A 144,179-nucleotide genomic window follows, 5' to 3' on the forward strand; every position below is an offset into this window, starting at 1 on the left:
AGGTACTATATAGCTGGCTAGCTTAGGCCAAAAACTACCTCTGTCAATCACCGTGGCTATTGCAGCTCCAATTTGGTCTCTCAGACTAGGGATAGGCAGAGAGGAAAAGTAGTTCTCCCAAAATAAAAGCCTATGGCCTTTGGTTAGAGGAATGAGTCTATGGGATAATGTGATAGACCTATTATTACTATTTTGTATAAATTTAGAAGTACAAATGCAGTTTTGATGCACGGATATATTGCATAGTGGTTGAAATCTGGGCTTTTAGTGTTAACCATCACCAGAATAGTATAATAGGTCTATAATTAATAGAGAATAGTGCCTGCAGCAAAACCAAATCCAATTCCAGAATGAGGAACTATTGTAGGGAAGCAAACTACTGGCCGATCCATGACAAAAGAGAGTCTAAAGTAATTGACATTCCTGCTTCTATGTATTTGGCTGGTCCCCTTGAAGGAGAATACCTCATAAGGACCTTAGAACTGGTCGCCATTGCTGTAACGTTGACTTTTCAGCAGTGGCAGTAGCCACTGGAATAGAGAGTTTCCCCTGCCATTTCCTTGGTAAATCATGTTACTTTCCAGCTTAAAACTCCAATTTCCCTACCACTTGGAAGAAAGTCCAAACTCCTTCTATGGTCTGCAAGACACTGAGAGTTCAAGACCTTAATTAGCCTCCAGTTTCAACGGCTGCCATCCTTCCTTTGCTCTGTTTCTCGATGCGCTAGCCACACTAATACCCCAGCACAGCAAGCACTCAGCACATCTTGTTCCCTCTGCCTGGGACTCTACATACATCCTTCCCACTCCCCCATTTTAGAAATCGGCTGAGATGTTTCCTCCTAAGAGTCCTCTCCCCACCACCACACAGACATTACTTTCTAACCCAGCTTCTTGTTCATTTTCTTCATTAAACCTGACCCAACATATAATTACTATCCCTTGAAAAATAAATTAGTACAGAAATGAAAACAAACTCCATCATTCTACAGAGCTTTCAAATGCTGATATGTTTCTGAACACTCAGAGGGGAAAGCAAAAAATCAAAAAGCATCCTTGGATAGCTCGTAAATAATAAAAAACCCAAATGGTTGCCTACTGCCAAAACCCCAAGAAAGCAGCCCACGTCTTCTCTTTTAAAAAGGTAATGACATTTTCATTTTTCATCTATTCCCACTAATCAGAGACCAGGTACCCATGAACCCGGCTCGAAGTCATCTTTTAATAATTAAATCAGGGCTGCCATTGACCTCAACTAGCGCCAGAGGCTTCTGACTGCAGCCAAGCTCCGGAGAGGCTGAAGCCGGCTTGGGAATGGGAAGCGTGGGTCCAGGGGCCGGGAGCTTGCGTGCGTCGTAGCGTGGCGTGGCACTCCCAGGGCCCTTAGGCAATTCTCGCTCCCGAGGGCAGCGCCTCTCAGGCCATCCCCGAGGGGTCCCGAGAACGCACTCGGGCTCCAGGGCGGCGGTTCAAACGGGTGACTGTGCACCCCCGAGATTCCCCAGGCCCCTGCAGGGCTACTTGGGCGCAGAGCTGCGGAGGGGTCTCTGTCCCCAGACGTCCTCCTACTCCGGGCTGTCTGAGTCCTCGCCAGCAGCCGCCCTCTCCCACATCCCATCCTTCCTGCATCTGCCTCTCCGTTCCGGAGGGACTGTCCCGACCGCAAACCCACGTCGAGTAAGGAATGTGGAAAGTACAGGTGACAGAAGTGGCCTACACTCCTGCGTTATCCCTCCGTCTCTCCACACCTTGTGTCTCCATCTCTCCCCTTTCCTTCCCTCAGACCGTCATCTGTCATCCCCTGTCGCTCTAAGACCAGGATTTCAATTTCCCCAGCGAGGAATCTCACTAGGGGAACTTATCGCGACATCATAAATTAACGCGTTCATTTTGACTGAAAAACCGAAGGACTTTTTTCAGGCAAAGTAAATCTCGTCTGGTCGGTAAGGGCTAGCTTTACCAATTATATAATGGGGGTGGAGAGGACCTTTTGTATAAATTTAGTGAGCTAACGAGAAGTTCTAAGGTTTTGAAAAAAAAAAAAAAGCCACCTAAATATTCGACTGTATGACAGAAATTACTACACGTTTAGATATCAACTAAAAATATACAAGGGATACACGGTGTTTTCAGAACCCTTTCAAGCGGTTCTTAAAAGAGTCTAGCCCGATGCTCACTAGCACCGCCCCCACTCCACCACTCACCGCCCCCCAACCCACCTCCCCTGCCCTCGCCGCGCCCAACGGGTGAGCAGGAGGGACCTGACTTGGGGACCAGGAAAGAGGAAGGAAGCGTGAGGGGGGGGGGCGGGGGGACGGGTAGGGAAAGTGACGGGAGCAGTGAGAGCCGGAAATGAGTGGCTAGCGAGGCACCCGGGAGCTCCTTGTCCGGTGACGCTCTAGCCTCCGTGCGTTGTCTCTATGTTCCTCCGCTTCTGGTCTATTTATTGTCGCGGAGAAGCGGCGGCCGCCTCGCACCCGGAACAACAAAGCCGGGAAGACGGAGTCCGAGCCTCGGGGGCTCCTAGCAACGGGCCGGGGCGGGAGTTCCATGGAGACTGGGGAGCGCGCCCGTCTCATCCTCATCCTCGTCCTCCAGCTTCTCCTTCGCATCCGACGCAACCGGCAGCAGCGCTGCCGCCGAGTCCTCTGCCGCCGCTCCCTCTTCCCACGGTAGCCCCCCAGGCGACCCTGGGCGCGGGGAGCGCGGGAGGCTGAGCGGCCCGAACGTCGGGTGCCGGGCATCTGGGCGCGGGGTGGGCATGTGCGGAGCCCAGGTCAGACTTGGGGTAGGGTGTGCGGGGGCGGGCGACTGGAGGGCAGCCTCTGAGGTGGGGGAAACCGATCTGGTGGCCGAGGGAGGGCTCAGTTCTGAAGAGGACTGGGCGATATTTGGGGATCTCGTTAGGGATAACGGGTTGCGGGTGGGGCGTCCGTACCTGGAAGCGTTATCGAGCTTGGTGTAGGATAAGAAAAGAAGGGTTATTTTTCGTTTAAGCCACCACTAGGAAAGACAGGGAAGAGATTCCTCATCTGTCTCTGGAGCCATCTCCCAGGGGAGGAAGGACCGTGCAAAGATGCTAGGGGTCCGTTGCTTCTCAGAAAACTTACAGCGGCCTCTCTAGTAGCTCCCCAAAAGCGGCTTCATCGGTTTCTGGTTCTGGTAATGCCGGCAGCCCTGCTTTATCATATTATTATTATTTTTGACCAAATTTAGGATTGATAGAGAAGGATCTAGAACTGAAGAAGAGAAAATGAATTGTGGGTAGGGCTTAGCAGGGATGAGAGCCAGAATAAGTGATAAAAATAGCCCATAAAAGCCCTAAAAGTAAACCTAATGGGGTATAAGGACTTAAAAAAAAAAAAAATCTCTTCTACTGCCGAGATGTGCCTCTGCAGGCTCTGTCAATGTGCTCATTGCAATAAGACTCAAACTGCAGTCAGTCCACATCTGTGAGCTCTCTGACTGCATCTGTCACCTGCAGTTCCAAAGAGACCCTTGCAGTAAGTAGCATGAGCTTCTGTATTTACGGTTCAGAACAGTGCCTTAAAACTGTGACTCAAGAAAAGGGAGCATACTTGGTAGGGTGTGTGTGTGTGTGTGTGTGTGTGTGTGTGTTTGAGCAATGTGGACTATGGGAAAATTTAAAAAGAGATACCTAAGAAGGTTCAGCCATCCTGGCATAATTTCGTAGTCTCTGAGAAAATGGCAGTTCATTCCAGTTGAGAAGTGACTTTTAGCACTATCTGGTTGAAAGAATTATTGTTTGGTATGCCCAGTGAAGTACCAGTTTATGCTCTCTTGTTAGCCTTACATCACAAGCTGCTTAATGGTTTTATACTTTCCAAAATCATTTTAGGTGAGTAATTGAGGTTTTCCTGTAGCACAATGAAAAGGCCACATATACAAAGTTCTTTCGTAAAGTTGAAGATTAAAGATGAAAATAAAATTGACAAATCATAGGGGCAATTAGGTCAACCACAGCTTCTGTTTGTCCCCCACCCCTTTTGTTAAACCTGGCTTCTCAAGCAAAAAAAGATGTCATCCTTTTCCCCAGGCTCCTCTTTATATACCCTCTGCCCTCAAAATCAGTATCGGAAACTGTAGTGACCTACTGCTGTGTGCGCGTGATTAGCTGGCTTATTCCTGAATGAGGGCCAGCCAGAATATAGTTTTAGCATCTTAAGCTTTTAATATGGAATTGAGGTCCAGTGTCTGTTAAAGGAATTTCATTCATGTGCAAAAACGTGGACAAAATGGAAAGTGTGAACATTGGGAAACCTAAGTTGCATTTTAAGACTCTAAGAAGAAAAAGACAGTATTAACATCTTTAGATAAATGAATCAAAGACTGTTGCTTAATCTTTGTAGCAGTTCTGAGAAGGATTTGCTGGGATAGCCACAGTTGAGGCTGTGGATGTTGAATCCTGGGATTATCTTTGTGCATATGAGACTTGACGAAGTGTCCCTCAACCTCAGGGCTGCTATCAGACTCACTTGACCTAGACCTTATTTGCTGTCGTCTCTGTCTCTGTGTCTCTTCATTGTTTGAGTGAGGGTCAAGCCGTAGCTTCCACCTTTGTTAACAATTCAATGTCTGCTTTCCCTGCCCTCCTCTGCCCCAATACTCCCGACTTTGGCGGTGGTTTAATTCCTCTCTTTTCTTAATCATGTCCCAATCAAAAATGATTTTTTAAATGCTGTATCATGTCTGTTTCTTGTGGCATTTTCAACATGTGTCCTTGGCCTGCATATGCGTTTCATTAATGTGATTTTTGTCCGTTGCATTTTCCTTTTGTACCCCTCCTCTTTATTTGGAAAATTAGAGTGATTAAGTTAGAAGTTCTGTATTCATTCTGAATAATTGCCTGTTGTGAATACAACAGGTTAAGAACCTTGTGCTGAGAATCAAGAGCTTATATTAAAGTACATTCAAATTTTTGAACTTAGCAGATTGAAAGACGTTAGGCTTCCAAATGGCAATACTGCAATTCTAGACAGTCACTTTTTTTGAAGAGTATTGTAGAGCATGTTGTGTGTTTTAAATTGAACCTTAGATTTTCATGAATCTTATTCTAAAAAAATTATTCTTAAAATCAATCTTAACTGAAATTACATTCTGCCAAATTTGAGGGAACTACTTTTAGTGATTTCCCCAAGTTATTCTTAACATAGAAAATTGTCACATCAACATTTTTGTGGATGAACACTTACGGAATGCAGAATTTGCTATAAAGTAGAACAAATAAGAAACATATAGCTGAATGTCTTTGGAGAAAGTTATTTCTTCTCATGGTCGTGGCACATTATTTAAAAATCAGCAAATATTGTATAATCTAGTTAAGTGAACATAAGGACAGTTTTTAGATGGAGACCAGTAATAACCTAGGTATTGATTTCCTTCTGTTTCATCATAGACCATGTGATGAAATTATTCCTGTAAAATATAAACGTTTAAGTTTATTTTAGAAGAATTTATAGTAGAATATTTCCTCATTGTCTCTGAGTCAAAATCTCTGTTTTCAAATGTTAACTGTATTGTGACATTTGAACTAATAAAGATTCCCGGAAACTTACGTCCATTTTGTTGCACCTTCTGTATGCCTGTTGCCATGTCAGGTGTGTAAAGCTGGATGAAAGAGGTGTTTCCCTTCAGGTGCTTTTTGTGCACTTGTAGATGCAGAGAAATGACATATGCGGTAACAAAACATGACAGACACGATTTGAATTTTAAATTGTTTATTACATACTGCCTGGTACTGTCATTATTGGTGAATGGCCTTCATCACTATACTAAATTAGAAGTTTCTTGAGGATTAGGAGTATGAGTTGCTATCATATTGGATGTTCCTGCCCTGTGTGTATATTTTGAAGATTACCTTGTTAATAGAAGAAGAAACATGTTTATTTTATTTCACTTCAAGGGCTTAGCTAATGAATGAAGAGAACCTTTTTAAAATCTAATTCTTGATGCCTAAAATTTAAACTTTGTATTCTGGCTGTGGGCCTGCAAGTTACAAGCAGTGACTCATGAGTAGGGCTTTCTTCTGACCGATTCGAACAATAAGGATAATGATGGACTACCTTCACTTGCGTAGATACAGTATTTGCTCTTGTCACCTGACTACCACTTTGGGAAATTTCAAAAGGATGAGAAACTATACATATCTGAGTTTTTTCCAGGCTACATAGACAAGATTTGATTTTTGTATTATTAACCAGTCTTTTCTTTAGAAGGCAGATGGAGTTTGTGTGTTTGTATAGTTGTGAAAAAGCAGAATTCCAGAAGTATGTCCTTAGTGGAAAGGAATCAGGTCATGTCAGAAATTCTACTCATCTGTGACTAAAGGGTGATAAAGTTGAGAATTTGGTTTAAAAGGCTGGTTTTGTGGGTGGAAGCATGCTGCTATGGATCCCATTAAATGTTAAAAGAAACATAAGAGGATGATTTCTGGCAGTTCAGATGTGCCTTCATTTGGGAGGCAATAATGAAACTGTTTAAAATTTCACCGAAAAATACAGCACAGAAATTTGGCTGTTGGTTACTTTCACCATCCATTAATAAAAAATACTGAAAACCAGATGGTGTGTTAAGGACAGAGTTTTCTTAGGACATATGTGGATGACTTTAGCATTGAGTTGTGCTTAGCACAAGATAGACATCTGCCTGTAGACATTGGACCATGGTATGTTTTTGTTTTTTAACTCACTAGGTGAGGACTTAAGTTTTACTTAAAAGAAGCAAAAAAAAAAAAAAAATGTATTTCCATTAATAAAATGGTTCCAGAGAATCAGGTGTTAACTTTCCCACTCCTGATAAATTACAGTTATTTCCGTTGTGAGACAGAACAGTTTTGATCAGAATCAGTTACATTTTCTTGATATTAGGGTTGGTACAACACTTAAGAGTAGGACTGTGGATACAGGCTGCCTGTATTCAGCATCATCGCTGTGCTTTTAATTAATGGAATGGCCTTGAGTATTAAATAGCTTTCTCACTGCCCTGAGCCCCAGTCTCCTCATCTGTACTAGGGGGTTAATATTACTACTACCTTACAGGGTTGCTGTGAGACTTAAGTATAAAGCACTTAGAACTTTATTCAAAAACTGAAAAAAGTATTAGCAGGTGCTAGTAGCAGTAGCGCTGGATAGTATATTAAAGGTGAACTGTTAGACCCCTTGGATGCTTTGTTTCTTTTGTTGAGAGGCTTTCTACTAGAGCATTGAAATTCTTTCTTTCTTTCTGGTCACTGACTATTGGACTCATCTCTGCTGTTAGGTTTTAGAAGCGGGAAGCACAGGCATCTGGTTATCACTGATGGCAGATGGACTAAGTAAAGAGAGACATCTCTGTTTCTTGGAAAAGGAAGGCCAACAAAGCCTGGGCTGGCACCGCGTTGCAGCTATTGAAATGCTGTTTCCCTGTGGACTTGACTTGTTTAGCTGTATGATACTTCTGAATAAAAGGAATAGACCCCAATGGTTTCATTTAACAGAATTAAGCTTTCTTTAGAAGGCACTATTTTTTGCTTGTATAATCTTAGTTGATGGTAAACTTGAAACTTGTTAGTATCAGTGTAAAGCCATTTATTGAGTTTTGTGTGCCACTATAAATGTTCTAATAGTCGCTTTTTTTGTAATTTTAGAAGTAGCTAAAATTGCTGCTCTGCTCCGGTAATTCAAGTGGCTCAAGAATGACTTCGTAGGATTGCAGAATTATTTGTTTATGGTAAGACTAAAAACAAATACTGAAGCTACCTAATCAGGAAAATAATTTGATAATTATAGTTTCGTTTAGGCTGCTGTTTAAATAGCTAACTTTAAAAAGTTAAGTCCCAATGTTTTAGTTTAGTTGTGTGGACATTGGAAACTGCTGACTAAAAAGAACCGTTTCTGCCTAAACAAAGTGAATTGCAAACTACTGTTCTTTCTATTTTGGCTAATCTCCAGCTCTTGGTTTTTAGTTGAAATCCATTTTTATAATATATGTACTATAGAGGTTTATATAAAATATACTATTAAAAGCATATTTTGCTTTAAACATTCAGGGTAAAATGTTGTAATTCCTTCCTCCTTGTGCTGGTTTTGTTTATCTGTTTTAGCTGGTTTTTATAAGCTTCCACACACTAAGGAGGTTGGCAAATATGCGTGTATGGAGAGGTGTGACTTTTGTTTTCCTGTTTAAGAGAGGAAATGATGACAGTTGTACCAAATAGATAGAGATATATATTTCCTTTAGTTTTAGATAGTCTGAGGACTGTGCAGGGTATTTTTTTTTTTTTTTTTTCTTTTGAGGCAGAGTCTTGCTCTGTGGTCCAGACTGGAGTGCAGTGGTGCCATCTTGCTTCATTGTAACTTTTGCCTCCCAGGTTCGAGTGATTCTTGTGCCTCAGCCAGCCAAGTAGCTGGGATTACAGGCATGCACAACCACGCTTGGCTAATGTTTATATTTTTAGTAGAGGTGGGTTTCCTTATGTTGGCCAAGCTGGTCTCCAACTCCTGGCCTCAAGTGATTTACCCATCTCAGCTTCTCAAGGTGCTAGGATTATGGGAATGAGCCATCATGGATGGCCTGTGTTAGGAAATTTTTAAGAAAACAAGTCATCAAGGTATCAGTACTATTGTCCACAATAAAATTTGCCTGTTTTGAAAAAAAGTTCTGTCTAACATGTTGTTAATGTTTCTCTAGTGTTCTTTTTTGTTTGGTTGGTCGGTTGGTTGGTTTTTAGAGACAGGGTCTTGCTCTGTCGCCTAGGCTGGAGTGCAGTGGTGGGGTCTTGGCTCACTGCAGCCTCCATTTTCCGGGTTCAAGCAATTCTCCTGCCTCAGCCTCCTAAGAATCTGGCATTACAGGCGCCTGCTGTCACGTCTGACTTTTTTTTATTTTTTTTTTATTTTTAGTAAAGACAAGGTTTTATCACATTGACCAGGCTGATCTTGAACTTCTGACTTCTTGACTTCTGACCCTCCGCCTCAAGTGCTGAGATTACAGGCATGAGCCACCACGCCTAGCCCCAGTGTTGTTTCTACCACACTCTTTTTCAGGGACAGATGTTGCTGTCTTTCAGATATGAACATAATAAAGTCAATGTGTAACCCAAAAGTGCAAATATGAAGATGGGAATTTGATTTATGAATGTGGTCAACATTTGTTGAGTGCATTACTGTTTGAAACTCAGTTAATGAACTTGAAGCTTTTGTAGAACAAGGACCATCCTTTTTAATTTATCAGAGACTTTTGGTGAGCCACAAGCATTTTTTCTCTTACCTATATATGGCTGCAGTGTGTTCCTTGGGCATTTCCCAGGAACTTATGTGCATGTACAACCTAGGAAAATTGTAATCAGCATCCCTTAATTGCTTGTGGGTTGACCACATTCCAGGATCTTTGCTAGTTACAGATTAGGGTGGTTGCAGGAATCACAAACAACCACACTGAAGGCACCATGACTAATTCATTAGACCATCTTCAACAGAAATGAGTGTGCTAATTTTAAAGGTACTCTGTTCTTTATGCTTCTTTTGTAGGGAGATGGGGGGAGCCTTCAGTAAGGGATACTGATTGGCTCAACAGATTAAAAAGCTGTGTTAATAATGGAAATCTCTAGGTCTCAGTATACCAGAGAAAGCCTTTGGCTGACTAGCCACCGCTCTTTTTTTTTTAATTTTTAGAAATTTCAACACTACTCCTTGTCTGTGGCCAGTAATCTTGAAACTTCCATTTCAATGTGCAGTACAAAACAACTTGGATATTTAATTTGTCTGTACATTTAGAATGTCTGCCTCTTGATTTACTCTTTCTAGGCTTTTGGTTTTGGCCTGTTCGAATTAGAAGAGTTTCAGATGCCTGAAACCCGTATTCTGAATTTGTCTGGGTTATATAGTTTTGTTCTCTCTTTTTAAATAGAGGAAAAATGGCTTTATCATCAAACCTTGTTTGGTTGATATCCTGGAGGTAAATAACAGGGTTGCCCTTCTCTGATGACCAGCTATCATGGAATTAGCTGTAGGCTGTAGAACATGGGTGAGGTAGAACCTTGGGGATGAAGTAAAGGAGAGTAACTTTCAGAGGATGAGAAAAGATAATATTAAAAGTGCTGAAGGTCAAAGGTATGTTTTAATTAAAATAATTCTTTTCTTACATCAGAAACTTATTTTTGCATCTGTAAAAACTCCTGGAACACAGTTGTCCTTCAGGATTCGGGAGTCTGACCTAAAACCATTAGTAACTTGTTAGGTGTAGGAGCACTAAATATAACACACCAGAAAGTGAAATAAGGGAATCATAGGATACTGTCGGAGAACTTGAGTGGGTTGAGGCTACTCAGATTCTTATTTCCCTGGTGAAAGATATCTACTCTTTACACTTACCTGCCCCTAACCCCACAAACCATTTTCTCAGTTGTTCTTAAGGTATTTATTTAATTCATCAACTTTTTATTGTGTTTAGGACCAAATGCCAGCAACTGAGAGCCAAGTTCTAAAGACTCACATTTAAATTAAACAGTTATCTTCAAAGGAGCTTGGTGCCTGCAGTTCAGTAGACACTTACAACACAAACAGTACCGTTCATTTGCTGTGCCCTCTGCCAGGTTGCTCTTTTCTCTGTATTTCATATGGCTGGTTACCTCTTACCCTTTAAGATCTCATTTTAAGAAGTATTTCTTATCCCTTAAGAGTTGAAAGGCCTTCCCCTGGGTCATTCCTCCTGAAGTTTCTTCTTTGTTATCTCATTTCCTTTACAACGTAGATCATATTCTCTTGATTATTTTGTCAGCCTATCTGTTGTCTCTTTCATCCACTGAAATACAACTGCCATGAGGGTTCCTTGCCTGACCATTTTGTTCTGAACTGTATTCCCAGTGTCTACCCGCAGGGCTTGCTTCACATCAGTTGCATACTAAATATGCAATTATGCGTAAAAGTTTCCAAGTTGAATGAGTGGGGAAAGGACAATTTAGGCAGCTATAAAACCAGGAAACAGTCTTTTATTGGAAGAGGAGTGGTATAAAACTGAAAATGTTAGGTGTGTTGGAAGTGGAAGATTAGGTTATATAAGAAAGATGGAAGGTGGGAAGTCCACTGCATTCCAAGGCAAGCAGATGAGATTCTGTTTTTCATTCTAAGAGAGCCAAGAGATGTTTCTTCAAATAGGTATATAGCACAGTTAGGAAGATAATCCTCGTAGCTGTTTGGTAGATGGATTAGATCATGGAGACTGCAAGCAGAAAGTTCATTAGAAGCCTGTAGCTATAATGACATGTGAGTGGGCCTAAAATAAAACATGGATGCTTTGGATGCAGAAAAGAAGTTATTAAAAGTTAACTGAGCAGAGGAAAAAAATGAGAGATGAAGGATAATTCTGAAATTTCTGGTTCAGGTGAGTGAATGTTAATTGTGACTCACTCCATTCACAAAATTACAAAGAGCAAGATTTTTTGAGGGGCCTAATGAGTTTTGTTTGGATGTGTTGATTTTAAGAGATATGCCTAATAGATGATTGGGAATATGGATTCAGATCTCTGATAGATCAGGATTGATGTAAGAGCCAGCCATAAGCTCGTAGATAGCAACTGAGGCCGGGAAAGTAAAGAGGAAAAGGATTTAAGGCAGTGGTTTATAACCTTTAGGGATCTTAAACCCATTGATAATATGAAGAAAACAATGGCCTTCTCAAGTACACATACAGATTAGTGTGTATACAATCTCAGGGGGTTCCTAACCTCTGAAACCTATTGTTGAGCTTTTCAGGGTCTGGCATGGATTTCAGTTAAGAACTTCTGATTTAAGGAACAGACAGAGAAGTATTTGAGATGGGGAGAGAACTCAAGAAAGGTGCCTCAGAATCCAGGGATAGCATGGCAAGGGAGCAGTTGGAGAATCAGAGGTTCCCAGTGCTTTATGCTCTAGAGTAGGAGGGACTTTCAAGTGTTCCATTGGATTCAGCAGTGAGCCATTCATTTGTAATGTTTTGTACTGTGTAGAGGCGGAGGGCAGATTATGCCGGTTTGGAGAGTGAAGTGGGAGTCTGGGAAACAAGGCAAGGTAAACAGAGAGTAGAGTCTTGATGTTTGATGAACAGTACTGATAGAAGAATAGAGCCCTTTTTAAGGACTTCCTGAAAGGAAAATTCTATTATTTTGATTACCTATGATGATATTTCAACCCAGTGGTTCTCCACTGACTACACGTTAGAAACATCTTAGAAATGTTTAAAATTAGGGACTTACCAAAGCAAACTAAGTCTGTATCTTTGGGATTTGAGCATCTTCATAGTTGTTACCTTGTTTCTGTTGTTTTGTCTTTCTCTTTGTCTTTTTATTTATTTATTTAAGACACAATCTCACTCTCTAACCCAGACTGCAGTGCAGTGGTGTGATCATAACTCACTGCAGCCTCAACTTCCCAGGCTCAATCCTCTTTTTTTTTTTTTAATTGCATTTTAGGTTTTGGGGTACATGTGAAGAACATGCAAGATAGTTGCATAGGTACACATGTGGCAGTGTGATTTGCTGCCTTCCTCCCCTTCACCTGTACCCGGCATTTCTCCCCATGCTATCTCTCCCCATGCTATCTCTCCCCAACTCCTCACCCCGGCTGTCCCTCCCCTATTCCCCCCAACAGACCCCAGTGTGTAGTGCTCCCCTCCCTGTGTCCATGTGTTCTCATTGTTCAACACCCGCCTATGAGTGAGAACATGCGGTATTTCATTTTCTGTTCTTGTGTCAGCCTCCTGAGTAGCTGGGCCTATAAGCACACACCCCCACACCTGGCTAATTTTTTGTATTTTTTGTAGAGACAGATTCTCACCATGTTGCCCAGGCTGGTCTCTTAACTCCTTGGCTCAAGCAGCCTGCCCACCTTGGCCTCCCAAAGTGCTGGAATTATAGGCATGAGTCTACCATGCCTGGCCTTGTCTTTTTCTTAATAGCTAAGAACCAATGTTACAATCAGAAAACTTCCTTATCACTCTTGTGTGTTCTGTGTAAGAACGCTTTCTTTTACTTGTATATTATCATTAAATTACTCACCCTACTATTGTGCTAGTGTTCTTGACTTTCTCATAGACCATAATTTCAGGTTTTAAAATGTATAGCTTTCTTCTGATCTCTAGCCAAGTTCTCCATATTTATCTTTTTTGAGTGATGCAGCCTTCAGTCAGTTACTCAGATCTGACAAGTTCTGAGTAAAATAAGAAATTCTTAGTGGTACTTATATGTGGAAAGAGTATTCATTATGTAATCATGTTTGTTTTGTTTATTTTTTACTGTTTTTTAAAGCAGAAATGTTTGCGCTATATTTTACTTTCCCAAGTAGTTAATTTCATAATCTGACCTTCCTTTTCTTAAAATGGCACTTGTGCATGGCATAGACCCTAAACAGGTTGTCTGTGCTATAGCATTTTATGTGAAGGGTAACTCTGTAAAAGCAGTTGAAAGGAAACTATCAAAATCGGAAATTTCACCTGTTGTATTTTCCCCATGCAGCACTTTCTCTTGATTGAATTCTTGATGAGTTATCAGTGCTTCAAGCTTGAGCGCTGCATTCACACCCTTGAAATAAATCAGAATATAGAGAAGCTTGATCTTGAAGCATGCCAATTTTGACACCAACTTATGAGAGGATTTATTCAGTCTTTTAGCTACCTAGTGAATTAACATTTCCACTTGTAAATGAAAATGGTAATCTTTCAAAAATTATGCCATTTGGTTAGTTAAATTATGCCGTTTAGTGGCTAAATTGGTCTTACAAATTAGAGTCACTTATGGGTAGCTTAGGACAAATATCAATGTTCTCTGTAAAGAAATAAAACTTTCCAGCTTTTAAAATTATAGTCTGTAATATGGGAAGTAGGGACACATATAAGACTTGCTCAAGAAAACAGATACCTTACATTTCAATGAAAGGAACATCATAAAGTTATATTACAATTTAATATCCAAACCTTTTATGCATCTAATTTTCCTGCCTTTTTGCAGGTACCCAAAGTAAAATTTAGCATAGTACCTATTTTGTAATATGTGGTAGATTTGGTCAGTCTTTTCCTGTTTCCTTCCATTTGGAATGGCTTTGTTACTATTGGAGTTTTGTGAGTTTTTTTTTTTTTTTAATTCACTGTTAAATTTAGTGCTTTTTTCAGTACTCATTCCACTTAACAGATAAATCAAAGTTGTATTCTTTATTTTGGCCCCTTGCTTTTAAACTTGAAGGAATATGATTTGTTTTTGTGTTCCAAAGCTTGAGGACTGCAGTGAATAACTAGAAATCCTTTCCATTTTTTAACATTTCTCCATCCATAGAAGTTGAAGAAAGGAGATACGATGATAGCAACAGTGATAATAGCTAAATTTGAATGCTTATCACGTGTGAATACTGTGCCAAGCGCTTCATAGGAAATTGAATCTTCGCAACACTGTGGAAGTTTCTGGCCTTATTTTACAGAGGAGGATATTGAGGCATAAAGGTGTTAACTTATCCAGTCTTATGGCTAATAAGTGCTGGAGTCTAGATTTAATCCCAGCATTCTGCTGAGCTCTTCGACTTGAGAGAGAGAGAGAGAGAGAGAGAGAGAATGTATAAGTAACATTGCTTTTTAATAACCTCAAGCTAGCAGTTAAGCTCTGCAGACATTTTATTGAATGTGTATGGTGCGTTGGGAACTATGCCAAGGCTGGAGTACAGAAATAAAGATTTGCTCATGCTTCTGAGGAGCTTATTGTCTATCGAGGAGACATATAAATAGGAAGGATATTACCATAGTTTGACTATAGTTTGGAAAACTGCTGTGGTAGAAGTGTGCTTAGTAACATGGTAATGGGACTCAGAATAGGGACACTCTGGCTGAGTATTGAGGATCAGATTTCTGACTTCCTTTGATTTTTTTCTTTTTTTTTTTGAGACGGAGTTTCACTCTTGTTACCCAGGCTGGAGTGCAATGGCGCGATCTCAGCTCACTGCAACCTCCGCCCCCTGGGTTCAGCCAATTCTCCTGCCTCAGCCTCCTGAGTAGCTGGAATCACAGGCACATGCCACCGTGCCCAGCTAATTTTTTGTAATTTTTTAGTAGAGACGGGGTTTCACCATGTTGACCAGGATGGTCTCGATCTGCCGACCTCGTGATCCACCTGCCTCAGCCTCCGAAAGTGCTGGGATTACAGGCTTGAGCCACCGCGCCCGGCCTCCTTTGATTTTTAAATTTCACCTATCATGATTTTAATTACCTTCTGTACTAGGATTTCCAAATTTTCATTTCCAGTCTTGACCTAGACCTGTCCTGAGCAATGGACTTTTAGCTGATTAACTGTTCCGTGTCTCTTCTTGGATGTCTCACAAGTTCCTTCAGCTCAAAAAGTCCAAAACATTTGTCCTGAATTGTTAACTCCCTCATACTTTTCTCAGCTATCCTGCAAACCTGCTCTCTCTCCAGTGTTTCCTATCTTAGTAAATAGTGTCTTAGGCCACAAACTGGCAATCATTCTCCATCTCCCTTCTTTCTATCCGCATATCAGTCACAAAGTTCTGTTCACTCTGTCTCCTAAACTGTTGCTCTTCTGTCTACTACTTTCCATTTTCAAACAGCACTGGTCCTTGCTGTCATCTTGCCTGGACTGCTGTGCTAGACCCCCCTTACCCGTTCTTCTCCTTCAGTCCATTCTCCCATTGCAGAGTGGTGGTGATACATTTTTATAATGCAAATACGTGATGTCAGGTCTTGCTTTTCTTTTAGCTGACCATTACTTTTGAGATAAATATGAAAATTCTTAACATGGCATAGAAGGCATGATTTGACCCCTCCTTGCATCTCTAGCTTCGTCTTATGCCACTTTCCCTTTCACTTTTCCCATTGTAGTCATGCTGCTGATTCTTCCTTCAGGTCTGAGCAGTTCCTACTCTTAACTCAGCTGAGAACGTCTGCCATTTCCTGAACCAAGTCTGTTCACTGCCAGGTCCCTATCCCCTAGCATGGGGCTTAATGCTTAGATTTCCAGTTCATTATTACAGAATTCATTGAATGAAGGTGATGCTGAGCTGTAGAACAAGTGGGAGTCGATCACATGTAGAAGTGGAGGTAAATGATTTTCAGCAGAATGAATTAGATTAAGCAGGCAAAAGGTTAATATTTTTTACATATTAGAGCTTCCATAAATCAATAAGAAATCTTAGAAGGAAAATGAACAGAAGACAGGAGGCAGCTAACTTTAAAGAAATACAAATGGTTAGGAATAGAGTCACGCATTGCTTAATGACAAGGCTGTGTTCTGCGAAGTGAGTTTATGATTGTGTGAACATCATAGAGTATGCTTACATAAGCCCAGATGGTAGAATCTACTACACACCTAGGCTATATGCTATAGCCTATTGCTTGTAGGCTGTAACCCTGTACAGCATGTTTTTTTACTGAGTACTGTAGGCAGTTGTAACATAATGATAAGTATTTGGGTATTAAACATAGAAAAGGTATAGTAGAAATACAGTATTATATGAGGTCTGTTATCGACCGAAACATTGTTAGGCAGCGCATGACTATATTTGAAAAGTTCACCCTCATTAGTATTCAAGGAAAATCATTTAATTCATTATTGTCGCTTTTCATATCTCAGGTTGTTAAAGATTTTTATAAAATCCTTTGGTGACTAGGTAAGACAGCATGTGCGTATGATCCCAATCTTGTTTCATATGCACAGATAAATATACAGATTTAGAGCCTAGAACCATGTGCTTATATGAGCATAGAAAAAAACAGTTATCACTGGTAGGGTTATAGGTGACTGTTTTATTCAAGTATTATGTAATCAGAAAATGATGTGCTATCTTCTTTAAATCTTGTATATTTAGACAATTTATCTGAAATATTAAGAAATCTATTCAAAATAAAAGTTGCTTTTATATAATGAGGAATCGTGTGCCAAATGGCTCGTCTTTGAGTTTGAATTTCAAAATTTAAAGTTGCAGTCAGTAAAATACACTTTTTTCCTTTATCCATAATAGTTTATTAGTTAAAATTATTGTTAGTGTTGACTAATACATTACTTTAAAAGAAGCATATCATAATTTATGAGGTTTTTGTTCTTCAAAACAGTCATGGGAAGTAAGTGATACTGTGTTTTACAAGTGAGAACAGAAGCAGTAAAGAACTAGTGCACTGTCATGTAGCTTCCATTACCATTCATGTCTACTGTCTTAGCATCCACATTTTTTTTTTTTTTTTTTTTTGAGATGGAGTCTCGCTGTGTCGCCCAGGCTGAAGTGCAGTGGCACAATCTCTGGTCACTGCAACCTCTGCCTCCCGGGTTCAAGTGATTCTCTTGCCTCTCTTGCCTCCCTTGCCTCCCAAGTAGCTGGGACTACAGGTGCCCACCACCACACCTGGCTAATTTTTATATTTTTAGTAGAGGCAGGGTTTCACCATATTGGCCAGGCTGGTCTCGAACTCCTGACTTCAAATGATCCACCCACCTTGGGCTCCCAAAGTGGTGAGATTACAGGCATGAGCCAACCGCGCCTAGCCAGCATCCAAGTATTCTTACTTTACAGGTGTATTTTAATATTCATTGAAACAGTGAAAATCTTAAATAGACTACTGTTTCAACATTATTAAGATGAGTCAAGTTTTCAATTATATCTTCTTAATATTGTAAAATATTTTATTTTTTTCAGCTGGAATTTTTGCATGAGAGTGTAAACCATTGAATTTATCTTTTCTTAAACAGTCATTCAGAAAATCAGTATCATTTAAATCTTTCCCCATCACCTTTTAGACACCATTACAAATAATGTCATTGACTGGAGCATAAAATACACTCCCTTATATTTTTAATAAAAAGATGCTGGCAACCTCAGAGTTGTTGACTAATTTCCATTAAAAAACAGTACCTTGTAGCTTTCTTAATATAGATTTTTGTAATCATAATTCACTTTGATACATAATTATTCACATGAATGCTACCTGCTTATCAGTCTCCAGACTGAATATCCAGATTGAGTCTCATAGCTAGTAGGTGGAAACATATGTAATGAAGGTAGTTTAACTTCTGTTTAACTTAATGTAATGATGTTTTTTGTACATCACATACTTTTGCTTTCACTTAAGCATTTGTTAAATGTTTTATGGGTGGTATAATATGCAGTCTTTTTCTTTGGAAGATACAAGGTTTTTTATAGCCAGGCAAACTGTTGGTAAAATTTTCTTCATGTGGCTAGACTACAAAAATGTCCTCATGATAGAATATCACCCTGCGAAGCAAATTCAAGGTTTTCAACTGTTACACCTTAGTGCATCTAACTGTCTCCCGTTACTGCCCCTTTGAACACAAATGCATGCTGAAGGGAAAGTGGGGAGTTCAGAATTGATGATAATTTATCTAAACTAACAGAATAGCTGTAGAATTAAAATGGAAATTTATGGTATAATTTCTACAGTTGTCTAGAATATATCTTCATCTAATATGTTAGACTCCTAGGATTTTAGAATTAGATGAGAATCTTACAAACCATCAGTCTAGTCTCATCTTTCATCTAATAGAAGACTCGCTTTATGTCACTCTTAACTGTTAATTATCTAGCCCTACCTTCTTTTTTTGGACACGTCTTCTGGGGAGCCCACTACTTTGCAGTATAAGCATGTGGTTTTTTTTTTTTTTTTGTGGCTTCATGAGATCTTTCATGTGACTTCAATTGACTGTCAGTTTTCTTTTTTATTCAGTTATTTGAGAACAGCTACTCTTTTTCCATTCTTATACTAAACGTTCTAAGATTGTCTTCACACAGCTCACTGTTTTTATATTTCACACCATTGTACTTTCCTTTGGCTATTTGAAAGTAATAATATCTTTAAATAATAATTTATTTGATAAATTCAGGATATTCTAGATGTTTCAATAACAAATGGTATCACTTTCTCTGATCCGGACACTCCTATGTAACCTAGGTTTGTGTGTGTATGTGTTTGTTTAAGTAATACAGTACAGTATATTTTGAACCCCATGTTGTCTTAGTACAACCTATTATTAAATAAAGTCTTGATCTTAAACAGCTTTTAGATATTATTTTGGAAATTTTTAGGCAGAAATGTGGGGAGAGTAGTATAATGAACATTCATATATCTCACCAAGGGTTTTTTTTTTCCCCTTATTATTTTGCTTTATTTTTTTGAGACAGAGTCTCACTCTGTCACCCAGGCTAGAGTGCAGTAACGCCATCATGGCTCATCGCAACCTCAGCCTCCCAGGTTCAGTCCACCTCAGCCTCTCAAGTAGATGGCACCACAGGGGTGCACCACCATACCTGGCTAATTTTTAAATTTGTCATAGAAATGCAGTATCTCTCTGTTGCCCAGGCTTGTTTTTTAATTGACACATATTTATGAGGTACAAATATGTTGTATAATCATCAAACCAGGGCAGTGTGTCTATCACCTCATGCATTTATCATTTCTTTGTGGCAAGAGTAGTCAAAAGCCTCTCTTCTAGCTATTTATGATGTACAATACTTGACTGTTCACTATAGTCACCTACTGTGCAACAGAACACCATAACTTATTCTTCCTATCTAATTGTAATTTTATATCCATTGACCAACCTCCCTTCATCCTCATCATCTTCTCCCTAGTCTCTGGTTGGTTTTTTTTTTTTTTTAAGATGGAGTCTCACTCTGTTGCCCAGGCTGGCCTGCCATCTCAGCTCAACCTCCACCTCCTGGGTTCAAGTGATTCTCCTGCCTTAGCCTCCTGAGTAGCCGGGATTACAGGTGTCCGCCACCACACCCGGCCTATTTTTTGTAATTTTAGTAGAGACGGGGTTTCACCATGTTGGCCAGGCTGATCTTGAACTCCTGACCTCGTGATTCACATGCCTCGGCCTCCCAAAGCGCTGGGATTACAGGTGTGAGGCACCACCCCCGGCCTTCCCTAGTCTCTGTTAACCACTCTTCTGCTCTCTGCTTCTATGATAACACTTTTTAAGATTCCACATGAGTGAGATCATGAGGAATTTGTCTTTCTGTGTGTGGCTTGATTTATTTATCATTATATCCTCCGGGTTCATTAATGTGGTCACAAATGACAAGATTTCATGCTTTCTTATAGCTGAATAATATTCACATTTTCTTTGTCCATTATTTCACTATTGGACACTTAGATTGATTCCATATCTTGGCTATTACAAATAGTGCTGCAGTAAATATCAAAAGGCAGAAATCAACATCCTGATTTTATTTTCTTTGCATATGTATTTAGTAGTGAGATTGCTGGGTCATGGGGTAGTTCTATTTTTAATTTTCTGAGGAACCTCTATACTGTTTTCTATAATGGCTATATTAGTTTATTATCCTACCAACAGTGTGTTAAGTACTCCCTTTTCTTCACGTCCTTACCAGTACTTAGGTGTTTTTGTTGTTTGTTTGCTTTTGTATAACAGCCATTCCACCTGGAGTGAGGTGAGATCTCATTATGGTTTTGATTTGTATTTTCCTCATGATAAGTGACGTTGAACTTTTTTTCATATACTTGTCAGCCATTGGTATGTCTTCTTTTGGTATGTCTGTTTAGGTGTTTTGCTTATTTTAAATCAGATTATTTGTTTCTTTTGCTGAGTTCTTTGAATTTCTTATATATATTCTGGATATTAATTTCTCATCAGATGTATAATTTGCATATATTTTCTCCTGTTCTGTAGGTTGGCTTTTCACCCTAGTTTCCTTTGCTGTAAAAAAGCTTTTTAGTTAGATGTGATCCCTGTCATCTAGATCTAAGAATCATTAAGAGATGAAGCAGGAACACAGCATTTTTTGATCCTAAAATACTATGATAACTAATATTATCATGTATAATACTATGATAACTAGTATCTGTGCTGTATCCCAGAATAGATTATCCAAATTTGTTTCATGGCAAGATTCCAGACATCAAGAGAGTCATCTGAAATGGTATCTCAATGTATTTGTTACTGAGTTCAAACAGTGAAAGATTTTTAAGTTAAATTACAGACATGACATTCCCCCAAGTATTTGAGTGTACATCTCTAAAAAAAAAAGTCTGTCTACATAACCACTCTATTTTCTCTTCTAACAAAATTAACAGTAATTTCATAATACCATGCCACTCAGATCTATTCAGATCCACTCAAATCACTCCAGTATCTTTTTTTTTTTTTTGAGATGGAGTTTCGCTCTTGTTACCCAGGCTGAAGTGCAATGGCGCGATCTCGGCTCACTGCAACCTCCGCCTCCTGGATTCAGGCAATTCTCCTGCCTCAGCCTCCTGAGTAGCTGGGATTATAAGCACGCACCACCATGCCCAGCTAATTTTTTGTATGTTTAGTAGAGACAGGGTTTCACCATGTTGACCAGGATGGTCTCGATCTCTTGACCTCGTGATCCACCCACCTCGGCCTCCCAAAGTGCTGGGATTACAGGCTTGAGCCACCGCTCCCGGCCTTCAAGTATCTTTTATATTGGTTTGTTAAAACCAGGATCCATTCAAGGACCATGTGATACAGACATTTTGTCATTTTAATTAAAAATATGGGCTTTACATTTATCAGTGATAAATTTTATTTTCTTGGTAGTACCTCTTTGGGCTTGCCCAGTAATCAGCAAACTTTTTCTTAAAGGGCCAGGGAGTAAATATTTTAGACTTGTGGTTTATTTGGCCCTTGTCACAACTACTCAGTTGTACTGCATAGTCATATGGAAACACACAGGCATGGCTGTATTCCAATAAAACTTTTGCAGAACAGGGCAAAATCGGCACTGGCCCATTGGCTGCAGTGTACTGACCCTTGCCTAACCTATTATGATCTTGGTTTTGTTTTATTTTTTTCTCATCTGGAACTGTTCTCAAGTTTTGCAATTAATTAAATAATGAATATTCAACTATTGGTGAATCCATCTGTCAGTGATAGCCACAATTTAATGAACACATACTGTATGCTGTGTACTTGGCATAGATAATAATATTTAATCCTTAAAAGCACCCTGGAAGGGACAGGTGATACTATCACCTATTTATAGACGAGAAAATGACGATTTAAAGAGGGGTTAGGTGACTGGCCCAGTGTCACATAGCTAAGTGGGAACACTAGGTGAGAGCCCCCATGTCAAACTTACTTTATACTGTCAAACATATATGAAAGAACATCAACATTCTAAAAGGCAAATGTTAGCTTTTCTCCATCGTGATCATGGGCATGTGTTGAGAGACTGTCAAGTAATGTGTTGGAATTGAGACACAAAATGTCTATTTCCTAATCCGTTATTTTGGGAGCTTTTTAAATAATATGAGGTTAGTTTGTATGGCATGTCTGACTTTTAGAAAAGAGCTGTCTCTAGGACACGATGTGGGTTCATGTTGTGTTTGCAGATTGGTCTATTATCAGTCCTCCCCTGCTTCTGCCATTTCTCAAATCATAAATGGTAATTTTGTGGTTAGAGCCTTGAGGTGTCAATTCCTCTGTATCCTCAGCTGCAACTTGAGTGCATTTAAAGTAGCTAAATTCTTCTTTTCTGCATTCTCAGGTTTATTTAATCTCTTGGATTTCAGTTAGAATTTAGATTTATTTTTGCTCTTGTTACCCAGGCTGGAGTGCAATGGCATGATCTCGGCTCACCGCACCCTCCGCCTCCTGGGTTCAGGCAATTCTCCTGCCTCAGCCTCCTGAGTAGCTGGGATTACAGGCACATGTCACCATGTGCAGCTAATTTTTTGTATTTTTAGTAGAGACGGGGTTTCACCATGTTGACCAGGATCGTCTCGATCTCTTGACCTCATGATCCATCCACCTCGGCCTCCCAAAGTGCTGGGATTACAGGCTTGAGCCACCGCACCCAGCCCTTTTTGCTCTGTTTTTATGACAGGGCTTATTGTGGCCTTTCAGTTTAAATATCTTTCCTGGTGTGGAAAATTTTTAATGTAGTAGTCTTTGATGCAATATGTCTTAAAAGCCAGAAGGTGGCGATGTTTTCCAGTTAAGATTTCAATTCCTTGTAGTTGCTGGAGCAATGTTTTTGAATACCACTAGAAAGAGGACCAAAGATACAGATAATGTGCTCTTGTCCACAAAATCATTGAGTGTGGAAGGATGTGTTTTAACTTCTATGATGCATTTTAATAGGAAGCTAGAAATATGCCACTTTCCGAAGGGAAGACAGCTACAGTTCTGATGTTTGCTTTTTTTATAAGAAAATATTTGACAAGTCAAACTAAGCCATTTCCTTGAGAAACGGGACAAAACCTGATCAATTTATGTCTTAATATTAGCCCTTGGGCAGTGGGCAAATAATTGGTATTTATAGTTACATCAAAATGGGAACAACTATTTGTTTTATACTAAACCTTTTATATATATATATATATATATATATATATATATATTTGTTTTTTAAAACAGATCCAGACTTTACCAAAAAAAAGAAATCAAAAAGAAAAGGCACTCTGTTGTGCCAGGTCTCTGAATAGAACAGTTGTTAACATTTTGGCAGATATAACTACATAAGTGCATATGTGGATATATAAACCAAAATAAACTCATAATTAGACATACAATTTTTTTCTACTCTAATTAACATGGGCCTCTGTCTATACATGTGTAGCTTTATAATTTATGAGCTCCATTTAGTAGTCTGTCGTATAAGACTATACTGTATTTAGTCCATTTTCATTGGATGTGCAGGTCGTTTCTGTTATAAATAAAATTGCAGTATATCATCTTATTTATACTTTGCTCAGTTCAGTTATTTCTTATTGTTACCAGTTGACTGCAGTTTCGCATATATGCACATTTTAAATTATCTGAAAACACACTGCCAGAGTATCTCCTATAGAAAGTTTTTGTACCAAACTAAAAGAACACTGATTTACTCACACCTTCCACATTGTTTAATATTTGCCAATATAAGTCAGTGGCATCTTATTTTTTTAAGTTAGCATTTCCTCAATTACTAGTAAATGCAAAGAACTGCTAAACAAATAACTGATTAGTGCAAGAAAAAATTGAATTTTAATATCATTAGCATCAAGGGATAATGAAAACACATGTCCAACTTCAGTCACATCTAAGGAACTGGATTATAATTATCTTAAATGTTCATACAAGAAAAGACAGTTCAAAACCAAAGTATTCAACTTTATTACTTTCATGTAAGAAATTAGAAAAATAATATATTAACTCTGTGGAAGGAGGAAATAATGGACATGGGCAAAAAATTCAGTAGAGAGGATCAGCTACTGATAGTTTGTTCTGTGAAGAAACCAAAGTAGAAAAGCCTTCCGGTAAGATTAACGAGAGCAATAAAAAGCAGGAATAAATGACACTGGAATGAAAAAAGGATAAGTAGGCTATAATAGACTTTAAAAGATTATTAAGACAGCCATGAAGTATTGTATGTCCAGTAAATCTTAAAATTTAGAAGAAATGGGAAATTTAATTTAGCAAGACAGATTCAAGAAGAAAACAGAGACATGAACTATTTAAAAACTCTTAGAAATTGAATTAGTGTTTAAAAATTTATCAAACAAGAAACAGTTTCAGATAATTTTCAGGTAACGTCTTCTAACCTGTCTTCCAGAGAATTAAAAAAGAAAGAAAGAGAAAAGAAATAAACTACCTTAAATTGTCTAATAAGTCTAGTATAACCTTGATGCTCAAACCAGATAAGGACAATACAAGAAAGGAATGTTACAGGCTAATTCTGCTTAATAACATAGATATATCAATCCTAAATGAAGTATTAGCAAACCAGATCCATCAATAATCTTTAAAAGTCATGCATTAATTGGATTTAGGGACATAACACTGTGTATGTGTAATAAATTTAAGAGAAATATATGAGAATGATAAAACCTCAATTGAAAGTAGAGGTTTTCTCTGGAGGGAACATTGAGGAGAATGTGATTTGGAGAACTGCATGGAGAGGCATCAATTGTATTATAATGTTTATTTTTTAAGCTGAATAGTAGGTACATAGATGTTCATTGTGTTCTTTTTGCCTTTTTGTATATCTTGAATATTTTATACTGTAGGGCCATGGTTAGCAGGCTTAATAGCTTTGTAGGTTTAAATGTCACTTTCAAATGCTATATTTTTGGTAGAGTTGCTTAAACACTTTCCCTTTCGAAGCTATACAAAGCAGTTTAAAAAAAATCATGTAATAAACCACCACTAAATATAATGAAGTATACTGTATATGCGTTTTCATGAATGTTGTGTTAAAGGACTTGTAGGAAGAAAGATTGTTAAGTCTTTTGCATTCAGTGAAAATACGTGGCTTTGAAAATAAAGTTTCAGCCTTGCTGATAGGTTTTTTTTTTTCATGCTGAGAACTAAAAGAAATAGTTTGGAATTCTAGGTAGAGGAGAAATTTAGTATAGTTCAGAGGTTGAAATGTTGGATTTCATAGCGTTGATACACCAAATAATTGAACATTTATAATGTGTCAGAAACAATGTTGAGCCATGGGAATGTATAGACCTATAAAACAGTCTTTCATCTCAAGAAGCTTAATTTAGTAGGGGAAATAGGTGATTCTGATGTTTAAGTGTAGGTATATCATAGTCATAAACAATTTGGAATATATATTCCCTTTGGGGAATTAGTTTTCGTCTTTCATTTAGCTGTTTTGTTGTTGTTCTTGTTTTAATTTAAACAAAGTGGTGTGTGTGTTTGTTTTCAAGAATAACCTAAGCCTTTGAACTACTAACATTTAGTCGGGTAGACCACTTTAACCCATCAATAAATTATGTCACTACACTTAAAAATACAAATGATATGGTAGGCAATCAGATGCTTTGTAGAAATTGAGATTTGTCTGTCTCATTGGGCTGTCATTCTAATTATACTACTGAAAAGGGATATAATATATTTAACTTTAAAAGTAAATCTTTGGTAATATCCAGTTCTGTTCTCTTGTTCTACAAGACAGATGAACTGATTGCAAGTGGGTCTTTTTTCATGCTTCAAAAAATGTGCTCTTTCATGTAGGTTGCCTCTTTTTAAAAAGTAGTGACTTTTTATATCGCATCTTTAATTGGAAACTTCTTATTAAAGCAATATTTTCTAAGCCTGCTTGTCAGATTACTCATATTATAAAATGTGAATACTTAGTAACTTCTGATGAACTATTCTCATGACCTTATTTTTAAAATTTAAGTTGCCGAAATATTGAAAAATTAGCAATTTTGAACTAATTTCAAGGCTGCTTTTTTGCATTCACACAGATTTGTGTTACCCTTTATTCTTGACTCAGTTTTACTAATATTATCCTTAGTTTTGTCCTCTCAGGCAGAACTCAAAATAGTAAATTCAGAATAGAGTAGAACTCAAAAGTAGTAAATCTGAGTCCATTTGTTTTCACCTGTTTAATATAAAAACAAGTCTGTCATGAAATAGTAAATTTGATAGTTTATTCACATGAAGTTTCCTGTTACGTAGTTACTTTGTGGTAGCTTATCCTAAAGGGATGTGCAACAGTTAGGATTAAGTTTGGCTGGATATCACAGAAATTCAACATGAGGGAAATTGATTTTTCTCTCACACTCATGCGGTCTAGAATTAAGAAGTAGGGGGATAATAAGGAGATTTACAGCATAAGGGGCCCAGGCTGCTTCTGTCTTCTTGTTCTGCCATCTTCCTCCTTATTGTCTGGTGCTCCAAAATTGGCTACTTGAGCTCTAGCTCTCACATCCAACCTTTCGACAGCAAGAAGGAAAAAGGGCAGAAAGGCAAAGGAGCCCTTGCTGGCTTAGTTGGTTGCTCTAAGTAGACTTCCCGGAAGATACATAAGCATTTCATTTTATGTGTCATTGACCAGAACATATTCAGGTGGCCAGTTGGCTATACCAGTTGTTGCTAGGGAAGCTGAAATCTGTAGTATTTTATTTCTGCCACATTGTACCTAGCTAAATCTGGCAAACTCTTGGGAAGTAAAAGTTACTTTTTAAGGAATGGAAGGCCTGGATTTTGAAGTATGTAGGATGTCATGGTAGCTTTTTTAAAAATGGCATTTTTAGTGGGGAGAAGAAGGGACATGATTTGTTTTGTTTGTTTGTTTGTTTGTTTATTTTGCTGGAGTCTCACTCTGTCGCCGGAATGCTGGAATGCAGTGGTACAATCTCGGCTCACTGCAACCTCCACCTCCCAGATTCAAACAATTCTCCTGCCTCAGCCTCCTGAGTAGCTAGGATTACAGACACACACCACCATACCTGGCTAATTTTTGTATTTTTAGTAGAGACCAGGTTTCACTATGCTGGCCAGGGTGATCTCAAACTCCAAACCTCAGATGATCCGCCCAACTTGGCCTCCCAAAGTGCTGGGATTACAGATGTGAGCCACCGTGCCTGGCCAGGGACATGATTTGATTCTAGTAATATTTGAAAAACAAATATAGATTCATTGTTTACATTTCAAGATTGTTTATGAAAAGAGAATTAAGAGAACATTTAAGTTTAATGACTTTATCTTATTTGTTTTATTTCTCAGGATGTGATCTTCGTGGTGAAAAGCTAAATTTTTAAGCCACCCCAATGGATGCAGACAGTGACGTTGCATTGGACATTCTAATTACAAATGTAGTCTGTGTTTTTAGAACAAGATGCCATTTGAACTTAAGGAAGATTGCTTTGGAAGGAGCAAATGTAATTTATAAACGTGATGTTGGAGTAAGTATTTGAGTTTTGGTATTTGTACTACATAGCCTAATTTTATAGTTCTATGAGTGATACTAAAATGTATTCATTCTACAGGTAGTTTATGAGCACCTTACCATGCGCTAGTTGTCCTGGATACAGAAGTGACCCTGTAAAAGCAGTCCTTCATCTCATGGAGGTGCAAGCTTTTGTACATAGAGTGCCTGTGCCTGAATCAGCAAAGAACTCATTGGTTACAGAGACATTTTACTGTTCTCTCAGTTTATTTTAACCAAAGAAAGGAACCTTTATGTTCTCACATGTACCCATTCAAATATTATTATATTTGAATGATGCCTTAATATATGATTGTTATATTAATTATCATATTCTTTTTTAATTAACCAACATAGATGGTTTTCTTTCATAACAAACTGCTGAAAATAATATGATTATAAGATATTATTAAGATAAACTGGACAGCTTGAATTTTAGTTTTTGTTAAACCTGTAATATTTTAAAGCCTGAATATTAATAACTAACAAAACCTTAGTGTTTTGAGATTAACATTATAAAAGATATTGAATGTCATTATAAACCAAAGATTGATGAGATGGATATGCATTTTATACATTTATTATGAAAATTAAGAATGTATCTCAAGACTCTATTTAGCTCAAAAAATTAGATGCCAGGATACCTACGTAAATTGTCATTAATTCTTAATACTAGAAACTAACTAAAGATGTGAGTCTGCCCAGATTAATAGCTTTCTCGTGTGATAATCTGGCATATGACAGGGAATGAAGAACTCAAAATGTAACAAAAATTTTAAGCAGAAACCTCTGATTCATTTATATGTTAGTCAGTAAACATTTATCGCTTTCTTACATAGAATGGGCTTTAACAAATATTCCCATTAATGAAAAGTTGCAATGAAAATTTAAATTTGCAGCTTATCTTGGAGCTTAGTCCTTGAACTATTTATACTCACTTTGTAGTTATTTCATTGTAACCCGTAGCTTTAAATGCCTTCCAAAGCTAATTAATTTCTTCTCCAGCTACAACATTTCTCTATTACTCAAGATGCCCGTGTTGAACTTGAGTATGTAATAAGCATCCCAACTCTAGGATGCAATATAAAGTAGTGATGGTACCACGAAGCAGAATAAAAATAAAGCAGGGTTAGGAATTAGAAGGTGATGAAGGGGTGGGTGTTTCCGGGAAATGGTAAAGGAGGGCCTCTCTTCAGGAGGGGACCTCTGATAAGAGACCTGAATGAAGTGAGAATATTGAGGGGAGAATATTCCAAATGAAAGCAACAGCTACTGCAAAGCTTCTGAGGCATGAACAGATTTGGTGTGTGTGAGGAGCCATGTAAGTTCCAGTTATGTGACTGGAGTGGAATGAGAGTTGAAATGTTTATGTACTTGGAGTATATTTATTTCAAGTATATAGAGTGAGAGGTTTCTATCCACCTTGTATTTTTAATTAATCAAATGTCTTTTTGGATTAATATGTTCTTTGTGTTTAGCATTGTACTTGATTTCAGAATGGGTGATTTGGAGAGCAGTTATTGCAGTCTTGGTTAAGCTTGGAGTAGTACTTGGACATTAATATGGCTGTATACAACAGAACCATATGTGAAAAGTAATGCTTATGAGGTAATCAGATTTTTTTCCCCCCCAGAAAGTATTAATGAAGCTTAGAAAACCTAGAATTACAGCTACAATTTGGTCCTCAGGAAAAATTATTTGCACTGGAGCAACAAGGTAAATGCTACTTGAATTTTTTATTTTTATTTTTTACTTTTATCCTCAAGGAAAGGACATTGTCCTAGATTTAACAGCAAAATTATATGTAAAGCTTGCTGTGTTCCTCGGGGTAAAAATTTATTTCCTGTGTGACTGATCATCTTTTCCTTTCCTTAAAACCATAGTGAAGAAGAAGCTAAATTTGGTGCCAGACGTTTAGCCCGCAGTCTGCAGAAACTCGGTTTTCAGGTAACATTTTCAAACACTATCTAAACTACAAATATTGAAGGATTTATTGTTGTAGAATTAAAAATTGTAATAGACTCAAGAAATCACTATACATACTATTCTCGTGATTGAACTTTTTCTAGGTTTTTAATACTGCCCTTCAGCGTGAAAATTAGTAGCAAAATTTGGCCATGTGGGTATTTGTAAAGGATCCTAGCTTTTTCCCTAATTCCTTTCCCATAAAGGGACTTGTTTCCTCACAGGTTAATTTCCTTTTCAACTCTTTTTAAGTTTTTTCACTTCTGACATACACATACAAAATCATTTTTGGTCATCTCAAGAATGCCAGGTCAGGATGGTAAATAGAGAACTGCAGAGGCCTGTTGACATGGGCACACCAGCTGGCAGGCTCTCACACTTGTAACGTGACTGTCACCGGCATGTCAGCCTTATCAGTGTAATTTGATATCGGTATACCTTTGAATAAAATAATTATGTATTATGGACTTGCTAGATCACTTGCAAATAATAGAGAAGTGAAAGATAAAAATGAGATATGCTCCCTCAGGGTGAAGGCAAGGCTGTTTGGGATCGAGACAAATTTGTAGAAGTGGGGATGGAAAGTTGCGTTTCCCTCTGATGACTCAGTCTACTCAGTCCTTCTGAAGTAGACGGTGATAGGAAAAGACTGAATGGCTAGTGGGAGAAGGGGTTCATGCTTGAGGAGGGAGGCAGTAGAGAGTCTTGAGTTGTACTGTGATTTGAGAGTGCTGCCACTTTGTGGTTTCCTGGCTTTCTGCAACTGCTGTGTGCAAGACTGAGCTGGAGGATAGTTAGCGCCTCTGAAATTGTGATTTTAGGAGGAATGTTTGAAAAATAACAAGATGAAACAGTTGAAGATGCTGGTAGGAGTGGCCGAAGTTATTACTGTTAAGAGAGCATTATTTTCGGCCTTGGAACTTCTTTTCTTAGCATGACATCAGAAGTGTAGAGAGAAATCCCGATTAGTTAAAAACAATTTTGTCACTCTATCCCCAAATTTCTGTACTAATCTTACAGAAATGCCATTTTACCTAACTGCATATGAGAAAAACATCTGACTTTTGGAGCCCAGTGTACAGTCTGTATTTACTGACATTTTAAAGTGACATCTTTTCCATTTTTGCTCTAGCAGGATGACCTGGCCTTAAATTTTTTCCCTCACTATTCCCTCTTTTCCTAGTAGTTTTAAGTATTTCACTTAAAGTATTTAAAAAAAAATTACACATATGATTAGAAAGACCCATACTGTTTTAATCATGCAAATACCTCAGGTTTTAATTTTTTTAATGATGTTTTTGAGCTTTTTAAAAAACAAAGCTTTCAATGCTACGCAACTTACAGTACTAAACATACACTTAAAATGTTTTTATCTTGTTTGCTCTTGTTTTTAAGGATTGACAATTATTAAGGATTGCCATTATGAGCAGACTTTTTTGTTTGTTTCAGAATAAATTTATTGAGCTTTACTTCTCTCCTAAAGGTAATATTTACAGATTTTAAGGTTGTTAACGTTTTGGCAGTGTGTAACATGCCATTTGAAATCCGTTTGCCAGAATTCACAAAGAACAATAGACCTCATGCCAGGTAAGTCTTTGAAGCAGATTCTCTTGATAAATTACCAAATTTGAAATTACCAGTCAGGCTATAAACACTTATATTAATTGTGGCTTTTTTTGTGTAGTTATGAACCTGAACTTCATCCTGCTGTGTGCTATCGGATAAAGTCTCTAAGAGCTACATTACAGATTTTTTCGACAGGAAGTATCACAGTAACAGGTATTCTATTATATCGTTACCAAACTTGTCAATTATGGATTGAGTGATACAGGATGCTCATACCAACATAGAAATAATGTCTGATTTGTTCCTATCTGTCACTTCTGCCCTTTAGGAGGCAGTCTCCTGACTTTTAGCACTGTAGATGTGTTTTACCTATTTTTGTACTATCTACAAATGTTACACATATTATTTTGTGTCTGTCTTCTTTCACTCAGCATTATCTTAGTGAGATTTATCTGCATTATGTTCTGTATAATTGTATGTAGATCATTCATTCTTATGTATGGACATTTGAATAGTTTCCAGTGTGGAGCTTTAAAAATATTCTGGTGTGTGTATCCATAGTATGATATATTTTTTTTAATTTATGATATCTTACATTTCAAATACTCATGAGAAACTGATTTTATAAATTTCACAGAGGTTTTACATAAGCAAAATATTAAATATAATTGGTACCTGTTTATTATGTTTATCTTGCTGTATCTTTTGAATCTTTATTTGGAGAAGGGGTAGTTTCAGAAGACTAGGCATTCATGTCAAAGGGTAGCATTAGCATGTTGTGTGACTTTTTAATGGTACTATAATGATTATAAAGTGTACAGAGGCATTGCTTGAGAGTCAGGCCCAACCTTAGGTAAAAATGAATTAAGATTTCTTTAGTGTCCTTGAGCTTTGTTTTTTCTTTCTTCAGTCCTTAGAGGAAAATAACAATTTAATCTCTCAACAAATAAACTTTAGTTTTAACTCATCCCATGGGTTTTTCCATTTTCCTTGGGAACTTTCAAAGCGGATTCCAAGATCCCACCTGAATCTTAAATATGGGACAGCAGGGGACACGTCTGTTTCTTCCCTTCTTTCTGCTCTCTGTTTCTACACTTTGGAACCTGGACATCTGAGAAGCTCCAAAGTCTATTAGTAAATCTCTGCTAAGTATACAATAAAACAATGCATATGCAAAACTGTTTACTGAGTTACTAGATATTAAAACGATAACAAACTGAAGACAATTGACCTGGTTAAGTGGTATGCATTATTTACTTACACCAGGAATATCCTGTGAAACGTTAGTAATACTGAATTGGTTCCCGTGAGCAAAGCATAGCAGCGTGGGGGTAAAATGAGTCAGGAAGGACCTGACCAAGACAGGATGTGGTTAGGACCTTTAGAGAGTTTACAGTGGGTGAATTTGTTAGTTTCCTGGGTCTTTCAAAAGCAGTAAGTGTATATTAATGAAGCCATTTTTATTGAAATAAATTTTATTAAAATAGTTTTCATTGTCCTTTTTATGTTTCTTTTTAGCTATTTAAATGAAAGATTACATTTTTATAAAGCTGTTCGAGAATTAACATACATGTGGTCACCTCATAGCCTTCTGCTTTTTTTGTTTTCTATTGATTCGTATAAGCTCTGAGGCTTATGATCAGATTGGTAACAAACATGTGGATACCCAGTGGTGGTGAATCTGTGGGGGTTTTTAAACCATAGTAGTCCATGATAGTTTGTATGCAGTTTTTTGTATACTTTTTATTCACTCTGGTGCCCTAAAACAAAGTGAATAACCTCATTTTGTGTTTCATATGTCCTTTAATTGCCCAGAAAAAAATCTGTATTATTTTTGCCCTTATGATGACTATGTGTATAATTATATGTGTAGTTTTTTTAAAAAACAATTAACTTGATATTCTCTACTACTTGAATATTTTTAATTCTGGGAAATCAGTTTTTCCTAGTGCTCTGCTTTCCAGCTCTTCTCACTCCTTTCTCTGTTGTGTTTATTACAGGGCCCAACGTAAAGGCTGTTGCTACTGCTGTGGAACAGATTTACCCATTTGTGTTTGAAAGCAGGAAAGAAATTTTATAAGTCACCACTTAATTGGTTAGAATCTCTAACTGAGCACCTTTTAAAACCTGCTGCACATTGGACTCAAAAGGAAAACTGGACCAACAGTAATTGAGGAAATAGACTCTTTTATTAATTCACGGCTACAGTGTAAGCTCCAGTCCCTTTGGATTTTATTCCAAACCTTGCTGTAATATAAAAGGAAGTTTACAAGACATGACATTGCTGCTTTTACAAAAGGACACTCTATTTATTTTCGCAGTAATTCTCATGTCCCCATAAGCAGAGCTGTCACAGTGTGCACTACCTTAGATTGTTTTATTGTTGTCATTGTTCTTTTTTTCCATTTTGAGCTAATGTGTTTTATTTGTGAATAGTCTTTTACATTTTTGTATGCTGAATATGGGCACCAAAGAACCTGTAAAAGTTATCTTTTTCAATTGAATGTGCACAAATAAAAGTTTGGAAAAATCTCTCTTCATATCCATTCTATAACTTTTATTCCCCATTTTCCATTTTATCAAAAATTGTATTCATACTTCTTTTTTTAAAAATCTATGCAAGCTTAAGACTTTGGCTAAAGTGTGTTGGCTTCTTTTTGAAGTGTATTTTGTGTGTGTGTGTGTGTGTGTGTGTGTGTGTGTATGCACCACATGTGTGTAGTATCTTTTAATGCTCTGTTACCAAATAACAAATAGAAATTTTTTTTTCCTGAAGATTAGAAATAAAAACGTGTATATAAACTCTAGGGAACCGGACTAGAAGTTTATAGATAAAGGATAATGTTTTATTTTGCTAATTTAATATGATAGAAAATGTTAAATAACTTGTAAAAGTTAAGAAATTGTAGCTTTAAAAAGAGAAACCTCTTATCCACGAGATGGACATGAGAAAGAAGCTGTGATGAATGGTGCCTCATTTGGACCTTTGTTTTTCTGGAAAGACTCAACACCTGTAGTTGTAGAGAAGTGATTGAGGTTCTTTAATCTTGGGTTGGTGCTCAAGGCTATACTAAGAGTCTTGTCAGAAGCTGGTGTAACATTGAGCTGTTTTAACAAGAAGTGCCCACAAGCCAAGCTGCCTCTGTGCCACAATGTAACGATCAAATAGCCCCGCTTGAATTTGAAAGCCATTTCGTGTGATGTTGTCCTTCCCCTTGCTATATCTTATTTAATGGAGTTAAAGAGTGACTATTCAGTATATGAATTGCTACTCTTAAAGTGATAATAAATACCCATTTATGAAACAGTGCGTCTGGCTCACCCAGGAACCCTGAAGTGGTAATACAGGATCAAGCTGTAGTTGTGCCTTGCCACTTAGATTTAGGAGTTTAGTGTAACCAACAGTAATTATACCGAGAAATAAAGCTAAGTTGAGATTCCAATTAACTTCTCAGGAGAAACTTAATGGAGACAATATTCCAACACAATGTTCCACAAAAACTTGCATTTCCAAAATGTTTTAAAACCTTTGTGGAAAAATTGCAACATCCTAACCTCCATGTATAGTATATTTTCCTTACCATATTGTAAAATCTTGAAAACCTGGCTTAGGCACTGCATTGAATGATACATACTATTTTTATCTTTTTTCTTCTCAATGCCTTCCCTAACCTGCTTCTCACTCCTTCTAAAATAGAATGCAAAGCCTAACTTACATTTTTCTTATGAAAGATTTCATTGAGATTTTTAGACTTTTATTATTCCTTTTTTTTAAAAAAAAAAAGTTTATTTCCTTCATTTAAGATTCAGTAGGCTAGCCAAACTCATAAATATGGAGAATAAAATTACATGAAAGAGTTACAAGCCCACTGTTTTAAAGATTTTACATTTTTCATTTAGTTTTAATTAACAGTAGTAAGGCACCTCCTGTTTTGCAATGTTAACGGAAAAAAGAAATATAGAATGGGGGAAAACACGCTTATATAGCCAACGTACAGATCCAGATGATGGAACCTTCTTAGTATTCATATGACTTGAAAATGGGGCAGATCAATAGCTAATTGAAGTGCTTTATCTAAAGGGAGAGCGTAAAGACAGTGTGACCAGGTCTGGTTTCAGGGCTGCCGAGTGAGCTTCACCTAGCAGTGTCCATGGGTAATTTGCTCAACTTAACAAAGACGAGAAGAAGTGAGTGCTCTGATATCTTCTGCTGGCTCTCCATAAGTACTGTAAATTTTTTTTATAAATAAAAACTGTGAATGTATTTGTATAAATTGTAAGTATTTCCCCCTTTTTATTTTTGAAAATCACAAAGCTTGATTTGGTGTGGGGCAGTGGATATTGGATAAAAATTAATTTGAAGACAAAATTGTTTAGTTACAGACCCAGGATAATAAAAGAAAAATAGAATGCTCAAGATACTGAAGTCGAGGTCACTAGTAATAAACCAAGCTAGGTTGATAAACAGTTTCCTGCCCATTTACAATGAATGGCTAAACCAAAAAATATCTAAAGTATATATAGTGTTTGAACTAGGAAACACGGGGCAGAACACACTTTACCTTCTCTTTCCAAAAACAAAAGACAATGCATGCTCTAACTTGCATTTGAAATATACCATGATAGAACTGAGATCTCAAATCTTTAATTTTAGCTTCCTCCTGCCAATTTTAATGCAGATAATACACTGCAGATCCAGGCCTTTTAGTCATTCTCCTGAGTCTCTGATATAGTTTTACTATCTTACATGGATTTATAGTCTCTCTGCATTGTTATAAGGGAATGTAGTAGATCATGTTCCCTTATATGACATTGAGACAGTTTGTTAGGAACCAGTGGAAAATTCCAGGCTAAATAAAAAGGAGCTTTGGTTCTTAGTATTCTCTTTTTTTGAGGTTAATCATGTTTTAAAATTCTTTTCCAAGTTAGGTTGTTCATGCTTTTAAGTTTTTTGTGTGTCATCCATCACTTACCAGTAATTTAATATGTTACTACTTAAGTGGTTCAAGATTTGATTGTGGATTTTCTATCATCATACCCAAATTTTATTAGTAAGACATCTTACCAAGTCTTTAAAATCAACTGGAGAAGTAGAGAACAGTTCATCATTGTGTGTGTGAAACCCACGTTGCTGGTACAGGTGGCCATCAGAGAGAGGCACATAGTGAGGGAATTGTCCAGATGTCTGAATGTTATTTATTATGTCTTCGGTCATCTGAAAGTCATCATCGATTATAGCCTGTGTGCTGTAACCTGAGGTAGTGATATTCCTGAGGCGTGTGAAGAATTGCAGGACACTGTGGATGACTATACATCATCATGAAAGCCTTAAGGATGCCACTTTTATAGGCTTGACTTAATCAACTTCAACCTAATTGCTTAGAAATTTGGATAAATATCCTAAGGCCTGACTCCTTTTCTAATATTTTACTAACAGCTACTTCTAAATAAATGTAGTCCCAGGATTTAAAAACTGTCTTTTCTATGTATTTTTCAAAAACAGAAAAAATGCTCATTTTTCTCAACTATTGCAGAATTCTTTTAATATTTTACAATATTAACATGAAATTCATAAAAGGATATTTTGCATTAAATTGTAGTTTATAATTCATAAAATAAGTGTATAATCTTCATATTTTTTGAACTGTAACTAGGAATTACTACTGAAATCCTCGCCGGGACCCTCCCCTAATCCAGATAGAATATATGCGCAATTGTCCACACTGTGTGTCCTGGTTCTTTCTTACGTAAGACCCAGTGCAAGTAGTGTCTTGGTAGGCAAAAACTGTACCCTCGTGTCCAGGCCACTTGTGTGTCTGTATAATAGAGCTGCGACTGGCCTCCGTTCATACATACCTTAAGGTAGAGGTTGATGTTGTCTTCACTAGGACATAGTCTTTTCAAAGGCTCTGTGAGAGGGTAGATTAAACCAGCCAGTAGCTTTTTTTTCAACCTGATATCCTGCTGAAAATAAGAGATCACTTAGGACCTTGTACCTCATCTAACTTTTGATCTTCCTTTTGGGGAAGCGGGGATAAAGGCTGTCTTTATCATTTCAGAGTATCTCTTCAAAACTATTTCCATGACACTGAAAAGAAAGCACAAGAGTCACAACTATGCATTGGTCCAAAGACCCCCTCCTAAGTGTTCTGGCACTATCCACGTTCAGAAGGTGTTGAGGCCATTAGGTCTCTGGAGAAAGCTGCCTGGATTGGCCCCTACCACACAGCTTGTTACACTCCAAGAGCTGCTCCTGCGGTTTTCTTTTTTGAGGCTGCCTTGGCACTAATTCTTCTTGGTGATGACTCATAAAACAAATGTTGTTTTTCACATAGTTCCTGAAAGAGAAAGAGGCACTAATGAAAATGTCATTCTTAGTTTACAGTACATGAAAAAAAAAATTGTGTAGGCTATTATTTTTTCAACCACCCAGGGGCTTTAATGTTTTAGCTACGCAAAATAAATACATGTTTTTGCTAGGAAGCCTGCTGCATCATGAAATTTGGTATACCACAGACTTTGGTCAATCTCATATAAAAGGTAACAGGGTGTCCTCTCAGAACACAATCCCAGCAGTCACTCTGTGGGGAAGGATTCCAAGGATAGTATTACATACAGAGACCAGTGGAGGTTTTATCCCAGACCTTACTTTTTTCCATTTCTCAAAGTCCAGCAATGTGCCTATATTTATATCTCTTCTACCTTCTACATTATCCCTTACTCCTACATGAGCACATTTTTCTATAGGATTCTTCCCATCTATAAAAATATGCTATAGTATTTTGCCTTCACTAGAAATAGAGGGCTGCCTTCGAACCTCCCTTTTCAAATAACTTTTTTCTGTAATATAACCAATGATTTGAGTGGCCATGATGTGTAGGTGGTATGGGTTGAGTAGATAAAGACTCCTGTTTTCAAGGAGTTTACTTACATTTTAAAGGGGAGACAAGCATATAATTTGAAGTAGTAAAAGTGCTAATGAGAAAGGTAAACAGGGAAGGAGAAAAAATGACTTAGCTGGGTGGGAGAGGACAGACTATATTATAGAGGTGGCATCTCTCTGAAGCAGTGACAATGATCAGAAACTGGAATGAAGTTAGGGAGGGAACACTGCAAAGAATTCTGGAGACCTGAGAGTTGGGGACAGGGAGATGGATTGGTATCTGGAGGGAACTTGAGGAAGGTATTTTTTCAGGATGGGAAATACTGCAGCTCTGTGTGTGCATGATGATAATCCCATAGAATGGGGAAACTGGTGATGCAGTCAGTGCACAAATGGAAGCATTGGCCTTTGCAACAAGGCAGGGTGTGTGGGCATAGATGTAGGTAGGATAGGAGATTTTGTGACAAGAGGACAAGGTGGTCTCTATTTTCTCAGTGGACTAAAAAGCAAAATAATTAGAGTGAAGAAGTGGGAGGGGATGCTGGAGACTTGAGAAGAGTATTGGTGTGAAGTAATCATCTTCGAAAGTAGGAATGTCAGCTCACCAGGGTAATGTGGTATATTCCAGGGTATTCTTTAAGATCGACTTGAGATTTATGTTCCTAAGTTTAAGACAAGGCTGATAAGCATAGTTGTGTGTTTGATTCAGCCACGTTTAGCTCCTTGAATGCAGGGGTAAAATAAGACTTGACTTGATCAGAGTTAGGGTTTGCCTGAGTGATGGAGGGAGAGAGAAGAAGGTAAAGGGAGAAGGGGAAGTGCAAAGAAGTAACCTTGGTGGTGGGCCATGGAAAGTAAGTAGCAGGGTAAGGAGAGAAGGGAGAATGTGGACTTCCAGGTCCTGGTGGGGCTGAAGACTTGTTGGAGTGCCAATACTTGAGGAGTGGGCTGGAGAGATGAGTGGTTAGAGGGTGAGTGGAATCCTTGTGAATGAAGCAGTGATTGGAAATGAGGCTAGGGCGTGACCAACCTGTTTTTCTGCTCCCCTTCACAGCAAAACTGATGCAAGGAGTGGACTATAGCTTCTTCACTTGACTTGTATTTTGTCCTCCAACCTCATCAGTTGGCTTCTGTCCTCTCATTCCACTGAGCCTGAGACTGTCAAGCCTATGGTTACCTGTGTCTTTGTGTTGGCCTCTCCAGTCCCACCTTCCTACAACACTCTGGCTTTCCTCCAGCCTCACTTTCGGCTTCTTTTCAGTCCCTTTTAACACTCTCTTCTTTGTTCTGTCTCTAAGGTTGGCACCAAACTGGGCCTAGCCCTGGACCTGATTCCCTTCTCTCTCTTTTCTCTGACCAGATAAGCTTATCTGACTCCATGACTTGAATACCACTTACAAGCTGATGGCCACCCACATTTGACTGTCTAACTCCTAGAGTCCAAATTTCAGACTTACATAGCTAACTGCCTACTACTAATGTGTCTATTTGATGTCTAATGGACATCTCACAATATCTCCAAATCCGAGCTCTATTCTCTCGCAAACCCTGAAACCTAGTCTTCTTTCAGGCTTCCCCATCTCACCGTCCATCCAGTTTCTCAAGTTAAACTTGCGGCGTCATCCTGACTACTTCATTGCCTTACTCTTGTATCCATCTCATTCATTCTTTTCATCTATTCAATGCTCAGCTTCGATTATATGCCAAGGAATTGTTCCAGATGTTGGGAAGCAACAGTGAACACAATATACAAAATTCCCTGCCTTTGTGGAATTTAAATATAGCAGGAAAAGAACAGACAGTAGACCAAGTAAAATATAGTGTTTCTGCTTTGGTTGAAGCTGAGGGATTGGAAAGTGGGTGTAGAGTTGGATACACAATTGGGATTTGAAATAGAGTGACAGGAAAAGTCTGGTGGAGGTGAAGCAGCAAGACAGGTGGATATCTAGTGGAAGAGAAAAGAAGTGCTGAGATCCAGAGCTTTGAGCATGCCTGATGTGTCTGGAACACAGCTTTTAGCCTGTGTGGCTGTGAGAGAGAAGGGGAGATGAGTAGGGTGTGCAGGGCTGTAAGGGCATTGAAGGCTTCCACTCTTGCTAGAGAGCCACTGGAGGATTGGAGCAAAAGAATACCTTGATTGCATTTAAAGGGGTCATTCTGGTCACTCTGTAGAAAATTGATTGGAGGGGACAAAGGGGACCAGTAAGGGGGTACTGTAGTAGTTCAGGATGGAGATCATGGCAACTCAGACCAGGGCAGCCGTGAAGGGGTTCAGGTTCTGGATACATTTTGAAGTCAGAGCCAACACAGCTTCCTGATAGACTGAATGTGGAGTATGAGAGAAAGAGTCAGGAAAGAAGAAAGACTCCAAGATTTGTGGCCAGAGCAAGTAGCAGTATAACATGGACATCCACTGAGGTGGGGATGGCTGTGAGCAGAATAGGCCTGAGGACATCACAGGTGCAATTTAGGGTGTGCGAGGTATTAGGTATCCGTTAGACGTTTGGAAAGACGTGTGGAGTACGCAGTTGAATAAACAAGACTTGAATTCCGGAGAGATTGCTAGAGACACACATTTCAGACCCTGGCATATCGATGAGATAATAACTATAGTAACTAGCCAGTGAGGGTGACAGAGGAGTGGTCAGGGGACTAAGCCCCAGGCACACCAACTTTAAGAGGGGAAGCAGAGGAAGAGAGACCCATAGGTCAGAGACAACCAGGGGAGGGGTCCCTAAAGGTTGTGAGGCAAGCATTTCAGGAAGGAGGATTATCCCCAGCCAAACACACTATCTCTAGTCAAATGCTGGGGATAGTCTAAGATGAGGAGTGAGAATTGACCACAGAGTTTACCAACATGGAAGTAATTGGGACATTAAAAAGTAATTTCAGGAGGGGAGGTGGCCATAAAGTCTCAATGGAGCAGGGTCATGAGAATGGGAAGAGAAGCACAAGTGATGACAGTGAATAGGGACAATGCTTTAGAAAAACTTGGCTATAAATAGTAGCAAAGAAATAGGACAAACACTGGAGAGAAAAATGGCACCAAAAGACATTAAAAAAAAAAGATGGAGAAAGAATCATCAGGTTTCTTTGCTGATGAGGAGTAGGTAAAGATGCAGATGACGCAGCAGTGAGCTGGGAGAATTGCTGGAGAATGTGCTAGAGAAGGGAGAAAGGAGAGAGGGGATGAAGAGGCCTCTCATAGGAAGGACTGCATTCCTACATAGGCCCTGGAAGAATGGTCGTGTCTTTGGAAGGTAGTGGAAGTTTCCCCCAATGATGTCCATTTTCTCAGTGAAGTCAGAAGCAAGGCCATCAGTGGGGAATGAGGATGTGAGGAGGTTTCCGGAGAGAACGTGATCTGGAGCAGTTGTCTAGGAGAGAAGCAGTTAATAGACTAGGGACATGTGTTATTGCCACATGTGACTGAAGGCCACTTAAGGTCCATGGTCATGATGGGAAAAGCAGCCCAGCACTCCAATTGCATGCTTTCCCAGCCTCCTTCAGCAGGATGTGTGTCACCACGGCACACTTCAAAGTGCAAGTCAGATCATGTCACTGCCCTACTTAAAACCCTTCGGTAGCTTCCACTGCAATTAGAATGAAACCCAACTCTCCACTCAGCCTGCAAAGCCCTGCACACTAGTCTCTACCTACTTCATAACTCATTGTCAAGGATTACAGCCTTCTTTCCATTTCTGGAAAAACTCAAGTGTGTTTCTGACTTAGCCTTTGCACTGGCTGTTTTTTCCGCCTGGATTCTCTCCCCTGTCTTCCAGGGTTAGCTCTTTATTACCCAGATTTTATCTTAAATGTTTTCTCTCTGAATAACCTTCTTAGACCCGCCCAGTTGCAAGTAGCCCTCCGATCACTTACTATCTAATCAGCACGTTTGAAATCTTGTGATTGTACTTGCTGATAATGTTGTCGTAGAACCTAGATCAGTGCCTGGAACATAGTAGATGCTCAGTAAATATTTATTAAATAAATAAATTGGGTGGATGAATGGATGAAGAAATGGCCACATAAAATTATCTGCTAAAAGTGAAAAATAAGTTCACATCAGAATTGAAATATTTACAAAACATTAGCTTGCTTGCTTTCTCCATTTATGCCTACTTAAGCTGGAGGAAAAGTAAATAAAATCACAGCTGAAACAGCAACCATGGCAAACACCACATCCCACTTTGAGTTTGTAGCTTTCAAGGCAGAAGTTCAAAATAAAATCTTTTCAAATTACATTATTGCAGAAATCTTTTCTGACCTCTTAGCTGAGTCACTGTTTATTTTACAAGAAACTTAACATCCTTGGAAGAATATTTGTTTTCTCAGCTTTTTAGAAATAGGGGTAGAAGAACCCAACTCCAAATAGAGGAAAATGCTAAGCAATGTGTAGTATCACGTTTGAAGTTAATTTGATATTGTAGCTTTTTTTCTTAGAAATAGATATTGAGATTTTTACATCAGGACCGTTACCTTGGTGACTAAGGTTGATTCATTGTTTTATAAACTTCTAAATTCATGAAGATTCTCTTGACTCAGCAATGTCCTTCCTCATTCTTCAAGTTCACCTCAGCTTCTGTGTACAAGCAAGTTCCATTGGCTTTCGCCGCCTCACATTTTCTTAACTAATTTGACAATTTACTTTTTATTTTGTCTCTGACATTTCTGTCTTGGAAACCTTATTTAACATTTATCCTTCATAGATGCTTTGGTCAATTTACATAAGCCAGGCTGCTCACATTATCATTTTAAAAGCTTTTGCCAACCTGTTGCTTCAGCTCAGAAAAGTCTCTGGCTCACTAGTATTGCATGAATAGAAGTCAACCTACCATGTGGTGTATCAATCTCATTACTAAGTATATGCCCAAAGGAAAATAAATCGTTTTACCAAAAACGCATGAACTCATATGTTCATCGTATCACTATTCACGACAGCAAACAGATGGAATCAACCCAAGTGCCCATGAGCAGTGGATTGGATAAAGAAAATGTGGTACATACACACTATGGATTACTTCCCAGCTATCAAAAAGAATGAAATCATTTGCAACAACATGGATGGAGCTGTAGGCCATTTCCTTAAGTGAACTAATGCAGAAACAGAAAAGCAAGTACTGTGTGTTCTCACTTATAAGCAGGAGCTAAACACTGGGTATAAAGAGGAAAAAATAGATAATGAGGACAACTGGGGAGGAGAGAGATGGAGGGGGGCAAAAAACTACCTGTTGGGTACTATGCTCACTACCTGGGTGAAGATTCATTCATACTCCAAACCTCAGCATCATCCAGGAAACCTTTGTAACAAACCTGCACATGTACCCCGTTTCTAAAATAAAATGTTGGAAAAAAAAAAAGCAAAATTTCTAAAAGCCTTTTCCTTTCTGTTCTCAGTACTGGGCTTCCTCATGGTATATGGCTAGTAGGGGTTAGGACTGCTGTAATGACTTCAACATGTAAAATTGTTTTACCATCTCACCTTTCATAATTGCCTTTATCTATGTTTGTTATTCCCGACAAACCTTGCTGTTCTATAGTCTGTTTAGAGGTCAGTAATACCTTTGGATTTTGGTCCTCTCCTAATTTGCAATTTATAACTTTCTTGGAGAGGGTCTGGATTTAAGTTTGAGTAATTGCATGACTCAAAAGTAACAGAAATGTGACTCTTTTGAAAACATTTCATAAGTCAGGATTTTAGTAATTTAGACAGATTCTTTCCCCACCCCAAATTCTGAATTAATGCGTTCTGTTGGGTTTTAGATACCCATATCGTATGTTTTTAAGGATTATCTTATTCTGGAAGCCTACTAGATAGAAAGATTAGATTTTCTTAAGTTCTGTCTTTCAATTTTCATTTTGGTTTGCAATTTGATACATTCTGACAGCCCTATATGAAAAAAAAGAAGGATTTGAAAGTTCTTAATCTTATACACAACATTCTGCTTTCAAGTTAGACATTTTTAAGAGAGTACAATGGGTTGTGATGGTAAGGAAGGCCTATATAGTTTCATTCAATTAATTAATTGCTACTTTCTCCCTGCCTCAATTTTTTAGTTATTTTTGTTCACAAGAATTCTAACCAAATTTTACTTTTAATTTTTGTGTTCTTTTGAGACAGAGTCTCACTCTATCACTCAGGCTAGAATGCAGTGGCACGATCACAGCTCTGCAGCCTCGACTTTCCAGGCTCAGATGATCCTCCTACCTCAACTTCCCGAGTAGCTGGGACTACAGGCACAAGCCACCACGCCCAGCTAATATTTTGTATTTTTGGTTGAGATGGGGTTTTGCCATGTTGTCAGGCTGCTCTCAAACTCCTAGGCTCAAGCGATCTGCCTGCCTCAGCCTCCCAGAGTGCTGGGCTTGCAGGGGTGAGCCACTATACCTGGCCACAAAACTATGTTTAAAGGAATTTTGCTCCCTGAGTTAGTAGATGAGGAGTTCAAAGGTGCATATACACAAAGTGGATTTACCATGAAGCCAACAAAACAAGTTATAAAATTGAACAATGGATACTTTTTAATCATCTACCAGGAATCAATATTAAACTAGGTAGGCATTGTAAGAGTTACATTAAGAAAGATAATGGACAGAGCATTCCTGGAAATTAAAACTTTGTTAGTTAACAAGGTGAAGCCACTAGAGTTCTAGCCAACACAGTGTAGAAGAGAAGAGGACTAGAAGATACTGAAAATCCAGGACAAAGGATTACTCTCCAGGGCTAGAGCTACTCAGGGCTTCAAGGATGAGGTTTTGAGTTGAGTCTAAAAGCATAAGAACACAGAGCTGAATCTTCAACGTTAGCTATAATGTAGGAAGAGAGGAGAAATAAGGAGATTAATCATGAGCTTGGAGGTCACCCAGGAAAGAAGATAGTTTTACATGAGCTAAAAGAATTTCAAGAAAGAGTAGGTGTGATAGATTAAATATGGTCAGAAACACTTTGTCCTTCATCTCATCAAGAGGATAAGTCTCTTTCTTCACCCTTTATATCTGGGCTGGTCTCAGGACTTCTGCTGAAATAGAAAGTGGTTGAAGTGATGTGTGTATTCCAGATGTAAACCTCAGAGGGACGTGCAGTTTCTTTCTGCCTTCACTACCTTGGAAAGCTGCCCCAGGTTTGACATGTGAGGAAGCTACTTCGCCTCCTCTAGGATGAGAAGAAACCACTGGGGAGGATTGAAGCTCCCCACTGACAGTGTCACCTACTGCCACCTATGTGATCAAGTCCTGTGTGATCATGGGCTCTCCTGCCCAGGTAGACACATGAGTGAGCCCAGGTAAAATAATCGGAGGGCACCACCCAGCCAAACCAAAGAATCACTGGAAATAGTATATCATTTTCAGCCACTACATTTGGGATGCTTTGTTATGCAGTAGTGGATAATTGATGTGAAACAGTCATAAGGAAGGATGAGAAATGGAGGAAGACAAATGGATTTGGAAGTCATTAGTGTCCTGGCATCTCAGTTCCAGAAAAGACAAATCCGTGAAGCATGTTGCCAGTTTACATGTGGATACATTGAGTTATCAAAGTGTGAGGCCGTTGATGATTTAAATCGTTTGTAATTGAGTCTTATTCAGAGTCTAATGCTCACCAATCATTTTGACCTCCACTTGGATAGGGCCAATTCACCAAACTGAAGCAGAGAGAAAGTGTGTTTGTTAGTCCAAGGATATAGCCAGCCTTCCTCACAATTTTATTTCCCATTGTAATTGAATCATTTTCATTTTATTTTGTTAGAAACAGGGCCTCATCTGTAAAAATTAGCCTTATAATTTGATATTTTCTTTAAACTCAAGGTAAGCTTAAGCTTACCTTAAGCTTATATTGAGAGAATTTTTTTGTTTGTTTGTTTGTTTTGTTTGTTTTTTCTTTTCTTTTTTGAGACAGAGTCTCACTCTGTTGCCTAGGCTAGAGTACAGTGGCATGATCTCAGCTCACCGTAGTCTCTGCCTCCTGGGTTCAAGTGATTCTCCCACCTCAGCCTCCCGAGTAGCTGGGACTACAGGTATGTACCACCATACCTGGCTAATTTTTGTATTTTTAGTAGAGACAGAGTTTTACCATGTTGGCTAGGCTGGTCTTGAACTCCCAACCTTAGGTGATCCTCCCACCTCGGCCTCCCAAAATGCTGGGATTACAGGCATAAGCCACCATGCCCAGCCCTTTTTCTGCTTTTTCTATAGAAAAGTATTTCTAAAATTTAGGCTATCTAAAAGTGTATAATGCGCAAAGTGAAAATTTTCCACAATCCTATTTTCTATTCCCCCAATAAGCCAAGATTCACGGTTGGTTCAATATAAATACATATGCACACATATACCTACTATCAAGTCACCTATCAGGTTAATTCTTCCTTCAAGTAAAAGCTGAAGAATTGCTATGTTCATAATATCTATAATCATTTGTTTCCCTCTACTGTTTTCTAAGTATTTTTAAAAGAAAACCACACATTGTGCAAATGTAGTTTCCTCCCATTACATTAAAACTCAAGAACAAGTATCCCTTCATTTCTAAGTGGAATGATGTAATCCTAGGAAGAGTAACAAGTTCTTCATTGCTAGCCCCTGTGTCTCACCTCTTCCCCTAGGATGTGGTTGTGGTCATTAGAGCTGCTAAAAAAGGAGAGGGAATTTTCTGCCGCCCACTTCTAAGTTAAATGTTTCACTTCTAAGTTAAGTTGTTTAAACCACCTCTCCATGTGAAATTTAACCAGTTTTCTAAATGCCTATTCATATAAGAAACTTATCTTTCTTAAAATTACCTTAAATATGCAATATTGAGAACAGCTATAGGTGGTTAAGCCTGAGAATTTTTCTGCTAATCTTAGCCTCAGCAAGTATTCAGGGCACAGAGGGGAGCTCTAAGTCTGATAGAGATGGAAGGGCTGAGGCCCAAGGTCCTAGCCCAGGGTGAACATGGGGTATCTACATGTCCAATGGCCTCCCAAAAGCCCAAACAAAGAAAACCTGCTGGGGGGAACTAGAGAGATGGAAGAAGTTCTGTATAGTTCTTCTTCCTGAATAGAGCTTTAAAAGGTTCACTTGTTGGTTGGGGACTGGGTGTGGGAAGCATGGGGGTCGGTAAGGGATAAAAGACTACAAATTGGGTTCAGTGCATACTGCTCGGGTAGTGGGTGCACCAAAATCTCACACATCGCCACTAAAGAACTTACTCTGTAACCAAATAGCACCTGTTCCACAAAAACCTACGGAAATAATTTATTTAAAAAAAAATGAGATAGTTTTAATCAGCACTGCAGATTCCCATCCTCTATACAACAAAATTAATTTCAGAAAAAAACATAAAATAAGACAACAATAATGACAGTTTCTTTCTCTTTCAGAAAAGAAATGCAGACAGTAAAAATATTAAACTTTGTGTGAGTAAAAATTATTACAAAAAAGGAAAATATCGTTTAATGCTTTTTAATTACAATGTTGTATTTTTGTTTCTGTTTCACAGAAAAGAAAAAAAGGTGTAACCTTGTACCTGCATATTGGTTGGTCACAGTAATGAATAATCGCATTACAGTTTGATGATAATTATAAAAGGCTAACATGTTGAAAACATTCCCGTTGTAAAGATTTTATTCAAATTCAATCTATTCATGCATAAATGAAAATTTGCACTTGCCAATCAAATACACTCACTTTGTATTTTGGGTTAAAAAAGAAAGGTTCCCCTTTGGGAAGAAATGGTTATTCTTCCTTAGCTGAATCACCCAAATTAAAGACAAGGCTTGGGAATTGGAATTATGCACTGAAACAATCTTATGCTAAAGGGACTGTACTAAAATAATTTCAGATATTATTCCTTTGTTGTATATAAAAGCTGCACTTTTGATGAAGAGTATTGTTCAGAAACCAGTGTGTGCAATACTTACACTTTTGCTAGCTCCATCGATATTTGTTCCAAAGAGCAGCCCTTTGTCTCAGGTATAAACATAACAACAAAAAGCAGGGACGCGAGACTCATGATTGTATATATAAAGCACACCCATGGCAGGCCAATAAGATCTATAAAGGACAAAAGAAATGGATTAGAAGTGTGTTTTGTGTAGCTTCGATCCCGTTTGTGAACAGCCACTTAGGGCATCCATAATGCAATATGTATTTTCAAACATGCCAGCAGTATCCAGGAAAATAGAAATCACAAATTTAAAATGTAGCCAGCTCTGAAAGTCTTACTTTTACAGACTGCCTTAGCTTTCTCTGATGAAGTAAATAGCAATCTTGTAACTATCGTGATGTATACCCAATGCCATTTTCTTGGTGGGCATGTCTTTCTGTTTCAAAATGGCAATGTATCTTTATTAATATAAAAAAGCACATGCAAAAGAGGAACCTCAAATAATATGGAAACATATGATGTAGAAGGTGAAATATCTCTTCTCCCCCTCCGCAGTTCCCCTCTTAGGAATCGCCATGGTAGCAGTTTAGTTTCTGTTTGGTGGACAATTTGTCCCCCTCTTACTTCATTTTCAATGGTGGACATTTCTAATGACATATTTATACAGATGGATTTTTTAGAATGAGCTCACTCTTTCCTCTGATTTGAATAAATCCTTTCTTGCTGGCAATATTTTATCATTTCTTAATAGCTTGTGGTGTATTCGTAATGCTTCTTCTTGGGTTCAGAGAAAAAAGTAATCATTGATCCAGTAAAAGACATTAACTTGCCAAGATGCATCACAAGAAGCAGGATCCTCTAGATTCTGATGGCTCTCATCTGCAAATCTAGTTGTTCCTCTGACCACTTCCAGCCAAAGATACAGTCCCTCTGTAGTCATGGACCACGTCAAGGCGCGTTCAATGGTGAATGTGGCCCCCAATGCACTTGAGTCTGCCATTTGCATTGTACTGGCCCCTGACTCAGCAGCAGAAGGTCTAGTGTGGCAACGAGTGGTCAGAAAGAAGATGGCTCTTGAGATCGTGCCATTGCACTCCAGCCTGGGCAACAAGAGTGAAACTCCGTCTCAAAAAAAAAAGATGGCTCTTTCTGAACATAGGCTCAAACCAACTAGGAACAACAAGATTTTGCGAATAGCCCTTAACTGCTGCAGACACAAACCACAGTTGATCAGGCAGGAAAACTCACTGAACAGTTGTGTACTACACTGTGTAGCAGTGTTTGTAAATGCAGCGTGGAAGAACTGAAGCATAGTAACACTTGTCAGTGAGTTTTGCTGAGATTGAGAGAAGCAGGAAGGAGCAGCAGCACTGCAGTTCTTCCGGCAATTTCAATTAAACTCCTGTCTCGCTGTGCTTTTCTTGCTGGCATAGGGTACTGCCCAACTGATTGCTTAATAAAGTCCTTGTAGAATTGTGTCTCCTTCCTTCTCTGGAGCATAAAACCAGAATACAGAAATTGTAAAAACCCCAAAGCTTGTCTCATCAAATTGTCCCCAGTTTTGTTTGAGCTCATTGAGTAACAGGGAGCTTACCATTTCACGAAGCCTCTCATTGCCTTTTAGCAGCTGCATCTGTTAAAAAGTTGTCCCTTGCTTAGATCCTAGATCTGCCTTTCAGAGGCTGTGCTTTGTCCTCTGGAAGGACACCCATTGAATCAGCTCTCCCAACCCCTTCTCCATGACAGCCATTCAAATATTTGAATGCACCTCAGCCCTCCTCTGAGAAACCCCTTGTCCAAGTCAAACGTCCTGAACTCTTCCAGCCATTCTTCCCACAGCATAGGTTACTGCCCTTGCCATTCAGGTTGCCCTCCTTCAGTGGACACACTGCCATTTTTAAATGGCCCTCTGGAGATATTTTTCCCACAGCTGAATGCAATACTACAATTGTGTCATGACCGCTGCAGAGTACATTTGTCTATCTGGAACAGTCTGTCTTTATTGATACAGCTGAAATTGCATAAAAATGTTGGTATTTAAGGGCGTGCTGCCAAGTAGAACCTCACATCTTGTAGATCCCTCTATCCCACACTTGGAAAATTGATTTTGAAAATAAGTAGGAAATGTCAAGCATTCCAATTAAATGTCATCTAAAGGTTTTAGATCATTCTAGGCTTTTTTTTTTTTTTTTAAGTGGATCTGTTTTCCTAACATTCGGTCTAAAAGCCCGTACGGGAGAACTTCTAAAGCTTCACTAGCTCACATCCAGTATCTTACCTAGCTCCCAGAGATGTGCATCATCTTTTTCCATCCCCCATCAATTCCATTTTTTCTTTTATATTTCTCTTTCTCCACATCAAATAGCAGATGGAGGTATGTGTGTGTCATGTACCTGTGTGCACGTGTGAAAGTGGATGGCATGTGTTTATGTGTGTGATCTGAGTAGGACCAGTTTCTTTGTTTCCTTCAATCTTGAGCCATTTCTCAAAAGGTAGGCTAGAAATACTAGAAATTTTTGTATAAAAACCCAAATCATGCTTAAATAGTAACTCCAAAGATTAATTTCCAGAAGTGGATATACTAAATAAATACATATATACTAAATAATATATATAGTATATATATGTGCTAAATAAATATATATACATATATATACACACACACAGATTTTGAGCAAACGTCCACTTTTGAAAATTACCTATATAAGGACTACATGTATGAAATGAAGAAATTGGGTTATTTGTTTCATAGAATTTTCCATAGTCTGGATTTTCTTGATTGCAGTCGTGTCGCATGTTCGTGATCCCTACATGAAAATAAAGACAAACCGACTCATTGGTCAGTTTTGGTGGATAACAACTGCCACATTATTTTGAAAACTAGAAAATAAAAAGAAAGTTTCAAGCACATATTTTACCTTTCTTATATGAGCCACACTTCAGGGTAGCCAAATAGCTAATGAGAAGAAATTTCTCTTTAAAGAGGTATTTCAGATGAAACTGGAGAAGGAATGATATAATAAACAGGTCTGGGAAATGATCATTAAAGGAGCCCTATGCGACAAGTGAGACAAGCAGACCTGATGTGCCTCCTGATGGCAGGTCACATGGCGGCAGCTGTCAGGGAGCTCACCAACAAACAACATCCAAATCTCCTCAAGCTGCCAGCTTAAAAAAAAAGCCTTTATTTGTTCATTTTAGCTCTATCATTCTTTGTAATCCCCAAAGGGTTTCCCTTCTTACTCCCTCCATGTTCACTAGCTTCCTAGTTGGAGCTAGGAAACAAGGCGAATGCTTCTGATTTGATCCCTAATATTGGGTTATTTTATTACAATATGTAAATCTAATTTATTGTTCTTTTAGTTAGGGCTGCTGAATGGAACACACAAACAGCCATTTTTTGTTTTGCTTATAACATTTGTTAATGCCTTGCCTTATTTCCAACTTAGGGATCCTCAAATTTTCTATATAATGCAGTTGAATTTCAGGCTTTGGTGGGAGTAACCAATGAACCTGACTTTTCTAAAGAATCTCCCTTCTGCTGCTCTCAATCCTTGAATTTGATGAGATCCACCTTGAAAACAAACGTTTATTATTATTACAAGCAATTCTGCCTGACACCTAAACTTGACTTTTGTTATTGTGGATTGCTTTCCCTTTCTCCTCAAACCTCTATCTAAATCTAATAGCAATTTATAAGAAACATAAAAGACAGAGAGGAGGGCCAGGCGTGATGGCTCATGCCTGTAATCCAAGCACTTCGAGAGGCTGAGATGGTTGGTTCACTTGGGGTCAGGAGTTCAAGACCAGCCTGTCCTACATGGTGAAACCTCTGTCTCTACTAAAAATACAAAAATTAGCTGGGCATGGTGGCATGCACCTGTAATCCCAGCTGCTCCAGAGGCTGAGGCAAGAGAATCACTTGAACCCGGGAGGCAGAGGTTGCAGTGAGCCGAGATCATGACACTGCACTCCCGCCTGGGCAACAGAGCAAGACTCAAAAAAAAAAAAAAAAAACACACAGAGAGGGACAAGCTACATGACTATAATCAACAAAATTCAGACTGGAAAATTCTATGAAACAAATGAGTTTTTAAATTTCATTAAAAATATAAGGTACGGGGGGGTGAGGAGATGGAGACAGAACCTACAAATTATGAGCCATGTCAGTCACTTGTATGTTATGTACTTGGGTCATGATTCAAATCATGTATAAAAAACAATTATAAGACAATTAGAAAGTGAACACAGACTGGCTATTTGACACTAAGGGATGATTTTAATATTTTTAAGTATGATAATGATATTGTAGTTATATTTTTTTGAATATCTTTTAGAGATCTATGCTGAAACACAGTCAAAACAACGTCCATTACCTATGCGACTGACTCAAAATAATTTGGTAAGGGGAAAAGCAGGTGGGGTTATAAACAGATTTAGATTGAAAACTGCAAACTGGGTCATGGGTACTTCGGGGTCCTGGCCATTCTAAGAGTGTTTAAAAATTTCCACACACAAAAAATAGTTTTTAGGTGGGTGTGATCCCCAAACATTTGTCCTGTGAGGACCAAAGACATTAGAAGAAAACAAAGACTTCTTACCAGTTACAGTCAAAAATGTCAGCGAGATGAGGAGATTGATGCCCCAGTTCATGCTAGAAGTTAAAGCCATGGCTCGTCCTCTGATCCCACCAGGAAAGATCTCACTGAGCACCAGCCAGGGCACTAGAAGAAAGGGAAGAGTGTGTGGTGGACAGCATTTTAGCAAAAACCCATTGAATCTGAGTGTCAGCACCCTGATCTCTCTCTGCCCTCATCCTGCCAGGATTTGTGGTTGGGAAACAGGGCCATTTCCTACCTTAGCAGGACAGGATGGAAAAGGGACGTGCTGCCTCCTCACCTCCAGCCAAGGAAGAAAGGATTCACAGAAACACTAGGAGAGCTGGACCAGGGTCTCCACGTGTAGAATGAGGGGCATGAGGCACTGATATCTGACACAGGCCTAAGAAATGCAAACCACACGGGCACAGGCAGGGGCCATCTGCCTGGCAGCAACAAGAGAGCCAGCTCTGGACATGTGCCAAGCACAGGAGCCAGGGTGCCAGAGCCCAGGTGTGCCTGCTGGAGGACTGGGCTGTTTCCTCGACTCTCTTTCCCTGACCTTGGAGGCATTGGAAATCACAGCTAATGGCTGGGTAGGAAATGGAGCCACGAGGGCATGAGGAGGCCGGCTACTCTTCCTTCTCTGACTTGGGCGTCCTGGCCTGACGCAAGCTGGGTGCAGAGAAGTTCTAAATTAAATAGAGTTCCAAGATTTGATCATTGTACCAGACTAGACATTTGAGTTTCTAGAAGGAGAGTCTTATTGGCACCAAAATTCATCAGAGGACTTTTTATTATCTGAGAGTGACAGGGAACATGATGGGGTTGCCTGATGGGATCAGATGGGGCAATTGAGGAGCAAATTAACTTGTCTTCTGCTCATAGCCTATCAAACCCAGTTTGCCTAATAAAAAACAGTCAGGAGTTCTTACTATGGGCATTTACAAACAATTTTAAAACCTCATCTCATTGGATTCTCACAAAACCCTACAAGGTAGGACCTATTACGATGCCTCTTTCATCGAAGAGGAAACTGAGGCTTAGAAGAGTTCACTTGCCAAGGTCACGAAGCACGTAAGTGCCAAAAATGGCATTATCCCTGATAGTCTCTGGAGTCCATGCTTTTTTTTTATCATTGTGCTCTCTTGATAGTGGCTCAATAAATATTTGTTAATTAATAAATAAATGTGGAGTGTAAGCATCTTTGATTCAGTGGAAAGAAGGCCTCCAGCCCTGTCCCAGCTCAGGCTGCCTATGGGCTGATTGGTTATAATTTAGAAAACCAGTATTGTTATATCAACCAACTACACAATTTTATCCTAGGAGAGGGGATGGGAAGAAGAGACTAGAAGCCAGGGAGAGGCCACTCTGGCCAGCAACCACCTGGGCTGCCTATGCCAGAATCAAGCAGTCAACCGTGCCTCTAACTTAAAATTTGCCCCTCCTCACAAGATTATGCTCTGTAGAGGAAACATCTGCTGGGTGTAAATTTGCTGCTTTAAAGGAAGAGAAAATGAAATTGGATTGTAGAAGACTAGAAAAATCTATTTTTTCTTGATTATCTTCTCCAAGTGAATCTATACAGGATTACCTTTCACGCATGGAAGATAATTGTAATAAAAAGTAGTATCATTATTATTGTTCTTATTAATGGGAAATTCAAAACTAGGAAATCCCATGTCTTCCACCCCTCTCACCTCACCTCTCTTCCCCTGCCCCTCTCCATGCCAAAAGACCTTCACTAGATTCTTCCAGATTATATCCTTGGTGGAATCACTTTACTTTTAATGAGACCAGTTTAGTGCTCAGGCAACCCTGTCTTGAGCTTCACAAGACTGAAGATCCAGCTCTGAGTAGAATGGTATCTGCATAATCCTGGTGAATGCTGTGTAATGAAGACCTGTCCTTGGACAAATGCATATAAAATTATATAAATCTGACTTTTAAACTAAATAATATATGCCATGGACCAACCCCCCTATACCCCTTTCTGCCATGGGTACTCGATGCTGGCCAGGTGAAGCTGAGGGTTCCTACAACCAATTGTTTTAACAGCCATGAGGAGGTGGTAGGGTAAAGGACACTCTCATTTTTTTTTTTTTTTTTAGTAAAGATAGCCCAGGGTTTCTTGTTTCAACTTCCATCCTCACTTCATCACCTTTCAGACCTCCTTCTTTTCCTCCCCATCTTTCATCATGGTGACCTCTTGGAATTATTTGGTGAGATTCGGGAAGAATCATTGCTGGGCTCATCAGAACCACTTTAGCCTCAAATGAAAACGAGTTGATCCTGCTATGATCAAAAGTGGACCTCGCCAACAAGAAGACGGGACAGTTGCCCAAAACACCAATCATATGTGCTCAGTCTGAACTGCCAGGGACTTGTCTAGAAAAACTCGAGATCCACATTGCAAGCCTGTGCTAGACAGCTGAGCCAAGTCCTTGGGCAGTTTAGTCAGTGATCAGTGAGTTGATTATTGGAAAAAAGCCTTCCCTCAGTCTCTGTTCCAAAGGAAACTTATCAAGCAAGTCCTATACCTGATGCTTCCAAAAATAACTGTATCATTGCCGAAAGAGTCTACTTCTTTTTTGATTGAATAGAATGAATTAAAGAATTGATGGCTTGGTTTGTCTAATATTGAGAAACTGGATGTCGCAGCAATTGACAAGTATTTTGACAAGGATGGTTCAACCTCCCAATGTGGAGCCTGTGAAATTAAAAATAAGAATATTGATCCAGGCATGGTGGCTCACACTTGTAATCCCAGCACTTTGGGAAGCTGAGGTGAGAGGATTGCTTGAGCTCAGGAGTTTGAGATCAGTCTGCGCAACGTAGTGAGATGTGAGACCTTGTCACTCCTTAAAATAATAAAATAAAATAAGCCAGGCATGATGGCACTCGCCCATAGTCCCAACTACTTGGGAGGCCAAGGCAGGAGGATCACATGAGCCCAGAAGATCAAGGCTACCCTGAGCTATGATCACACCACCATACTCCAGCCTGAGCAACAGAGTGAGACTTTGTCCCTCACCCCTAAAAAGAGAGAATATTATTTTAACAATGATTTCAGAGCTGTCAAATCACAGGTTTTCCACTCCAGAGAGAGGAAAAACAAATCTGAAAGCAGCATGTGCAGCAAGATAGAATCACTGAAAGGATCAGCGTCTTTCCATGGCAGACCTGGAAGCAAGACAGTGACAAAATCTCACCAGCCTTGATGTTCTCTGGAAAGATTCTGTCAATACCTAAAGCAGAAGCAGTGGAGAAACTCAGTTTCAGTTCATAAGGACTGAAACTCTTATTCAGTCATAAGAGATATGAATCGCACATGAGATTTAATGTGTTTATGTTTTTAATAACAGGTGTGAGTTTTCTTAATCATGAATTCCTTTTCCCAATGAGATGGCCCAATTCCTTCCCAAGGAAAATCAAGTTATTGCCACAGGGGAGGGCTCCCTTTCACTACCACAGCAAAGAAGTAGTGGCTCTCTCTGGGCATCTTCTTTGTTGCCTACCCTGATGACAGGCCAAAAGGGGATATACATTGTCCTATTTGCTCATCAGGAATCCACAGAGCATTCATACCAGAGACACAGTGAATTCTTCTTGAGCGCAGCCACTGCAGTTCAGCAGGCACTAAAATAGTTCTCCTCTACTCCTGTTACTCCACTTTCAATCCCATCGGATTTCAGGACTGCCTCAGCAATTCATTCCCTTATAAATGTCAGGGTCTGCACCAGTCTTTAAGGTCTTGTCTATGTTGCAATGATAGAAGTTTTGGACTTGTGGGGGTCAGAGGAGTGGTAATTGTTTATAGATAAGGAACTCATATTCCACATGGTAATAATCATCAGGGCTGCCCATCAAAACTTGCCTGATCCAGATGAAATCCACAGACAGAGTGTTTATGGCTACACAGTGTCATAAAAAGGTCATGAAGGGCAAGTATGTTGAAGTCTGTCTACGTTCGGTTGAGGACATGGACTTGGATTAATAGGGATATTCAATGGAAATGGCAGCCCCACCATATGTGTATTTCCCCATCCTACCTATTTCAGGCTACTGCCCCAGTTTTTCCCACAGAAACTGTCATTTAACCTTCTAAACCTTCAGATTTAAATTCTGCAGCTCTCCAGGCACACTTTCTGTTTGGCTCGAGTCCTTCCTAAACCACCTGGCATGCTAGCCCAGGGTTTGGAAGGATCACAGAGGTCTTGAAAGTCTTGCCAGAGACTCCCAACAATTTGGAGGAAGTTCCACACTCAGGCTGCAGAGTTTTCAACAACTTGATTTGCAAAGGAGCCATGCCCTATGCTTTGTATGAGTTAAAAATCCTTGTTTTTATCGCGTTTGTAAGCAGCATGCAGCATACCTACCTCTCTGACTGCAAAGGAGTAATTAAAAAGTGAATTTGAGAGGGACTGTGCCCTTCTCTTCCAACCAGATGTTTAAATTCTGGCCTCAAAAGTTGCCTAAGTGGAAAAATTGGGTTCTTCAAAAACAAGTATATGACCGGGTGTGGTGGCTCACCCCTGTAATACGAGCACTTTGGGAGGTCGATGCAGGTGGATTGCTCGAGCCCAGGAGTTCAAGACCAGCCTGGGAAACATGGTGAAACCCTATCTCTACAAAAAAATACAAAAATTAGCCAGGTATGGTGATTCATGCCTGTAGTCTCAGCTACCCAGGAGGCTGAGGCAGGAAGATTGAGGCTGCAGTGAGTGATCTTTTCATTTTAAGATTAAATTATAGTCTTAAATTGGAATTTATTTCTATTGTCTCTAAGAGTGTCTAAGAGTTTTTCTGAATTATTAACAGGAGATAGAGGCTGCTGTGAGCCCTGTCATGCCACTGAGCTCCAGTCCAGGTGTCAGAGCGAGACCCTGTCTCAAAAAAAAAAAAAAAGGCCAGGTATGGTGGCTCACGCCTGTAATTCCAGCACTTTGGGAGGCTGAGGTGGGTGGATCATCTAAGCTCAGGAGTTTGAGACCAGCCTGGCCAGCATTGTGAAACCCTGTGTCTACTAAAAATACAAAAAGTTAGACAGGCGTTGTGTGGTGTGTGGGGGGCGGGGGGGCGGGGGGGGGGTGCCTGTATTCCCCTGTATTCCCAGCTACTTGGGAAGCTAAGGCAGGAGAATCTCTTGAACCTCAGAGGCAGAGGTTGCAGTGAGCTGAGATCATACCACTGCACTCCAGCATGGGAGACAGAGCGAGTCTGTCTCCAAAAATAAATAAATAATAAATAAGTAAATGAACCCCACTATAGGTTACCATCCCCAACATTGGCAGTGATGTGGTCGCCTTAATTACTTTTTTTTTGTTGTTTTCTCATTCTCCCTGAGTCATATCCACTCATGGCCTTTTGTAAAAGAAATACTTTTTCAAGAATATTATCTTGAATTACTTAAATTACGAGCTAAAAATGGCAATGAAATAAAGGCTCAGTGTTCTCTCATTTTTCTGTCCTAATGATTTCTAGTCAAAACCAACTGAAATGATTTTCAAAAAAATCTACTAGGGGGAATTGGACTAAATGGAATAGCCCTCAAAAATGAATGCTAGAGTTAAAAACGGAACTCTTTTGTGAGCAGACACCAACTGGGGACAAGAGAGAACTATGGCAATGGTCTTCAAACTCTCTGGCTTGTGTCACCTGGAATTTTAAAAACTAAGTATTTTCTTTAATTTATAAGCCAACAGCTAACACTTTTCTCACCGTAAATTAAATAATAGCAAAGGATGCAACTTGTGTTGTATTTAAACTCTAACATTTAAAGTAGAATAGTTCATTACTCTTTTAAATGTTTCCTGTGGAATTCAAATACCATAACTATTGGATAGCCATGGTCATCCATTTAGAAAATTTAGAAACAGGCTAGCGCAGTGGCTCACTCCTATAATTTCAGTGCTTTGGGAAGCTGAGGCAGGAGGATCCCTTGAGGCCAGGAGTTTGGGACAAGCCTGGGCAACATAACTAGACTCTGTCTCTACAAAAAATTTAAAAAATATACCCAGGAATGGTGGTGCATGCCTGTGGTCCTAGCTACTCGGGAGGTATAGGTGGGAGGATGGCTTGAACCCAGAAGTTTGAGGTTTCAGTGAGCTGTGATCAATCACACTGCTGCACTCCAGCCTAGGCAACAGAGTAAGACCCTGTCTCTTAGAATGTCAATAAATAAATAAATAGTATGGGAATAAGGTATTTAGTAGAAAGTTTACATTGTTTCCTTTTCACTTAGTATTTTACTCTACTGTACTGCATTTTTAAGCTGGAAAGTCTTATTGATCACCCCGTCATACATCTCTCAAAAAAAATATGACCTTAGGCCAGGCGTGGTAGCTCATGCTTGTAATCCCAGCTACTTGGGAGGCTGAGGCACAAGAATTGCTTGAACTCAGGAGGTGGAGGTTGTAGTGAGCCAAGATTGCATCATTGCACCCCAGCCTGGGTGACAAGAGTGAAACTCTCTCTCAAAAAATAATATTCATAATAATTTTTTAAAATATGACCTTAAATTGAAATTTATTTTTATTTACTCTAAGCACTTCTATGAATTTGTCTGAATTGTTATTAACATAATAATTACTATAAATGGATCTAACTTACAGAAATATCTTGCATATTTTAGAAATGATTATTAAAGAGGAAAAATGAAAATGTATTGAAAATACCTCTCAATGAGATGGATGGGAAATTTTTTCCTTTTTTTGTGTCTGTGGGTGAATGTCACTTATTTCTAGATTAATATGATATATTTATACTTTTTAATGAATGAAAATTATTGTTCTCAAGAATAATTAAAATATGGGGAGTTGAAAAAAATTTGTAATAACAAAGTCACCTAATTATTTGAATAACAAAAATTATTTGTTATAATATATTGATGATAACTTGATTAGATGATCCTCTATTTTTTGTTGAAAGCAAATTATTGGAAATATCTTGACTTAAAAAAGGATGATCGTCTAGGCTTTAGAGTCATTTTTGAACACCTACACCAACATTTCCAATTGTCTTTTTGATTAGTGTTCTTGGATTTTTACAATTTTGGACATGTATCATAATAATATTTCTGATAGCAACAAGTGTGTTTTCTTTTAAGTGGGAGAACAGTTATAACTGGGGAGATGGGGAAGGAGAAATTTCAAGAAACAGATTTTTTTTGAACCTGAATCTCTGGAAGTTGATTTGCTTTGAATTATCATGGAAGGAGTACTCTTCAGAAAGTCAACTCCCTAGAGCAGTGGTCCCCAACCTTTGTGGCACCAGGGACTGATTTCGTGGAAGACAATTTTTCCACAGACAGTGGGTAAGGGGGATGGTTTCGGGATGATTCAAGCCCATTATATTTATCATTAGCTTCTTATAAGGAGCGTGCAACCTACATCCCTCACATGGGCAGTTCACACTAGGGTTTGCCCTCCTACGAGACTAATGCCGCAGCTGATTTGACAGGAGGTGGAGCTCAGCTTCACTTGTTCACCCACGGCTCACCTGCTGTGAAGCCGGGTTCTTAACAGGCCACATATCAGTACCGATCCGATTCATGGTCCAGGGATTGGGGACCCCTACCCTGGATCATGCACACCCCAATTTGAAGACCACTGAACTAAACATTCAAAATGCCAAGCCAGGCCGAGTGTGGTGGCTCATGCCTGTAATCCAAGCTCTTTCGGAGGCAGAGGCAGGCGGATCACCTGAGGTCAGGAGTTCGAGACCAGCCTGACCAACATAGAGAAAACCCGTCTCTCTTAAAAATACAAAAAAAAAAGTAGCTGGGCATTGTGGTGGTCGCCTGTAATCTCAGCTACTCAGGAGGCTGAGGCAGAAGAATCACTTAAACCCAGGAGTTGGAGGTTGCAGTGAGCCGAGAGTGCCACTGCACTCCAGCCTATATGACAGAGTGGGACCCTGTCTCCAAAAAAAAAATAAATAAATAAAACAAAAACAAAAACAAAAAAATGCCAAGCCAAAAAGGAAGGAGCTACAAGAAACTGGTCTTTACCAGTTTGAACTATAACTTAAATGTCATGGCTTCAGAGATAATATTTTCTGTTGTACATTTTTCATGATTGATACTTTAGGAAAGTGTTATATTTTAAATGTCACCAATTTTCCTTGAAAAATTCTTAACGTTGTGTCCTAGAAAACAGTAAAGTAACACATGAATATTTATGTTTATTTAGATAGTATTAAAAAGTTAGCCTGTCACTTTACTGTCTTTTACAGTCCAATATTTATCATTTCAAGGTCATAGAACTATAATGGGAGTTTTAGACTGAGAGGTAAGTTAAACACTGATGTATTGTGTGAGCAGTTGCCCATGGTGACAGGATAGATGGTGTCATTTTGTTATGCGTTTAACTGTGCTTATGCTACAAAAATGTAGTTTGAAACTCTTTGGTTCTATTAGGTACTACTACTGCATCATCTAACTCCAAAGGGGAAAACAGGATTGAATTAGCTAAGTGCACATATTTCTTTATGGTTTTTTTTCTGTGTTGTTTGGATGCAAAGTTAGCACAGAACCACATGGGTGATCTTTTTCATATATTTTGCATTATTTTCCTGACTGATGCCAGACGACCAAATAATTCACCATTCCCATCATTCTAAATGACCTTTGACTTAATTAGCTGAGAAAAGGGAGCAGTTTGTGTAAATATTGGTGATAACTGAAACTTAAGATTTAAAGGGAAAAACAAGATTGGAAAGATCTTAAAGATAGACACAACAACATAAACCTGTTATGCAACTATTATTGTATAATGGCTACATTTAATAATAAAACTCCTCTGTTAACACTCTTACACTGTTGGTGGCAGTGGAAATTAGTTCAGCCTTTGTGGAAGACAATGTGGCAATTCCTCAAAAACCTAGAGGCAGAAATACTATTCGACCCAGCAATCCCATTACTGGGCATATACCCAAAGGAATATAAACCATTCTATTGTAAAGATAAATGTACATTCACACATATGTTCATCGCAGCACCATTCACAATAGCAAAGACGTGGAATCAACAACCTAAATGCCCATCAATAAGAGACTGGATTAAAAAAACATGGTACATATACACTATGGAATACTATGTAACCATTAAAAGGAAGAAGACTATGTCCTTTTCAGGGACACAGATGAAGGTGGAGGCTATTATTTTTAGCAAACTAATGCAGGAACGGAAAACTAAATACTGTGTATTCTTACTTATAAGTGGAAGCTGAATGATAAGAACACACAGGCACATGGAGGGGGGACCAACACACACTTGGGTCCATTGAAGGAGTGTGTGGGGGGAGGGAGAACATCAGGAAGAATAGCTAATGGATGCTGGGCTTAATACCTAGGTGATGGGATGATCTGTGCAGCAGACCACATGGCACACGTTTACCTACGTAGCGAACCTGCACATCCTGCACATGTACCCCTGAACTTAAAGTAAAAGTTGGAAATAAATTTATATTTAAAAAATAAATAACTCTCTCCTGTTCAAAAAATAAGAATGTCTAAAACATGCCTTTTCTCTAAAGGTATGTGATTATCCCACAAGAATAGTGGAAGAGGAAGATGAGCACCGAAAAAGCCTTTGACTGTGATGGTCCTACATGTTAGGGACCTGGAGCCTTGGAGGAAATCTGAAGAACAGCAGAATTTTTTTTGAAACACCTGATGTGTTTCTGCGATGTCAGCCTCTTTGTCTTAAACCCAGTAAGTCTTGAAATGAAGCCACTAAGTAAACTTCCAAATTAGAACCTGCTGCTCCACCTCCCCGGAACTGTCATAATCTTTAGCTGTGCACACATCACATGAACAATTATTTTTGAAGAGCCAGAGTTATTTGTTTTAATCTAAGTTTAAATTTTAAGAGAGATGACTCTTACGCTTCCAGCATTGATGCCCATCCTCCAGTAGGCTGGTTTAGCTCCATGAAATGAAACAGAACAAAAAGCTAGGCTCTAGGGTCTTTGAGTTTTTCGAAATTCTAGTGTGTTGTTTAGAACAGAAAGAAAGACATTTGAGTTAGAATATTTGGGTTGGGAGCCAGTTTTCTGTGGGTCTCTCACATTTCTTCATGTCTTGTGGGCAAAGGCACTGAGTGTCTTTGCTCCAGGCTGTCATTTCCAAGGCTGCTTATAGAACAGCCTTGTTGTAGGCTGCATAATAAATAGCCTTGGAGATAAAGACAGTGCTACCTGCTGGAGCAAAGGGTAGATTTGTTGCCTGTTCACTAAAGATAATGTCACCTAGAAAAAAATAACAAAAGAATAAAAATAAATAAATAAATATATACATAAAGATCATGTTTCCCTCCAGGGAAGACTTCAGGGTGGCTTTACCTCTATTATAAAAAAAAAAAATGTGGTTTTGCTAAGCTTGGGTTCCCTCATTAAAAATAAAAAAATTATGTGAGGGTGTCATCTGGCCCACTTTGTGATGACCTGTGAGTAGTGGGGCTTGGAGAACCGGGGCAAGTGCTGATGTTCTGGCTACTGTTTTGCTATGGATAGTAAACGGCCCTTTGTCTCTGATCAAGGAGCCTTGTGTTTTTTGTCAGTATCCACTCGTGGATATTGATAGGCTAACTTAATAGCTTGTGGAAATAGTGACAGGCTAACTTGTTAGCTTGCAAGTGGGGTAAAATCTCAGCCCCTTATAGTTATTGATAGTTTGATTACTTGTGGCTATGGTATGATTTTCTACGAAAATGTTTTATTGCTATTATCAACTTTAGATTGCTCATTCACATCCGAGAGATTTAATATGATTCTTAAGCCTGAGATAATCCATTAAAATATTTGTATAAACTCTAATGTTTAATTAGGTAAGCAAAAACACCTCTCTCCCAAATTTCAGGTTTAGATTGTCACATATTTCTCTTAGGAAAACCATCGAAGGAATTTCCTCCAATCTTTTTGGTAAAGAGTCAAGTTTAAGTACATTCAATTACATAAAACCAAGTTAGGAATAATTATCCTACCTTGGATTAGCTATTCTCAATCTTTTTGTCAGAGGAAACTGGTCTTATATTTAGAGAAAAACATGGAAAAAACTTAGAAATGAATTTTGTCTAACACTGTAAATTTTTTAAATGGCCTTAATTTTAGTGAATTTAAAACACAAACATGCTTTAGTCACCAAATATTGGAGATGGCCTTGAATCCTCAGTTTAGTAGCTTTACTCAGAAATAATTTTTAGTCAAATGTACATGAGGTTCCGCACAAGCCACAGTCACCTCTCACTCCCTGATATTGGGTCAGAGTCATACTAGAGGAGATCAGGATATCAAGCCCCAGACGATAGAGCTCCCCCTTAATCATGGGAGCTGAAAGAGTTCTAGAAAGAATTTTTTGATTCATCTAACAAATGTTTATTGAGCCCCAATTATGGGCCAGGTGCCATGTGAGTCTTGGAGGAGCCAATGTGAACAGGGAAAAGTTTGTGTTTGCGTATAGTCTAAATTAGCTGCACCAACTTCGAAGAGTGGACATTTGCATGTTTCTCAGCTTATATCTCACCCTTCATCTTTCACCAAAGCTTCATGATTTTCTGTAAAACCTGTCTGGTTTCCTAGGAAGCCCTCTAGACTGCAGGTGACCTAGGATTGAACTATACTTCTCAAAGCCACAAATCTGGTCTTTGTGGTCCTGACTCAGCTGGATTTATGTGTAGAGGGAGGGAAAGATGACCACAGCATCGTAAATCAATAAAGGACTTGAAGCACTTTCTGTGTGTCCCAGAGTGACTTCAGCAAAATGCCTGTTGAAGTCAGTGCTGGCATTATCAGAACTGTTCGCCTCATGTCTAGACCACAGCCAGACATTTAGTAACACTAAAGTGTATTAAGTGTATAATGACTAAGTGTATTAAGTCCATGCCACACACCATGCATTGAACTAGGGGGACTTTATACAGACTGCTTCATTTAACTCCACATTTAGGCCACAGGTGGATACGATTGCCCTGTTAGATAGATAAGAAAACTGAAAGCTAGAGAGATCAACGGACTCACCCAAAGTCCTACACAGTGGTGCTGGGATTCAAGGCCAGCCATTTCAATGCCAAAGCCAGGTCCAAATTCAAACATAATGGCTTTCTTGCAGTTCTCCTCACTCTTCAAGCCCATGTTCTCAAAGCCATCTGACCTGTCATTAGCTCTGCTTCAAGACCCCCTCCTCCGAGATCGTTATGCTGCTTTCTTCATACACACCTGGGCCCAAATGTTACAACCCTAGAAACGTCTCAGTCACCATCATATCTGAAATAACCCTCCTTCAAGCATGCCCTTTCACTTACCCTCCTTTGTTTTTCTTTATTACTTACTTCCGCCTAAATTTTAACATTTCTGGCTCCTGAAACTGTATCATAGGTGTGTTTTTTTCTCTTATTTGTTTCTTTTTGCCTGTCTCCATCACTAGCTCCCTGAAGGTAAGATGTGGATCTCCAGCACCTGGTGCTGTACCCACCATGTTGTGAGTGAGCAAGACACACTTGCTGGATGTGTGAGTGAATCAATGAGTCCCTACCGCTTCTCCATCTTCTCTCTTCGTGCTCACTCCAAGATGGTTTTTTTTTTTTTTTTTTTTTTGATACGGAGTTTCGCTCTTGTTACCCAGGCTGGAGTGCAATGGCGCGATCTCGGCTCATGGCAACCTCCGCCTCCTGGGTTCAGGCAATTCTCCTGCCTCAGCCTCCTGAGTAGCTGGGATTACTGGCATGTGCCACCATGCCCAGCTAATTTTTTTGTATTTTTAGTAGAGACGGGGTTTCACCATGTTGACCAGGATGGTCTTGAACTCTTGACCTCGTGATCCACCCGCCTCGGCCTCCCAAAGTGCTGGGATTACAGGCGTCAGCCACCGCGCCCGGCCTCCAAGATGTTTTCTTGCTGGAATTCCTGCCCATTTGAGTCCTCAGAGTTCATAGAAGAGATCAGGGAGATTATTTGGTGTCACCAGTCATTTGAATATATGAATACAAAGGTAGCTGAAGTCACAGCTTCAGTACCTAATTTCATATGTGACCTTGGGAAAAATGTCTTCCGTCTGCTCAGAGTGAAAAGTTATTCATCATGAGATGAAAGAAGAGGATAATTAATTAGTTTATGGACATATAAAGTTTTAAATTTAAAAAGCCCTAATAATTGTTATGAAGAAAAGCCAGTCACACATGTTTTTCTGAGTTACAGTGGCTATTTTAAGGAGGGCTGGGTTTCTACACAAGTATCACCTCAGATGAACTCATGAAATAATAATATTATGCCTTGGGTTTTGGCTCATCTTGATTTTACTTGTGAAGCATGAATACAAAAATCTGCACATGATTCTATGTCTTCACAATGTCAAGAATCTGTGATTCTATGTTGTGAAACTTGAACCATGTTAGAAAAACTCTGTTATTAAAAGGAACTAAAGTGATGATCAAGAGTACCCCAGAAACAGTGGAGAGTTGAGGTAAGATTTTGAACCTATTTAAAATGAAAGATAAGATATGGAAAACAGAGTGATTAATAAGTATATATTCTGATTTTATTTGATGAAAGAGTTTTAATGTTAGCTACAGAAAAATGGAAGGGAGGGGCTTTTTGCCTCTCTGGTAAGCTGATGGAGCCTATGGACCCCTTTTTAGCATATTTCTAATGCATTTTAAAAGTACATAAGATGTCGGGCACAGTGGCTTATGCCTGCAATCCCAGCACTTTGGGAGGCCAAGGAGGGTGGATCACTTAAGGTCAGGTGTTCAAGACCAGTCTGGCCATGGTGAAACCCCGTCTCTACTAAAACTACATAAATTAGCCGGGCGTGGTGGTGGTGCACAACTATAATCCCAGCTATTTGGGAGGCCGAGGCAGGAGAATCACTTGAACCTGGGAGGTGGAGCCGAGATCACACCACTGCACTCCAGCCTGGATGACAGAGCGAGACTCCTTCTCAAAAAAAAAGACAAAAAAAAAAAAACAAACCATAAGATTACATGTGTACCTCCTTCTGAATTCTAAATTCCTGGGCAACCCAATTATTTTACAGTTAGGGAAACAGGGAACCAGAAAGTAAAATGACGTGGAGATCTACTTTAAGAATAAAAACGCTTTCCTGGCAGAAGAAAACCATGCTGTGATCTAGCACAATTAAGAATGTTGTTCTAAGCCAATCCATAGTTAAGAAGGTCTAATAAGAATGGTTTAATCTTGTTTTCAGTTTTACTTTAGAACAGCAAGTACTTTTCCCTTCATACTTCTGTTCACACAGAGGATTTGTTTGTATTACAAGCAATAAATTCTCTAAATGAAATACCTGAGCACTAATCACATCAGGTTAATAAGTTTTGTAATGCATTCAAGATCTGTATGAAAAGCTTGTTCCTAATAAAAATCTTCTTTAAACTCCAACTAGTTTATAGAGTTTATACCAATGCCCTAGAATACAATTTTAGGGATTGAAATGAAATTACTATGGTATATTTTCTTTAGAAAAGAGAAAGAAACTAAAACGTGAATATGGAGATGAAAGATTGACTCTTAGCAAGAAAAAAAAAGGATAATTATTCAGATCTCTTTTAAAAACATGAGAGGAATTCATCGCCCCAAGAAAAGAATGTGAAATGACTGTTCTCTTTAGAACGTGTGATTTGGATTCCTGCCTCGGACAGCGTGACTCCAACCTCAAGTGTGAATACCCAGGCCAGTGCTTGCACCTGCAGTTGTAAATTGGACAGTTCATGAGACATAAGAAGCATTTCCTTTTCCTAGACCCCAACTTCCCACAACCCTGAGATTCTCCATCTCACTGGCATTGCTTTTGGTCTAAGAAGTTCTCCAAAGCCCCTCTTCTCCAAGTTGTAGCAAAAAGCAGAGGATCCAAAAGCACCTAGAACAACTTTTAGATATGGTGTCCAAAATTCCCAAATAACTATGCCTTAACAAAGAAGTGCCTAAATACCTGCCACTGATGGTTTCTTAACACTACTGAGTCTCCTGCATCTTTTCTTACAGCCAAAATCAGAAAGAGATTTTTTTTTTTTAAATCATGTCCAAGTGATGAATTGTTCTGCAAAAACCTCGTGATAGTGTCTGGCACAAACAGGATAGTATTTCTAGCTTACTTGGTCCCTAGCCTGCCCACTAGCCAGGTCTTTACACAAGCAAAGAAGCCCAATTTGAAATCTTCCCTATGTCTGCATCGCATTTTTAAGTCTTTTTCCTCCTCTCCGCTTAAAAACACAAAGGTAAGTAAACCAGCCTGATTTTTAAAGACTCATGCGTTGCTCACTTAAAAGAGTCAGAAAGAAAAAATGTGAGATGTTTCCTCCTTGAAAATGCTTCCAGTTTGTATCTACATTCTGATTAATAAATCAAATAAACACACAGAAGTAATACACTATTGCTAAGGACTAAGATGTGTTCTCACGTTGTCACTTATGTTACATCACACTCTCATAGTTTATAGCATCTAAATCACTCTCACATATATTAGGTCATCTGATGTGCACCTGTACTCTAGGAGATAGGACAGCTATTATTATGCCCATTTCATAGATTAGAAACAGCTCAGAGAAGAAAAATCAATTAGAGGTCACACGGCCAGTAAGTAGAAGGGCTGGCATTAGAACAGAGATTTTCTGATTTTAGATTTACACTCTTGGTAACCCAGAACTGAATTACTCTAGAAACACACTAGTAGCTCATACAAATAAAGACCTCTAAAAAATGGAGTGGATTCAAAGTGGAGATAAAACTTTCATTAAGCTTCAAAAAGGGGCCAGGTGTGGTGGCTCATGCTTGTAACCCTAGTACTTTGGGAGGCCAAGATGGGTGAATCATCTGAGATCAGGAATTCGAGACTAGCCTGGCAAACATGATGAAACCCCATCATTACTAAAAATACACAAATTAGCTGGGTGAATTAGCCAGGCGTGGTGACGCACGTCTGTAATCCCAGCTACTTCGGAGGCTGAGGAAGGAGAATCGCTTGAACCCGGAAGGTGGAGGTCGCAGTGAGACGAGATCTCATCACTCCATTCCAGCCTGCCTCCAGCCTGTGCGATGGGAACAAGCCTCCATCTCAAAAAAAAAAAAAAAAAAGAAGAAGAAGAAGAAGGATCTGAATAGAGTAGAGGGGGAAGGAAAAGGCCACAAAAGTACTTTGTGTTTATTGAGCTGGGTGTGGAGCAGTGGGGAATAAACCCACATTGGTAAAGTATTGCCTCATTGCACAATCCCGGGGGCATCAATCGCCTTGTCTGTTACGTGGAGTGTATGGTGGCCCTAGAGCACAAGTAAATCGTGACCCTATGGTCGTGCAGATGCCCTGACAGAGCTGGGTGAGATAATGGAGGGCCCTGAAAAACCACAGAGTTTTTGCCTTAACCATAGGTGATACAGAAGGAGAAAGAACATGGATTAGCCCACAAGTACCTAGGATTCTAGTCCCAAATATGTGTGTCCTCAATCTCCTAGAATTTCTTTTATTTATTTTCTATTAAATGGCTCATGCCTGTAATCCCAGCACTTTGGGAGGCCGAGGTGGGTGGATCACTTAAGGTCAGGAGTTTGAGACTAGCCTGGCCAACATGGTGAAACCCCGTCTCTACTAAAAATACAAAAATTAGCCAGCTGTGGTGGTAGGTGCCTATAATCCCAGATACTTGGGAGGCTAAAGCAGGAGAAACTCTTGAACCCTGGAGGCGGAGGTTGCAGTGAGCTGAGATCGCACCACTGCACTGTAACCTGGGCGACAAGAGTGGAATTCCATCTCAAGAAACAGAAAAAGAAAAATGTTGCACCAGATGATTTCTAATCTCCCTTTCATCTAGAAAGGCATTTGACTTGTTTGCCATGGGAGAAAGGAGGCCATCTTTGAAGACTTGTAAACATTGGTGATATGAGAAAAATGGTACTAAAGGAATATTGGTATGAAAGTTGCCAATACCAAAATGGAATCACTTATGTCAAAACACAAACAAAATGGAGTCAGGAGGGCAGGAAAGAAGGAGCTCTTAAGATAAGAGATTTCTGTACTTACTACATGGTTTTCCCGTAACAGGGCTTATTGCAAGAAAGTCCCCCAAGACTGTAGTATTCCAAATATTCTGTTTAAACAAGGACACTTGCCTAGTAAGCCTGTCTCTACCAACCAATAAGCTAATGCCAGCTCCTGTAACAAACCCCTGTTACCTTTGCTCTTTGTAACCTTTGGTTACAGTCTGCGTGGACTTCTTTTTGTCTTTAAAAGCTTCCCTTTTACCCCAACCCCCAGGTAGGTCTGTGATCCATCACAGTATGCCTATCACAGGTTTGCAACCCCCTTGCTATTCCCTATTAAACTCTCTGCTTTGGAGAGTTGGTCACTCATTTTTGGTTGACAGTGGTCTGGAGGGTGGATGGGTGTGAGAAGGACCTGAAATAGACAAAGACTTCTGGGAGGGTATCGCAGTAATCTGACAATGAGATGATAAGAGATAGCACTGGCTGGCAGAAATAGGAAGGAAATCAAAAATACAAGAGCCATTGCAATCTGAGCTGAGAAAAAGCCCCAGAGCATCGCTCCAAGTAGCAGGAAGAGTGATTGCCCTCTAGCAAGGGAATGGAAGTGGTAAAGAACTCGGGTATAAGGAAAAAGAATTCAGCTTTGGGGTTGTTGTGTTTGGCTGACAGTGAAGCATGGAGGGGGAAGAGTTTAGTACTCACTGGGAAAAAAAGAAGCAGAAATCATGTGAGAGATGGAACTGGAGATAAGTGAGAGTCATCAGCTCAAGGGAGATAATTAACGTTCCTGAGAAAACAAGCAGGAAAGCCTTTATAATACATTAGCAAATGTGTTTTTCAGTTTTATAGCTAAAGAAACAGAAGGCCAGGAGACCTTAATGAAATGATCTCACCTCTTGTTTTAGATGGAATGGAAGCTAGTCATATATTTGAATAATTAACATTTTGATTTTTAAAGTCTATCGTAGCAATGGACTGAATTCAGGGCCCTTGACCTTTTGAAATTTTTCTCGCCCAGAGTCACATGTATTCTCTCTTAGGACAGAATCTGCTACGGTGGTGATTTTGTGCTGTGTTATTTAGCTAAGCTGGAAGGACATTTCCCAGAGTTCCCTTCCCTGGGTAGCTCCCAGTGAGGGTTGAAAAGAAGAGAAATTTGCACGATTTGGAAGGCCAAAGTGACCCCACAGTGCTGTGCTTGAGGCGCTGGTGCCAGGCCCAGCCACCCCCGCAGCTCATGCACCCTGCTGCCCGTACTGGTTCCCCTTGTTGGGGTGGGGGGCAGCGAGTCTGGCCAGATCTCCTCCTGCAACTTCTCCAAGCACTGGAGTGGGCTCTGGGAGAAGGCAGCAGTTTTTCTGCTGGTCGCCTTCCGCACTGGAGTGAAGTGGTAAGAGACATACGTGCTGCAGTTTCTGCTCATGGATTCCAGTTTGTCTACCGGATTCAGTGGGTTGTCTCTGCTTCCCTCTGCTTTGAGTCCAGCTTTTCTCCTGTCTGCTCTGCTGCCGAGCAGAAGCTTCAGGCCACCGCCAGATGCCAAGGCCACAGCCTTCCACGGGCTTCTTCACCCACTTCCCTCAGTGCCTCGATTAGTAAATTTTTCCTTTTTCCCCAACTGTCCCCTTCCAGACCTTTGTGTTCTCAGCTTCTCCTACAACTGTGCGATGCTGAATCCCTGTAAGGAATTTCTTACTGTAACACTCACAGCCGTTCTAACTCCCTGATGTAATTGCTCAGGCTGTCTAGGGATTACCCAGGCCTTTCTCTACCCAACCTCCCTTTAGTTGACTGCACTCATGCATTTTTACTTATTCCCAAGGGACCATTAGCTATGAATAAATGATGACAAGATTTTTAAATGCATTTTAATATGCATGAGCTTTTAAAATGCATCTTATATAAATGGTCATCATGATAGACTAGAAACCAGTATTAAAGCAGTGGCTGAAATAAGGTATAGAAAAACTGTAGACTTCAGGTGTCTGACCCTGGGTACCTCCACAACTCCCAGAACTACCCAACTCCACCTGTTAAGTAAGAGAGAAAGAAATGTCTAACTTTGTTTAAGTTATTGTTAATTTGGTCCTTGTTATATCCACTGAGCTTGAATTCTACATTCAACATTTGAATACATTCAGTTATGCAAGTAAATGTGCAGCAAAAACTCTCTTCTTGTTATTACTCTTCTCTTTTTTCCTATAATTCAGTCTTATAAAAAGTACATGTTCACTTACTTCGCAGAGCTTCAGAAAAGGACTATGTCTCTATTTTGCAAAAATGCGGAATGGTCCCTGAGTATCCTGATGGAAGGACAATGATACATTATTTTTATTCATTTTTCCTTCTAGTGGACTTTCAAGGAGAAGACTGAACTAAGAATAATTAACATTTACTCTCAAGACCAGCACAGGATTGCCTATTCTTGTCTTAGACTTGAGATTAATGTTGAATTTCAGAAGACAAAACATGTTTTCATTTATTTCAGCAAGTCACTTAATTTCTTTGAGACTCAGTATCTTCATTTGTAAAATGCAGTGAATATCCTTTCTTCTCAGGCTTGTTTTGAAGGTAAAATGGGTACACCAAATTATGTAAAACCTGCCTAGCACAGTATTTGACATAGTAGGTGTCAATAAATATTAGTAGAATCTAAAGCTTAAACTATATTTTTAAAGAATTAGCATAGAATGTTATTGAAAGACAAACAGCCACCATTAATGTTTGCTTTTCTTTTTTTTTTTTTTTTTTTCTGTTTTGGAGACAGAGTCTCACTCTGTTGCCTAGGCTGGAATGCAATGTTCTCTGCAACCTCTGCCTCCTGGGTTCAAGAGATTTTCCTGCCTCAGCCTCCTGGGTAGCTGGGATTACAGTTGTGCACCATCACACCCAGCTAATTTTTGTATTTTTAGTAGAGACGGTGTTTCACCATGTTGGCCAGGCTGGTTTCGAATTCCTGACTTCAAGTAATCCACCAGCCTCAGCCTCCCAACATGCTGGAATTACAGACATAAGCCACCATGCCCAGTATCCAGTAATTTTTCATAAAATCAAATTTGGTTTTCTGAAAAGGAGAACTCTTGCTCTAATACAATAAGGTATCAAATGATATGTTAGACTGGAAGGTTTGCTGCATTTTTCAAAATTACCCCAAGACTGAAGAGAGATGGATAGCATGAGATTGAAAGGACTCTAACCATGAGTAGGTTGGTTCAAGAGGCCTAAGATCAATGTCTCTCACATTATGATATGTGCCATGATGTATACCCTTTCAACCTGAGAGGTTTTCTGAATTAGAATGAGGAGGGTATCCCTTTCTTTTTTGACTTTTTCTTACACTCTCAATTGATCCTTGACATTTGAAAAAATTGGACCAAGAAAGTTGATGTACAAAGGAAATATTTTTAGTTTTATGATGAATATACAAGAAAAAGAGATGCTAGCAGAAGAAACCAATGGAACTACCATTTGAAGTCTATCAAATGGGCAAAGCTTACTGTGCTTGTTAACATAGAGAAGTTTCATACCCAAATCTAAGTTGTTTCTTAGTATAAGACTGCACCCATATCTTGTCCTTCTGCTTTGAAGAGTTTCTTGAAATAAGAATGTAAATAAATAAAATAAAAATATAATAAAAATAAAATAAATAAAAATAAAAATAAGATGTTAGCTCACATTTCATTAGTTTAAAGTATCATAGTAGCCATATAAGTATCTCATAGGTATACACTCAAGATAATAAATCCCAAAATAATGGTAGAAATCTGTTCCCAGGAAACTGTTCATTCACGGTAATTGTCATTGTTAAGTCTTAAAAAGCAGGTTTAAGGTTCAGGAAGAAGTCTGAATCATCAGAGGCTGGTGGTATTGTAATGTTTACTCTATCTGCCCAAGCCGTCTTACAGGAGGAAATATGTCCACTCGCAGTGCAGAGAAAGAGCCAACTTTCAGTCTTTCACACCTTGGACCATGACCCAACCTTGCCACAGCTGATTAAGCCTGAACTTCCATCTCTGACTTGGCACAGCAAAGAGCAGTGTCAATCAGATTTCACCCAAGAATTTGAACAAATCTGAATCTAGAAACAAAGTGCACTTAGAAGTGGGAGTAGAAGCTGAAAACTGAGGAGGCAGAGTTAGAGCAGGAGAGGCCATATCAGCCATCTGCAAGTCTAGTTATTAATTGAGATTAAGCAGACCAAAACTGCTGGCTGCTGACCAGAAGGAGGCAGATACAGAGACTGTAGCTCAGTCCATTCACCTACAATCTCACTGAAGATAGGGACAGTGTCTATCTTGTTCGTTACCCTTTCCCCATCATTTAGCATAGTTCTTGGTTGTGAAAAAGTACTCAATACATATCACTTGAATGAATAGTTAATGAGTTAGCAGTGGATGACTAGAGCAAGCCCCTACCTGACCTTCTTCCCAGAAACCCTGTCCAGTACCTGGAACCAGAGCCCTACCTCTCTCCGGGAAATTCCTTCTTCTTCAGCACAACCTGTGTCTTCTTACTGCCCCAAACCTCCAGTGCTTTCCATTATTTGAGCCAATTTGATTGCCTCCTTGATCCTTGTCAACAAGTTTCAAAACCAACTTTGTGATAGAGAGGGAAGGACTGAGAAAGGAAGGAGAGTACTAAAAAAGAAAGGGAGAGAGAAAGGAATGGGGTAGGAGGTGAAGTAATTGAGGCTACCCTTCACAACCTCCCCACAGAGACATTCAGGCTTTAGATATGAGGCTAATAGACGAGAGAACTGCCACAAACAATCTATTCTAATAAATCCATCACTAAAAGAGTTTGCCGAAGAGAGGTATTCATACTTTGTCATTAGAGCAGGCTGGTTCTATAAAATCAAGCAACCTCATAGCTATGTCCCTGTCAATTGTTTGTTTTATGTTGAATGATAGTAACTAGACTTCATGCTTCTGTTTAATGGAAAAGAGTAAAGCGCCCCGGGAGGCTACTCTAGTGAATAAGATGTACTCAAAAGAATAATTCATCCTCCTTCTCTTCTCAACTCATAATATCCTCCTTCTTTACTATCACAAGAATGTATCCAGGATTGTGTCTTTAAGAAAATCTAAATATTTGAATTTTTTTCTTCTACAAAGGAAGAAACTCAGAGATGATATGGAGGAAAATGTTACCTCAGCAAATTTTCCTTTCACAAAGCAATGTAATTCTCTTGGGCAGTAAATATCGTTCCAGGTCTGGTTCATCCTAAATCAATGGGAGTTAAAGTATCCTCATGTGACAGATAGTGGGGAACGTATCTTTCAATTGAATACTAGCCCTGTACTTTTCAGAAGCAGATATAAGCGATAAAAGCCTTCTGCATTACAAGGAGCGTCAAATGACCAATGTTATCCTTGTCTTGCTTCTAGCACTTATATGTATGAGGCACTATAGCAGTACCATGCTCTGACTGGTCAAAAGCAATACATTAATATTAATAGGGGGAAAGAGGGAAGGAATAAAGAATAAAGTACTTACTTGGTCCTAGACCAATTGAAAAAGCAGCAACATAAACAAGCAAGCTGGCTAAGGACAGCCATTTCAAAAAAGCTGGGACGTCCGCAGGGTCTGTGACTATCTGGTACTCAGTGTGGCTTAATCCAGCATTTAGCAAGGATACTGAGGTGGTCTCCACTCTCTTATCCACATCATTTCTCAGGGGCATGAGTGAGCTTCTGCTGTGGAAAGCCATCCCTTTGAAGTGGTCTCTGAGAATAGTATTGCTGGCTGACAGGTTTCCTGGTCCATAAATTGCAGACTCATCCAAGGACTCGTTGATAGAACTGTGACTTCTGCAGATGTGGGTGAAGTTCATGTGGATGTTGAGATTTACGATGCCCATGGTCACCAACGAAGCTGCCATCACAGAGGAGCCGATGCAGAGAAATGTCTTGCTGCCGACGTGGTCTACAAGAAGAGTGGCGGGGATGGTGCTAATGACCTTGACAACTCCAACCCCAGTGGAGGCGAGACTAGCTGCCTCATTGCTTTGAAAGCCAACTGACTTCAAAACAGTCGATGCATAGAACAGTATGTTTGGCTGGCCAGTGATTTGTACAAAAAATACCAGTGTTAGTCCTATCATGATTCGGGTCCGCATGTTGTCTTTTGAACGAAACAGATCCCAAAAACTATACTGGTATTCATCTTTCAGGGAGGATTTGATCACCGTGAGTTCCTCGGTTGTATCCGAGAGTGCTCTTAACCTTCCAAGAACTTTGCTAGCAGCTTCCTCCTGTCCTTTCATCACCAGAAACCGAGGGCTTGGAGGAAGAAAATACATTGCAATTGCTTGCAAAACTCCCAAGGGAATAACAAGACCAAACATGTACTTCCAGCCGTGGAAAACATTGGCAAATGCATAATTTGAAATATAGGCAAAAAGAATGCCGATGACAATCATCAGCTCATTCAATGACACAAGAAGGCCTCTTCTGTGTTGAGGAGCAATCTCTGCAATGTAAACACAAGTGGCAATGGAAGACAGAGAGATGGAGACCCCTATGGCAATACGTCCCGCTATAAGAACCGTGTAGGATAAACTGAGAATCAAGACTAAGCTTCCGAGTCCAAGCAGGCAGGAAGACAAGATGATTGCTGTCCTTCTTCCATACCTGTCTATCAGGACTCCTCCGGTGAGTGAGGCCAGGAGGGCTCCAATGAGGAGGGAGCTCACAACCATTTCCTGCTCATGGCAGCTCAGGGCTAATAAAGTTTTGATCTGAAGAAGAGCCCCAGAGATGAGCCCAAGTTCATAACCCACCAGGAGGCCACTGACAGCAGCAGTGACAGACGACAGGAAGGTAAACATGCCACAACCTACAAGCAGAGAGAAGAGACAAGGAGGTCAGTTCTCAATTGAGATTTTAAACATTTCGTATTGCAGTGGAGATTTAACCTTGTAAAAGTCTTTCATAGCACTGAGTTTAAACACACATACAACTATGATAAAATAGTACACTAACCACAAAATGATTTGACATAGCAGGAGAAATCATTTTTCTTTCTTTTTTTGGGAGGAGAGGCATGGAGACACGTAGGAAGTTCAGTTTCCTTCTACTTGTGATGTTGATGTTTTTGGTTTAAATCAGTGATGTTGAGATAAGCGGTGACACATGGTAAGGATTGAGCAAACAAGAGTGTTCAGACCTCGGCAGTGGATCAGCAATTCAAAGAGCCTGGCTCTTGTGGTCCCATCCCAGTTCTCTGAAGGCAAACCTTTGAGGGCAGGAGAGAGAGGATAGGAGCCTCTAGATGTGCTACAAGCTCCCTGCTGGATAGCCTGGGTCAAAATGAAACACAGCCTCCGGGAAACTTGCCCTATTATCTCCTGGGCCACAATCATGCTGCAAACGGCCTCTCCTGCACACATGAGAGTGCTGGGGCAGAGGGTGGAGGTAGGAATGGGCAGTGCATGAATGTCTTAACAAGTCAAGGTTTTGCTAAACAGAAGGAAGAAAGAAATGCATGTAGCGTAAAGAACCAGCAATATCCCTTACTTGTTCTGAGTAAGGAGAAAGGAGGATGGAACACAGGCAGAACAAGGAGACTTTACCTTTGTATTGTTCTTTTGTTAATGTTCAAATCCAAGGAAAAATGTCAAAAACTTAACAATTCTTAATTTTTGGTGGTAGAATACAGATGTTTGCTATATGTTGGCAACTTGTCAAAACAAAACAAAAGGTAGCAGAGGGAAGGGTCTTTCAGTCCCAGGAGAAAGTAATTTCCAAGGCCCTAAGGCAGGAAAGTTCTTATTTCGTTTTAGGAGCTGTCAGATGGCCAGCATGTACCGTGTGGGGCACACCAGGAGCCTGGAGAGGTAGGAGGGAAAGGGCTTACAGCGAATTTAGATAAGTACAGAGGGGGCACTTCAAGTAGAGCCTGTCGGTCACTGTAATGACTTTTCATTGTGTTCCAAGTGTAATAGGGCCAACACCCATTGAGAGGTGTGGAAGGCATTGACGCTATAGGTTTTCTCTTTATAAAGGTCACCTTTGCTGCTATGTAGAGATTAGTGCTTCAAAAGGCAAGACTGGCAAGACTGGTAGCAGGGAGGAGGTTGTTGCCTTGATTTGGTCAAGAGATAATAGTGGCTTATACTGGGGTGTTAAGAGTGGACCTGGAGATAAATAGGCAGATTCAAGACTTATTGTGGAGCCAAAAACCACTACACTTATTCAAGGCTGGATACAGTGGCTCATGCCTATAATCCCAGCACTTTGGGAGGCCAAGGCGGGTGGATCACCTGAGGTCAGGAGTTTGAGACCAGCCTGGGCAACATGGCAAAACCCCGTCTCTACTAAAAGTACAAAAATTCGCTGGGCATGATGGTGCACATCTGTAGTCCCAGCTATTCAGGAGGCTGAGGCAGGAGAATTGCTTGAACCCAGGAGGCAGAGGTTGCAGTGAGCCACGATTGTGCCGCTGCACTCCAGCCTGGCAACAGAGCAAGACCCCATCCATCTCACACACACACACAAAAAAAAACAAAAAACAAACAAACAAACATTACACTTTTTAAAGAATTGGAGATGGAGGGTAAGTGGGTCAGAACCCAGGATGGCTCTGTGGCTTGAGTGGTTGGGTGGGTGATTTTATAAAATTCAATATACTCGATACAGTACTATATGGGGCCAACACCCACTGAGAAGTGTGGAGAGCATTGTACTATATACTATGTAGTGCAAGGTACCGACATAGGGAAGATTAGGAATAGAACTGGTTGTGGGTAGTGGGTGATTAAGAGGAGGGGTAAAAATCAAAAGTTCATTTTGGACTTAGTAAAATGGTTTATTTGTTTTACCTGTAAGACATTAAGTTAAAAATATTAAGCAGGGGACTGGGTATACAGATTTGGAGCTTAAAGATAGGTCAAACCTGGACATACACATTTGGAAGCCAGCAGCATGCATTTGGTATTTAAAGCCACAGGAATGGGTGAGATCACTTAGGAAGATAAAACAGGAGAAAGAGAAGCAGGATCATGACTGGGACCTAGGCAACGCCCACATTTAGAAGAGTAGTGCCTGCAAAGGAGATGGAGAAGAATCGGAACTGAGATGTAAGTCAAATGCGTTGGAAATGTACTCGGGCACACATTTTCATAGGCTGAGCTAAGGCTATTTACCCCTGCCTTTTGAGGGTTGGGGGAGGGCATAGTTAAAAATGCCGCTCAGCTCTTGTGGAATAAGCAGGTCACAGAAAGGTGATCTAAATCTCTTTCTATCACAAATGCTCGAGGTATTTTCCATCTCCAGGATCCTGGTAGGATATGGGAATTGGGACCCCCAAAAATAAGGAGAAGAAAGCACTGAATATTTAGATGGAGGAGCAAATAAGGTACAATAACTCACAAAAAATAAAGCAAATGTATGAGCATTTTGAACAAAACCCAATAAATTAAAATTAAATCAGCAATTTATCTAGCTAATCAGAAAACAAATATTTAGCACGGTTACATGGCAGGCACTTACCTAGGTACTGGGGGAATATATATATATATATATATACGTAGCAGTGAAACAGAACAAATGTGGTCTTTGCACCCAAAATACTTAATATTCTGGTGATATCTCTATTACCTATTATTTATTGATTTTATGTGCTGTTTTACTTTTTTTGCATGCAAAATGACTTTAAAGTACTCTCTTCTAGGTTCATTCATGTCCATGGTTTCCATATTCTTTTTTCCATATGATCTTAAAGTCCTCAACAATGAATTCCTCTATGACAGGAATTAGGTCAAGTCTTCACATTTGGATAAGAATATTGCATTATTATTCTTATCTCTACTTGTCATTGTTCATTTTATCTATGTGTGCTGTGTTGATTAGTGTATGTGTTTTGGCAGTTGATGATTGGTCTCTGATATTCTGACTGGAGAAACAAGTGAAGTTGGAGACTGGACCACCTTGGAGGCCTGACTGAGTGAGGCACCTGGGAAGGGCATGCAGTGGGACAGGGGCACCTGGGGCTGTGGGGTTAAGGACACAGGGAAAGCAATGGCAGAACTGCTTTGACAGCAGAAGATTGTCCTTGCTACCCTGTGCTTCTCCTTCCCCTTTCTTGTTTTCCTCTTTCATTAGATGGAAAATACTATGTCCCTAGAAAGAGAAAAATGCCTTGAGTTGCAAGAGTTCCTTCCTTTGGTGCTCCATTATCGTACCGTAGAGAGCCCGAGGTGGTTTGTTAAGTGCTGACTTCTTCTGTCTGGAGGAAAGAGCTTCTGACAGAAGAGGGACCCAATATATTCTACTGCCTTCTGGACTTAGATATTTGCCTGGTTCTTCGGGCCAGGACTCACAGCACACTGACAAATGGGGATATATGCAAAGGGTCTAGAAGCCATCCCAGTTTCTCAACGTTCTCCTTGAAACCCATGGAGTATAATTCTTCAGAGACATTAAATAATTATTTTTATGTGAATTGTAAAAGCCTTTTACAATTTTCTATATTATAGCATATATCCCTTTCTTGCTATCCATCTTTCTATTCTATCTCCTTATCTCTGGGCAATTTGGCTTTAAGAGGTTAAAACCTTGCACAAGATCATTCTAGGACCCTAGTCTCACATGGAGGGCTTACCAACATGGAGTTACATGTTACAGAATTAAGCTACGGTCTCAGTTGTCTGAATTTTAACATCTTCCCTATTATATGCTTTAAGGGATACTGCCCCAAACCAGCTTTCCCACTTCCCTTACTACTGATGCTGAGGACTGCTGAAAATTTCACTTTGATCCTCAGCCTGCCCATTCAGGGTTTTGAATTCGAATTCGCTGCATAAAGCTAACCCTTAGCGCTTCTGAGATTGTGGCTCTGGTACCTCAAGGCTTCCATCATAGGACGTTTTCCTGGTGCTACTTAACCATGGCATAGCAACGAAGAGAGGCATAAGCAGTGGGTTTTTTCTGTGTTCTGGTTAGCGAAGACAACAAGAGCAAGATGTTATCCTATGGATGCTGGAAAGTAGAGATACCTATTTCTAAGAAATCTGGCAGAGAACAGGAAGCAAGAGATCAGAATGTGGTCTGAAGCCCTCGCAGGAAGGTGGAGTTTGTGTTTGTGTGCACACAGATGTGAGAGTTTGGGCAGCCACGTGGCCTCAGGAGAAGTTGCCAGTGCGGAAGGACAGAGTAAGATGAGGATTCGCAATGAGTGCTTTTCCAAGAAATACCCTGCCCCGAAGTCAGTCTGCCCTTAATAATGATGAAGTAGAGCATTCCTAGCCATTTTGTTCATGGCTTTGCTTCACGGAGGCCCTTCCTTTATATCCCAGTTCTCCCAAAAAGGGCCATAGGGAATTCTTGGCTTTTTGTGGACATCACAGAAGTGGAAACTACCTGGAGACTTGTAAGTGGTACCCACGGGTAGTTTGGTTAGGCCTATCCTATCTTCTTCCTGCTGTTGGGGCTCGGAACAAGATACCCCAAAGTATAGCACACTGGTGTGCTGAGTACTTTGAACTGGACATAGGAAAGGTCTCTGGCTGCCTGCCAAAAAAAAAAAAAAAAACGAACAAACCTGTGTGTGCATACATGCTTTTCAGCTGGCTGTAGGAATTCAGCCAGAAACAAGGTCTTTCTGACCCTCTCCCATTTTCCCCTGAAGCGAGTTATGAAAACAGAATTCCTTTCCCCAAGGTGGGTCATAGAAACCAAAACCACTCTGACCCAAAGCAAATCATAAAACATAGAAAGGCCGCTCTCTCCCTTTTCCCTTGGAAACCCTATTTCATGGGAGTCCTGCCCTCTACAGTGAATTCCTCTATAGAAGGAATGCCACACAGTGAGGCCCAGAAGAATCTGAACAGACAGGCCTTGCTGGGTTTCTCTTTCAGTTTATTACTATTCACTCATACCCTTTTGTTCAATTACATTTCTACACACCCATCCTTTCTTCATCAAACCTAAGCATAAAAAACACATTTTTCCCTGAGTCTTCAGATCTTCATTTTGAAAGCCTCCCGTGTCACATGCAACTTTTCTCTTGTCACTCTGTCTTCTGTGATAGGAGTGTTAGCTGTGACCCTTGAGATGGGTGAGGAAAGGTATCACACCTTTCCGTCCCCACACTGCTTTGCTGGAAGTGCAGCAGCAGGAGTAGGAGGAAGATTTCCAGTTTGCCTTTTGATGCAATGACAATTTTTTATTAAGGTGGTAAAGTAAAACTGTTCCTATCAAAGCTGTGACACAATCAAGCAGCTTTATGCAAATGGGAGCTGAGACCCGCAGCCTAAGAGCACCAAGGGCACCGTGAGACTGCAGTGCCAGCCACCACAATAGCTGCATTGTCTGCTGGTCACGGTGAGTCAGATGAAACCACAACTGTAACTGGCACTCAGCACGAAACACTCCATTTTCCACAATATTTGAGTTTCCGCATGCTCTCTTCTCTTTCTTCCCCATATGCCTTTTATTGCATATGGACATAATGGACACGCAATAAACACATGCCAGCTGACTAAATCCCACAGCCAGCTGAAACGCATGCACACACAGGTGTGTCTTTTTTTTTTTTTTTTTTTTTTGGCAGGCAGCCAGGTAATTATATAGCTTGACCAACTGTGAATGCTTCACAAATTTAAAAGATCCCCCCACCCTCGCTTCATGTTTTGTTCAAGAACTTGCGGTTTCCCAAAAATGGCCTTGTGGCTATGGCCTGCCCTTCCTCTGCTCTTTCGCCCTGAAAGCCCTTGATCCCAACTCATCTTTCAACAGTGGTCTCTGCTACCACCTCATCTCTGAAGCCCACTCCTCAGCCCATGAGCGCCCACTGCACACATGGTGTATGTTCAGAGTCCGTCTCCTTTAAAGGAACTCTTTGATTGACTTGTTGGTCTTCACTATTGGACTGGAAGTTGCTTGAAGGCAAGAACCTTGCCTTGCTGAGACCTGTCTTCTCACCTCTAGCCTTCTGGCACCTGGTAAATAATCAATGTTTGTCAAGTGAATAAATGAATGAATGAAAGCAACACCCTACAATGCTGATCCTTGCACCTCTACTCCCCACAGTTGTATCAACAGACTGTGGTTAATATGTAGTGTTATATAATGCTTAGTATTTCGAACTTTATCTTCACATAAACATTTAGCAATTGAATAGCAATCCATTAGCGTTTCTATGAAGGTTTTAGCAGCATTGTTAGCTAGCTCATATAGCACCATTTCGGGGATCATAAAATGTTTTATTGTCACACTATATATTTTATTAAATTCAGTCCTGTGCATGGAATTGTGCTCTAGTTGTTAAGACAGCGTGTTTGGCAGCCCCATTTCAGTGGATCAGGTCTTCAGGTTCCATAACATTCTCCAGGCTCCAACTCTGCAGCCCATCTGCACCACTAGCTGTTTCCAGAATCTTCTGTGCTTCTTTCCCAGGTTTGTGCTGAGACTCAGGCTATTCCCCTAGCTGCAGAGTCCCTCGCCTTTCTTCACAGCCCAGAGAAACCCAATTCTTTTTCTTTTCTTTCTTTCTTTCTTTCTTTCTTTCTTTCTTTCTTTCTTTCTTTCTTTCTTTCTTTCTTTTTTTTTTTATAGAATCTTGCTCTGTCGCCCAGGCTGGAGTGAAGTGGAGCGATCTCAGCTCACTGCAGCCTACTCCTCCCAGGTTCAAGCAGTTCTCCTGCCTCAGCCTCCTGAGTAGCTGGGACTACAGGTGTGCACCCCCATGCCCAGCTAACTTTTGTATTTTTAGTAGAGACAGGGTTTCACCACGTTGGCCAGGATGATCTCCTGACCTCATAATCCAACTGCCTCGGCATCCCAAAGTGCTGGGAATACAGGGATGAGCCACCGCACTGGGCCGGATTGGCTTTACTCTCCGTTCTCTCTCTTGCCTTTACATCCAAAGTATTACAGCACCCTGGATTATATTTCATTAGGGTTGTATCCTGCCTTAGACTGGGAGCATGTTGGGAACAGGAGTGTCTGTATCATGGGGGCCAGTGCTCAGTAGAGTTACAGGATGCCCCAGGAACGAGAGCAGGGGCTTAGCAGAAGGCTCACCTCCTGTAACCTCCCAGAGGGCACGTCCCAGGGAGAGTTCTGGTGTGGTGTTTCCAGCTAACCAACCAAATGTCCAACAGGCTGCTTCTTGGCCTTGGACCCTGCGTGGCCACCCCTGTGACAAATACTGGGAAGCAGCCTTATCTAGCCACAATCTCCCACCCCTCCCCTGCACCCTGATCTCCTCAGCACACAGTGAGACTCGGACCCACAGGAACTTTGGCCTCTCTCAACATCTGTTATCATTTGAACTTTCTACGGAAAAAATACAGAAATGTTGCTTTCTTTCTTTGTTAGTTTTCTAACCCTGAGTTTGATTTAGTGGCACCCTTCACAGACATCTTTCCCTGAAATGAACATTCTCCCACTCCTGTTGGCTGAGGAGGTATTAAGAGGGGACACTGTTCACATTTGCATATTAGTACTTTCCTGTGCTTTGCTCTGTGGTTCACTTTTTCTGCCTATGTGTATGACTTTTATTCTTTTTCTTTCTGCTTTTTTTGTTTTAAGAGTCTCTCTCTGGTGCCCAGGCTGGAGTGCAGTGGTGGGATCCTGGCTCACTGTAACCTCTGCCTCCCAGGTTCAAGCGATTCTCCTCTGTCAGCCACCCAAATAGCTGGGATTGCAGGTGTGGGCCGCTAAGCCCCCTATTTTTGTATTTTTAGTAGAGACAGGACTTCACCATGTTGGCAAGACTGGTCCTGAATGCCTGGCCTCAGGTGATCCACCTGCCTCGCCCTCCCAAAGTGTGGGGATTACAGGCGTGAGCCACTGCGCCCAGGCTCTTTCTGCTCTTTCTTTTATCCTTTCTTCCTTTTTTGAGATGGAGTCTTACTCTTTCACCCAGGCAGAAGTGAAGTGGCATGATATCACCTCACTGCAACCTCCACCCTTGGGTTCAAGCTATTCTCCTGCCTCAGCCTCCCTAGCAGCTGGGATTACAGGCACCTGTCACCACACCCAGCTACTTTTTGTACTTTCAGTAGAGACGGGGTTTCGCCATGTTGCCCAGGCTGGTCTCGAACTCCTAACCTCAGGTGATTCACCTGCTTTGGCCTCCCAAAGTGCTGGGATTATAGGTGTGAGCTACAACGCCCAGCCTTTCTTCCTTTATTCAATTCAACACTTTCACCAGGATAAGTCTGGTATGTTTTCTTCTAAAATTTTCTGCTACTTCTTGAGTTCTTTTTCCAGTTAGAAAAGATTTCCTCTAGTATTTTTGTCTTATATGTTTAAGCATAATTATGTATATGTTAGTTTAATATATTCATTTCCTCTTTCATCTCTATCCTCTTGTTCTTTTTATCTGCACCCTAGAAGAACTTCTCATATTCATCCTCCACATCACAGATTTCAGACAGTGATTCTGTTGTTACCATTTCATTCTTGTCCACTCTACATGTCATTGATCTATTTGCATCTCAGTTCTCAGCAAGCTCTATCAGCACCTCACTTTATTCTTATCTTCAGATGTGGTTTACATCTTTTGCCACAGTCTGTCTTAAAAAATTATATTAAGAACAGAAATCAGATGCTTTCCATAATTAATTTACGTTTCCTGCAAACAGAAATCTTAGAATGCATTCTTTTCCTCTGCGTTTGAAACATACTTGCCCATAACCAGATTTGCTCATTCTCTTCATGTAGCCCTCAAATCAGTTATGATATTTTTGACTATGATATAGTTTTATTTTCATCATAATTGATGTCCCATTCCAAGACTATGATATTGTTTTAATGTATATTCCCACCAAATTTCAGGTTGATTTCTAATCCCTGATGTTGGAGGTAGGGCTTGGTGGGAGGTGTTTGGATCATGAGGGCCCTTATGAATGTCTTGGGCCATCTGCTTGGTGATAAGTGAGTTCTGACTCTGAATTCAGATGAGATCTGGTGTTTTAAAAGTGTATGGCTCCTCTCCTCCCCCCACTCTCTCTCTCTCACTCCTGCTTTCACATGTGATGTGCCTGCTCCCCCTTTGCCTTCTGCCGTGACTGGAGGCTTCTTGAGGTCTCCCCAGAAGCAGATGCTACTATGCTTCCTGTATAACCTGCAGAACAGTAAGCCAGTAAAGTCTCTTCTTTTAAAATAGATTACCCGATCTCAGGTTTGTTTTTTTTTTTGTTTTGTTTTTGAGACAGGGTCTCACTCAGTCACACAGGCTGGAATGTAGTGGTGCAATCTCAACTCACTGCAACCTCCACACCTCCCAGGCTCAAGTGATCCCCCCACCTCAGCCTCCCGAGTAGCTGGAACTACAGGTGCATGCCATCACACCCAGCTAATTTTTATATTTTTGATAGAGATGGAGTTTTGCCACGTGGCCCAGGCTGGTCTCCAACTCTCGAGCTCAAGTGATCCTCCCACCTCAGCCTCCCAAAGTGCTGGGATTACAGGTTTGAGCCACTATACCAGTCCTCAGGTATTTCTTTATAGCAATTCAAGAACAGCCTAACATAGATTGCAAAGACCCCAAGCCCTGAAAAACAGGAGCTTATATCACAGTGGCATTTATTGATTAATTAACCAAAGAAAAAGTTGGGTTTGCTGTCTCCAAGGACTCATACTGTACCCAACCTTCCGTTCCCACTTCCTCAAAGGGTTGTCTGCTATCCCCTGGCTTGTCATCAGATGTGCAAGGCAGCTGCTGCAGCTCCAGGAATTAAGTTCCCTCACAACCAGATCTATAGGCAGGAGACAATAGAAGGAGGCCTGAGAAAAGGTTTTGCTCTCCTGTGCCTCACTCCTTTTATTAGGGAGAAAACTTTCCAGAAGCACCCTGGAAGACTTACTTAATATTTCATTGACCAGAACCAGCGGATGACTGGTCAAACTTGGCTATGAGAGAGATTGACAAGTGCATATCTGAATCTTTTAGTTACTCATATAGGAAGAGTAGAAAATCAGAGGGGAATTGGAATGGCTGTTGTATATTCAGTGTCTGATGCACCTTATTCTAGCCATGTGGTTGCAGTTAGAAACCCCTCTCAGGTCTTTTGCACTGGAGGTGCAATTGATGTGCACAGCTGCTAGCCAACTTTCTGATGTCTGCGTGTTATTTTTTTGGTATGGTTTCATGGAACCAAGAAAGAAACTTTTTTATATTTTTTACTTCCACTTTTGGTCCCCTGATTATAAATGAGAGGGATCATTCCTGGATTATTTAAAGCAGCCTGTAGTTCTTTACTTGTCAAAAACTGTGGGTGCAAAACGAACTTCTAGAATGCATTGCTCCAGTGGCTCTGATAGGCTTTGTCTCTTCTTAACACTAGTTTCATGTATCAAAATGCAGTGAGTCACTGTCTTGTGTATTCAGCCCAGAGTTGTTGAAATCATGGAAACTGGAGCCCCTGTAGAGATACAGAAAGAGAAGTGACCAGGCATGGTGGCTCACCCCTGTAATCCCAGGGCTTTGGGAGGTAAGGCAGGAGGATTGTTTGTGGCCAGGATTTCAAGGCTGCGAAAAGCTATAATTGTACCTCTGCACTTCAGCCTGGGCAACAAAGCAAGCTGTCTCAAAAAAAAAGAGAGAGAGAGAAAGAAAGGGAAGTGATAATGACAGGATGGGGGATGGGGTTGGAAGAATCCGGTGTTAGGGCAAGAACTTCTGACCCTCAGAGAAAGCAGCTCTGCGGGTCTGTGGTGCTCTTCTTCTTCCTCGCTTGGTGAAGGTTCCATCTCTGTCAAATGAGGATGCACAGTGGAAGTCTATGGGAATTCAACATTTTACACCCAATCTTATTCATTAGGATCCCTGTTTTATTTACTGTTAAATCCTAACTCATTGACAAATATTCAGGCTTTCAATGCTGTGGCGATTTTGCACATCTGTCTGTGGATATTTTTGACGATAGATAGTAAAGAGAAGGAATCTGGAGAACAAACCCACAGCTGTCTTTCCCAGAGTCCCCGGGCATCTCCAGGAAAAGGATGCTCAATGTGTGTGAGCCGTGGTAAGCCATGGACATTTGAAAACCGACATCTCAGAAAGGATCCCCAGGCCACTGAAGATTATTTAATGTTGAAAAAAATAGTAAAAAACTTACCTGTACTTAGCAATTTCAAATATATATAAATGGGATGGAAAGTTGTTTTTAAAATTTCAATGTGCTAGTGTGTACGTAGCAGCTTTCTGTTTCTCTATATTTTCTAATCAATAAATATAAAACTGTGAAGACAATTATGTGAGAATTTGAAGTTGGTTTTATATTTTAAAATAAGTTCCTGTACTCAATAATGGTTGATAATCATCAGTAGTGCTTTTAAAATTATTTAATTAAGGAAATGAAATGGGAAGAACATAAATAATATTGTGAGGCCTCTCACACCTGTAATCCCCTCACTTCGCAGACCAAGGCAGGCAGATCACGAGGTCAAGAGATCGAGATCATCCTGGCCAACATAGTGAAACCCTGCCTCTACTAAAAATACAACAACAAAAAAAATTAGCTGGCAGTGGTGGTACATGCCTGTAATCCCAGCTACTTGGGAGGCTGAGGCAGGAGAATCACTTGAACCTGGAAGGCAGAGGTTGCAGTGAGCCGAGATCATGCCACTGCACTCTACCCTGATGACGGAGCAAGACTCTGTCTCAACAAAAAAAATTTTGTGAAGCCTGTGAATGAAACTTCCTTTAGGACGAACAATTTACTAAAATTAAAACCTAAATGGCCACCTGAATGTTAAGGGTTAAGCTCATCATTATCATGGTGATAATGGAAAGACGGCCTATGGGAGAGAGGGAGAGGAAGGGAGAAAAGGCTGAAGTGCTCTATATCTATATCTTTATCTAATATAAAGGAGGGATTCTGATGAGAGAGAGTGAGACAGAGAAAGAGAAAGACAGAATAAAAGGCTAAGAGAACCCAGAGGTAGAAAAAATAGAAGAAAGGGTCAGGACAAGCTGTTCAGCAATGGCTTCTTCACTCATTGACTCCCTAAACAATTAAGCACATACTGTGTGCCAGCACTGTCCAGCAGGCAAGGTTTGTCTGATGGCTACTGCAATCAACCTTCGTGGGTACTGACAGCATCGTGTTGAGATGTTTCCTAGGTTACATCTGGATTTGATCGCACTAGAAGGTAGCACTTGTGCCACATGGATGTGATCCCTGATGTGTAGACTGGAAATAACAGAGAAAAAGGCATGATTCCTACCTATCATAAATTGCACAGAACTTTCCAAGCACTATCAGTCATCTCAGAGCTCCGATAAGTGCATGAAATATATATCTTACCCAGAAAATTATAATCCTTTAGAAAAATGTGTTACATAAAAAATTAGGGAAGTAGCTAAAATAAAATGCAAACAAGTCCTGAAATGAGTGTAACTGTAACCAGCATTCACAGATCAGAAAGTAGAAACATCAGTGCTGGCTGGTAATATTGGTCAAGAGAGCAACTGTGGACTGGACTGGACTGGGCTGAAAAAAGTGAGGTTCAGATCACTGTGCTGTCATCTAATATCTGTGCTACCTCGGATAAGTCCCTTTGCTTCTTTCCAAGAGGAACCTGGGCTTAAAGGTGAAGGACAGTCTCGAATCAGAGTCCTAATTAGTTACCGACTAGACTTTGACAAGTCCCTTAAGGTTTGTCTCTCTGTGTCCTCATTCATAAGATAAAGATAATAATGTTAGAGAAATGCAAATCAAAACCACATTAGATACCATCTCACACCAGTTAGAATGGCGATCATTAAAAAGTCTGGAGACAACAGATGCTGGAGAGGATGTGGAGAAATAGGAACACTTTTACATTGTTGGTGGGAGTATAAATTAGTTCAAGCATTGTGGAAGACAGTGTGGCGATTCCTCAAGGATCTAGAAATAGAAATTCCATTTGACCCAGCAGTCCTATTACTGGGTATATAGCCAAAGGATTATAAATCATTCTATTATAAAGACACATGCACACGTATGTTCATTGCAGCACTGTTTACAATAGCAAAGACCTGGAACCAACCCAAATGCCCATCGATGATAGACTGGAAAGGGAAAATGTGGCACATATACACCATGTAATACTATGCAGCCATAAAAAATGGTGAGTTTGGGTCCTTTGTAGGGACATGGATGAATCTGGAAACCATTATTCTCAGCAAACTGACATAGAACAGAAAATCAAACACCACATCTTCTCACTCATAGGTGGGTGTTGAACAGTGAGAACACATGGAAACAGGGAGGGGAGCGTCACACACTGGGGTCTGTTGTGGGGGGACTAGGGGAGGAACAGTGTGGGGTGGGGAGTTGGGGAGGGATAACATGGGGAGAAATGCCAGATACAGGTAATGGGGATGGAGGCAGCAAACCACATTGCCATGTATGTACCTATGCAACAATCCTGCATGTCCTTCACATGTACCCCAGAACCTAAAGTGCAATAAAATCAATGTTTTTAAAATAAATAAATAAAAATAAAATATTTTTTTAAAAAGATAATAATGTTGCCTCCTTTGTAGAGTTGTAAGAATGAATGAGACATAAGAGTGCCTGGTACCTGGTAGTAAGTGATTGGTAAATTTTGGATGTTGTTCTTAGCCTCAGTTTTCTTATCTGTGAAATGGGTGCCCCATTAGGTTGTTGTAAAAATCTGAAGGGATAACAGCAATAGAAGCACTTGGTCTACAAGAATCATTCAACAAAAGTTAGTTTAATCTGAATCTAAAAGGTAAAATCTTCATAATACGGAGGTAAAACTTTGAAACAGTCTTTTACTGATTGCAACAGAAATAAAATAATACCTTGTTTCCCACATAACAATTGTGTCTTTCATAAATTCTTGAATTCCTTTGCTTTGAAAATTGGCAGTACCTACATAATTGGGCTTGCAGCATAAAAAATTCCTCCTGTGATTTTGTCTGAAGGTTTCTGCAGCTTAGTTTCCCAATATAAATAAAACATTTCATTAGTGTGAGGATGCCCTCTTACCACACAAATTGACCCTAATTACAACTTCCTTTAACCCTATTCTTCAAAAACTTTGCACACGTGAAGCTGATATGTCATGGTTTTTTAATTAGCATTGCACATAACTCCCGACTCCAAATTCCATCAAGTGTGGAGATGTGTGCAGGAGCAAGACATTTTGTATAAAATAATAATGGGCACTGCTAACCACTCCAGAGCACAGTGAGACCAGGAAAACCTGAGTCATGAGTTGTCTGAGAAACAGCTACTTCCAAGGCAATCACGATATAACAGTTTAAAATTAAATTACACTAGCTTTACTTTAAAATGTAAATTCCTGAAAGTCAAAGGAAGAATTACATTTTTCTTCCAGAAACTTTGAGAAAACAGTATAAAATGAATCATTGTTCAAAAATAATAAAATCTCCTAAAACTAGAATGATGTAATAAATTATTTTAGTCTTATTATCATTTCTACCAAGTTGTTTAGAATAATTAAGCTGGGGGGGCAATGACTCACACCTGTAATCCCAGCACTTTGGGAGGCTGACACAGGTGGATTACTCGAGGCCAAGAGTTCGAGACCAGCCAGGGCAACATGGTGAAATCCTATTGCTACTAAAAAAGAGAAATACAAAAATTAGCCAGGTGTGGTGGTGCGTGTCTGTAATCCCAGCTACTCGGGTGGCTGAGGCACAAGAACTGCTTAAACCCCAGAGGCAGAGGTTGCAGTGAGCTGAGAGCGCTACTGCACTCCCGGCCTGGGTAACAGAGTAAAACTCTGTCTTAAATTTTAAAAAAGAATTATGGAGGCTGATCCAAGACGGTTGAATAGGAATAGCTCTGGAGTGCAGTTCCCAGAGAGAACAACGCAGAGGGTGAGTGATCACCACATTTCCAAACGAATTATTGCTGTCCATGGACCAGGAGATTCCTGGGCTGAAAAGTGCCACAAGGTTCCAGCATGGCTGTTTCTGCTTGGCGCTATGGGTCTCCACACAAAAACTCACACAAATCCCGGTGCCCTTTCAAGTGGCACCTGGAACGCCCAGGAGACAGAGCCACCCATTCAACTGAAAAAAAAGGGGACTGAAACAGGGAGCAAGGTGATCTGGCTTGGTGGGTCCCACCCCCACAAAGACCAGCAATCTGAAACTCTCTGGATTCAGAGTTTCCCAGCAAGCACAGCTGGATCCAGGATGGTCCAGCTCTGTGGGGGGAAGGGGTCCACCATTACCAAGGCAGTCCGCCACTACTGAGGCAGTCCACCATTACTGAGGCAATCCACCATTACTGAGGCTGAATGTCATTACCAAGGCAGTTCTAATTAAACCTCTATAAACAAAACCACAAGGAAGTTCACAGAGCAGCTGGGGAGAGCCCAGGGCAGCTCAGCAATGCCTCTGCTGGCAGACTGTGACTAGGCTACCTCCCTGCTGGGCAGGGCAGCTCTGGAAAAAGGCAGCAGCATGTCAGGAATAAATAAGGGCCCACCTTCCCGGGACAGAGCACCTGGGAATAAAGGAGGTTATGAGTTCTGCTGCAGGAGATGCAAATGTACCTGCCCAGCAGCTCTGATCAGAACAATGGAGCTCACAGCTCAGCACTTGAGCTCCAATACACTGTCTCCTCAAGCAGCTTTCTGACACCCATATATCCAAAGGGTCACCTCATTAAGGAGAGCTCAGGCTGACATCTGGCAGGTATCCTTCTGGGATGAAGATAACAGAAGAAGAAACTGGCAGAAACCCTTATTGTTCTGCAGCCCCTGCAGATGATCCCCAGGCAAGCAGGGTCTGGAGTGGGCTTCCAGCAGTCCTACAGCAGAGGGGCCTGTTAGAAGGAAAACTAAAAAACAGAAAGAAATAACTTCATCATCAACAAAAAGGACGTCCACTCAGAGACCTCATCCGAAAGTCACCAACTATAAAGACCACAGGTAGATAAATCCACAAAGATGTGAAGAAACCAGTGCAAAAAAGGATAAAAACACCCAAAGCCAGAATGCCTCCTCTCCTCCTCCAATGGATCACAACTCCTCACCAGCAAAGGAATGAAGCTGGATGGAGAATGAGTCTGATGAATTGACAGAAACAGGCTTCAGAAGGTGGGTAATAACAAACTTCTCTGAGTGAAAAGACCATGTTCTAGCCCAATGCAAAGAAACTAAGAACCTTGAAAAAAGGTTTGACGAAATACTAATGAGAATAAACAGCTTGAAGAAGAATATAAATGACTTAATGGAGCTGAAAAACACAGCACGAGAACGTCACGAAGCATATGCAAGTTTCAGTAGCCAAATCGACCAAGCAGAAGAAAGGATATCAGAGATTGAAGATCAACTCAATGACATAAAATGAGAAGGCAAGATTAGAGAAAAAAGAGTGAAAAGAAATGAATAAAGCCTCCAAGACATATGGGATTATGGGAAAAGACCTAATCTACGTTTGATAGGTGTACCTGAATGTGGCGGGGAGAATGAATCCAAGCTGGAAAACACTCTTCAGGATATTATCCAGGAGAACTTCCCCAACCTAGCAAGGCAGGCCAATATTCAAGTCCAGGAAATACAGAACATCACAAAGATATTCCCCAAGAAGAACAACTCCAAGGCACATAATCGTCAGATTCACGAGGGTTGATGAAGGAAAACATCCTAAGGGCAACCAGAGAGAAAGGTTGGGTTACCCACAAAGGGAAGCCCTTCAGACTCACAGTGGATCTCTCCACAGACACCCTACAAGCAAGAGGAACGTAGGGACCAATATTCAACATCCTTAAAGAAAAGAACATTTAACCTAGAATTTCATATCCAGCCAAACTAAGCTTCATAAACGAAGGAGAAATAAAATCCTTTACAAACAAGCAATTGCTGAGAGATTTCCTTACCACCAGGCCTGCCTTACAAGAGCTCCTGAAAGAAGCACTAAACATAGAAAGGAACAACCAGTACCAGTCACTCCAAAAACATATGAAATGTTAAAAAGCATTGACACAATGTGTCAATTAATGGGCAAAACAACAAGCTAGCATCAAAATGGCAGGATCAAATTCACACATAACAATATTAACCTTAAATGTAAATGGGCTAAATGCCCCAATCAAAAGACACAGACTGGCAAATTGGATAAAAAGTCAACACTCATCCATGTGCTGTATCCAGGAAATGCACCTTACATGCAAGGACACACATAGGTTCAAATTAAAGGGATGGAGAAGGATTTACCAAGCAAATGAAGGGCAAAAAAAAAAAAAAGCAGGAGTTGCAATCCTAGTCTCTGATAAAATAGACTTTAAACTAACAAAGATCAAAAGAGACAAAGAAGGGCAGTACATAATGGTAGAAGGGTCAATGCAACAAGAAATGCTAATTATCCTAAATATATACTGAATACAGAAGCACCCAGATATATAAAGCAAGTTCTTAATGACCTAAAAAGAGACTTAGATTCCCACACAATAATAGTGGGAGACTTTAACACTCCACTGTCAATATTAGACGTATCAATGAGACAGAAAATTTAAAAGGATATCCAGGACTTGAACTCAGATCTGGACCAAGCAAACCTAATAGATATTTACAGAACTCTCTACCCCAAATCCACAGAATATACATTCTTCTCAGCACACATCACACCTACTCTAAAATTGACCACATAATTGGAAGTAAATCACTCCTCAGCAAATGCAAAAGAATGGAAATCATAACAAACAGTCTCTCAGACCACAGTGCAATCAAATTAGAACTCAGGATTAAGAAACTAACTCAGAACTGCACAAGTTCATGGAAACTGAACAACTGGCTCTTGAATGTTGACTGGATGAACACTGAAATGAAGGCAGAAATAAAGATGTTCTTCAAAATCCATGAGAATGAAGACACAATGTACCAGAATCTCTGGGACACATTTAAAGCAATGACTAGAGGAATATTTATAGCAATAAATGCCCACATGAGAAGCAAGGAAAGATCTAAAATCGACACCCTATCATCAAAATGAAAAGAGCTAAAGGAGCAAGATCAAAAAAACTCAAAAGCTAGCAGAAGACAAGAAATAACTAAGATCAGAGCAGAACTGAAGGAGATAGAGGCACAAAAAGCCCTTCAAAAACTTAATAAATCCAGGAGCTGTTTTTTTCAAAAGATCAATAAAATAGACCACTAGCCAGATTAATAAAAAATAAAAGAGAATAATCAAATAGATGCAATAAAAAATGATAAAGGGGATATCACCACCGATTCCACAGAAATACAAACTACCATCAGAGATTACTACAAGCAACTCTATGCACACAAATCAGTAAACCTGGAAGAAATGGATAAATTCCTGGACACTTGCACCCTCCCCAGCCTAAACCAGGAAGAAGTTGAAACCCTGAATAGACCAATGACAAGGGCTGAAGTTGAGGCAGCAATTAATAGTCTACCAACCAAAAAAAGCCCAGGTCTAGATGGGTTCACCACCGAATTCTACCAGACATACAACGAGGAGTTGGTACCACACCTTCTGAAACCATTCCAAACAATTCTAAAAGAGGGAATTCTTCCCAAATCATTTCATAAGACCAACACCATCCTGATACCAAAACCAGGCAGACACTCAACAAAAAAAGAAAACTTCAGCCCAGTATCCATGATGAACACAGATGCAAAAATCTTCAATAAAATACTTGCAAACCATTTGCCACAGCACATCAAAAAGCTTATCCATCACGATCAAGTAGGCTTCATCCTGGGGATGCAAGGCTGGTTCAACACACACAAGTCTATAAATGTAATTCACCACGTAAACAGAACCAAAGGCAAAAACCACATGATTATATCAATAGATTCAGAGAAGGCCTTCAACAAAATTCAGCAGCCCTTTATGCTAAAAACTCTCAAGAAACTAGGTATCAATGGATGATATCTCAAAATAATAAAAGCTATTTACTATAAACCCACAGCCAATATCATACTGAATGGGCAAACACTGGAAGCATTCCCTTTGAAATCTGGCACTAGACAAGGATGCCCTCTCTCACCACTCCAATTCAATATAGTATTGGAAGTTCTAGCCAGAGCAATCAGGCAAGAAAAAGAAATAAAGGGTATTCAATTAGGAAAGGAGGAAGTCAAATTGTCTCTATTTGCAGATGACATGATTGTATATTTAGAAGATCCTATCATCTCAGCCCAAAATCTCCTGATACTGATAAGCAACTTCAGCACAGTCTCAGGATACAAAATCAAGCATTTTGTACAAGCATTCCTGTACACCAATAACAGACTTAAAGAGAGCCAAATCAAGAATGAACTGCCATTCACAATTGCTACAAAGAGAATAAAATACCTAGGAATACAACTAACAATGGATATAAAGGACCTCTTCAAGGAGAACTACAAACCACTGCTCAAGGAAATAAGAGAGGACACAAACATGATGGAAAAACATTCCATACTCATGGTTAGGAAGAATCAATATTGTGAAAATGGCCATACTGCCCAAAGTGATTTATAGATTCAACACTATCCCCATCAAGCTACCAATGACCATCTTCGCAGAACTGGAAAAAAACACCTTAAACTTCATATGGAACCAAAAGAGAGTCCGCATAGCCAAGACAATCCTAAGCAAAAAGAACAAAGCTGGAGGCATCACGCTACCCGACATCAAACTATACTACAAGGCTACAGTAATCAAAACAACATGGTACTGGTACCAAAACAGAGATATAGACCAATGGAACAGAACAGAGGTCTCGGAGGCAGCACCACACATCTACAATCATCTGATCTTTGACAAACATCGCAAAAACAAGCAATGGGGAAAGGATTTCCTGTTTAATAAATGGTGTTGGAAAAACTGCCTAGCCATGTGCAGAAAGATGAAACTGGACCTCTTTCTGACACCTTACACTAAAATTAACCCCAGATGGATTAAAGACTTAAACATAAGGCCTAACACCATAAAAACCCTAGAAAACCTAGGCAAAACCATTCAGGACATAGGCACAGGCAAGGACTTCATGACTGAAACACCAAAAGCATTGGCAACAAAAGCCAAAATAGACAAACAGGATCTAATTAAACTGCAGAGCTTCTGTACAGCAAAAGAAATAATCATTAGGGTGAACCAGTGACTAGCAGAATGGGGAAAAATTTTTGCAATCTACCCATCTGACAAAGGGCTAATATTCAGAATCTACAAAGAACTAAAACAGATTTACAAGAAAAAAACTAACCCATTCAAAAGTGGGCAAAGGACATGAACAGACACTTTTCAGAAGACATTTATGAGGCCAGCAAACATGAATAAATGCTCGTCATCACTGGTCATTAGAGAAATGCAAATCAAATACATTAAGATACCATCTCACGCCAATTAGAATGGCAATCATTAAAAAGTCTGGAGACAACAGATGCTGGAGAGGATGTGGAGAAATAGGAACACTTTTACACTGTTGGTGGGAGTGTAACTTAGTTCAACCATTGTGGAAGACAGTGTGGTGATTCCTCAAAGATCTAGAAATAGAGGTTCCATTTGACCCAGCAATCCCATTAATGGGTATATATCCAAAGGATTATAAATAATTCTATTATAAAAACACATGCACACATATGTTCATGGCTGTAGTCTTTACAAGAGCAAAGACCCAGAACCAACCCAAATGCCCAGCAATGATAGACTTGACAAGGAGAATGTGGCACATATACGCCGTGGAATACTATGAAGCCATAAAAAATGATGAGTTTGTGTCCATTGTAGGGACATAGATGAATCTGGAAACCATCATTCTCAGCAAACTGACACAAGAACAGAAAATCAAACACCGCATCTTCTCACTCATAGCAGGGTGTTGAACAATGAGAACACATGGACACAGGGAGGGGAGCATCACACACTGGGGTCTCTTGAGGGGGAACAGGGGAGGGACAGTGGAGGGTAGGCAGGTTGGGGAGGTATAACATGGGGAGAAATGCCAGATACAGGTGACGGAGGGATGGAGGCAGCAAACCACATTGCCATGTATGTACCTATGCAACAATCCTGCATGATCTGCACATGTACCCCAGAACCTAAACTGCAATAAAATATATATATTTTTTAAAAAGGCATGGGAAGGAAAATGATGCCAATGTGCAAAAACAAAACAAAATAATACAGAAAAAAACATTTGAATTTATGATTTACTCTAAATGTTTTACTCAGTTTCAGCTGGGAAGTATTTTGGGGTACTTCACATTCAGTAACTTTAACTGAGATTGAGTACTTTTTAAGGGAAGAAGGGATGAGAAATCATCCACATTTGGTATTTGATCAAATAACCCCTTGGGAAGGAGCCAATTCCAACTTTTCGTTTCTCATTATCCTAACTTGGTGTCTTTTAAGTGACTTCCATTGCATTACTTTTTCAATAACTCACCCTCTGGGGACGACTGTTCATGAGAAAACTGAACGAAGGAGCTCTGACTCTGCTCACTTTCAAAACCTTATGAAACCAGTTCCTTCTCACACACTCTGAGTAAATAACTGTTTAAATTGTTGCACAGTAATGGAGCCTTTTAGCGCCCTCAGAACTTTTTTAACCTGAAGGGTAGATAATAGTACTGAGAAAAAGCTACCTATGAAATCATGATTCAAAAACGAACTATTCTTGAATGAATAATAAAATCCTCACACCTACAGGAATTAAAAATTGCATTTTAAAATTGGCAGATTCATCTTTTATATACATATGCAAATCTCAGCTTCCTTCAGCTGCTCCAAGTGTATTCTGAGTTCTGTCTCTATCAACTAATGTAAGCTCTAGACCACTAAAGATGACCCTCCTGAGAATTCACAAGATACCCTGTGGGCTCATATTCAGGTCCTACCAGCTACCACCAGGCCTATTCCTGGGCTCTCAGCTGCCTCAGCAACTGTTGGTAATCTGGCAGAGAGAACAGCAATGTTGAAAATATTTAACAACTGGAACAGAGGCACCGACCTATCAGAATGGCTTTAAAAACTGGTTCAGGCATGCTGGTGTGTGCCAGCTAATCTCAACCTGCCCAGGTGGGCCCCACCGCTTGGCTGGCTGCTCTCAGGCTGGCTTGGTCTGGGTCTGCCAGGCCCTGGCAGGACAGGCTTTTTGCAGCATGTGTCTGCTGCTGCTTCAGAGCCCAGGAGGGGGTCTGTGGCAGCCTCTCGGCTGTCTCTGGCTGACAGTTCCTTAGAGAGGGGCAAGACCACTGCTGCGTGTGACGCATGGCACCCAGAGTTTGCAGTGAAACAGCTCCCACCATGTCGACAGCCTCCCCCCTTCCCAGGAGATCCCAGAGGAGCCATTTGCCCAACACTCACAGTGGTGAAAAGCCTCAAATCTAGACTTTCGATGTGATTTCCAAGTGAGGGTAAATGTACAGCCACAGAGATACGCTGTCTGGACTGAAAAGGGAGATGTTCATCTTTAAATCTGGTCTCCTGACCACACAGAAGAGCAAGCTGTCCTCCATAAATGAACACGTCTAAAAATCTTGTCATTTCCAGCCCAGGCACAGTGGCTCACACCTGTAATCCCAGCACTTTGGGAGGTCGAGGCAGGCGGATCACCTGAGGTTGGGAGTTGGAGACCAGCCTGACTGGCATGGTAAAGATACAAAAATTAGCCAGCTACTTAGGATGCTGAGGCACAAGAATCACTTGAACCGTGGGGAGAGTGATTGCAGTGAGTCGAGATTACACCACCTTACTCCAGCCTGGGTGACAAAGTAAGACTTAGTCTCAAAAAAAAAAAAAAATCATGTTATTCCCTTGGGAATATGTATCACAGTAGACATAATCATTGTTATCAGACATTGACTTGTTAAATATATATGTTTTTAAAGCACTGTAATTTTTGTCATGGGTTTCCAGGCTTGTTTATTTTGTAATATATAGAAAGTGTGGAAAAATGGGAATGGCCCAGCATCTCAAAAACTCTGAGATGCCCAGGTCTGCCCAAGGTAACTGGCCTCTTACCATGATCTGTCTTCTCACAACTGAAGCACTGATATAAGGTCAAGCTGGTTGGCCTGACTTTCTCTTCCCTGGGGATGAGTTTGTTTCCAAAAGTCTCCTCCGTCTCTCTTACAAGTTGACGTCCCCTAGAGCCGACTAACCAAGCCTGAGAAAGTCAGCCCTGACGAAATTCCAGCGGGCCCAGTTTAAGCTAAACCTGGGAGAACAGCACTCAGTAGGAACATAGTTACAGTTACATCTTACATACTCACCACCTGCCCAGCTTTTATTTAGGAAAAAGGAGTTCACAGCTTTCAAAGTGTTTGGGAATAACTGCCTTAGAATGTTCATCTGCTGAGCCGAAGTGTGTATTTCCTAATTCAGACTGTGACATTCAGAGGGGATGAAGGACTGTCCTTTCAGCTGGGTCCGTGAGTCCCGTTTTAGAGTTCTGCAGTGCTGACCACCTGCACTCATACAGTAAATACTGTTCTTGGTTTCTGAACCTTTGGGCACATGGGGGTTAAGGGAAACTAAAGAGGCCTCTCTCCCAGCCAACTGTTTGGATCATGAAATAAAGGAAGACTGGGAGCTAAAGAAGAAGTCAGTATTGAATCTCCTGGGCCAGAGCCCACCAGGATCAATTCTGGACCATCCTCTGTGTGACCTTGGGCCAATCACACATCTTCTGACCTCAGGTTTCCCTTGTGTGAGATGCTCTAGCTGTCTAGTATCTCACATCACCTATATCTGTTGTCAACTCTAGGCACCAGAATTTCAAACTGAGCTTACTCCTGCCCTATAATAAGATGGATTGAAACATGTCCATGAAAGCTGAAAAAATTTACTAAAAATGCTACCAGTTGGAGTCACAGTTTATTGAAAATGAATTAAGTTCATTAGCTTCTAGCCATTGGAACAAAGCATTCTTTTCAGTTAAAGAGGGTTAGTCAAGAAAGACCTGCCAAAATTTTTCATTGTGCACAGTAGCATCAAGGGAGTTCAACTGCAGAGCTTAGGGGTTGTCTTTTGGTTGTTGTTTTTCAGTATCTCACATGATTTAATTACCCTGTCCCGAGTTATATAACTCATTCCTCTTTATGCTTTGATTTTTCCACCTAGGAATATAGAAAAGCTTGCTACCTTCAAATGCAGAAGTATTACGATAATTGTTGAGCATAATTTAAATACTCTGAATTTCTTAGATGAAAGCAGCTATAGAAGTTTAAAACATAAAAAAGCCAAAGGAGTATTTGACAAATATTATCTCATTAAATCTCAAGACCTTCCTAAGACAGATGAAGATACAATCCCATTGTATTAATGAATGGAGACTTTAAGTCACTTGTGAAAACCGTACAGCAAGTCTGCAGCATGAATTCATTTATAAATATGTATGTATAATTGCTTTTGGGTGCCAAAAGACGTTTAAGACAAGTTAAGAAAATTTACAAAAGTAGAAAATAAAAGGTTCAAGTTCATCTAAATGCATATTATATATAGCACAAATCAAAGTTGTATTCATCTGACATTTTAAGGAAACATTTAGGCTTTCTCTTCTATATAATAAAAGTTCATTTAAAATTAAATTTGAAAGATCATTTATGGTACTTATTTGTTAATTGTTTCTTTACAACAACATAAATAGCTGCACTTTAAGTTGAATTTTGGGCAGGTATCCAACTTCTGTAAATATAAATATACATGATCTTTCTTCTGGATAATTGCGAACTTGTACAATACAAGCTATTAAGAGCACATTGTACCTTCAAAGCCATATCAAAATAAACAGTTCATTTTTAATGGTTACTACAAAGGCCCTTCCTAGGCAAGAGTTTCTTTTCATCTTCTTTGTGACATTATCACTGACTCTATTTAGCCGGCCCTTTTGTTAACATCACCACCTCAGCTTGCTCTGCAGTCTACACTGCAGCTCATATTCCCAGGAGTTTGGAGAAAAGAACTTTGCAACTCTCTCCCTTTATTTCCAAATATAAATTTTCTTTGTCTGCTCTTAAGGAACTTGTGAGCCAGTGAGTAGTGACTAGCAAGCACTCAGAGAAAAGGGTGCCTTTGCATAAGAGACGGCAGACCATATTGAAAGATGATCCTAGATATTCATTTCTTTTTTTTAGACAGAGTTTTTCTCTGTCACCCAGGCTGGAGTGCAATGTCGCGATCTTAGCTCACTGTAACCTCCAAGCGATTCTTGTGCCTCAGCCTCCCGAGTAGCTGAGATTACAGGTGCGTGCCACTATGCCCAGCTATTTTTTTTTTTTTCTGTATTTTTAGTAGAGATGGGGTTTCAGCTCTGTTGACCAGGCTTGTCTTGAACTCCTGGCCTCAAGTGATCTGCCCACCTCGGCCTCCCAAAGTGCTGGGATTACAGGCATGACCCATCATGCCTGGCCTCATTCTTGATGGGAAGTGAGAAAGCAAGAGAAACCTGAGCGCAGGACCTGGAAGATGGAGGGCTTCTCCACTCCTGAAGAGGGTCGCTTCCTGCCTCGATGTGAGGGATCACAGGTTCAATTCCGCAAGATCAGACAAACCCACAAGGCAAACATCAGTGTTAGGACCATTCCCAAGAGAAAGGCAAATGTCTTTTGTATCATTTGGTGTATTGGATTTTGCATGAAATTCCTATATGCTGCTTGGGAATGTAACATCTGATTAAGAAGACACAGCTGAGGAAAGTAGTAGGAAAGAGAAGATTAATTGTGTTTGTTGCCATTTCATATTTCAAGTACTTTCAATTCCTTTCACCACATACTAAATGAACAGGAAGAGGCAGCAAAAAGTGTACAATGTGTTTGTGGAAACAGTACATATGCAAGTGAAGGCCAGCCTCTGATTTAGCAAAGAGCACTGAAATGAATTAAAACTTTTCCAAATTTCACCTCTAGAAGGACAACACAGCAAACAAACCTCAGTTTGCAAGGCCAGTTTTAAAGAAGGCAGAATCCAGCAAAGCAAGCGTTTCAGGCTCTGAATAACGCTCAAATCCATCGCAAACGTGCCGGGAATTTAAAAAGGAAGTTTGTGTTCTCATTGATTACATAACTAATAATTTTATGAAGCCTGTTTGAAATACTGATTTTTAAAACAGTGGTTATAATGTCAACTGGTGACACAGCGTCCATTTGTGACAATAAATGAAAAAGTGTGGGCATGTGTGTGCCTGTGTGTGTTTACAAACGAGACTGTCTTTGCAGGTGGACCTTTCCAATATGAAAAAGATCCATACATTGTATTATGTAAACACAGTCAAAGGGACTCATCATACCAGTGGTGGATGTGTAACCTGTATTTTCTTGGCACGCACCAAGACTTCAATCTTCACAACATTACAGCTCCGAGCTATCCCACGTCCCACCAGACCCTGTCCCCTTCCCTCCACGCATGCAGCGTGCCTATATGCGCGCGCGCGGCGTACACACACACACACACACACACACACACACACAGACACACACACGACTTGGGAGGCGAGTTCAGCTTGCTCCTCTGCGGGTCACCCGAGCCCTGCAGGCTCACTTTACCTCTCGCCCAGGGAGGATGCCGGCTGCCGCTGGCTCGGTAGCTGCCCTCGGTCTCCACCGCTGTCCCCTTCTGGTTCAGCAGATTGGGGCCCTCCGTGTTTTCAACAGGTACCATGGTCACGTAGAAGTTACAGCCGCTCCCCTGCCACCAAACCGCCCCGACCACCCCCGCTGCCAAAAGTGGTCACTTTCCCCATAATAGCACGCTAAAGAAGAGTGTGGGGAAAAACTTCGGCAAAGCTAATCTGATTTGTGACCAACTTTGTTTCTATTTCCGAAGGCTTTGCCCTTTTCGGTGACACAGGCTGTTGCTATTCCAAGCAGCCTATCACAGGCAGGGGGAGGGCCGCGGGTCAGAGGATTGTTTTTGCCTTTAGATGCAGAGTGGGAAGCAAGGGGTTAAAAGAAAGAGAGCTCAGGCGCAGTGTTTGGCCATTAGCTAAGGGTAGCTCTTGTATTCTAGCACCTTTGAAAAGAGGGAGAGAAAAGAAACATGCAGATTTAAATGCAAGCTGAGAGTGGGGATAGAATACTCACAGATGGTATCAGTTAATCTTGCAGAAAGAAGAACAATTTATGCAAAGACATGCCAGAAGGAAAAGTGTGTCAATTTTTCAGCAAGACTGTTATTCCAAAAGTCATGGTATTTACCAGCTTACACAAAGCATAAAATACATTTATTGTTTCAACCTGATTTTGATCTAGGTAAATACCTATATGTTTCTCTCCAAGGCCTGTCAAATTAATCAAAGCCTGAGACCAAGAATACGCACACTCAGAATACAAAGATTCTTTAGACTTTTTAATATCCTGAGGTTATAGCAAAGTAATCCATTTCTTAATGGAGAATTATCTTTAGAGAGAAATTAACACTGAATCTTCTGTTAGGTTTCATGTTTGCCTAGGTAGGAGGAGGATACTCTCTACTCAGAGAGGCCAGACTAAGTGACCCATTATGTGGGTGTGGTGGTCCTGTAATCTGAAGCACAATCAGGGCATGAGAGAGAGGATCTTTTTCTGATTTGTAAATATATTTATAAAAAATCTTACAGGGTTATGACATCCTATCTTCAGTTATTTATTCAGCAAATCATATTTATTAAAAAAACCTTTTAGAGGAAATTGAGATCATCCTAAAATCATTTGGAATAAAAGCCAGCATGGATGGAGCACTTATGTGCCAGAAATTGTGCTAGGCACAATAACTCAAATGATACCTTTGAGGCAGAACGAGCACTACAGAAGAGGAAATGGAGGTTGGGTAACTTGCCTATAATCTCACAGCTAAACAGTTGTAGAGTTGAGGTTACGAATCCAGGAGGTCTAAAACTAAGTCTCCTATATTCTAACTCCCCAGCCTTGTCCTTCTCTGATTTTCTTGGTTCGTACACTTTCAGATCTACTTGACTTTAAGAAGATGCCATGAAATATGGCTTTTAGTCCTAGGCATTTCTCTGGACAGGAAAAAAAAAACTGTGCTTGTTTAAGCAGAAGTTAATTTTTTGTTAATTCCTTTCAACGTTTTAACTGAATCACAGCAAAGCTCTAAATTCACTTATTTGTACATTTCCTTTGCTCATCACTAGATAGTCCTATATTTTCTTATCTTTCAGAGAATCAAGTGGCAAATGGAAACAAACCTATAGTAATTCACCTAGTATTTATTATGCACCCGCTGTATGTCTGCTGGTAGTGCTGGAAAATGGAAGTCCTCCAAGCATAATCCAAGCCCCTTCTGATTAAGAGGGTGAGAAGTTCAGAATCCAACACATCAGTTGTCCCCACTAAAGAATGTGTAATGCAACGATGGTTTTAAGCAACTCATTTGTTTGTTCCCAGGGTGCATTACGATTACATAGGGGCTCCAGTTTCTATCTGCGAGACACATGTATTTCCTGTAAGTTCTCTATATTCTGTTGGCTTCTATCTTCTTTCTGCTCAGAACCAATGACCTCAGTGGAGGGAAAACATTCTTGAAATGGGTTAGTTGTATCACTGCTTTGTTTCCTGATCCCACGACCTGTGTCTCTAGCAGCTTCTTGGTTGCATGGGAGTGTTAGAGTGTTTGCTATAGTGCTTGACCAGGCAGAAGACAAACCTAATCCCAGAATACTTCACTATGTTTAAAAACAGTTGGACAGGCCGGGCGCGGTGGCTCACGCCTGTAATCCCAGCACTTTGGGAGGCCGAGGCGGGTGGATCATGAGGTCAAGAGATCAAGACCATCTGGTCAACATGGTGAAACCCCGTCTCTACTAAAAATACAAAAAATTAGCTGGGCATGGTGGTGTGTGCCTGTAATCCTGGCTACTCAGGAGACTGAGGCAGGAGAATTGCCTGAACCCAGGAGGCGGAGGTTGCAGTGAGCCGAGATCGCGCCATTGCACTCCAGCCTGGGTAACATGAGCAAAACTCCGTCTCAAAAAAAAAGCAGTTGAACAGTTCTCACTCGTTTTGTGTAGCCAAACCATACAGGAGCTCCACAGGCATAGGAAGTCCACCAGGTGTCAAAAGGAATATTCAGCAATGGAACTGACATCATCACCTCCTGGTGCTCCTAATCTGTTCTTTATTCTGCTGGTGACCTGACCTGGGCCACTGGCTATCTCAAGCTCTGTTTGTATTTATCTCATTCTCTTAACTTAGAGAAAAGTTTAGGGGAGAAAATTTTTTCAACCAGACTAGAGCGGAGAAACTCTGCCTCAATTCTGTTAAGAACTCTGGACTTCTCCTTCCCAGTCTTTTGCACACCGTAGTGTATTCAATATAGTTACATGAAGTGATTCGATTAAATCTGCTTTTTTTTCTCTTTGAGACGGAGTCTTGCTCTGTCGCCCAGGCTGGATTGCAGTGCAACAATTGGTGCGATCTCGGCTCACTGCAATCTCTGCCTCCGGGTTCAAGTGATTCTCAGGCCTCAGCCTCCTGAGTAGCTGAGATTACAGGTGTGTGCCACCACACCCGGCTTATTCTTGTATTTTTAGGAGAGACAGCGTTTCACTATGTTGGTCAAGTTGGTCTTGAACCCCTAATCTAGTGATCAGCCCACCTCGGCCTCCCAAAGTGCTGGGATTACAGATGTGAGCCACCGCTCTCTGTCATAAATCTGCCTTATCTGCTAGATTGCAAACTCTGTGAGAGTACGGACTATGTTTGTTTGGTTTATTATAGTATTCTTCATGCCTGGCACTCAGCAAATAGTAAGTCTTTGCTGGCTGACAGACTGAGCCCTGTAAATCCAATCAACTTTAGCAATACTAGAATGTATGCTCCAAGAGGGCAGGCACCTATTTCTATCTTGCACATTTGTCCAGCTCCCAGCACGATGCCAGGCATGCAGTAGACACTTAATAAATATTTGTTAGATAAATGGATGCTCACAAATAGCGCTTTCAGTGAGCTAAATAACTTAGTTTTTAAATGTTAAAATCCACATGATAATTGCCTATAACATTTTGGCCTTCCTCTCTGCTTTCTGCCAATTCCTTTAGACCAAGTATAACCACAGGCTATCCCTCTTCTCTGAAGTTTGAGCCATTTCCATTATTAAAATCTGTTCCTCCACTCAAGGAATATATAATCAGCAGGCAGTTCATTCTTTGTAACCCAAATAATTTTGCTACATACCACTTTAGACCACTGTTCACAGGCAATGTAACCAAATCCAAAAACACCAATCCTGGCTTACGAACTGACACAGCGGGGAAGAGGGAAGGAAAGAGAAGACAAGCAGCTTCACGAGCCACATGAACATCTACCACAGAACACGCCTATTTTCATGGCAATTTTTTAAAAGTTTCACAACAACCTTGCAAAGTAAATAGTATTACTTCCATTTTGCAGAAATTGAAAGCAGTAAGTTTCTGAAACATTCCCAAGATCAAAAAAATTTCCAATGTTGAATTACAAAATTTTGAATGCCACAGGAAAAGCCACACTCAACATTTTACTATTCTTGCTCATTCACCTCTCTCTAGATATACCAATTCTTCCATCCATCTGTCGATCCATATTAGTTTTTATATATATCAAAGTAGGTTGAAACACTTCAGAATGCATATTTTCAATTGAGTTCAATACTTTAGGTTTTTTTTTTTTTTTTTGAGACAAAAAAGCTCTAGATGCAACCAATTTTCTGATATTTTTCCACATAGGTTACCTTTGCTTGTTCTAAACCCTCATTCACATAATGGAACCATAGAGAATGCAGTTTTGTGTAAGACTTCGTTCATTGAGCATAATTTTGATACCAATCCATGTTTTTATATATATTAGTAGTTTATTTTGTTTATAGGTGAATAGTGTTATATGGATGAACATACCACAGTTTATCCATTTTTCTATTGATAGACATCTGGATGGTTTCCAATTTTTTGCTATTACAAATAAAACTGTTATGAGCATTCTTGCACAAGTCTTTTTTTTTTTGCAGAACATAACATTTCAGAGCACAGCAGTTCAAGTCCATTTGATTCCAAAACCCACATGTTTTTCACTACACCCTATTGCTTCTCTGCGGTGCACCCTGTTGCAGTACATTGATGTGGAATAAACCTTCTATGATGGCTTGTGTTTACAGTGTAAACACAAGTGGAGAAATATAATCTTCATGCAAACAAAAAAATTCCAAATACAAATTCACTTCTTGTTTAGCCTTACTCCAATAAAATACTCATCTTGGTATGATTGTTCGGAAGGATATTTATTATTTCACCTGTTTACACTATCTAAATAACTCCTCTATCTGAAAGTTTTTATTATAACTTTTTCCTTGGGTGTAGAATATTATCAATCATACCATGTTAATTAAAGTTCCTCAAATTACAGAGTAAGGATGGCTAAATTCATTGTGGCATTCACTTGATATAATATGTGATAATTCATTAAAAGAAAGACAACGTAGCAAGGCAAGAAAATTTTTAAATAATTTTAAGTGGGAGAATCAAAGTGACACACAGAAAGTTGCATACTCATTACTATTACAATAATTTTTAAAACTATATGTGCTTATTGGTAGAGACTGGAAGGAAACTTGGAACAACTGAAAATTACTAATAGGTCGGGCTGGTAAATCATGTGCAAAGAGTACTGTCTTAAAAGTTGTTTGCTTTATGCTTCTATCATATTGTATATATAATAGATATAAATCTGAAGAAAAGTTCTTCATACTTAGGGCTGCCATTTACCATTGTGCAATTTGGACACCGTACAACTCTAAGTGAGTCATTCTCATTTGCAAACTGAAGTTTGCTTATTTATAAAGCAAACTTTCCAGAATATGACAATACTAATGTCTTGAAGAAAAGGCAGCTTTTGCTCATTTGCTCAAAGGTACATTTGGACAACTGATGGGGCTGTTTAAATTATCATCTCTCTTTAAATCATACCAACGTCGTATCTGTTTAAATCATACCAACGTTGTATCTGTTAGTTTGGCCTATGTCCTGTCTTTGCAGTCCAACTACATAGAGTGAGTACTGTTCTTCCTTTAATTAGCTATTTTTCTAAATAAATTATTTTTAATTTAAAAATCTCCCTCAGTTCAATTGCCAGGCCCCTTGGATAGAGAGCTTTAACAAAAAACCTGTTCAATGATTAACACTCTCCTTGAGATTAACCTGTCTTTGATACCATGAAGTCAGAAAAAGTTGCTTGATCATACATGACTACAAGCAGTAGTTATTGCGTTGGGGGTTCCGGTCCGCTTTCATTATATGTCCCTTGTTTACTAGACAATGAGGAGGGCATTGCACAGAAAATGACTACTTTTCAAGCTTAAATAATCTGAATAACGCTGGGAAATTTCGGAGCAGAAAGCTTACTGAAATGTGAAACCTCGTGCTCACCTTCTTAAGACGAACTCACTACATTTCAGCATGGGTGGACATGTTAGAGCTTGTCGTGGGCTTTTATTTTCTTCTAGGCTGCCGAGGAGCTGAAGACCCTTCCTGTGTTGGGAATTCCCCTCTGCATGGAAGAACCTATCTCCTAAACAGAAGCTGGAAAGGCCTGATACTTCCTTTTCTCACTTAGGACCAGGCTCTGCCAAGCAGTTCATACACCCTGGATTTTGCATCAGAAGCTGTGGTACAAAGTAGGAGGATCTACAGGACCCACCTTCCACTGAGAATGGTGGCGGTGGCTCTGGCCAAAATATTTAATGTCAGAGTTGCTAGATATATGCTGTTAGGTATGTGCTCAGGGGTGGCTAGATTAGCTCAAAGCAGGATTTGGGGAGTTATTCTTGACTACAGTTTGCAAGTTGGAGTTGGTTTCTTTTGCTTTAAACCAAGAACTAGGAATGACACTGGACTCAACTAGATATGTCCTTTCTTGTGTGTGCAGAGGCAGATTAATCAGGAAGCTAATGCTTTGCACCTGGCTAGCAACGTCTAGTTTCCTTTGTGTCATGTGACATAAGGGTGGCCATGGAATATTTAGGATCTGACTTAAGATCAGTTAAGTTAGAAATTATATATATATATATATATATTTAGACAGAGTCTCACTTTGTCAATCAGGCTGGAGTGCAGTGGCACAATCTCGGCTCACTGCAACTTCTGCCTCCCAGGTTTAAGCAATTCTCCTGCCTCAGCCTCCCAAGTAGCTGGGATTGCAGGTGTGCGTCACCACACCCAGCTAATTTTGTGTGTGTGTGTGTATTTTTAGTAGAGTTGGGGTTTCACCATGCTGGCCAGGCTGTTCTCAAACTCCTGACCTCAAGTGATCCACCTGCCTTGGCCTCCCAAAGTGCTAGAATTACAAGTGTGAGCCACTGTACTGGGCCTGGTTTTGGTTTCTTATGGATGGCTCACAAGCCCTTAACCATGTACAGTTAAGCTCTCACTATCTGTCTTAGTACAGAAAGGACTTCCAGGAATTCTCTTGCTCCTCACTATGCCATCTCACCTTGCACATAACCCACCTTGTCATTCACGTGGCACGAAGATGGAAAAGCACAGGGCTAGAGGCTATCTCTCAATGTGACCCTGTCCTACAGCTCTTAGGGCCATGGCAGAGGGCCATGCTAGAGGACAGACTGGATTCTTTTATTTTCTCTATATAGAAAGTAGTGTCACCAAAAAAATTGTGTTATGAAAAAAAGACCAAAAAGCATGCAATCAAAAAATGAAGGGAAAAAAGTATTATGGAAGTGTATCAAGCAATTCCTGGATTACACAATTTTTGTAATGCTTGGCAGCTTGTTATCATTTGTAATTTATTGCCAGGCATGGTGGTTCATGCCTGCAATTCCAGCACTTTGGGAGGCCAAGATGGACAGATCGCTAGAGCCCAGGAGTTTGAAACTGGCATGGACAATATGCCAAACGCTGTCCCTACAAAAAATACAAAAGGTAGCTGGGCATGGTGGCATGTGTCTGTACTCCCAGCTGCCTGGGAGGCTGAAGCAGGAGGATTGCCTGAGCCTGGGAGGCCAAGGTTTCAGTGAGCTGAGATCATGCCACTGAGCTGAGATCACACCACTGCACCCCAGCCTGAATGGGAGAACTAGATACTCTGTCTCAGTTTTTATTTTTATTTTTTTTTGAGATGGAGTTTTCCTCTTGTTGCCCAGGCTGGTGTGCAATGTCGCGATCTCAGCTCACGCGACCTCTGCCTCCCAGGTTCAAGTGATTCTCCTGCCTCATCCTCCTGAATAGCTGGGATTTCAGGCATGCATCACCGTGCCAGGCTAATTTTTTGTATTTTTTAGTTAGAGACAGGGTTTCTCCATGTTGATCAGGCCAATCTCAAATGCCCAACCTCAGGTGATCTGCCCGCCTCAGCCTCTCAAAGTGCTGGGATTACAGGTGTGAGCCACCACAACTGGCTTCAATTTTTTTAAAATTGTAGTTTATCAAAATAAATACTCACTTTCATTTTTTTGTATTATCATTTTTTAAAACAGTGGTCCCTAAATTTTATAAATCTCAGGCCCCACAAAACCTGGATCTTCCCCTATGTTGGAGAAATATAGTCCTTTCCAGATGACCATTTCTACTAAAAACCTTGTACCTCCATTCAGTCTTCCCCACCCCACCACCACTCTCTAAATCCAGGCCACCTTATAATCTCCCATGGGGAAAGCTGCAATAGCCTCTAACAGGTCTTTCTGTGGGCATTCTTGCCTTCCCAAGCCCATTTTTCATAGTGATGCCAAGAGGTTTTTTGCTAAAATCTAGACACTTAAATGGCTTCCAGTTGTTTTAAACTTTTCTCCAACTTCTAGTTGTTCTTAGGATTGGTCTAAATTTCTTCACCAGACTTAAAATACCCCACAGGGTCTTGCATGGGCTGATCCCCCCAGATCCATCTCTCACCACTTCCTGACTTGAACTCTGCAATCTGGTCCCCTCATGAACTGTATGGTAGTGAAGCCAATCATTGCCTCCTTGACCTGATATTCTTTTAGACACTCCTCTTGTCTCCCACCTTATTGTGGTTCCCATTTCCCCACCTGCTCCTGCCCCTGCCAGCCTCCAGCAAAACTAAATTAAGCAGTGGTAGATGTTTTATGCTCAGGGAGCCAACAGAACAGGCTAGGATCCTCTCGTTCACATCCATTTCCTCGCTGATTAAGTTAGGGATGGTTATATTAATCAGAGTTCAGTGTAGGAACTTTAAGTAGGAAGAAATTTAACACAGAGAATTGGGTGCTTATATTTTCATTGGAAAGCCTGAAAGATTCCAAGCATGCAGGAATGACTCCCAGAATAATACAGAGCTGACTCATCAGCTGGGCTCCTACATCTGAGCTGCCCAATGGAGCAATGAGTTCAGGAATGCATTGTTTAAACCCAGAGATCAGACCATTTCTGCTCCCTACCTGCATTCTCTAGGAAGCTATAGATACTGAAATGCCAACTCAGGAAAATCTCATCTCTGCCTGATTCCCTAGGATAGCAGAAACTCCCCAAAGAGGAAAACAGAAAACAAAACACTCCCATCATATTCATTTTCGTGCAGGTGCATCTAACTGATATCTACAGCCCTATTGCAAGGAAACCTGGGAAATGTAGCTTTCTAGTCTCTCCAGTGGGAGGGAAGGCAGGATGGATGCTGAGAGGGCCACTCTGCTGTATCCAGCATCATAGTGAATGTTTGGATAAATAGATCACATGAGCTGGGGCTTCAGGTCAGGGCCCTAGCAGACCAAAGCTTGTGTAAGCCAAAGTTATAATAGCAGGATCAAAAGAGACATGCATGATAAAAGAAGGGTGAGTGCTGGAGAATGGAAACTCACAGAGTGAAGCAGAGGCAGGACTCTGTGACCCCATAACAATGGTCTTGGCTTCAGGTTTTCTATGAAGCCTGGCTGTGTTTGTTTGTTTTTCTTTTTTGAGACGGAGTTTCACTCTTGTTGTCCAAGCTGGAGTGCAATGGCTTGATCTTAGCTGACTACAACCTCCACCTCCCGGGTTCAAGTGATTCTTCTGCCTCAGCCTTCCAAATAGCTGGGATTACAAGTGCCTGCCACCACACCCATGCCCGGCTAAGTTTTTGTATTTTTAGTAGAGACGGGGTTTCACCATGTTGACCAGGCTGGTCTTGAACTGCTGACCTCAGGTGATCCACCTGCCTCAGCCTCCCAAAGTGCTGAAATTACAGGTATGAGCCACTGTGCCTGGCTCTGTCTGTGTTTTATACTTGCCCGTCTATGCTGAGAGACTGACTGATATCCTCTTTTCTATCCCCCTCACTCCCTACCAATCAGCATTTGCAAGGTGCTTCGGTCTTCTCTGACCTTCCTCCCCTGGACTGGGCCAAGTGCTCTCCTCTCTGATCCCAGGGCACATATTGCTCTCACGGATGGAGCATTAAACTGAGTGCTGTGATAATTTACTAATCTGTTTTCCATATTAGTCTGTCAACATTGTGAGCACAAGGTCATGACCACCTTGTTCACACTCCTTGAGAGTTCGGCATGGTGTTCGAAACCTTGAGTTGCTCACTAAATATGTGTTTAAAGAAATCCAGGAGAAAAGGAGGAAGGAGAAAAGGATATACACAGTCAAACCTCCTACCAATCTTACGTGGTTTCATTGCAGCATCATTTTGAAAGTGGATTCTAGGACTAGTTTTGGTTCTAATTCTGGCTGTACAAGCTCTAGAACCTCTTTCATAACTCAGTTTCCTTTTTTCTAAAAGATAAGGACAACAATAGCAGCCATCTCATAGGGTTCTTGTGAAGATTAAATGAATTAATATATAGAAAGTATTTAGAACAGTATCTGACCACAGTCATCCGCAATAAATGACAGCTGTTGCTGCATCCAAGGGAATCCATAGAGGTCTAAAGTAATAACAGAAAAACTATTGGGGCAGGCACAGTGGCTCACACCTGTAATCCCAGCATTTTGGGAGGTTAAGTGGATCACTTGAGCCCAAGAGTTCAAGATCAGCCTGGGCAACATGGTGAAACCCCATCTTTACAAAAAATACAAAAATTAGCCAGTTGTGGTGCTACATGCCTGCAGTTCCAGCTTCTCAGGAGGCTGAGGTGGGAGGATCACCTGAGCCTGGGAGGCAGAGGTTGCCGTGAGCTGAGATCGCATCACTGAACTGCAGCCTGGATGACAGAGTGAAACCCTGTGTCCAAAAAGAAAAAAAAGAGAAAAAATATTGGTTTAGAAGTAAAAGAATATAAACTCTAATGTAGGATTTTCATTATCTGTGACTTTGGGCAAGTCTAATAATTGCTTTAGGTTCAGTTTCATCATCTCTAAGACAGGGAGACATATACTTGCCTCATACAAAGCTGTCAATTGCTCTCCCAGAAGCCAAACTCTCTCCCTTTGGCAATATTCCTGTAAGTTTTTTTCATGGTGGGGGAAGGGGGAATTGCATATTGCCTGCCAATTTGTTGTGCCTGCCAATTAATGTTCGCAACCCTCTACCTGCAATGACAATTAAACTTTCTGTCCCTCTTGAGAGGTAGCATTAGACTACATCTGGATAGAACAGTCTCAAAAAAGACCGTCAGTTTCTATGACCAATTTCTCCTGAGCTATTCTGCTTTTTTCCAAGACATTCTTATTTTTCCCTTCAGTTCTATAAAACACTCAAAGTCCAGGCAACAAATTTATTTTTGGCTAGTGTTACCCAGAGTACAAAGATTCCCTAACATAAACTCTCTCAAAGGATTTTAGTTAAGATAAAATCAGTTGAAGTATTTGAAAACATCTTAAAAACTATTAAGGTGCTATATAAATATGAACTGTTCACCAAGGCAACAGCAATAGCAACTGTAGAAGAGAATAGAGGTAATGCTTAGTCCATTTGTTTATCCACTCAAACCATGCTCTCCCTTTCTAAATAAGGCTGGAAGCAGCATATGACAGGAGACTGGCAACTGAAACAGTGGTGAAAAACAAGAAAGGTGCAGGCATCTCCAGTCTTTACATTAGCATGGCCTGACTCAGCATTTCATAGAGGCCCACACAGAACTGGAGGCCCCTGGTGAGATCTTTAACTCCCAGGTGAAAACCTGGGGGGTGCCCTTACCCGCCAGGAGCTGTGAGATAGCTACCAAGAGGAGAAAGGGCATGTGTAAAGGATGAGGGTATATTTCCATTCTTCAGGCTGCATCTTCAGAGAAGTCTACTCCATGAAATGGCACTTGTCAAAGTCGAGATCCTTCTCTCCCTGCTGGCAAAGACAGCCGATACCTGAAAGCCGAGAGAATCAGCTTCAGTGTGAAAATAGGACGAGACTTGCGAGGACAGAGCTTCCAAACTCATCTTCTGCAGAGCTTGTATGACTATTGAGATGTTAATGATAGTCTGTGGAATTAAAAAAGGAGGAGGCTCTTTCATGGTTCAGAAAGTTTGAGAAATTCTTCCTATTATATGCTCTTTGTTCTCAGGACATAAAAAAAGTATCATGTCTGAGAAATATTGCAGTATACATGTGGAAATGGTTTTAGTGTAGATTTCCTCACACTTTTAAATTTTGGATTCATAATTTCCCTGCAAAAAAAAAAAAAAAAAAAACACCCACTAACTTTTAAAAGAACACAGTTTGGGAAATCTGCATTACATCATTCATGGGAGTGGGGTAGCTTTGCTTGCAGCAGGTCAGGAACCTGAATTTTCTCTTGTCTGCTGCCCCCTTTTGAGTGAGGGAAGGAAGAGCAGGCTTCCAATGCAATGGACAGAGGAGGGAGACTGAGTTAGTACCAGAGTCTAACGGGGAAAGAGACAGACACTTGAATCCTCAGAGTTGCTCTTGTCAACCGCTCCGTGCAGCTTTCGTGACCTGTTAGCTGCTTGTTTGTACTCTATCTACACCTGCCCAGGTGTGTTAGAGCCCTAGAGCAAAGGTGGCATTGGCATTCACTTAGAAACTTATCCCTCTATCCAAATATTGGACGCTTACCATGTGCCTGGTGCAATGCAAGGTAATACAAAGAGTAAGATAAGTGAGGCATTCTTATGGAAGGACCAGAAGCTCTTCCAGGCTATCTGACTATATTCACTACACTCGTGCCTAACCTTTCTTTGATTCTAAGATTCTTCCTTTCTGAATGTAAATCTTAAAGACTGAAGTCTTTGATCTAAGATTCCTTTCTTCTCATCACATCACATCCAGCAACCAACTTTTCACAGCTTCCCAGATCCCAAGTTCTGTTTAGTAAGGACACTGATTTTTATTTTTAGTTATAAATGGCCTCTTCAGGTTGATATTTTCACCATGTCCAGAATTCTTATTCTATTCTGTTTTGTACTGAGATTTGAGGCAGAGTCTGTGTCACAGAATATACCACTTGGGGCTACCTTGGGCATGGAAGGGTATATACTCGGGGAGGACATTTTAAAGGAATTCTGAATATCTAGACCGGTCATCATCCTGTGATGGTTCGCAAGAAATGGAACTCTTAAAAATTTCTATGGGAAAAAGGCCGAGCATGGTGGTTCACGCCTGTAATCCCAGCACTTTGGGATGCCAAAGCGGATGGATCATGAGGTCAAGAGTTTGAGACCAGCTTGGCCAACACAGTGAAACCCCATCTCTACTAAAAATACAAAAATTAGCTGGATATGGTGGCAGGCACCTGTAATCCCAGCTACTAGGAAGACTGAGGCAGGAGAATTGATTGAATCCAGTAAGTGGAGGTTGAAGTGAGCGCTGAGATTGCACCACTACACTCCAGCCTGAGCGGCAGAGCAAGACTCTGTCTCAAAAAAAAAAAAAAAAAAAAAAAAAAAAATTCTAAAGGAAAATGTCATGAGGCAGTTTTTAGCACTTCCATCCCTTTCCTGGATGCTCTAACTTTACAGCAACTTCTAAGCAGCAATTAAGCATTTTTTCCTAATTCCAGAGTCTTGCCCCACTTCAGAGCAACACAGAGTGGCCCAGGCAGGCTGAGGTACTTTTCCACCTCAGTCATCTTTATTATATGGTATTTATTAATGAGAAGTAAAGTGGTAGAAGAAAAACAATCTTCTGTATCCTGGAAACTTGGAAATTAATATATTCTCGCAATCGGTTCTCAAAACAACTTTCTGATTCTGGGACTCCGGAAGCTCTGATGTGCTGGTGAGCCTTTTAAATTCCTCATTGTTGGAGCTCCTATATAGGACTTACTGGCTGGATGAAAATAGTTCTTGTTTATTGCTTTCTGAATGTCCACTAGGCAGGCATAAGCAGCACCTTATATCTGCCTTCTGAAAAAGGGAGAAGAACTGGGACCCGTCCACCATGCCGGATGGCTCGGCAATGACAGTGGGCCTCTCCTAGACCCTGTCCCAAGTGTTCCACCCACAAACCCACCAGCAACCAGAGTCTAGCCTCTCCCCAAACTTCACCTTTATCACAATCCATTTGAAGCCTTTCCACAACCCAGTCAACTCTAGATCGAATTAATGTATAATAATATGATCTCAGGAAAACTGCACTTTCCTCTTCTCAAAATGATCCTTCTACTTCTTAACTAAACATTTGAGAATGAAAGAAGAGAAAACATGGGTTCAAAGACTGGTAAGTTTAAGAAAGCTAAGAGAAAGGAGTTAGCAAACATGTTGATCAAAGAGTGAGCACTTTTCAGAAGAGCAACAATCGGATGCCTTTCTTGATTGGTTTCCAGAAAACTATTTCTGGAAAGAGGAGATTTGCATTTTTCTAGAGTCTTCTACTGCAGCCTAACCATTCTAGGGCTTTAAAAGATTTTTTTCTGATGTGCAGTCATAGTTGAATAAGTAAAATGATTCCTGATCATTTCTTCTCTTCAGCTTTAGAATGACATGCCTAAGAATCCCAACATGTAAGGACTGAAAGTGACCTCAGAGACTGTCTAGTTCAGTGTCTCCTTTTGACAGGTAGAGAAATTGAGCTCCTCCGTGGTTAAGCGGTTCGCCACATAGTGACTTACTCAGTGACTTTAGTTTACAAAGGAAACCACTAACTATTAGGTAGTAGAATTACTACTTTCATGTTATCTTTCATTTTTTAACTTATCAAAAAATATTAGTCAAGTCTGTATCATTTGCGCTGCAGAAGCTGAACTGGTGCTGCACAGCAGCAATTCTCACGTTGCCTCACCCAGAGAAAGGACTGACAAGGAAATTCGCTTGTCCAAGTTTGATGGGTAGGTGAAGAATAGGACAAAGGCCGGGCACAGTGGCTCATGTCTATAATCCCAGCACTTTCGGAGCCTGGGGCGGGTGGATCACCTGAGGTCAGGAGTTGGATACCAGCCTGGCCAACATGCTGAACCCCTGTCTCTACTAAAAATACAAAATCAGCCAGGAGTGGTGGCGCATACCTGTAGTTCCAGCTACTAGCGGGGCTGAGACAGGAGAGTCGTTTGAACCTGGGAGTCAGAGGCTGCAGTGAGCTGAGATCATGCCACTTCACTTCAGCCTGGGTGAGACAGAGTGAGAATCCATCTCAAAAAAAAAAAAAGAATACCACAAAGATGAGTACCAAACACCACTAGATATAATCTTATCATTCCTTATTCTCAATGGTACTTTCTATTTTCTTCTCTACATGGCAAAATATTTATACATCATAGTAGGCATTTAAAAACATATAGTATATCCACATTTACCACAGTCGGAGAACTAGATGAGTAAATTTTTTGATGACCACTCTGAAATTTTATTTTAATTATCCTAATTAATATGCCTTAGTTAACCATGGTAGGAACCAGAATGCGTATCTTCCGGATTATTCTGGGTAATGAGTGTACTGTGTTGTACAATGATGTCCTGAAGAGTACCTGATGTGTGAAATACAAAGTCACATTTGCTCCTTCACTCAGTTGCTTCTAGCTGATGGTCCTTGTGATGGTTAATACTGCGTGTCAACTTGATTGGATTAAAGGATACAGAGTATTGATCCTGGGTGTGTCTGTAATGGTGCTGCCAAATGAGATTAACCTGTGAGTCAGTGGCTGGGAAAGGCAGACCCACCTTTAATCTGGGTGGGCACAATCTAATCAGCTGCCAGCTCGGCTAGAATATAAGCAGGCAGAAAAATGTGAAAAGAGAGACTGGCCTGGCCTCCCAGCCTACATCTTTCTCCCATGCTGGATGCTTTCTGCCCTTGAACACTGGACTCCAATCTTCAGTTTTGGAGCCCAGACTGGCTGTGCTTGCTCCTCAGCCTGCAGATGGCCTATTGTGGGACCTTGTGATCATGGGAGCTAATGCTTATTAAACTCCCCTTTACATATAGATTGATTTTTCTATTCTATTAGTTCTATCCCTCTAGAGAACACTGACTAATACAGTCCTCAACATTTTTGCTCATTTGCACCATGAAATAATTTGAAAACCTTTTCTTTTTTTTTTTTTTTTTTTGAGACAGTCTTACTCTCTGGCCCAGGCTGGAGTAAAGTGGTGCAATCTTGACTCACTGCAATCTCTACCTCCCAGGTTCAAGTGATTCTCCTACCTTAGCCTCCTGAGTAGCTGGGATTACAGGCGCACATCATCACACCAGGCTAATTTTCTTATTTTTCGTAGAGACAGGGTTTCAGCATGTTGGCCAGGCTGGTCTAGAACTCCTGGTCTCAAGTGATCCACCCCACTTGGCCTCCCGAAATGCAGGAATTACAGGCACGAGCCACCACATCCAGCCGAAAAACTCTTTAAAAACTCTGCACCTCGTCACACATTTTAAAGATGACATCTAAATGTTTTACCATGTTAAAATAGTTGCAGAGTCTATATTTTCCAAGGTACTGTATAATGCATATTCTTTTATTATATGCATCAAAGCAAGGAACTACAGATCCAATCTGTAGATAACATCTGCCACATATGCTAATCACCCTCAGTGTCAAACCAAATGTCAAATAAGACTTATTTTCCACCAGGGAATTTTTAAGATCAGATCAACACATACATGTGCGTCTTTTGTGACAGTATTCTCATTTTTGAATTCTTGCTCTAAAATAGACTGATGATAGTTGGAAGGAAGGAAGGAAGGAAGGAAGGAAGGAAGGAAGGAAGGAAGGAAGGAAGGAAGGAAGGAAGGAAGGAAGGAAGGAAGGAAGGGGACTCACTATGAGTTGGAATTTGAGACCTGAAGTTTGCAGGAGGAGCAAGGAGCCTCAACCCCTAACTTACACTGAAAAATGGTGAAAGGTAACTAGAGCTGTCAATCTATGAAAGGCATGAAGGGACCTTACATGCATGTTATTAAGTGAAAGAAGCCAATCCAGAAAGGCTACATAGTGTATGGTTCCAACAGTGACATTCTGGATCAAGTAAAACTATGGAGAGGTTCAAAGAATGAGTGGTTGCTGGGGTCTAGGGAGGAGGGGGGATGGACAGGCAGAACATGGGATTTTTAGGGCAGTGAAACTACTCTGGATGATAGTATAACAGTGGATGCATGTGTTTAAACATTTGCCCAAATCCACAGAGCATACAACACCAAGGGTGAACCCTAATGTGAGCTCTGGACTCTGGATGAAATGATGCAGCAATATGGGCTCATCAATGTTAACAAGCGGACTTCTCTAGTGGGAGAGATTAATAAAAGAGACTGTGCGTGTGTAGTGGGGGTGGGTGGTATATGGAAAATCTTTGTACTTTTAGCTAAATTTTGCCGTTAACCTAAAACTACTCTAAAAAAAATTAAGTGTATTTTTAAAAAAAAGAAAAAGAAAAACAATTGGACTAGATTTGACCAGGCTCAATCTGAACTGTCCACTGATGTCTTGCAGGTGGTGTGATACCAGACTAAATCACTCTGGCTTGAGGAACTACAATAATGTAATGCCAGTAAGGCAACGGCTTCTATCACAGCAGACTACTCAGTACACTCTGTCTCCTCTGCTATACACAGTAGACATCACTGTCTTGCTGGCACCAAATAAGAAAGCCAACCCCTCTGGATTGGGGGTGCAACTCCATGAAGCAAATGGAAATTTCCATGATCATCCTGAGAAGGGGCAGATCTGAAAACCACAAATGAAAACTTCAAGGTTGGGGGAAGAAACTGGGTGGGAAGGGAGGAAAATATTTCATTCTTTGGGACTTTAGGGAAGAAGGGTTTAAAAATCAGGGTCAAGGTTTCACCCAGGGAACTGCTGTTGGGGGCTGAGCGGTGAGAGGATCTGGCTCCTGGACGGTGGAGACAGGCAGGTGGCTGTAGGGAAGGTAGGATGAGGCCAGCCCTGGGTCTCTGAACTGAGGGCTGCTTGAAGTTGTCCTCTGTGTCTACATTGGCTGTAGATTTGCCAAGGCTGGATTGTGGGGAGGTAAGGCAAGGGTCTGTGCTGGTCCTCAAGACAAAAGCCCAGAATGCTGAGCAGCTGCCCAGCCTTGAAAGGCCTCCAGGCAGACCCTATCTCCTCTGTAAGTGTTTCCTGCTGGCCAGCCCCCTGACTCGCAGAAGGGCCCCACAGACTGCAGCTCTTCACCCACCATTCTCCTACAATCCACATTCTCTACTCTGCACTCCCCACTTGAAACCTAGAGAGGAACATCAGGCCATTAAAGAAAGACAGATAAACCAAAATCACCCATATAATTAGATAGGCTCTGTGCCTAAGGAAGGGGTGTCAGCCCCTCCCCTGGTGAGTAAAACGCACAGACCCATACTTGCACTTTTCAGGGGCCAAAGCAATCTTTTTTGCTTTATTTCTGATTTCAAGTCTTTCATGAGTGGGTGACAAAACCAGACATATGGGGTTCAAATATATCTGGAAATTGAAACATTTGAATAGAAAGACTCATCCAAGAATATTTTTCCCTCATCAACTTCAAGGGCATGTGTAAGAATTCCACATGGATAGTTTCTGTAGACACTGAGTGTGTTGCCCTCCCAGGCTTACCGGGCTTAGTGTGCCCTGCCTCGGGGCATTGAGCAGCAGATGGGAAGCAGCAGTGACCTGGTGCTGAGAATACAGGTCCTCCTGGCTTTTGTTTTGCTTAAGTCCAGACTGACCAGCAAAATGGCTCTGGATTCTCTGACTGACATGGGGAAGAAAAGCCAGTGCTTGGGTTTGTGTTAGTTTCCAAGGTCTGCAAAACAAAGTACCATACTTTGGGTGTCTTAAAACAACTGCAATTTAGTCTCCCGTGGTTCTTGGGGCTGGAAGTATGAAATACAGGTATCAGCAGGCCTTGCTGTCTCTGAAAATCCCAAGGAAGACCCCTTCCTGGTCTCTTCCAGATTCTGGTGTTTGCTGGCTGTCCTTGGTATTTCTTGGCTTGTGGACACATCCCTTCAGTTGCTACCTTCGTTGTCACTTGGCTTTCTCTCTGTATGTCTGTTTCCTCTCCTGTTCTCATAAGGATGCCAGTTACACTGGAGTAGGGCCCACCTGTCTCCAGCATAACATCTTACCTAATTACATCTGCAAAGACCCGGTTTCTAAATATGGTTGTACTCTGAGGTTCTAGGAAACACATGAAGTGTGAGGGACGTGATTGATACAGTTTGCCTGTGTTTCCATCCAAATCTCACCTTGAATGATCCCCATGTGCCTTGGGAGGGACCCAGTTTGACATAATTGAATCATGAGAGTGGTTTTTTCTCGTGCTGTTCTTGTGAGAGTGAGTTCTCATGAGATCTGATGGTTTCATAAGGGGCTTTTCCCACTTTTGCTCAGAACTTCTCCTTGCTGCTGCCGTCTGAAGAAGGGCATGTTTGCTTCCCCTTCCATCGTGATCCTAAGTTTTCTGAGGCTTCCCCAGCCATGCTGAACTGTGAGTCAATTAAAGCTTTTCCTTTATAAATTATCCAGTCTTGGGTATGTCTTTATTAGCAACATGAGACCAGGCTAATAACAATGATTCAATCCAGTATTAGAGATAGAGTCAGAAACAATCCCTTGACAAATGGGGCTTTGAGGATTTAGGGAGAAGACTAAAGGTTTTGTGATACCACAATCGCCAAGGACTCTAACTGTGTCCCCCATGGGGCCCGGGAGGTTCCAGGGCCTGGGTCACAATGGCTATCTGGTGTACTAGAGGGGTTTGGGCACAAAGCACGTGACAACCATTTCAGCAAAGATCCCTGGGCCCAAGTACAGCACCAAAGAAGCAAAACCACTCCGTCAAGGGGCCATTCAGTATATAATGTAGAGGGCTTCACAGTGACCCCTGTAGACCCATGACCAGAGGCTACTTCTCAACATTGTGAACCATGTGAAACCTCCACATCATTCCCCAAACCTGGGAGAAACAGAGCCCCAGATGGCTGAGATTGAATTTTCTGTCAACCTGAGTTTATATGGTTGATTTACAGGAATTCAAGAAATGTGACATTTCTTACTCCCCATGATGTGGAACAAAATTCATAACAATGACACAGGAGGAATAGATCCAGGGTTTATGTGAAATCTTGGGCAATTCGTGCCTGGTCAAAATCCATATAATTGTATGCCACAGATTGTTTTGACAAGACCTTAACTCTTTTGGAGAACTGATTGACAGGGCTGGGTGAGGACTTTCATAAGTCACTGTTGATTTGGGACAAACCCATGGATTTTGAAATAACACTTTTTGAAAACCTGTAAAATGCTTCAGGACTCCTGGGCAAACACTGAGTGAGATATTAACAAACATGTCAGGAAGAAAACCCAAAGACAACTTTGCTTGAGTTTACTAGATTTTGCTATTTATCCCGGGAGACCATAATGAAAGCGAAATGACACAGAGGGCAATCTTTAAGGCCACTATCTCAGATTCTGAATATCTCTTAAGAAATGAACCCTTTTCCAGGAGTGCAAGGGCAGCCCCAGTGTCTTCCAACATGGCCATGCTGTTCAAGTTACAGGCCAAGCAGTTGGAATTGGTGATCAGAGAAACCCATGGTGGAAATCAATCAGAGAACAAAAGCCACTGCAGGTCCCAGGCTGGCGGAAGTGGGAGTGTTAAGTAGACGGTACCACAGGACAGATAACTAAGGCCAGAAATGATGCCAACTGATGAAATATCTTAGATTGATTAGTTTCCTAAGACAGTTGTAACAAATCACTACAAACCAAGTGGCTTATACAACAGAAATTCATTGTCTCACAATTCTAGGGCTACAGTTCCAAGATCCAGGTGTCAGCAGAGCCACACTCCCTTGGGGGATCCGAAAGCCTCCAGATCTCTCTCTCTCCTGCCTTCAGGTAGTTCCTTGGCTTGTGGCAGCATGATTCCAACCTTTTCTTGGTGTTCTCCCTGCATATGTCTATCTCCAAATTTCGACTTAAGAACCTCAGTCATATTGGATGAGAGACCCACCCTAACCCAGTATTCCCTCTTCTTAACTAATTGTTTCTATATAGATTCTATGCCCAATAAGGTTACATTCTGAGGTATTGGGCATCAGACTTCAATGCGTAGATTCTGCAGAGACACAATTTGAGTGTCTTTGCTTAGGACAACCTTTCTCAGGCACTGCACCTGAATCTCTGAGAACTTTAGAAGTAGAAGAGGATTTAGAGTCTACTGAAAACCAGAGGACACTTCAGTTTACCTTCCTAAGCATCTACCTAAAAGGCTTTCAGAAAGCATGGGGTCTGTATCTACACTGGATTCAAGTCTTTGCTACAGAAGGAACTGGCTCAGGAACTGTAGACCAGGCTTGTCTAAAGCAGACGTGGGCTCATCAACACTGAGTGTCTCGCTCTGCTGCACACTCACCCTCCCTCAACTCTGTGTATTCCCTCCCCACCCCCATGCCTCTCCTTTCCATCAAAGCAGGTGAAGGAGAGGGAAAAGAGCAGGGCAAGGAAGCTATTGCTTACTTCCATGAGTACAGGAGCTAGACATGGATGGGTTGACTTCAGTAGTCCACGTCTTGCCTGCTGTCATAGATGGGAATTTGCCACAGCAAACACAAGCCCTGACTGCCCTTGTGCAGGCCATGGGGAGCTTGATGTGAACACCTTTCCATAGTCCTGGAAGTTGGACACTTAAGGCAAGGTACCCTCTGTTCCGGCCCAGACGTGACTCCCACTTGGTCCTTGAAAAAGTGGCCTGGAACCCAAGTGAACCAACTGCACCATGGAGGAGGCCTCCAGTGGTCCCAGTGGAGACCAGGAGCCCTGTTTAGTAGGAAGATTTAGAGCAAGCCACTGAAGGTTTACAGAAGCATAATGGCCTTGTTTTTGCTCTTCTGATGGTAGACTGCATCCATTGATGAACTGGCAGCTGGCTAGGGGAGATGACGTGTGTTTATAGTGATCCTGGAAAATCAGGGAGGTGCAAAAAGTGGATACACTCCAAATAACACTCCAAATTAGGCTTTGCAGCCTCCTTTAGTTGTCCCTTTTATTCCAAACTACAGAAGTCCTAAAATGAGAAGGAGAATGGTGAAGAGGAAGAAGGCACTGGCCTAGATAGAGGACCAGATTTATTTTTGTCAAAAATTGACATTTTTCCTCTCCTGATGACTTTAAACCAAATGCTGCTCCCCAAAACTTGGGGCTTATAGGGACCTGACCAGACAAAGAAGATTCCAAGATTGGGATGCACAGTGAGTTGGGGGTTGCCTTCCCAACCTGGGACTCTCAGCGCATTTGCTGCAGACCCTGGGTCCCATGCCTCGTCCTGAAGGACATCTGGGGAAGATTCCTCACCAACTAATGCGGGGGTGGGGGCGTTGAACATCCTGGGAAACCAGGGTCTGGCCTTCTTGGAGGCGTATCAGGGTGGGGGATACATTTTCTTTTCAGAGACTCAAAGATCCTTTGGGAGGTGGGGGGTGGGAGGGAAAGATGCGAGATCTTTCTGAAAATACTAGTTTGCTGCTACAGTACGTTTTCCTCTCCTCCCTCCCAGAAGATAGCCTGGCCTTTGTGTTCCCAGCCAGCAAGAGGGATGCTTTGTGTGGCTCTGCAGGAAGTATCCGTTGCCAGGCACCCAGAAGACACCCCTCCTCCTGGCTTTTGTCTTGCCTAGGCCTGGGCTAATGGAGGGGAATTGTGCCGCCTGAGAGAGACTGAGAATGAGGGAGTGCTCAGGGTTGAAAAGACCCACGCAGCTGTAGGGGAGGGAGGTTTCAAGAGCTCTCTTCTGAAACTAAGAAGGGAATGCGGGCTTCTGTGATTTCCACACCTAGAGAAGCAACGCTCTCTCCAACATATCTTGAAGATGGAGGATGGCAGAATCACAGAGGATTGTACTCCTGGTTCTTGCAGAAAGGCTGCCCCTCCACTCCTCATCCAGTCCTAGTAGAAATCAGAAAGGGATTCCTTTAGCTGGCCGCCTGACACACACGGGTGGGTGAGCAAAGTGAGGACTAGATTTCTGTTCCCGCTGAATCCTTCACTTACACAAACCTCATCAGCCCACTTCTCTCCTCCCAACTCATTGTAGTTATTTTTTATTCTTCTGTGGGCTTTTTCCACATGCCTCCAGTTCTCACCATACCACCTCCTGATTTCTGTAACTAAACTTACTTTTATATTCTCAATGTTTATAGCTTATATGGGTTTAGTCTCTCTAGCTCTAATTAATTTATTTATGCTGTGTATATATATTTATTTTTAAACCCAGGATTCACCATGGAGCACTTACAATAGTGTGATTTTGAATATAGAATTCACCATAGAACTAAACAAAGTCAGGCTGTGGGATAAATAAGGAAATGTACTCACTTGTGCCTAAAAGCTGTGACACTAGAAAAAAAAAAAGTTCAAAGTTTAAAGTCAAACAATATATTTTCTTACACTGTATCAATTACATAAATTCATGCCACATTTTTTTTTTTTGAGACGGAGTTTCGCTTGTTACCCAGGCTGGAGTGCAATGGCGCAATCTCGGCTCACTTCACCCTCCGCCTCCTGGGGTCAAGCAGTTCTGCCTCAGCCTCCCGATGCCACATTTCATAATAGATAGATTGCTTCATAGTTGAACCCTTTCTTTTAGATAAGTTTGCTTTTCTTATAGTTTCTAATTGCCTTTGTTTTTTCTTAGGAGAAGCATGGGCCTTTACCTTTTCACTAATGTCATTTAGCCTCTTAAGAAGAGGAAGTGGGAAACAATGTTAAAACCATAGTTTGTTTGCTGATGAGTCGAGAAAGATAGAGCCTGATCATTCACCGTTGAATTTAGTGACATGAAATAATTATGACCTTGGCAAGAACAGTTTCAGTGGAATGATATTGGTATTAGCCTCTTTAGAGTGGCTTCTGTAGAGAATGAGAGGAGAGGAGCTGAAGTCAGAAGCTACGGACAACTCTAGGGAGGAGTTTTTCTACTATGAGAAACAGAGACAATGGGGCAGTGTTGGACGAGGGTACAGGATTAAGAGGTTCTTTAAGACAGGAGAAGTCCTTTCCCATTTGTATGCAGGTGCTAATGATCCAAAAGAGAAGGAGCAAAAAATAAAGTGATACAGGAGAGAAAAGGGGACAATAGCAGGAGCAATGGCCTTTAATAAATAGGATCTGGCACCCAAGGGAAAAGGTTGGCCATAGATCGAAACGTAGATAGGTTATCCTCGATAAGATGAAGAAGATAACTGAGAAACGAAAGGCTAACAGCCAGAATGAGGCCTGTCCCCACTGGGGGACATTGGCTGGTGGGGGCATGATTGACCTTGACCAGACCTCCTTGTAAATATGTTAATGATATTTACTGTCATCAGTTAAGACAATCTAGAGTTATATAACAACCCACACAATTACTCCAGCATGAAAGCAAAATAAAGGCATTTTCAGGCGTGCCCTGCTGAATGGGAAAACTGCTTTTCCTCTACTGCTCAGTACTACACTTTCTGCACTTCTGACATCAGATGTGTGGGGGGTTTTCTTCACATCAATTTTCTCCAATACTCTAATAACAATTCTCTAATACTTTAGAGACACCAGCTGGGTGTCCTACAATTCAGTTCTGACCCTCATCTTCCTGGAATTTGTGCGGACTTCATAGGTTGAATGCAGTTCCACAACACCGCCCCTACTTCTGATGCCTGTCTCAAGTCCAGGTCCATAAGTTGGAGGTTCCCACAACCCCCTCCTCAGGTTCAATTATTTGCTGGAATGGCTCACAGAACTCAGGAAAGCAATTTACTAATTAGATTACAGGTTTATTAAAAAGATGCAACTCAGGAACAGTCAGAGGAAAGAGAAGATGGGCCAAGGTATGTGCAAAGTGGCACACAGCTTCCATGCCTCTTCTGACATGCCATTCTCCCAGCACTTCCATGAATTCCACAACCTGGGAACATTCCAAACCCCATCCTTCTGGGTTTTTGTGGAGGCTTCTTTACATAGGCAGGACTAGCTCAACCATTGGCCAGTGGTGATTCAGTCAATGTGCAGTCCTCTCCTCCCTAAAGGTCAGGGAGTGGGGCTAGAAGTTCCAACCCTCTAATCAAATGGTTGATTCCCTTGGCAAACCAGCCCCCACCCTCAGAAGCTTTCCAAAAGTTACCCCCTTAACAATAACTCAGATGTAGCTGAAAGGGACTTGTGATAAATAACAAAAGATTCTCCTTCATCAGCCCTATCACTTAGGAAATTATAAGGATTTTTAGAAGCTCTATACTAGGACCCAAAAATCAATGAACAAAATATAGATTCTTATTATATCACAATATCACATTAGCTTAGAGGTTTTCTGTCATTCATCCTTCTGAAAATAAAATATTAAGGCTATTCCTCAGCAAAATCTAAAATAAATATAAGGGGCTGGGCACAGTGACTCACATCTATAATCCCACCACTTGAGGAGGCCAAAGTGGGTGGATCACTTGAGGTCAGGAGTTCAAGATCAGTCTGGCTAACACAGTGAAACTTCATCTCTACTACAAAATTAGCTGGTCAAGGTGGCATGTGTCTGTAATCCCAGTTACTCAGGAGGCTGAGGCAGGAGAATCACTTGAACCTGGAAGGCAGAGGTTGCAGTTAGCCAAGATTGCACCACTGCACTCCAGCTTAGGCGACAGAGTGAGACTCTGTCTTAAAAAAATAAAATAAAATAATATATATATATGTACATATATATCTATGTGATATAAATGTTAAAAAGAAATTATTTAGGCAGATAGTGATGGTAAGGAAGTCCTCAGTAAGGTGTTCTTTTTAATAAAAAGCAGCCCCCAAATTATTTTCTTTTCTAACAAGAGCAGCCTGTAAAATTGAGCTGCAGACATAGACAAGCAAGCTGGAAACTTGCACAGGTGAATACTGGCAGCTGTGCCAATAGGAAAAGGCTGCCTGGGACTAGGCATGTTCAAAATGGCTGCTCCATCTTCCTTTCTCTTTGCCAGCCACGTGTACAGTAAGGAGCAGACAGCATGGCCCCAGACAAGTGGAAAGCCCACTTGCATAATAAAATTAAGGTGGGATGGCCAGCCCCCTACCCCCAGCACTATGTAAATGTTATACCTGGTGCAACCACTCTGTGGGCTCAATGTAAATTAGACACCACCTCCTCAAGCCTGTCTATAAAATCCGGTGCACTCCCATTCCAGGCTGGAATTCCCTTTCAGGAGCCCCTCTCTCTTGCAAGAGAGAGAGCTGTTCCCATTTCTCTTTCTTTTGCCTATTAAATCTCCACTCCTGAACTCACTCTGTGTGTGTGTGTGTGTGTGTGTGTGTGTGTGTGTGTCCTTAATCTTCTTGGTGTGAGACAACAAACCCCAGGTATTTATCCTAAACAACACCATTTCACAAGGATGCTTATTGTAAGTTAGCCCAGAATTTATGGAGTTACACAGCATGACTGGTTGGTGAACGGATGGCACACAACTAAATATATTCCTTTTGAGAAATAAAAATAAAACGCTAAGTCCCCCCAACTAACTGGACAGACACCCTCTTGGCCAAGGAGACTCCAGAAAAACCTTAAAAACTAAGTTCCCGGTCATGACAGAGTGTGATGCTGGACACACCTCATTAGAGCTCCTCCCTCACTGACTACTATTAGCCTTTCTTCCCTAAGGCTAAACAGAAACCAGTCCTTTTGAAACCAGCCACCTGATGCCGGCCCCCTGCCTTGTGGTTTTAATATAACAAGTGATCAACATTACTTCCTAGTAAGAGACCACTGGCCTGGCCATGGAGTGGTAGTAGAGGCTGCACACAGACGGCCTTCCTGTCCTCTGCTTCACCTTTTGAGGGTTAGGGTCCAATTGCAATACATTTAAATGTTAAGTGTCCACCCCAAAGTCAACATGGAATGCATGCTGCATGTATGTTAGCCTATCTGCTACACATGCCTGTGTCTTGTCTTTGTGAATATCCCATAGCTCCTCCTTTAGCCTATTGAATATATATATGTAGCCAACTGACTCAGCATAAATTCCTGTTCGCTTCACCGCTCTCTTGAAGGGTCTGTTTCCTTCCCAGCCTGTCAGAATGGACACCTGCAGGCTGCAACTCTTTATGAGAAATATGGCTCTTCTTCCCAAATTTATGAACCTCTCCCATGATTCTTCAGCTGACACTTTGAAAACAATGATTTCACATACATTGTTCAGAAGACAATTGTTAATCTGAAACAAAATGTATATTAATTGAGGAAACAGAGATATTGTTTTATAAAGTGGAGTCTGACAGATTCCCACTCCTTTCAAAAGAAATGCCACATCTGTCCCTGGTCTGATTATTGTCTTTGAATTATTAGAGAAGTTGGTGCCAGGTAAGATCTACCATTCAAGTGTGGCTACTTTGACAATTCTGTCCTTCCACTCTTAAGGCAGGTAGATGGACAGATGCCATTGTGGGAGTGTGGCATACACAATATCTTCTCTAGACTTTTTAAAACAATTATCTTTGGCTCCCTGGATAAACTTTGATTTCTCCAGATTTATCATTCTGTTTATTCCTTTTGGTCCTTCTCTTTCAATCACTAATTTGGGGAAATTGCTCTTGGTTACCTGGCAACAAGCTTGCTAGACTGATGGCTCATGTTTCCCAGAGAAAGAATCTGAGTTTTCCCATGTGCTCAAATGCTCGCCTGCATCTACTGGGATGGCCTCTGCCCGAATTCAGCTTCTCACAATAGCAGGCACTGTCAAATTCTCCAGATGCTGACAGCTGGTGTTTTTCAGGGGTAATTGGTGCCTAAGTTCAGACTTCTTAGTACTTGAGGTCAAATATTTATCACATTCAAGACCATTGTCAGGCTCACTTTATACACAGGGAGTGCAATAGGAACTCAGGGTCTCCTGCTGGAGACCACCCTGTGTTCAGCAGCTCTCTGGATCAAGCATGCCTCTCTCTGCACGATGTGGGCAACATGGGTCCCAAGAACTTTTTGCTCCCAGCCTCAACCACTTGTAGCCTCTGGTGTTTACCCTGCTCCCTTTGGGAATGGTCTGATAATCCTTGATGGTCTCATATCTACATAAAGGGCTAGACTGATAAATGCATGTGGTTGGTATGCTTCCCAAAGCAACTGCATAAGTCTGTTCTCCCAACACAGCTTGTCCTGCAACAGTCAAGTTGTTATGGGAGTGGTGTGTGTGTGTGTGTGTATGCTTGTGTGTGCATGCACATGCACTGAATTACAGCATTTATGTGGGATGGAAGCCCTGCAAGGAACACGTAGACCAATTTTGTTGACAAAAAGGCTAGAGCTGTACTCTGGTGTGCCAACATCCACTCCTGGGACCCTAAGCGCAAGAGTGATAGGTCATTGACTTTCTTTAGAAACCACATCTCTGTGGGTTTTTTCCCTTATGTTCATAAAAGCGCCATATTTGCAAAGTAGTCCCCAAATGCCAAAGGAGTCAATACATCAAAGAACAAAACAGAAAAATTCAGTTTGCCAATAAAGGATGGTTTGTTGCAGGAACTTACAGATAGAAGCGTGATCCTGGGTGGTCACAAGACAGGTAGGTTTTCACATGGTTACCTCTCAGGCCCAAAGCTCATACACAATAGGGAAAGAGAGCACATGTTCCAGCAAGACAATGAAAGACAACCCTCCAGAACAGGCAAGAATGCCATGTGCGTCATAGCCCATTGCGTGATAACATCAAGGTTGACCTGTTCTTACACTAAGGGCAGTCAATACAGTAAGAAACAGGTGGCATTTATGGGACTGGGGCTAATCAGAAGTCAACATGGTGGATTAGCTCCCAAAATGGAGTCATTTTTGTCTCCACGCCTGAGACTAAGCATGATAGAACTAGTTCCTTGATAAATGTAGGGTTAGAAAAAATAGATGGGAAGGCAGCCACATTTAATGCCTTAAACGCCTGCCACCCACTCTTGTTTTTGTTCTGGCCAGTCCTGAGCTTAGGGTTCCCTGGGCTTGCACAGAAGAGCAGGTGCCACCTCCACTGTAGCCTTCTCTTGAAGGCACTCAGGTTGCTGGTCTTCTCATTCAACACTACTTGATCTTCTTCCTATATTCTAGAAACCAGTCAAAATCTCCAGTCTACTCATTGCCTCTTGTGGTTGTTTTCACCCTATATTTCTTTATTTGTAACATACACTCATCCAGCATCTTGCACTGAAACCTAGCTGCTATATTTTTAAAAGGGTCTGGGTTTGAAACAATAGGTTACTCTGAACTCTGCATTTTGTGTTTGCATAGGATATTAACATAGGACAGCTTTGCTCTTGATGTTGACTGCAGCCTCAAAAGGTTGAGTCAAAAATAATAGATGGCAACCATTCCCATATTCCCAAGCGAAGTGCTTAGCCTCCTATACGAAGCTAGCAAAGAAGGTGATCAAAAACCCTTGCCATCCTAACATCCACTAAAGGGTTAAGAGGTTGAGGTTGAGTTAGAGTTCATGTGGAAAAAAATTGCTGAGAAGCTGAGATCTTTTTCCTACCCCAGACTTTGGGGAGGGGAGAGACTTGGGCACTTTAACCCCATGTCTAGCGAGAAGAGCCTCAGAGACACACTTGGAAAGGTTGATGAGTCTGGCTTAGAGTTGGTAACGTGTTTGGCTCTTACCCATGGACCCAAAGCTAAAAGGCTAAGCTGACACCATGTATGAGAAAAGCAAAGCTTGAGATCGCCATGAACCACATAGGCGATGAGGATTGTCACTGGATCCATCCGGAAGGAATCCTACATAAGAGAGCAGCTAAGTGAGGGGACCCCATTAGTAACGGGGCAAGAGAACACACTGCGTCAGGGGCTGAAGGTGAGAGTTGTCACAACAGTTCAGCTAGAGAGTGCGTCCCCCGTGAGAAAACTGGGTAATGTGAAGTCTCACAGAGGCCTCTGAAGAGCCCAAAAGTGCACTCAAAGGAAAAGTCAGCTTGGAGTCGCCATACCCCATCCTCAATAGAGCCTCAGATCAGCTGGGAAAGAGGAGAAAGTCAAGGAAATAGCAAGGAAACTACCGCATTCCTGTTTCTCGCTGCAGGTTTCCAGTCCAAAGGAGGCCTGGACTGGGTAAGGAAGAAGCCTTAACTTCAGTTTGGGGTTGTTGCTTCACATGGAACTAGATATATCGATTATTGAAATAAAGCTCTTATGACTCGAAATAACTGGAGGTCTTTTTTATTTTCTGAGTTACTATAAGATTCTTGAAGCCTGTCTTGGATTTTATCCAAAAAGCAGAGAAAAAAATACCTTTATAGAACAGGTTTGAAAGGGCAAGGAAGAGAAAAAACAAAGCTGTTTTCTGATGCGCTTCACTGAAACCACATTTCCATTCTGCTCACTCATTCAATTTCAAAATGCCTCTTGAGAAAAGATGAAATGGGAATTAGAGGTAGCAATTTAGATGAATAGGGACAACAAATTATGTCGTCAAAGTATCCAAATGTGATAAACCTTCATCCATTATTAATCTAACAAAAATGAATTGATCACCTATTGTGTTATAGCCTGAGCTAGGGAGGGGAGCTTCAAATATGAACAAGAGTGAGCCTGTGCTATAGAATTCTTAATCTGGTGTGAGAGTCAGACATGTAAACAAATAAAGTTTAGCCCAATGTGACATCATAATTCAGATGCATATGAAGAATTAGACTGAAGCCTTCTCATATCTCATTTTGCTTATTTGCATTTCTTATCTACATATTCTTAAAATTAATTTTTTAAGAGAGCTATCCACCTGAAATTTAAAATTTTCTAGTCAGGAAATCGGAAGACCACAGTGGTATAGTGGGTGGAGTAAGGCCTGGGCCTTAAGAAGTTTGAATTGGAGGCCGGGCATGGTGGCTCACACTTGTAATCCAGCACTTTACAAGGCTGGGGCAGGCAGATCACTTGAGGCCAGGAGTTTGAGACAAGCCTGGCCAACATGGCAAAACCCCGTCTACTAAAAATACAAAAATTAGCTGGGTATAGTGGTGGGTACCTGTAATTCCAGCTACTTAGGAGGCTGAGGCAGGAGAATCACTTGAACCTGGGAGGTGGAGGTTGCAGTGAGCTGAGACCTGCCATTGTACTCTAACTTGGGCAACAAGAGCTAAACTCTGTTGCCTCGCCCGGCCCCCCCAAAAATTGGGTGGACCAAAAGAGAATTTACCAACTTCATGGCTTTGCTGAGAGCCAGAGCTACTTGCCAAGGAACAAGTTTTGCAAGAGCTATTATGTAAATTAAATCCAACTTTCTGTGATTAGAGCATGGTAGAAATTGGCATGGTAACATGTCTTTTTTCTTATACATATTTAAAAAATCTTAACTAAACTAAAGCTATTTCTTGCACTTCACTTTTGGATTTGGCAAACATTATGGTAAATGAGAAAAAAATGGACAATTTTTAAATGCTTTTGGTATATGGCTTTAGTCACAGACAAAAATTAAAAATGAGCTGGGCATAGTGGCTCACACCTGTAATCTCAGCACCTTATAGGAGGCAGAAGCAGGAGAACTACTTGAGGCATGTGATGATTAATATTGTCAACTTGCTTGGATTGAATAATGCAAAGTATTATTACTGGGTGTGTCTGTGAGGGTGTTGCCAAAGGAGATTAACATTTGAGTCCGTGGACTGGGAGAGGCAGACCCACCCTCAATCTGGGTGGGCACAATCCAATCAGCTGCCAATGCAGCTAGAATAAAAGCAGACAGAAGAACATGGAAAGACTAGACTGGCTCAATCTTCTGGCCTCCATCTTTCTCCAGTGCTGGGTGCTTCATGCCCTCGATCACTGGACTCCAAGTTCTTCAGCTTTTGAACTCGTGGACCTACACCAGTGGTCTGCCAGGTGCTCTCAGACCTTCACCACAAACTGAAGGCTGCACTACCAGTTTCCCTACATTTGGAGTTTTTGGGACTCTGACTGGCTTCCTTCCTCCTCATCTTGCAGATGGCCTATTGTAGAAACTTCTGACCCTGTGAGTCAATACTCCTTCATATATACATCTATCCTATTAGTCCTATCCCTCTATAGAACCCTGACTAATACAGGCTAGGAGTTCAAGACCAGCCTGGACAACATAATGAGACCCCGTTTCTACAAAAAATAAGGCAACTAGCAGGGCATGGTGGTGCATGCCTGTAGTCCTAGCTACTCAGATGGAGGTGGGAGGATCACTTGAGCCCAGATGTTCAAGGTTTACAGCAAGCTGTGATTGTCCCACTTAACAGAGCAAGACCCTGTTTCTAAAAAAAAAGGAATTTAAATGAGAGTCATAAGAATCTTTATTATTTTTTGGTTTAAAGTCTTTTTCCTTTGGAATTTTTGAAATAAGCAAGATATAGGGACTACCATAGATCATTTAAAGATCTTGAGGGAGGTTATTGGGTTTTTGTTATTCTATCAGATTAATATTTTTGATAATTAATTTGATATCAGGAAAATGGGTTGGCTGTGTCCCCACCCAAATCTCATGTTGAATTGTAGTTCCCATAATTTCCGCAAGTCATGGGAAGGATGCGGTGGGAGGTTAATTGAATCATATGATAGTGAATAAGTCTCACAAGATCTGATGGTTTTATGAAGGGGAGTTTCCCTTCACATGCCTTCTTACTGCCACCATGTAAGGTATGCCTTTGTCCTCAGCCTTCTGCCATGATTGTGAGGCCTCCCCAGCCATGTGGAATGGTGAGTCCATTAAACCTCTTTCTTTTATAAATTACCCAGTCTTGGGTATGTCGTTATTAGCAGTGTGAGAACAGATTAATATACTTCCTTCTTAGAAATATGGTATTTTGGCCATCCAGCTATTTAAAGACTACCTTAAATCTGACAACTATTGAATCAGCATATATGAATATATTTCTCTGGGCAATAACTTTAAAATTTTTTGTATAAAGAGAAAAGCAACATATATCTTAGCCTTTTTTTGTTTTTAGCATTTTGCTTTTCTCATTTTGAGCCCAATTTATTTGAGGTTAGGACTTTTTTCTCCATGTGATAGATAGCTTTGTGTGAAAAGATTATCAATTTTTTACATTGTTTGTATAACCGCTATACAGGTCCTATCTTTTCCCTTCTTATCCTGCCCTCTAGCTCCCTCAATTAACAGCCGCCCTTTCTAAATAAGTTTAAAGTGTTAGTAGTGGTTATGAATTTGATCTATAGTACTTAAATGTGAAAAAGATTGTCCAGGCCTGCTTTACAAGAGCTTCTGAAAGAAGCATTACAAATAGAAAGGAACAACTAGTATCAGCCATTCCAAAAACATACCAAAAGGTAAAGAGCATCACCGTAATGAAGAATTTGCATCAACTAATGGGCAAAACAGCCAGCCAGCATTAAATGGCAGTATAAACTCATATATATCAATATCAATCCCAAATTTAAATGGACCAAATGCCCCAATCAAAAGACACAGATGGGCAAATTGGATAAAAAGCCAAAAGCCATCGGTATGCTGCATTCAGACCCATTTCACATGCAAGGATACACAAAGACTCAAAACAAAGGGATGGAGGAAGATTTACCAATCAAATGGAGAGAAAAAAAAAAAAAGAGCAGAAGTTGCAATTCTCATCGCTGATAAAATAGATTTTAAAGCAACAAAGACCAAAAGAGACAAAGAAGGACATTACATAATGGTAAAAGGATCAATGCAACAAGAAAAGCTAATGATCCTAAATATATATGTATCCAATACAGAAGCACCCAGATTCATAAGGCAAGTTCTTAATGACTTACAAAGAGACTTAGACTCCCACATAATAATAGTGGGAGACTTTAGCACTACATTGTCAATATTAGACAGATTAATGAGACGGAAAATTAACAAGGATATCCAGGACTTGAACTCAGACCTGAAATAAGTAAGCTTAATAAACATTTACAGAACTCTCCACTGCAAATCCACAAAACATACATTTTTCTCAGTATCACATCACACCTATTCTAAAGCAATTGTATAGCATTTCACAGGTTTAAATGAAATATTGGTTGGCTGCTTGCTTGTTATTTTCCTCCCTTATTCCATCCTGTCTCCATTGTTAAGCACATTTATTGGCATAAAAGAGGTTTTTAATACCCATTTTTAGACTGCATTCTAGCCTGGGCAATAGAGCAAGATTCCTGTTCTCTCTCCCTCTTTCTCTTCCTCTTTCTTTCTCTCTTTTATTCTTTTTTTTCTTTGTTTCTCTCTCTTTTTCTTTCTTTTTCTTCCTTTCTTTTTTCTCTTAAAAAAAAAGAAAAAGATTGTATTATTTGTTCTAAATTACATACATCGGTCAGGTTTTGGGAGTGTCATTAGGGATCTGAGGACTTACATGATGCCCCCAAACACATAAAAGGCACCTTGTCTTCACCATATCATTGCTGTGGTTGAGACACCCATCTGATATATTTCCACTGCTGAGCACATTTCGAGAAGTCAGTTTGTATTTGTTGAATAAGTGAATGAATGCTTGAATGGTTTATCCAAAGCGGACAGGAAGACTTGTTACCTCAGTGTCCAAGGCCACCATTCTTAGTTGTTGGTGTCTGAAGGGGTCAATACGTGGCACTCCCTTTTCTCTGCTACTTGAGTTAGAACCTTTGAGAGACAGGTGCAAGAACGGTGCAGGTGGAGATCAAAATCTCACTTTAGATACTGATAAAGCTATTCTGGGGAGGATGACTGGATGGTTTTCTAATAGGAAACCCCAGAGATAGACTGGTTCACCTGCCCAGCCAAGGCTGCAACTGCAGTCCTCGTTCCTTAGGGCAGAGCCTGGAGAACTGACAGCAGGAGATATCAAGGAAGAATGGAGTAGACCTGGGATGTGGAGACCTGGTTCCTTCTCCCAACCTGTTGGTCAGAACAGTGACTTTTTGCCTGGGAGGAACAATAGTTACGGCTGGAGAGAGATCAGGTGCTTGACTCATAGGGAGATCCCTCCATGTGGGAGGAACATTAGGAAACCCTTCCCTTGATGTTAGTATTAATATTCAGAATATTCAGTATTAGTATTCAGTTCCTTTATCAGTTACGAGCTACCTCCTAAGGAAGGTCTTAGGTCCTCTGGGGGCACAAACACCCACCCAGTATGAACCCCAAAATGCCAGTTTTTCCTCAAGCACTGGAACCAATCCTCCTGCATCTTTGTCTGGTCAGATCTGGCTCCTCCACCCACAATACAGGCCTCCCTCAATGGTCCACTATTCCTGGAACAAAAGCCAAGCTGGAGGATGGGTGAGGCAGGGAAGGGCTTACTCTGAGCACCTTCCACCTTCTTTTTTTTACTTCTGCAATAAAAATATCCTGATGTCAGGGAGCACAGAGTCAGAATCTAGTTTCTTACGGTGTGAAAGGAGAAATAAACAATCCAATTCTTGAGGTTCCCTACAAAATTTTTTTAATGCAAATAAATATTCCAATAATTTATTCTGCTCCCTGGTTAAAACAGCATTTGCAATTTAAATAATAGGCATTTTGGTGGTTTGGTTTAAAATTCATCATCTATAAGGGAGAGGAAATACAGCATCCAATTTAATTCGTCCTTCCCCTCATGCTTCAGTGAAGATTTAGTGAAGGAACTCAATAATTATATGTTGACAGAAAGAAGTCTTGGAAAGATGGGACTCTGGCCAATTATAAAACAGTCAATTCTTAATGTTCCCCCTGCAAGTGGGACTTCTGATGGTACCGGCAGCTGCCTGCTGAAAGATCTGTTTGGCTCACCATGACTTTCAAAACAGTTCTGCTACCAGAAAGGCCAGCATCAAAATATAACGATAAATATAACCATGGACAGGCTTTCTCCCTGGATGTGAATGAGGAAACATCCCTCAGATGCTGTTTGCCACAATCTTATGAACATGAGGGAGAGCCAAATTTGTGTGGTTAGAACAATAAGAGAAGACAGATATGCTGGGTCTTTAATAACATCTTTAAAAACTTACAAATCAAACCAATCCTCTCTGACCTCTCAAATTTTGAGTTATATGAGCTTGCAAAATATATTTATTATTTGAGCTGAAAAGTCAACAGATAGAAACACTTTGAAAGGAACTGTAACATCTTGAGCTATTTTTCACCATAAATTTGGCTTTTTAAATTAATTCCTGTCACTAGGCAGGGTTTCAAGAAATAGAGCACAAGGAAATTACATTTCAATTAGAGGGGAGGGGGAGAAAGAAGGAAAGAGACAAAAAGGAAGAAGAGGAGAAAGAGAAAGAAAAACATAAAGTAACTTTTAAAGACACCCTCTAAATCCAAATTTTTACTAGATTGAAAGAGACTGAGAAAAAGAAAAGCCACCCAAATAATTTTTTATAAAGATAAATCATTCAATGTAAAGGACTTTTTATGTTTTGAGATTATGTTCTTTCAACTATTTTTTGATATCAAAATATGAATCCTTTTTTTAAAAATGTGAATTTGGGCCAGGCGCAGTGGCTCATGCCTGTAATCCCAGCACTTTAAGAGGTCGAGGCAGGCAGATCACTGAGGTCAGGAGTTTGAGACCAGCCTGACCAATATGGTGAAACTATCTCTACTAAAAATACAAAAAAATAGCTGGGCATAGTGGCAGTTACCTGTAATCTCAGCTACTCAGGAGGCCGAGACATGAGAATCTCTTGAACCCAGGAGGTGGAGGTTGCAGTGAGCCGAGATTGCTCCATTACGCTCCAGCCTGGGTGACAGAGTGAGACTCTGTCTCAAAACCAAACAAGACACACAAACAAACAGAAAACATAAAAATGCTGATAGGAAGTAGTTGGTTAGTTTTTGTTTTTTGTAATTTCTCTATTTGAAAATTTTCTTAAGAAACTAGACAACTTATCATGGTCCACTCTTAAAAAAAAAAAAAAAAAAGATGTACTAGTCTATGAGGTTCAAGATTTAAGAACCACTTCATAGGAGGATGACTCGGGCCTAGAATGCACAGGTCCAGCAGGACCCACGTTGAGACTGAGGATTGGGAAGCTCCAGCAAAAAAGGGAGGGAATGAGAACAGAGGTAAGCTAAGGCAGAAAGATGGAGAGTGTATTAGTCTGTTTTCACACTGCTGATAAAGACATACCTGAGACTGGGCAACTTACAAAAGAAAGAGGCTTATTGGACTTATGGTTCAACATGGGTGGGGAGGCCTCACAATTATGGTGGAAGGTGAAAGGCACGTCTCACATGGTGGCAGACAAGAGAAAAGGGCGTGGGCAGGGAAACTTCCCTTTTTAAAACCACCAGATCTCCTGAGACTTAATCACTAACATGAGAACAGCACAAGAAAGACCCACCCCCATGACTGAATTACCTTCCACTGGGTTCCTTCCACAATATGTGGAATTCAGGATGAGATTTGGGTGGGGACACAGCCATATCAGAGAGGCAGCTGGAAAGAGCAGAAGAGGACTGGTGAAAGGGTGAATTAAAGAGCTCTTCCATCCTCTTGCTTTGTACGACCTCTGACTACTTAAATGAATTTTATATAAATGTGTGTTTTTGTGTGTGTGTGTGTATCACAATGCTTAGTGCAATGAGCATTATATGTGTTTTCTGTGATAGGACTATTATACCTAATTCATAATTACGTACTGGAAGAAAATGAAAAGAAGAACACTAATATTTGAAGTCTGGCATCCATTATCTCATTGGCTTCTAACAAACTACTTTTTCATCCTCACTTTAAAGGAGAGAAACCTGAGTATCTAAAGAGCTATTTAAGGCCACAGAGTCTGTGAAGGGGGAAAGCCTACTGAAAACAAAGACAGATTCTTTCAGCAGCACCACAATACTTCAGTGCTGAGGCTGTCCAAGACATAGCACAGTACAAAATTGCTGATGTGTAGGTTTAGACTATTTAGACTATTAATATCTTACGGCTTTTAAATTTTTACTACAGAATATTAACTATCCCAATTGTATTTGCCTCAGACAAATTACCATTGCATCCTGGTCCCAGAATCAGAACTGACCATGTATCAATTCTTATCAGAAGCTTTAGCTGGGTGTGGTGGCAGGTCCCAGCTACTCAGGAGCTGAGGTGGGAGGACTGCTTGAGCCTGGGAGGTGGAGGTTGCAGTAAGCCATGATTGTGCCACTTCGCTCCAGCTGACCGAGTGAGACCTCATCTCAAAAAAAAAAAAAAAAAGAAGAAGTTAAAGATTTGCCCAAAAGGGAAGGAGGTGGCTAAAGTTAAGACTTGCAGAACCCTATTTTGTTTTTTGGAATTTAAACTCATTAAGCACAGAAATATTTTAATACCTATTAGAGGATTAAAAAGCAGTTTGGTTTCCCTAAGCCCTTTTACAGAACTTCCTTAGAGACCTGGGGAAGGGGGAATGGAGGAGGGGTGGGATTAAACAATAGACAAGCCATCATTTTCCATCTTACTGAAGTGGTGCCAGGTTCTTAGCAGTAATGTGAAAGGACTACTGAGTATTCTAGCTTAGTGAAGTCCACACTAGTTACATATTTTAAGAGAATACGAGGTACACATCTACAAAGCAATAAACTTTATTCTAGAAACAATGTCATGATTATACATTTCCTTTAATCCTAAACATTGTGATTGTTCATAATATGTTCCATGTTTTCAAATATCTTGATCAAACGAGATGGCTTTTTCAGAAATACTTCCATCCAATCTATAACTGAAATGTGATAAGGCAGCTGATTCAGCACCTAGTAATAAAATAAAATTCATTCCCTCGACCCTGATTTAGAATAGATTTATTTATCCTTTGGCTATTGATAAATCTGAGCTTTGCACAGCTTTGATTTAAAAGTTTCTCAGCAATGACCAAACTCAGAATCTATCCCTTCCCCCTTGCTGAAACACTAGGAAGAAACAGTCCTCGCTGTCACTGTAATTCAGAACTTCTTTAATGAAACCAGCTTTTCGCAGCTCCATATATCCATCTAAGCACAGCTAAGGGCAGCTCCCTGCCCTTGACTCTTCATGGAATGGCATCCGGCTTTCTCTCCATGAAACATAGGGATTGACCATCTCATATATTTTGAAAATATATTTCCTAGTTTGTCTATTGATGATTCTGAAACCAGGGTAAGGTTGATATTTGTTTTGGAGAAAGGAAAAAGAACTTCACACTGCTCAAAGGAGAGCTATGCTTTATTTTTATTTTTTTCAATTACTCAGATAACAGGAAACAGAAGAGAGTTATAAAAGGGTGAAATTTGGAGTCTTAAATAGTTCAAGTACAGAGATATAGACTATGTTCTCTGGAAAGCCTCCTAATCAGCAAAATTTCAGGTGTGGTGAAGATCTGGAAACCATAGATTCACGTCCTGTGATTCGGACTTCAGCTGCCCTGGATCAAAGTAGGTGACTTAGAACATACACAGCGACCCTGAGAGCTGGCCCTATCCCATCAATTAGGTCTTGGCTTTGTACAATCCAAGCACTCATGGATTGTACTCACAGCTAAGTTTTATCCTTTTCTGTTGAACAAAAACAATTTCACAGAACATCAACACCAGATACGAATGTCATACTGTGACCAAGATGGATCAGGACAAAAACAAGGCCACTCTACTATAATCATGCGTGAACACAGACAAAACCATGAATGTTCTCCAAACCACTCAAATGACCAAATCTCTCCCTAGCCTGAAAGTGACAGAAAATCTCCCTAACCTAAGTAACTACTTTTCCACCAATCACAGCTTTGACATCATTCTATTCTCTCTTTCTTCATAAGGTCACGAGGATACTTGTTATACATTGAAATCTGTCCCTTTCCCTCATCCCCAAATTTACATGTTGAAGTCCTAACCCTCAGTCACATAGAATGTGACCTTGTTTCAAAATAAGGTCATTGCACTGGAAATAGTTAGGCTGAGATGGGGTTGTGCTATAGGATGGGTCCCTAAATCAGTATGGCTGGGGTCCTTATAGGTAGGGGAAATTTGGACACAGACACATGCAGACAGAAAGAACATCATGTGAAGGCTGGAGTCATGCTACATGAGCCAAGGAACTATCAGAAGCTGGGAGAGAGGCTTGGGACAGATATTTCCCTAGCATGTTCAGAGGGCATGGCCCTGCCCACATCTTGATCTCAGGCTTCCAGCCTCCAGAACACTAAGAGAATCAGTCTCTGTTGTCGAAACCCCTCTGTTTGTCATACTTTGTTACAGCAGCTGTGAGAAACTAATGCATACCCAATTATGAGATAAGCCTTGCTTCTGTCAGCATCAAATCCAAAGAAAAGCCTTACTTGTTTGAACTCTCCCCAAAATCATCTAACACAGCCCAGATCGTGTAAGTCCTTCTCATACCCTCTTACCGACATGCCCCACTGTTCCCCATACACAGCATGGTGCAGTATTTCACTTCTCCTTTGCTACAAAAAGTCAATGAACCCACCCTTGTTTTGTTACCAGTGTGGTCCTAGTAGAGGGCATTGACACAACTTAGGTAACTTTTTTCCTCAATAATGAGTATAATTTTTGGTTGTTTCAACTTCTTGAATTTTTCTCACGTAACTCTTAACTTTATATCATAGATGTCTGTTCTCTAATATCTTCTCTTCATTATGAAAAGGCTTTAAGGGCCAGGCGCAGTGGCTCACACCTGTAATCCCAGCACTTTGGGAGGCCAAGGCAGGTGGATCACGAGGTCAAGAGATAGAGACCATCCTGGTCAACATGGTGAAACACCGTCTCTACTAAAAATACAAAAAATTAGCTGGGCATGGTGGCACGTGCCTGTAATCCCAGCTACTCAGGATTATGAGGCAGGAGAATTGCCTGAACCCAGGAGGCCGAGGTTGCAGTGAGCCGAGATTGTGCCATTGCACTCCAGCCTGGGTAACAAGAACGAAACTCCACCTCAAAAAAAGAAAAGAAAAGAAAAGGCTTCTATACATCATCACTGATTTTTATCCATATCAAGTCTTCTCTTTCTTGCTTCAAATGTGGATTTTAAATTCTATTTCTGCATTTTTAAACTCATTTAAAATGTTTCAAATTGTTCTACTTCCATTGTCTTAGTGTACTTTTGATCTGTTCAGTCTTTTGTCTCATAACTTGCTGGTCTTATTTTACATGGGAATATCATTTTGAATCTTCTTGAAAATTTCAAAGAGTTTTTTTAACTCTCAATTTTTCATCTGGGTTCTATAATCATGTTTAGACTTTTTTAAGAGGGTTTTGTTTGCCTACTTTTGGTGGGGGGGATTCAACGTAATGAAACTCTTCTCTGATTCTGTAATGCATTTTCAAAATCTCCCATGCTTTTTGTTTATGTATAGTAGCACAGATGACTGTTACAAAGTATTCACTTCTATGGAGGAATATACTCAACTGAGCTGGCCTAGATCAACCAATCCTTACCTGAGTCAAACATTTAGGAGAATAAATACTTGTTGTTGTATGTTGCTAAGATTTTGTGGTTAGTTGCTATGCATCAGTTGCTAACGGATACATCATATTTTCTTATTCCTTTGTTTGCCCATTTCTAGTCCCATGAGGGGTTACCTAGCAGACCTAGAATTTGCAGAGGATGGATGATGCTTTTGGTT

At 40.6% G+C, this 144,179-nt stretch overlaps 2 protein-coding genes across 9 annotated transcripts; one reads left to right on the top strand and one right to left on the bottom strand.

Moving 5' to 3' along the window:
• Positions 1 to 1,450: 1,450 nt before the first annotated feature.
• Positions 1,451 to 33,744, top strand: TBPL1 (TATA-box binding protein like 1). 7 transcript variants are annotated; one of them, XM_035296748.3, is made up of 8 exons: positions 1,451 to 1,698; positions 7,645 to 7,727; positions 27,472 to 27,650; positions 29,307 to 29,389; positions 29,557 to 29,620; positions 31,122 to 31,225; positions 31,323 to 31,417; positions 33,205 to 33,744. In XM_035296748.3, exons 3-8 carry the CDS (start codon positions 27,516 to 27,518, stop codon positions 33,282 to 33,284), a joined length of 561 nt encoding a protein of 186 aa, XP_035152639.1. In that variant the 5' UTR covers positions 1,451 to 1,698; positions 7,645 to 7,727; positions 27,472 to 27,515; the 3' UTR covers positions 33,285 to 33,744. The 7 variants fall into 7 exon arrangements, with proteins under 7 accessions (XP_035152639.1, XP_078226933.1, XP_008993344.1 ...); XM_008995096.4 differs by lacking the exon at positions 1,451 to 1,698 and adding an exon at positions 2,470 to 2,775; XM_008995095.4 differs by lacking the exon at positions 1,451 to 1,698 and adding an exon at positions 2,470 to 2,671.
• A 2,975-nt stretch (positions 33,745 to 36,719) lies between these two features.
• Positions 36,720 to 103,227, bottom strand: SLC2A12 (solute carrier family 2 member 12). 2 transcript variants are annotated; one of them, XM_035296746.3, is made up of 5 exons: positions 102,970 to 103,227; positions 75,029 to 76,369; positions 52,548 to 52,670; positions 47,981 to 48,113; positions 36,720 to 37,542 (listed from the first exon to the last, which is right to left on the bottom strand). In XM_035296746.3, exons 1-5 carry the CDS (start codon positions 103,082 to 103,084, stop codon positions 37,389 to 37,391), a joined length of 1,866 nt encoding a protein of 621 aa, XP_035152637.1. In that variant the 5' UTR covers positions 103,085 to 103,227; the 3' UTR covers positions 36,720 to 37,388. The 2 variants fall into 2 exon arrangements, with proteins under 2 accessions (XP_035152637.1, XP_035152638.1); XM_035296747.3 differs by lacking the exon at positions 52,548 to 52,670.
• Between the last annotated feature and the right edge of the window lie 40,952 nt (positions 103,228 to 144,179).

This window comes from Callithrix jacchus, chromosome 4, assembly GCF_049354715.1.
Source record: "Callithrix jacchus isolate 240 chromosome 4, calJac240_pri, whole genome shotgun sequence".
NCBI classification, from domain to species: domain Eukaryota; kingdom Metazoa; phylum Chordata; class Mammalia; order Primates; family Cebidae; genus Callithrix; species Callithrix jacchus.

Coding starts and splice junctions, on each gene's coding strand:
- TBPL1 (XM_035296748.3), top strand. CDS start 27,516: ATGGATGCAGACAGTGACGTTGCATTGGACATTCTAATTACAAATGTA. Junction 31,226..31,322: donor AACAATAGACCTCATGCCAG/GTAAGTCTTTGA, acceptor TTTTTTGTGTAG/TTATGAACCTGAACTTCATC. Junction 31,418..33,204: donor AGGAAGTATCACAGTAACAG/GTATTCTATTAT, acceptor TGTTTATTACAG/GGCCCAACGTAAAGGCTGTT.
- SLC2A12 (XM_035296746.3), bottom strand. CDS start 103,084: ATGGTACCTGTTGAAAACACGGAGGGCCCCAATCTGCTGAACCAGAAG. Junction 52,671..75,028: donor TTCAATTGGTCTAGGACCAA/GTAAGTACTTTA, acceptor CCTTTCTTCTAG/TGCCCTGGCTGGTGCTCAGT. Junction 37,543..47,980: donor TCGATGGAGCTAGCAAAAGT/GTAAGTATTGCA, acceptor TTTCTCTTTCAG/GAACTATGTGAAAAACAACA.